The following is a 144,179-nucleotide window of genomic DNA, read 5'->3' as shown; positions in this document are numbered from 1 at the left end:
ATCACGCAACACAAAGTTTCTAAATTAAATACATTGTACACGAATGCATTGAGCAAACAATATTTGAAAATAATACAAAAACCACATCGATGTCACCATGTTATTCTTTACTGGCACTATTATCCTAACCCAAGTAGCACTCACAACTTGTTGACTGTTGAATAATAGTTATACAACTGCTTTTGATCAACATACGAGAAAAAATTTCAACGTTAGTTAAATAACAGTTTGTTTCACTACTTGTATGTAACTCTTGAGATTTGTGCCACAAAAGTGCTAAAACATAGTCAACTTCACTTTTTTCCAACTTTAACACACAACATAGAGAATATTTTCACATGTTTGGGAGGGTTTTTTGAACATCAAAGTGCCGATATGCCAAGATGCTGCTCCCTCATCTGCAATGTTTTACTCGAAAACAATTTGTTGAATAAAACAATATTGCACTGACTGTTTCACTGCTTATCTAACATTGTCAGGTGACGGCATCTTCTGAAAAATGGGTGTGGCCAACCATTCTATAAATAACCTTAGAGTTTCTCTCTATGTTACACAAACGTTATAGGAGAATAGTTTGTATAACTCATGATCAACAAACGTATTCAACTTGACATTGCGTGTTATTAGTTGGTGTGAATTCGTACGTCTTTCTGTAAGTTTTTTGAAAACTTTTTCTTACTCTTGTCTATTCCATAGTTATAAGTAATAACTCTGTTATACACTCAAACCCAGATGGTTTGACACCAACTGTTGTCGAACGAACGGGGTCACTTTTTAGTTTGACACCCCTTTTACACGGAGCTCACACACACTACCAAACGTTTGTTTTGATAGTGTGCGTGAGCACCGTGTAAAAAGTGACATTTCGTCTCTTTTTAGTTTGACTTTGACCAACCAACGGGGTACAAACTAAAAAAGTGTCAAACGAAAAAGTGACCAACCACCAGGGGTTGAGCGTATACCTAAATGAACTCATTGTAACTTGGATTATTCACAAATAAAACCGAATTGAATTCGTACGTGAGGAATTTAGAGTTACAACAATGACAGTTGATACAGTTTGTTATAACAAAGTTATAAAGCGGAGTTATAAAAACTGACTTGAAACAAACTTTTATAACTTAATTTCCAATGACAGCCTTTTTTGGAGTTAAGTTGTAAAGCTCACTGCTGTATAACAAATCTGACAGCAGCCTTCTTATTGACGCTTGGTCCAGCTAGTTTACTATGAAGCCTCGTGGAGAGATGTGGAAGCGCGCCTGGACCTGCCGTGGAGATAACAACAAATCGTCGAAGTCTTCGGATCGAAACTAGGGAAAGAAGTTCTTCAAACAAGGAAAATCAAAAAGTTTGGAAATACGTTTATCTGACAAGTGTGTTGCTTGGGAAACCCTATATTGGTTGACTAACGTCAAATTATATCTTAGAAAATCTATGAAACTTAACATTAAATACTTCGAAGCAAAATAAAACAACATGAGAAAAGGAACATACCTACTGGGAAGGTTCAATCCATGTAGTGTCTTTTTAAAAAAAACCCGATTTAATATCACCAAAGGTGAAATAGAGCCTTTCTTACAAAATGATGAAACTCCGAAAAATATATTGGTGTAATTAATTTAACAGAAACATAATGATACCATCCAGTGCGGGGTACGTGGCCGAATGGTTACGCTGTCCGCTTTGTAAGCGGATGATTCTGGGTTCGATTCCCATCTGCTGCAACCTTCCATCGGATGAGGAAGTAAAATGTCGGTCCCGGCCTTGATTGATAGGCCGTTAAGTCATTCCAGGTGTAGGAGTCGTCTCCATGCCATAAGTACAAACAACACACCAAACCAAGCCTACTCCGGTGGAATCGCTGGCGGCGGTTGGACTCGCAATCCAAAGGTCGTCAATTCATACACTGGGGTGGAAGGTTCCTTGGAGTAGAAAGAGGTTTGGGTGCTCTCCCCATTCAAGCCTTCGGACTCCTAGGTTTGAGCAGAAACTTGCAATAGAAGCCACAAAAGACCCGGGGGTCGTTAATATGGATGGTTTGATTTTTGAATGATACCACCCAGTGAGAATTTGTCCTCAAGCTTCGATTTTTTTTTAGACTAAACCTCACATGCAATTTCTTTTTAATTTCAAAAGAACATTATGGGTCGCAAGATAATTATATTTAATTCAGAAAAACTTATTGGATTGACATTATTAGAAAAAAATAAAGGGTACTCGGTCTTTAATGTTAGTCTATGATTAACTCAAAAAATATGTATCGATAGTGCACTTTGTCGATCTATTATGAGAAGAAAGAAAGAACACTTTCACGTGCAGCGTAAAACGCGCAAGCGTAAATGAGCTGGCTTTTATGCTTCGACTTGACCACCTGTCGATCTTTCGAGCGATAACGAGCCGGGACTTTGAAATTGATCTTCAGTGTATGATTCTGTATAAAACCAAAAATTTAGTGCGTAAAAATAGGGTAAAAATAACACGAAAAACACTTATATGGCTATATCTCTGGAAATACATTTTGGAAAAGCTTTAAATTTTGGGCCCAAGCAGTTTATGGCGCATATTTTCAAATGACTTTTTGTTTGAAACTGAATTCTTTTAATTTGATAGTGTTATCTGTAAATTTTTCGAAAAAATACCTCTAAAATGGCTTTGACCACATTTACTGGTCGAAAATTGTGAATCGAAAAATTAAATGTTCGTCTCTGACCCCACGGCTACAAATCTGAAATATAAAAGTTGTGGGTTTAACGAGAGGTTTTCCAATGATGGAAGAAACAAATTTTTAAGAGCGAATACAAGTATTTCAGAAAAGAGCTATCAAAAATTAGGCTTTGAGTTCCGGGTTTCGGACCAAAATTCAATCGAAAGAGCGCGGTTAAACCTTCAATTAGTAATAGGATTTTTTTCTGGGACGATTCCCCGCTGTACATGATTTTTTAAGATTTCTGAAAAAAGCGTTTTTCCAAAAGTAAACCTTAAACCTTTCTTTTGTAAGAAAGGCAAAAAAAAGACAATTACACCGTCTTTGCAGACTGAATACTAAACTTAAACGAGCCAAACATTGAACGAAAAGCTCCAAGAGGATAAGGCGGGATCGAATCCGTGCCCCATAGCAACTTAGGAATATGCAGCCGAAACCGCTAACCACCGCGCCACGAGACCCTCCAGGGGAGTAATTTTGTCGACTCCAGAGCAAAAACAAATCAGATTTGGGCTCCCTTTCATGATTTTTCTTTCGATGATCTCATTGAAATTCCGTTAATCCAAAGAACCTAGGTGGGGGAGGGGAGTGATCCTGACTTTCCGGAGATCTTCTTGAACTGGAACGACAATTTCATCAAATCCAAGGATCTCCACTACATCGGAGACTTGATTCAGGAACAAATCCAGAATGCGAGAACATCAACAATCCCTTTCCGAAAACCGAACTATGCATATCATCGAACGGGTTACAAAACGCTGAAGGGCCAGATTTTTTTTAATTACACGGAGCAAAAAGAGTTCCCAAAATCGTGAACAAGCGTTCATGAAAATGGAAACCACGAACAAAGTGTTCAAATTTCATGGTACGTTTTTCAAAATCGTACCATGGGATTTGAACACTTTGTTCGAGGTTCCCATTTTCATGAACGCTTGTTCACGATTTTGTAACTCTTTTTTCTCCGTGTATAGAGCTTAAATACAAAAAAAAAACATGATTTGTACAGTTTTAGTTATACAATCGACACATCCGAGATCATGTCGATATTTTCTGACCCAACCTGGTCAATCCGGAACAGATCACCGGTGGCCAATGGGGGAGAATTCTGGGATATACAAAGATCCCTATCCTTATAATATTTAATAGTTAATTGTAAATTTACCTCCGTATTTTACACTAATTTTGTAAGAAAAAGAAAAATAACGGCCACGACCTAGCAACGACACTCGTAAAATTGAATTAAATACCTGAGGTTTCACGCGTTTTGCCATAACCCAATGTGTACCATCGCTTTTGTAACCAAAATTACTCGAAACTATAATAAATAATAACAGTCCTAAGGGTATCATTACAACCCGCAATAAACATTCCTCTCAACGATCCGATCAATAACGCTCCATTTTCACTGCACTCATTCAGTTTTACTGCAAAAACCCTGGCACGAAAGGTCACTCCCCTGCCCGTGGGCCCAAGCCACACTCAAATTAAACATTTAAAAAAAATAATCATGCAAAACTGTTAATTACAGCCTGCCATCGTGGCCACACCACCTGTGTCGATCGATACCGATCCTTACGGCCCGACCACTCCTTAATTAACACAGCACTCCCTGCACCCATACCTCGGCCAACTTCTGCATCTCCTTGCGGTACTGGTCGTAGGTCATCGTCTTCTTGGTGGCCAGTTCGAGTGCCCCGCCGAGGATTCCGAGCGCGACCTTGTCCCGTTCCATGGACCGCTCCAGGGCGGCCACTTTGCGCGACTTGACCTCGGGCCGGGACACGTTGAACGTTTGAACGAGGTCCGCCAGCTGGTGGGTCAGCTTGCGTTCCATGTCCGCTTCGCCCTGGACGGCCCCGAACAGGATGCCCATCGTGGCGACCCGCTTGAGGTCGCTGTCCAGGGCGGAGATCGAGGTCAGGTTGAGGGAGGAGGTTCCGTTGGATGGTGTTGGAGCTGGGAGTTGGGTTATGAGGGGTTGGGGGAAGGACCTCGCGTACGCGATCACACACAGAACAAGGGGAAACTTGAGGAGCTTCTTCATCGCGGATTCACTTTCGAGAACGTCAACGAGCACTGTGGGAGGTCGGTTGACATGGCGGTAGAATTTATAAAGAACCCAGTGGGTGGTCAACGGTTTTCCGATTTGAAGAAGGGTCAGGATGTTGGGAAAGCTCTAATCGATACTTTGTGACAACTTCAAGCAGTTCAATTGCTGGGGTAGCCCCTTCGATTGAGGCAACTCCAGTAACTCCGTATACTAAAAGAGTTGCGAAGACCGGTAGTAGCCACGCGCAAGAATTGGTCAACCCTGCCGTGTTGTTGAACGTGGCACTGTTTCTGCCGGATACGCTCGATTGGAGTTTGGTTGAACTGCTTGTTGATGTCTGAGGAATGCAAAAAGCTCTGGCGCCACCGATAGGGCGTGAAGTCAAATTTTAGTGTGGTATCGCGGTTTCATTCATGCATTTTTGTTGCAACGTTGGTAGTGAAGGTTAGTGAGTGGGTGCTTTAATTGGAAGTTAATGATTTGCAAATTTGTTCGGGGAATCGAACTCTACACTCTATAGTGAAAACTTCTAGAAGTTTTATGCAGAAAGCAGAGCTGTGGAGTCGGATACACTAAATCCCCCAAGTCCGCTCTAGGGGTATAGCTTCAGGTAGCTTCACTGAACCACGATGGATTCTTTGAAGTTCGTTGGATTGTTATAGGTCATCCAGGAACTCCTGGAAGTGATGACCTGATGATCTACCGGATCAACGGGGGTCTATATGGGTATATTATTCATCGATATAGCTTCCGATAACTTCAGTGAACCACGATGGTTATTCTAAGGTACGTTGAATTGTTATGAGTCCTCCAGGAACTCCCGGAAGTTATGACCTGATCATCGGGGGGTCTATATGGGTGTATTAACCATCGGTATAGCTCCAGGTAGCTTCACTGAACCACGACGGATTCACTGGAGTTCGTTGAATTGTTACATGTCATCCAGGAAGTGATGACCTGATGATCTACCGGATCAAAGGGGGTCTATATAGGTATATTAACCATCGGTAAAGCTTCAGGTAGCTTCAGTGCACTACGATGGATACCCTTCGCCATGTTGGATTGTTATAGGGGAGGCGCAATCGGGGGGAGCGTAATTCGGGTATTTAGTGTATGTCTTTACGACTAAGAGCCAGCATTCACATCTCCCAACAGATCACCATCTATCGAGTGTCACTCACCTCGTACGCATCGCACCATCGAAAGACAATGGAACGTCACGCAAGCAAACAATTAAGAACAATGGCGCATCGCTTATCACCAGGTGAGCCGATGTTCCCAAGAGTGTTCATTAGCAGCTGCCGCCAGAACAAATTCAGGTCTTTGCCAAATGTTGCGTGCGGGTTTTCAAACGCTGGCTCAGCCTAATCTAAGTAGTTTGGATTAGTGCTGCTCACGTGCTTCAAAGTTACTCCCATGTGGGAGATGTTATCCGACTGATTGTGAGAAAATGAAAGTGATTCACCTAGAAGTGTTGCCGGAGAAGTTGTCCGATTAAATCTGTTCAATTATCTGAGAGATTTTTCCTAAAGCACACGTGCCCAACACAACCATATAGTCAAACCTCCAAGGTACAATGTTGCCAAGTCAGCTGCACAAACTACGCGCGAAACCAAGTCGTCGTGTGCAAAGTCAGTTTCACGGCAGGTCACGGTTAGCGGGTCATGTGAATGACTTCAGGGGGGAACTTGGCCAAAGGTAGCTACTTGCGGGTACTTGAGGGAAGCTTGGAGATATTTGGCTTGGTTCGTTTTACGAGTGGCACTTGAACCTCTATTGAGAGCGGCCGCTCGAACTCGGCCCCACACAAAAAGAATATCTGCGCGCGGTTCGGATTCGGAACGGACGCAGGTTGCGTGAGTGCGGTGGCGTTTGTCGTGACCGACAAATTGGTTGATTTTGTGTGCGATCCATGACGGTATGGTCTAGGTCTGGGTCAATGCCAATGAAAGAGGGAAAAAGTTTGTGCAAAATGTGCTGGTTGATGTTTCGAGCATTAATATCTCGATCAAAATACTAAAGAAATATATATACAGAGCAACTCTCTGAGATCTCGCTTATTCGACTTTTTTTTGTATTTTTTAATCCGGCTAAAACTTTTTTGGTGCCTTTGGTATACCCAAACAAGCCATTTTACATCATCAGCTCGTTCATATAATTTTTCATACAAATTTGGCAGCTGTCCATACAAAAATGATATGTGAAAATTCAAAAATCAGTATCTTTTGAATGAATTTTTTGATCGATTTGGTGTCCTCAGCAAAGTTGTAGGTATGGATATGGACTACACTAAAAAAACTAACTTAATCCACCTTTGTGGTTGATGCCTTCCTCACTTTTTACCAAAAATGGGTAATATGAGTGGTTACAGCTTTTTTTAGATCCTGAAAAAAAAGATCACAATATAATACTTATGTGGTAATAACTCGATACAGGGTTGTCAGTTCTTCAATGTTTTGGACTCATTAGAAAGTCCTTTCAATTACCTAACCAACGATCGGTCGGATGATGGATCCAGACATAGTTTACATACATTTAAGTGAGATCCTGCTTAAAAAAAAGTACATAAATATCACTTAAGTGGTCATAACTCAAGACAGGGTTGCCAGATCATCAATGTTTTAGACTCATTGGAAAGGCCTTTCATTTACCTAACCAACGGTTGGTCGGATGATGGATCCGAATATAGTTTACATGCATTTAAGTGAGATCCGGCTTTAAAAAAGTATATAAATATCATTTATGTGGTAATAACTCGATACAGGGTTGTCAGTTCTTCAATGTTTTGGACTCATTAGAAAGTCCTTTCAATTACCTAACCAACGATCGGTCGGATGATGGATCCAGACATAGTTTACATACATTTAAGTGAAATCCTGCTTAAAAAAAAGTACATAAATATCACTTAAGTGGTCATAACTCAAGACAGGGTTGCCAGATCATCAATGTTTTAGACTCATTGGAAAGGCCTTTCATTTACCTAACCAACGGTTGGTCGGATGATGGATCCGAATATAGTTTACATGCACATAATTGAGATCCGAGTATTTGTGAAAACACATTTTTATACATAACTTTTGAACTACTTATCGAAACTTCAAACAATTCAATAGCTACAGTATGTAAAAAAAATATTTACACCCCTTGGGCACTATGTACATATTGTGATGAAACATCTAAACAATTTAATGTTGACAGAAACCTAGTACTACGTTTTGTTCAGAAACTCATGCCAGACATTTTGCTACAAAAAGCTCATGAAAAGATGATTTCTATAAAAAGTTATATATAACAAATACTATTACGAAAATAAAAAAGGTGCAAAAAAAGTTTGTACACCTTTCGAAAAATTTACATAAATAATGTTATTTGTTGACAAATCACCATAAATTCAGTCTCCCAACTAGGCATCTTTGACTGATTAAAAATAATTTGGATTGAATATAAAGTTTACTAACTACTTAGTATAAAAGTTTATATAACTCTGGAAATTCTATATAAAACTTATCTTAACTTAATTTTCTAATTCAACTAAATGTCAATATATTACCATAGAATTGCTAAATAAACATTTTGGAGTGAGTATAACACCGTTTTGGGGGTATTTGTATCGATAGAATAGATTTTTCGTTGGAATTTCGTACCAACCCGGAATTACGTCGTCGGAAAATCCGCCGGCATCTGAACCGGTCCGCAATTCACAAGTCAACCTATGTGGCATAGAAAGGGCATAAAATTTCCGATCTTTTGATACCCATACATCCAGGTTTTCTATAAAACCCACGTTTTTAAATACCTAAGCAAAAACGTTGTTATGGTTTCGTTTGAGCAACCTGTCAAAAATGTATGGAATTTCGTAATTTTTGTTCTCGTGGATCAAATTTACTTTTTGCCCAGGTATTTAAAAACGTAGGTTTTAAAGAAAACCTAGATGTTTGGGTATCAAAAGATCGGAAATTTTATGCCCTTTCCGATTCCACATAGGTTGACTTGTGAATTGTGGACCGGTTCGGATGCCGGCGGATTTTCCGACGACGTAATTCCGGGTTGGTACGAAATTCCAACGAAAAATCTATTCTATCGATACAAATACCCCCAAAACGGTGTTATACTCACTCCAAAATGTTTATTTAGCAATTCTATGGTAATATATTGACATTTAGTTGAATTAGAAGATTTCAAAATTAAGTTAAGATAAGTTTTCTATAGAATTTCCAGAGTTATATAAACTTTTATACTAAGTAGTTAGTAAACTTTATATTCAATCCAAATTATTTTTTTAATCAGTTAAGGATGCCTATTTGGAGTTGGGAGACTGGATTTATGGTGATTTGTCAACAAATAACATTATTTATGTAAATTTTTCGAAAGGTGTACAAACTTTTTTTGCACCTTTTTTATTTTCGTAATAGTATTTGTTATAAAACTTTTTATAGAAATCATCTTTTCATGAGCTTTTTGAAGCAAAATGTTTGGCATGAGTTTCTGAACAAAACGTAGTACTAGGTTTCTGTCAACATTAAATTGTTTAGATGTTTCATCACAAAATGTGCATAGTGCCCAAGGGGTGTAAATACTTTTTTTACATACTGTATATATGGGACCCTTAACCAAGTCGAATGCAACAGGTTCGATCAAAATCGGTTAAGCCAGTGCTGAGAAAACTCAGTGAGAATTTTGGTCTCATACATACATACACATACACACACACATACACACAAATACACACACACAGACATTTGTTCAGTTTTCAATTCTGAGTCGATATGTACACATGAAGGTGGGTCTAGGAGCTTTTAATAAAAAGTTCATTTTCAGAGCAGGATTATAGCCTTACCTCAGTGAGGAAGGCAAATCAGTATTGTTTAAAAATATCTTATTTATTTTTTTGTATATTTTTTGCAAATCAAGTTTTAGTAACAAAAGGTTAAACTAAAAATCACCAAAAATTTTTACCGTGTATTATTTTTATCAGTGTAGTCCATATTCATACCAACAACTTTGCCGAAGACTCCAAATCGATCAAAAAATCCTTTAAAAGATACAGATTTTTGAATTTTCATACATCATTTTTGTATGCACAGCTGCCAAATTTGTATGAAAAATTATATGGACAAACTAATGATGCAAAATGGCTTCTTTGGGCATACCGAAGGCACCAAAAAAGTTTCAGTCGGATTAAAAAATACAAAATTAAAATTCTTTAAGAGAAAGACCGATTTCGTGAAGAATTGCGCTTGACATAAAACTCCATTCAAAATGCGTTTTTCGGGATTGCAAAAAATGTTGTAAGCAACTCGTTGCAAAACTTGATTTTTTTCAGCGCTCGTCGTTTTTATCCAACTCGGTAAAACTCGTTGGATAAATGTACGACTCCTGCTGAAAAAAATCTTCTTTTTGCAACTTGTTGCATAAACTACTATTTTAGTATTACGAACAGTGGCAAAAGTCTTATGGATTTGTCACAGCTTAATGTTCAAAGTTCAGTCTATTATCATATTATTAAAGAGTGAAAAGTAACATCACAAAAAAAAATCAATCAGTTCTTCACAACTTCTTGCTCCAGCAGCCACGAGTTCACTAAATTCGTATCAAATCGAGCCTGACCAACGGGTCGATCGCAGGTGTTTAGAATATAGCCCTTCATTATCGTGCGCGTATATTTGCCTAGTAACATCAACAATACTATGCATAACAGATTACACACTGACCACGTGCTATTGTTGGTGATGCCTAACGAAGCATGCAACTGCCACTACTGCCAACGGCACGCGGTTTGTTTCATATCTTGGAAACATTGAAATATTGAACACATTTGACACTTGAGAGGTTACTTTAGTTTGTTATGGTTTGAAACAAGCGAAACGAGCAATGTCGTTTCGCTTCAATAACTTTGTTGTGGTCACCGAACCTAAAAATAGAAAATTGTTTCACCAAATCAAGGTTGAATTTTAAGCTAAAAACGGATATTTTCACATCATTTGAAGGATATAAATATTATTTTTTTTTAATTGAAGACACTAACAGCCAATAAGCTGCGTTACGTTTCGTAAACTTATGACAAATTTCACCTTTAGAGACACGCAAACGCACAGACACTGACTCAACGGGTATTATGCGTCGTTAACCTACTTTTGACAGTGCAGCAGCGTCGTTGAATGCGCCGTTGGCTGTCAGATATTGTCATCACCCCGAAAAAAAGTCACAACCAATGTAATATCTCTCTCTTTTGCGCAAAACTTGAATACTTTTGTTTTCTCACCTTTTCGTTCAGTTTGGTTACATGAACACTGCGAAATGGGACAATAATTTAGTCTTTTGGCTATTTTCAACAATTTGGCTTCATGAAAGTCGATTTTAAATTAATTTCAGGACTTTCCTTTGTTAATTTTGTCGTTTTATTTCAAATTAAGCCTCTGACCAATACTGCTCAACGTAACTCCTGTTTCATAACCTGAAAAATTTGCTAGTGTAAAAACGGAAATTAGACTATTGTTTGCAAAGCCACTGTTGCGAAACTAAACACTTTTCTCCAACCCTGTCACAAAAGTGATTTAACCCTCCATTAGGCGCCGCAAAACCACTTTTTTTCAAAGGCATTTCCTGACCAACCACAATTTAATCGCGCAAAAGTTCATGGCGCCATTACTCACACCACGGCACTGATGCCGATTCAACGAGGAGGAAGAAGAAAGCCAACAGCAAAAAAATAAATAAACTTATTCAAAAGACTCTCACTTTCCTTTGACGGAACCGCGCGCGAAAGAAAGAAAGAAAACAAAAGCCAGACACGATGACGAAGTGGACGAGAAAACTGGTTTTGATCGTGGGGCGATCGTCATCGATTACAGCATCGGAATTACCGCGTGATGACGAGGAGGAGAACGGTGAGAGTGAAAGAGGCCACGCGTCATCGGAGAGAAAGGTGAATGTGCGGTGTGCGAGCGCGGTGAGAGAATGATATCCAAAGGAGAGGTGGTGAGAGATTTAACACCTTTGCGATTGCGGCATTGAAGGAAGGAAGAAGAAAGAAGGCCTTTCAATTTTATCCCTGATATCAGACACGGAAATAAAAATAAAAACTAACCTAATCCACATATGTGGTTGATGCCTTCCTCACTTTTTACCAAAAATGGGTAATATAAGTGGTTTGGACACACATTTCAGCTTTTTTTAGTTCCAGAAAAAAACACAGATATAACTTATGTGGTAATAACTCGAGACAGAGTGGCCAGATCTTCAATGTTTTGGACTCATTGGAAAGGCCTCTCAATTGCCTAACCAACGATGGGTCAGATGATGGTTCCGGACATAGTTTACATACATTTAGGTGAGATCCGGCTTCAAAAAAGTACATAAATATCACTTAAGTGGTCATAACTCGAGACACGGTTGCCAGATCTTCAATGTTTTGAACTCTTTGGAAAGGTCTCTCAATTGCCTAACCAACGATGGGTCGGATGATGGATCCGGACATAGTTTACATACATTTAAGTGAGATCCGGCTTTAAAAAAGTACATAAATATCACTTAAGTGGTCATAACTCGAGACAGGGTTTCCAGATCTTCAATGTCTTGGACTCATTGGAAAGGCCTTTCAATTATCTAACCAAAGATGGGTCGGATGATGGATCCGGACATAGTTTACATACATTTAAATGAGATCTGGCTTTAAAAAAGTACATAAATATCACTTAAGTGGTCATAACTCGAGACAGGGTTTCCAGATCTTCAATGTCTTGGACTCATTGGAAAGGCCTTTCAATTATCTAACCAAAGATGGGTCGGATGATGGATCCGGACATAGTTTACATACATTTAAATGAGATCTGGCTTTAAAAAAGTACATAAATATCACTTAAGTGGTCATAACTCGAGACAGGGTTGCCAGATCTTCAATGTTTTGGACTCATTGGAAAGGCCTTTCAATTACCTAACCAACGATGGGTCGAATGATGGATCCGGACATCGTTTACGTGCATATAATTGAGATCCGGATATTTCCGAAAACACGTTTTCATACATAACTTTCGAACTACTTATCGAAACTTCAAACAATTCAATAGCGATGTATGGGACCTTAAACCAAGTCGAATGCAACTGGTTCGATCAAAATCGGTTCAGCCAGTGCTGAGAAAACTCAGTGAAAATTTTGGTCACATACATACATACACACACACATACACACACACACATACACACACAGACATTTGTTCAGTTTTCGATTCTGAGTCGATATGTATACATGAAGGTGAGTCTAGGAGCTTTTAATAAAAAGTTCATTTTCAGAGCAGTATTATAGCCTTACCTCAGTGAGGAAGGCAAAAAAACAGAAATTCACTTAAATGTGTGAAAAAAGTATGACATCACAAAGTTCAAGGGAAATAATAAAAGTATAACAATTTATTGAAACGGTACAGAAAGTAAAAAAAAAACTCTTAACAAAACAAACAACTTAGTAAAACATATGTATCAAAATTATGGAATTGCAGTGCAATTAATTGCATCCAGAATAAATAAGCTATAGGAATTAAAGCTCAAAATCAAACCATCCACATTAACGACCCCCGGGTCTTTTGTGGTCTCTATTGCAAGTTTCTGCTCGAACCTAGGAGTCCGAAGGCTTGAATGGGGAGAGCATCCAAACCTCTTTTACTCCAAGGAACCTTCCACCCCAGTGTTTGGACCTTTGAATTGTGAGTCCAACCGCCGCCAGCGATTCCACCGGAGTAGGCTTGGTTTGGTGTGTTGTTTGTACTTATGGCATGGAGACGACTCCTACACCTGGAATGACTTAACGGCCTAACAACCAAGGACGGGACCGACATTTTACTTCCTCATCCGATGGAAGGTTGGAGCAGATGGGAATCGAACCCAGAATCATCCACTTACAAAGCGGACAGCGTAACCATTCGGCCACGCACTGCTCCAGGAATTAAAGCTATTTTGTTATTTAAACAGCTTTGAAATATTTTCATAAAATCAAAATTAATAAATAAAAAATTAAAAAGTTTTGTTTCAGAAAAAAAAAATATTTTTATTTTATTTTAAGGAAAATATCTAGTTATTAAAGCTCCTAGTTTATTTTATTTTTTATTCCAAACATTCATAAAAATCCAAACTAAAGCAACATTTCTTTTTAATTAAGTGTAACTGATTCCAATGATTCAGTGCGTCCAAAAAAAGTCGAGCTGTAGGGGGAGAGGGGGTAATATGCACCCCCGGGGCAAAATGCACCCCCTGCTTTTCTCGGTATTTGGAAGAATTTTCCGGGGAAAAAATCATAGAAATTGGAAGCTTAATACTGCTAAACTATGCTGGAAAAATTTGAGCGTCGTAGTGTAAAAACAGCTTAAGTTATTTGCAAAACTTTAAAATGTTGTGTTTTCATCTAATTTTCATTGAAGTTTCTTTATGATTTTTGGACAATATAAAAAACATTTATTGTTATTGTAAATGTTGAGGTGTATAGTTTTTGCCATAAGCTTCACTATTCTGTAGATATATGAGTCCAAAAACATCAAAAAATGCATTTTTAATTAAATTTTCTGCAAAAAGCGTGGCCGGGGCAAAATGCACCGTTGTGAAGCTCCTTTGTAAAAACAGCGGTGTCATCTAGTGGTGACTAGTGAAAACTGCTTTTACCCGGTGCATTTTGCCCCATGTTATGATGCATTTTGCCCCGTTGTTGTAGTGCATTTTGCCCCAATGTTGCGGTGCGTATTGCCCCGCATGGTTGTTTGAAATGAATCAGAAATGTTTTTAAAAATTTTATATTTTCGAACAATTTTGAGGTTTTTTAAGACTTTTTTCACATGGATGACGAAGAATAATAGTTGTTTAAGAACATCGAACAAAATTCTTCCACAGTAATGCTGTAATGGTTGAGAAATCACAGTTTTCCCTTAGGGGGTGCATATTACCCCCTCTCCCCCTATAATTTTTTTCTCCATACAAGAATCAGAGACAGGGACACGGTGGGTAAGGAGGGGATTATTATGCAACTTGCATGCACCTCGGAAATTTTTTCTGGAGGTTGTTGGGGGGACTATTCTGAGTCAGAAAAATCAACTCCCAAAATATTCTGTCGGTGAAAACTGATTTTATCTCGATTTGAAGTTAAAAAAACTACACACAAAAAAATATTTCCGAATATTACATCATTTATGATGTAACACTTTTGCACGTCATTAAACATTTAAATTTAAATGTAAATTTGCAACAAATTATACGTAAACACATGATTTTACGTGTGATTCAACCGTTTAACTCGAATCTCAAGTTTACATCATCTGTATTCCCATGTGATTTATGTTTTCCGTGTCGAGTAAATTCACATATTTTTTTCTGAGTAATATATCACCTAAAAGCTAAAAAATACGTCTAAAAACTTGGTCTATCTCTGGACAAAGATGTACATTTTCATCTAGATATCAATTTTTAGTTCACAAAATATATTTCTGCCATAGTACACCTTAAATCGATCCATTACTTGAATCCCAACGTCATCAGGAGATGTAAAATAATGTTATTTCTAAAATAAATATTTTCAATTTGCTCTGGTAAATAAACTGCCATGTCTGAATTCAAAAACTAATGTTGTAGCATTGTTGCAAACGAAATGAAGAACAATTTTGCAGAAAAAAGTAAGACATTTTATCCATTTACAGTAAGGTTATGTCTATTTTAGTGGGAAAATTTCTGCCATTTTTTAAAATTCTTCAATATTTAACTCATTCCTGTTATAAACAGCTACTATGATCATAATCAGAAGGAGGTATCAAAAAATATAATTTGGCAGTCATTCAGGAGCTGGTTAAGGTGGGCATACTGAGCTTAAATTCCTAATATGAGCTTGATTGAACTTATCAGGAGCTGACGTTTTGCATTTGAATTTTTAATGAGATTTAACCCGTAGAAAACACTTTTTCAAAAATGTAGATTTTTTAGTCACTTTGGCCACTGAAGCTTTTTTTCACCATCATTGGCGTGTAGGACAGCTCAACATAAAAATAATTAATTGAAAAACCCTCCTTAAAAGTTACAAGTTGAAACTTCAAGATTTTGACTACGGACCAAGGACATCCAAACACATCCCAACACCTCAGCAAAGTAGGCTTCCATACTCTCTGAAGCTATGCGGGTATATTCTGGGGTCAGAACTCGTCGACCTCTTGCTTGTTACGTCGGTAAATCCACCGGTCTTAACTCCAAGCAATTCTTGGATGACCCAGATCATCCCAATAAGTTGTTACAACAATACACTGAAGCCTACCACACTCACTGAATCAGTCTGGGTAGAATCCGTAGTCAAAATCTTGAAGTTTAGACTTGTATTTTTGGTAAGCCTCTTGCTAAAAATTCCTGGAAATTTCGGATAGACTTGAACATTCCAGATGTTGCAAAACTATGCTTACATGTATTAATAACATAACTAAACAAAATACCATTGATACATTTTGAAAACTCTCCGAAATATCACGAAATCCCGAAGATTCCTAATTTAAGTCATTTTCTCGATTTAAGTCATGAGCATTCTTTTTTTAAGTCATGACTTAAAAAAAGTTGCGTGAATCGAGAATCGTTCAAAAAAAGGTGACTTAAAAGAAGAATACGGTGCAGTTTCAAACTTGTCTTACTATCTTGTCACTCCCTGAAAATTGATGTAAGGGCGACAACTGGCCAAACAGATTCCAGATCAGAACGCGTTTGACACACGTACAAGTTAGACTACTGTGAACATTTGTAATTACAACTCGGGACGAATGATGCCAGATTATTTTATGGGAGATCTGTATTTTCTTAAAAATAAATCTGTGTTTTATCTATATCATGTCAAATTCGAAGCCTGTTTGGACCTTGGACTGGGCCCGACGGAACGTGAGAGATCCCGGAGGAAAGAAAAACCGCGTTTACAAACTAACCTAAAACTAATGTTTATTTCGTCCGTTCCGTTCGAGTCGTGAAATAATAATACAAGTGATTTGCCTACTGCGCGCGAACTGTCAACATGCGCAGGGTTGCCAAATCGCCAGACGGGAGAGTGGCGGAACAAAGCCATAGAAGATTTTAACAGATTTAAGCTTTTTAATCATTTTAAAGATTAATTCAATTACTAAATTGTTGAAATTTTCAAATAACATCATTTATAAGAATCTGTTTATACAGATTTTTAGGATCGGAAAATCTGCATTATACAAATTTATCTGTATATCTGGCATGGCTGCGTCGGGACTCCAGCAACCAACTTCAACCAAACTTCGGGACAATGCACATAATGGTCAGCCAAACAAAACGTGTTTGTTATTGTTTACATTGCGTGCTTTCGTTTTTGTTTATTCAAGGTCAAACATTAAAACGCGTTTTTCTCAGAACATCGAAATGGCGGGTGCGATAAGATAGCACGACGACGTCGATGTGACCATTTCATGTAGGGCAATTGAAAACCTTTAAAAATGAGTCGCTTCGGAGACTTTAGGAATCCAGAAACTTTGAAAATCATTTCCAACGGCTATTTATACATTTATCACAAAATCATCCATCAAAACTCTCCGTGTATCTCCTTCGCTGTGCCAGAGGTCACGTACAATGCGTTTCGGATCCACCTCTGCGACCACTTTCTTCCATCCCACTCTCTCCAGCGTGTGTGTGTGTGTGCTATCATCAGCCCCCTCAACCAACCAATTGATCCAACTGACCAACCGCCTGCAAGTCCGATAACACACTTGCAAGCGATCTTGGAGGTCTTTCCTCGGCGTGTCCGGACCAGCAATTGTTGAGTCAGTTTGCGTTTGCTCATCGTCACTCCGGGTGCGGCTCACTTCGATCGTCCTTCTGCACTTGCTCTTCTCTTCTGCTTGTCTCTGTGCATTGCGCGTGCTTATTTAGTGCTTACAAGCATTAGGTCGCGTCCTCCATATTGGATTTTTTCTTCGCGCACGTCTGCCTCGTCGCGTGTAATCGACTTATCTAATTCTTCGCGATTCACCGACTTTTGACTGTTTGTTTTGGTCATTAGTTGAAAGAGTGAATTTTAAGCGGGCATTTTCGACTTTGATTTTTTTTTGTGCGTTTTTGCCAGTGTGTTGGTGTTGCAACCGAAAGAAAAGTGCGTGCGTGTGCGTATGTTTGGAATTTGCCTATTTGTTTTCAAGTGCTCATCACGCTCGCGCATTCAAGAGAGTGAAAGAGAAAGCACATAACTTTCGCTCTCTCGCTCTTTCTTTCATTTTCATTTTTCGTTTCGCGCGCGAGTCGCTTGCGTAATTATTAAGTAAGAAGTGATTTTTTCGCGATATTTTTCGCTCTCACAACTACTCATCTGTGAGCAATCGAATCGATTCGATTCGACAAGTGTTGATGGTTTTTGCCCCATTGCATTGTTGTCGGTGCTGCAGTGCAAGAAGAACAAGAAAAGGAAGCGGCCCCCAGGCTTTCGAGCACCTTGGGCGATTTTTTGGACGAGCAAAACAAGGGGGTAAGTTTGGGTAAGGGGTGGAATGTTAGGTGAGAAAGAGAGCTCTAGGCTAAGTTAATTCGGCTATGCGACTAGACTGCTGAATGAGCAGTTTGGTTGGCTGGTACAAGTGGTCGTGGATCGTTTCCTCAATAAATGCGATCACAAAGAGGTGGTTTTTGCCGGCGGGGTTCGTTTTTGGTTCGAAACGGGTGACGTTATGGGGTGGCGTTACTGATGATGATGGTTCGATGATGAAGAGTTGAATGCAATTGGCTGGTAAATGGGTTATGACGCGGTCGAGGATTTGATTGCCACTTTATTGGGAAAAAGGTTTCATATTTTTATTAGAATAATGATTTTTGGGCAAAAAAAAATCAGTGAAAATTTAAATTTTTATTGAAAACCCTTCTACAATTGATTTGAAACTATTCAAAATACAAAACATATCATATTTCTTACTTTTAATATCAAATTCGAGTTCTGTGACGCAATTTTAGTCAAATTGGAATATTTGATTGCATTTTAAATTAAAAATCAGTTTTTCAATATGCTATTATCGCCATTTTGATCGCCATCTTGGATTTAAAACTTTTAAATCATTTATAATAGTTAATAGTTAGGCCATACTTAAAAACTCAACCGTTAAAAATAAGACAACAAAAAATCGTGATTCGATTATCCCAAGATTTGATAATCCGAAGTGAAATTTTGCTGAGACCCAATAAACACGTAAAACATTGTATATACATATATTTTTTTGAATTCATTGAAAATTTGTGAATTATCGGTAGTAACAAAACTGATTGCATCAAAATGTTTGACTCCATCATTCATAGTGCTGAAAATGGATGAAAACGACGAGTTTTGTTTTAGCGATGTCTGTTTTCGCTCTTAAAAATGTGTGCCCTCCAATGTTTGAAAACTGGTCGTCAAATCCACAATTTTTATATTTTTTTTTTGTGTCGAAGGTTGGAGACTCACAATTTTGGACCGATAAAGGTGGTCAACACAATTTTTTAGGTGGTAATTTTATGACTATTTTACAGAAAACACATTTAAGTTCAAATAACTAATTTTTTTATCAAAATCATTCGAAAGTTTGCGCCATAAACTGATTGTGCCCAAAATTTGATTCTTTTTCCTAATTTATTTCCAGATATAAAGCCATTTAAGTGATTAACATATCATTTTACCCCTATTTTTCTCATTCATATTTTGGTTTTATGCAGAATCATATACTGAAAATCTAAGTCCCAGTCAGTTCTTGCTCGCAAGAGAGACAAATCGTCAATTTGAGGCTTAGCCGCGTTTTACGCTTCGCGTGGAAGTGTATCTTATGGCTTCTGTTAAATAACGGCAAGGTGCACTATCGATGCATTGTTTTTTAAGGCGAATCATAGACTAACATTGAAGACTGTGTAACCTTTATATTTTTTAAATAATATCAATCCAATTTTTATATTGATTATTTTTAGTCCCCCATTAATAATCCCTGGAAATATTTTTTTTTTTCAAATCATCCATTTGAAGTAACAAATTTTACTCATTTATGTGAGTTACTTCTTCATTTTTTAAAAAAATGCTGAATTTTAACTATTAGGTGGACTAGATAAGGTTTTTTATTTAACCTCTTAGCAAAAATAATCAGATGCATGGAAAATACCGTTATCAAGATACAGATATTTAGAATAGAAAAGAATATTTTGATACCAATTTGTAAGGACAACTGTCAAAGGGAAGGCAATTGAGCAGTTCTCTATACGGAATTGGTCTTTTTCTTTAATTTTAATTTTTGTATTTTTTAATCCGGCTGAATCTTTTTTGGTGCCTTCGGTATGCCCAAAGAAGCCATTTTGCATCATAAGTTTGTCCATATAATTTTCCATACAAATTTGGCAGCTGTTCATACAAAAATGATATGTGAAAATTCAAAAATCTGTATCTTTTGAAGAAATTTTTTGATCGATTTGGTGTCTTCGGCAAAGTTGTAAGTCTGGATATGGACAACACTGAAAAAATGATACACGGTAAACAAAATTGGTGATTTTTAATTTAACTGATTTGCAAAAAAACATCATTTTAATTTTTTTTTTTTATATGTTTTCATATGTATCATTTTTTTCAGTGTAGTCCATATCCATACCTACAACTTTGCCGAAGACACCAAATCGATCAAAAAAATCCTTCAAAAGATACAGATTTTTTGAATTTTCATGCATCATTTTGGTATGGCCAGCTGCCAAATTTGTATGGAAAATTATATGGACAAACTTATGATGCAAAATGGCTTCTTTGGGCATACCGAAGGCACCAAATAAGTTTCAGTCGGATTAGAAAAAAAAATAAGAAAAAAGACCGATTTCGTAGAGAATTGTTCATATGTTTTAGGGGACAAAACTCGCAACTTTCGAGCCATTCAGAAGTATTGACCAAAATTCTGCTGCCGAGTTAGGATTTTTTAAATAGTATTTTTTTGTAAAATGGTTAAATCTTGTACTTAAACTATTTTTGCCTCAATTTTTGTGTCAAATTGGTTTTGCAATCGAAAGGTACTCCACAACACCGTTTTCAAAATATAGCAATTCAAAGTTAGACAAATTAAAGTTTATTTTTATTCAATTTGTTGATGATTGTTGTTTTTTTCGAAGAGTTTAAAAATGTTCCTACAATTTCGTTTAAGACCCATTGAAAACAGGACCACTGGTTGCTGAGATAGAGTGGCTTGAAGAAAAAGAAACAGGAAAGTTTAAGTTTTCTCAGACTTACCGAAACAACCCTTCATTTTCGAATGTTGATATCTCAGCAACTGGTGGTTCGATTTTCAATGTTTAAAATGAATCATTCGTGAAATTTTCCGATTTTTTCGAAAAAAATATTTTCAATTCTTTAAAATTAACACTAACGTTTCAAAAGAATGTAATATTGAAAGTTTTGCCGTTTTGTCTTTATTCAAATAAATGGAAAATATTTTCTACATTTGGCTAACTCTCTACCAAATCACATGAAATCGGGAAAAGTTGCCCGAAAATTGTTGTAATTGTCTGCTTTACAACTTTGTAGAATACACTGCAACACTAACACTGCAAAGTTAGAAAAAACACGAAATTTTAAAATGAAAAATTTTGTTCTACATGAAAAAAATGACCCTTCTGGCTAGAGGGCGACGAGCGGGAATTCCCGGGAAAAAATTTCCCGGGAAATTTTCCATTTCTGGACCTCTCGATTGCCGGGAAATTCAGTCGAGACTCCCGGGAAATTTAAACTTATAAATATCGAAGCAAAATTATTTAAACTAATCAGAAAAAATCATTTTAAAAAAATCAAAATTGTTTAGAACATTGAATGTCCAATGTTTGATGTTCAAGTTCGAATAAACCAATGTTTCTCTAATCTTCTTATTCAGAAAGTGTAAATTTCAACTTGTCGAAAATTCCAATAACTATAATTTAGAGAAGCCAAAAAAAGGTGGACCCAAAAATTTACCTTAAAAATTATTTAGCATTTACACCCCAAGTATGAAATCAAAAGTTTTATTTTCAAATATTATCATTTCGAATTATTTGTAAAAGGGAAAAGCTTTTTCATGTTAAGTTCAATTTCCATATCTTCTCTTGAGCATAGCAATCCAATCTAGTTTTTGTGAACATATGGGTTTTCCTGATAACTGTAAATATTTTTTTTAATGGATATTTAATGCTGAACTAAAAAATTAAAAGAAAAAAACAATTTAAATTGTTGTTTTGAGTCGTTGTTTATCATATTGCAAACTTCCCGATAGTGGGAAATTATATATAAGCTATATTAGTTATTTTTTTTACAAAAATCTAATAAAAAGTTTCACAATCACTCAGTGCGTATTAAGATTCGTAAATATTTTTAACTACATTTTGAGTCTTAAAAAACTCAAGAAACGATTTTTTTTGCAAATTCACAAAAAAAATAATCAAAATTTTATATAGTTCCTCAAAACAATGAGGCTGTTTAAATTAACGTTTCATATAATAAGCATGAATTAACAGTAACTGAGTTCATTTAAAAGAAACAAATTTATTACTTATCATTTTAAATTTTTGACACTGTTGGCGTAGTAAAAAAACTCCCGGGTCTCGGGAATTCCCGGGAAATTGCCAAGTTCAACTCTCGATTCCCGGGAAATTGAAAATCTCGAGAATCGTCACCCTCTACTTCTGGCCCTATATAGATTCGAAAAGTACATTAAATTTCCCTTAAAATGACATGTTCCAAAAAAATTTACAGTCGAGTAACGGAAAATGGCAGCGTTTTTTAAAACTTTTTAGTGTTTTTTTTTTTTCGATGAAAAATACGTTTTTTCGGAATTCTGAGTAATTTACATAAAAATAAAAATAATTTACATAAAAATCCCTTTGACACCAAATTTCTATCTCATCACCGTTTCCGGCTGCAAATTATTGAAAAACACCTCTTTTTCGCATGCTCAAGAATGGAAGGGGTCGTACCGCCCCTCCGTCATGAGATATCAAAAAACGGACCTCGGATTCGTGATCAGGGACAGAAGTTACCCCTAAGGACAAAGTTTCACGCAAATCGAAGAGGGGTCGGGGCAACTGCTGTGTGAGTTGTCGGAGAATTACCCATTTATTTTTTTTTAAATTCATAACTCGGTGGCAGAATTTTTGTCCATAGTCCTTAATGGCTCAAAAGTTGCGGGTTTTTTGTCCCCTAAAACATAAAGTCTTTTTAGAAATTGAGTTTTTGCGAAAAAAAATGAATAATTGTACCGTGTACCTATTTTGTCTGAATATTCCCCAACAATTCCTACAACTTTGCCGAAGACACCAAATTGATCAGAAAATTTATTCAAAAGTTACAGATTTTCGAATATTTACGCACCATTTTTGTATTAACAGCTGCCAAAATGGTATGGAGACTTGTATGGGTAAATAAATAGCTTTTATGGTCATAGAGATGGCCCCCACAAAGTTTGAGTCAAATAAAAAATACAAAAAACAAAAATGGACGAAATAAACCGATTTCGTAGAGAATTGCTCATTTTCCTTTTTCAAAATATGTCTTTTATGACAACAAATCCAAAGCAAATCCTAAATTTTCAGACAAATGCCGATTAGAACTGATTTTACTTAAGTACTTATAAGTAAAAGTTAATTTTAAGTCTAACTATAATGTATTCATTTGACACAACAATGACGATGAAACGGATTTTAAATTAGTAAAAATTTCAACCCTTTCTACATTTTTGATCGACACTTACAACTATGTTTTTCATTTCTAGTTACACAATCTAAGGATTCACCGTTCAATCATTTGAACATCGAACATTTTTTGCTTAAAATTTTATGCTGTAGCTGAAAATAAAAATAAACTAGCTTTTTTCTATAATATTCAATATATTTCAAAAAAATACAAACAAGTTGTCAGCAGTTTTTTCAACTGACGGTTTGACTGAAATTGTTTGAACAATGGTTATTAGAACTATTGTACAAAAAGTTTCCAAACAAATCAATCTAAAACAACCCTCTAAAGATTCTCAAATTTCATTCAATCGATCGACTTGATCCGAAAGCTCATAACTTATGTATCTAGACTATAACTCGAAGTTTTGAGTTAAAGTTGAACAGAAGGAGGGAGAGACAAAAAATCCCCTCAACACACACACACACACACAGGCAAGGTTATCTACTTTTATCATCGAAGCCGAAGCCAAAGTCACAGCCAGACAACCTTCCCAGACGCGATTTCAGATATTGTGTGTGTTGTTTTTTTGGTCTTTTGCCTTCCTCACTGAGGTAAGGCTATGATCCTGCTATAAAAATGAACTTCGTATGAAAACGTCGTAGACCCACCTTCATGTATACATATCGACTCAGAATCGAAAACTGAATAAATATCTGTGTGTATGTGTGTGTGTGTATGTGTGTGTGTATGTGTGTGTGTATGTGTGTGTGTATGTATGTATGTGACCAACAAACTAGCTCATGTTTCTCGGCACTGGCTGAACCGATTTGACCCGAACTTGTTGCATTCGACTTGGCTTAGGGTCCCATAGATCGAGTTTTATACAGATTGAAGTTTCGATAAGTAGTTCAAAAGTTATGTATAAAAATGTGTTTTCACATATATTTGGATCTCACTTAACTGTATGTAAACTATGTCCGGGTCCATCATCCGACCCATCGTTGGTTAGGTTATCAAAAGACCTTTCCAACGAGTCCAAAACATTGAAGATCTGGCAACCCTGTCTCGAGATATGGCCACTTAAGTGATATTGATGTACTTTTTGAAGCCGGATCTCACTTAAATGTATGTAAACTATGTCCGGGTCCATCATCCGACCCATCGTTGGTTAGATTATCAAAAGACCTTTCCAACGAGTCCAAAACATTGAAGATCTGGCAACCCTGTCTCGAGATATGGCCACTTAAGTGATATTGATGTACTTTTTTGAAGCCGGATCTCACTTAAATGTATGTAAACTATGTCCAGGTCCATCATCCGACCCATCGTTGGTTAGGTTATCAAAAGACCTTTCTAACGAGTCCAAAACATTGAAGATCTGGCAACCCTGTCTCGAGATATGGCCACTTAAGTGATATTGATGTACTTTTTTGAAGCCGGATCTCACTTAAATGTATGTAAACTATGTCCGGGTCCATCATCCGACCCATCGTTGGATAGGTTATCAAAAGACCTTTCCAACGAGTCCAAAACATTGAAGATCTGGCAACCCTGTCTCGAGATATGGCCACTTAAGTGATATTGATGTACTTTTTTGAAGCCGGATCTCACTTAAATGTATGTAAACTATGTCCGGGTCCATCATCCGACCCATCGTTGGTTAGATTATCAAAAGACCTTTCCAACGAGTTTAAAACATTGAAGATCTGGCAACCCTGTCTCGAGATATGGCCACTTAAGTGATATTGATGTACTTTTTTGAAGCCGGATCTCACTTAAATGCATGTAAACTATGTCCGGGTCCATCATCCGACCCATCGTTGGTTAGGTTATCAAAAGACCTTTCCAACGAGTCCAAAACATTGAAGATCTGGCAACCCTGTCTCGAGATATGGCCACTTAAGTGATATTGATGTACTTTTTTGAAGCTGGATCTCACTTAAATGCATGTAAACTATGTCCAGGTCCATCATCCGACCCATCTTTGGTTATGTTATCAAAAGACCTTTCTAACGAGTCCAAAACATTGAAGATCTGGCAACCCTGTCTCGAGATATAGCCACTTAAGTGATATTGATGTACTTTTTTGAAGCCGGATCTCACTTAAATGTATGTAAACTATGTCCGGGTCCATCATCCGACCCATCGTTGGATAGATTATCAAAAGACCTTTCCAACGAGTCCAAAACATTGAAGACCTGGCAACCCTGTCTCGAGATATGGCCACTTAAGTGATATTGATGTACTTTTTTGAAGCCGGATCTCACTTAAATGTATGTAAACTATGTCCGGTCCATCATCCGACCCATCTTTGGTTATGTTATCAAAAGACCTTTCTAACGAGTCCAAAACATTGAAGATCTGGCAACCCTGTCTCGAGATATAGCCACTTAAGTGATATTGATGTACTTTTTTGAAGCCGGATCTCACTTAAATGTATGTAAACTATGTCCGGGTCCATCATCCGACCCATCGTTGGTTAGATTATCAAAAGACCTTTCCAACGAGTCCAAAACATTGAAGATCTGGCAACCCTGTCTCGAGATATGGCCACTTAAGTGATATAGATGTACTTTTTTGAAGCCGGATCTCACTTAAATGTATGTAAATTATGTCCGGGTCCATCATCCGACCCATCTTTGGTTATGTTATCAAAAGACCTTTCTAACGAATCCAAAACATTGAAGATCTGGCAACCCTGTCTCGAGATATAGCCACTTAAGTGATATTGATGTACTTTTTTGAAGCCGGATCTCACTTAAATGTATGTAAACTATGTCCGGGTCCATCATCCGACCCATCGTTGGTTAGATTATCAAAAGACCTTTCCAACGAGTCCAAAACATTGAAGACCTGGCAACCCTGTCTCGAGATATGGCCACTTAAGTGATATTGATGTACTTTTTTGAAGCCGGATCTCACTTAAATGTATGTAAATTATGTCCGGGTCCATCATCCGACCCATCTTTGGTTATGTTATCAAAAGACCTTTCTAACGAGTCCAAAACATTGAAGATCTGGCAACCCTGTCTCGAGATATAGCCACTTAAGTGATATTGATGTACTTTTTTGAAGCCGGATCTCACTTAAATGTATGTAAACTATGTCCGGGTCCATCATCCGACCCATCGTTGGTTAGATTATCAAAAGACCTTTCCAACGAGTCCAAAACAATGAAGATCTGGCAACCCTGTCTCGAGATATGGCCACTTAAGTGATATTGATGTACTTTTTTGAAGCCGGATCTCACTTAAATGTATGTAAACTATGTCCGGGTCCATCATCCGACCCATCGTTGGATAGATTATCAAAAGACCTTTCCAACGAGTTTAAAACATTGAAGATCTGGCAACCCTGTCTCAAGATATGGCCACATAAGTGATATTGATGTTCTTTTTTGAAGCCGGATCTCACTTAAATATATGTAAACTATGTCCGGATCCACCATCCACCCATTGTTGGTTAGGTTATCAAAAGACCTTTCCAACGAGTGCAAAACATCGAAGATCTGGCAACCCTGTCTCGAGACATGGCCACTTAAGTGATATCGATGTACTTTTTGGAAGCCGGATATAAAAAATAGATGAAACTTGTGTACAGCCATTGCACAGTGGGCGAAATGGAACCCAAAATCGGACTTAATTGAACGCGGCTGGTTCCCTGGTATAACACATAGTGTTTTCTATGTAAAAATCTGGGAATCGATTGTGATGGATTCATCCACCGAAAGGGTCCATTTTGCCCAATTACTCATTTTTAACATTTTTTGAAAATCGGTCTGTTTAGAGCGGAGGCAGTGCTCAAAATGCACTTAACTTATTTGAAAATGTCCCAGGAATCCAGTACCACTTGTACTGCAAAATCATCTAGGTCCACCAATTCCGCAAGAAGCATTTTGGCCGTTAAATGTTAGGTCATATCTGAAAATATTTTTATCGTAAAGATCAGACAATTTTACATAAGAATGACGATTTGCACTTGAAAGTTTGACACATTTATGTTGATATAGAAATTAAACTAAATAAAAAGATTGAAGAATCACTTTGGGCCAATTTTCCCAAACGCAGAATAAACTGCCTTTCACATACATTTATTTTCATCAACATAAATGTGTCAAACTATCAAGTGCAAATCGTTATTCTTATGTAAAATTGTCTGATCTTTACGATAAAAATATTTTCAGATTTTTAAATCTGACCTAACATTTGAAAACGGCCAAAAATGCTTTTATAGCGGAATTGGGGTTAAATGGACCCTGATGATTTTTGCGGTGCAAGTGGTTATTTTTACTGGATTCCTGGGACGTTTTCACATAAGTTAAGTGCATTTTGGAAGGCCGCATAAAGCCTCCGCTCTACATACAGACCGATTTTCAAGAAAAAATGTTAAAAAAATGGGGAATTGGGGCAAAATGACCCTTTGCCGTTTCTTGCGGTGGATGAAACCATCACCAATCGATACCCCGGATTTTTTTACATAAGAAACACTATTATTCATACCAGGGAACCAGCCGCGTTCAATTAAGTCCGATTTTGGGTTCCATTTCGCCCACTGTGCATTGTTGTGAGGAAGGCTCCAACCACATAGGTGGATTAAGTTAGTTTTTTTGTGTGGTTTGTGTTTGTCGTTTTTCAGAAGTAGTGTTTTTTCAGCTGTTTTGTTGTCATCCAATTTTTTGTTTGAGTCTTTGTTGATGTTAACTTCTTTGTGCTTTGGTTAGGACAACGGGATTGTTTCTTGCTTGATTTTTTTTTGTTGAGGGTCAAGGAAATAAACATTTTTGGTTTGTTATGCTCAATCAGGAAGAATTGACAACTTTGAAACGAGTTTGAACTAGTTGGGACTAAAATTGGAGATAAAACCGTAAGAGTGTTTTTTATTCCTTCCAACGGATTTCTTCGAAATGCCAAACTGGGTTTACGTAACATTTTAGCTGATGACACTTTGTCGAGCCGCGAGCGAGCGGCTTATGAAAGGTGTCAACTCTTGGGTAATTGAAGTTTGACCGCGAAACCACAGCTGGAGGACGACATTTTGTTTTATTATGGTTCATCACTCAGTTCGTTGCTGTTGTGCTCAAAATGTTCGTAAATCATCTGGGTGCCTTAGACGTAAAGGAAGATCTTGAACTTCTTTTTTTTCTGTGCGCTTCTCAATCGCCCAAGGGCTGTTCCTCTCGATGACATTTATCAAAACGACTATCAGTGTCAAACGAAAAGTGTCTCTAAACAAATGTACTTCATCATAGACACACATACGTATGTTTCCCATGACATTGATGGGTGCGTGTTCTTATTCATGTTGACATCGTTGAAGTGCTTGTGAGTAATTTACAATCTTGATCTTTAGAACGCGCGTTGAGCCTGTCAACCCGAGACTTTTGTGGAGCCGACAATGACATAATTTGAGTATAGGCTGTTAACGCATGTCTGAAGTAATACGATTATCGTAAAATTATAACAAAATTAACTCTGAGGCGATCAAAAAGAATTGAAATAGGATCTTCGCACCAGGAAGTGCTTGGAAAACAGCTCAAAAGTTTATCACATTTGACCTCACTTCCGCACCAACTATCAACGTAAAGGGCACCAAAGTTGATGGACCCCTTGCTGCTGCTGATTGCCCCATTTCAACTCCTGTTAGTCTATTTTCACCTGACATTTACCACCGATGCTGATCCGATTGCACAAAAGTGAAAGTCATCGCAGTGTCCTTCGGTTCCGCGTCCGCCCTTGACACCGATCAAGCCTGATGTCAGCACCGGCAAGGATCGGAACAATGCCCCTAGTGCCCAGTGTCTCCTTATAAAGTGTCCCCCCGAGAGTCGAGTTCAACCGCCCAAAAGTGAAAGGGAGCACTGCTGCTTGGGTAACCCCCGAGGTTCGCTTTTGTTGCACTTTTTCTCCCGCGTTGCAGATTCTGCAAAGTTTCGCTTTGTTCCTTTTTTTAAATTTTAAGGTTCGTTGTTTTGCGTTCATCGAAGTCGTCGCTAAATTTGAAGGTTCGCTGCTGCTTGACCGTTCAAGTCTCCCGGCAAAATTCCTTGAAAAGCTCTCGAAAGCTCACCGCTCAAAGCTCGCGTTTCGCAAAACTGACAACCCTGAGCGTCAGAGAGTCTCGTGAAATCCTTTATTTTTTCAAGTTTCAAAAGCGTGAATTGTTGTTTCAAAAACCCGGAGAACTAATCTCGTGGCGCAGCGTTTGCCTAATTGTTTGGTGCAAATAGCCAAAACCAAAGCGTGGAAAAAAGATTGGCAAAATCGATTTAGACGTGAAACGCGCCACCGAAAGAAAAAACTAATTTATTCCAGTATGCGTTTACTCGCGCGGTGCAAATTGCATCAATATTTATCCCAACAAGAGCGACCGCATACCGTGGCCAAATTGTTTTGCCGTGTTGACCAAGCCATCTGACAGGTGGCCGCACTGTTGACCGGCTTTGCAACCGGCAGAAATTTGGAAACATTTGGTGAGATTGTTTTTTTTTCGTTTTATTCATAACTCAAAATTTGATAAACTGTACTTTTTAATACAAAAACAATTTTTACTCAAAGCACTTCTTCAAAACATGCATTTAATGCATCAATGCAGGATCATCTCCACTTTGGACGAGTCGTCAGTGGCAATCGAGACGCGTGCCAAACCGCAACAAGGCCCTGAACGAAAATTTGGATTTGATTTCATGTTTACTCACTTGAAAAGTTAAACAAGCGAATAAAAAATAAACAACCTGTCAGCGCGGAGAGTGCCGGATCAGCCTCGCCACTGCTAGTTGCAAAATGGATGGTTTTTATTTTTCAAACGGATCCTGAAACTACCCTTTTGCGATCTGACTGCACGCATACCGTGTTAACCATACAGATTTTGGTTAATTGAGAAAAGAGGGACGGAGAATCGATTGGAGACGCTGTTTATCTGTTTTCATTTTAAATTGTTTTGAAACATTTTAGCTGACTCACAACTGAATAATATTTTAAATATTGTCCAGGAACGATCCTTGAAAAATTACATGCTTTCAACAAATTGCTGCTAAATGTTAATGAGATAAGAAGTTGATTACAAACGGACTATCGTGATAAAAATTTATCCGATTTTAATTTAGAAACATCTAACTTACAACATAAACAAATCAAAAATAATTAAAAATAAATGTTTTAATAGTTTTGAAAACGCTGCCGTTTTCCGTTGCTCAGCTGTAAAATTCGTATGACATGTTTTTTTTTATTTTATGGGTAATTCTATGCACTTTTTGAATCTGACTATGCGAGGTAGTTTGTTCATTTAGAAAAGTGGTTATCAACCTTTGTCAATGTATTCCCCCATGGCTTATTTTCACGAACTCAACGTGTTGTTATTACCTTCATGAAAACCCATTTTATTAAGCTACTCTTGTTTAATTTTCAATTCGGAATTCAGCGAACAACATAGAAATCAATCATAACATTATTTAAAAAGAAACAGGAAAAAAATATATCAAATAACTGCTTACTGTTTAAAAGAAAGAAAAATTTAAAAAAAATACGGGTAATTCTCTACCAACTCACACGAAATCGGGAAAAGTTGCCCCGACCCCTCTTCGATTTGCGTGAAACTTTGTCCTAAGGGGTAACTTTTGTCCCTGATCACGAATCCGAGGTCCGTTTTTTGATATCTCGTGACGGAGGGGCGGTACGACCCTCCATTTTGAACATGCGAAAAAGAGGTGTTTTTCATTTGCAGCCTGAAACGGTGATGAGATAGAAATTTGGGTCAAAGGGATTTTTAAAATTAGACGCCCGATTTGATGGCGTATCACCGAAAACGTATTTTCATCGAAAGCACTAAAAGTTTTAAAAATTCTCCCATTTTTCTACTTGACTGTAAATTTTGGAACATGTCATTTTATGGGAATGCTTAATGTACAGAGCATTCATTTAAAACATTTGTAAATTTTTTTTCTCTTTGCAGGGTTATTTTTAGAGGTAACAATGTTCTACAAAGTTGTAGAACAGACAATTACAAAAATTTTGATATATAAAGGGTTTGCTTATAAACAAGTTATCGCGATTTTACGAAAAAGTTTTGAAAAAGTTACTTTTTGCGTTTCTCTTTGTTTCGTCGTCCGTGTCTGTCGCGGGTGACCATGAACGGCCATGATCGATGACGACCAACTTTTTAAAACTTTTTTCGTAAAATCGTGATAACTTGTGATGTTTATAAGCAAACCCCTTATGTCTATATATCAAAATTTTTGTAATTGTCTGCTCTACAACTTTGTAGAACATGTTACACTCTAAAAAATAACCCTGCAAAGTTAGAAAAACACGAAATTTTAAAATGAAAAATTTTGTTCTAAATGAAAAATGACCCTTCTGGGACAATGTAGATTCGAAAAGTACATTAAATTTCCCATAAAATGACATGTTCCAAAATTTTTACAGTCGAGTAACGGAAAATGGGAGAATTTTAACACTTTTTAGTGTTTTTTCGATGAAAATACGTTTTTCGGAATTCTGAGTACGCCATCAAATCGGGCGTCTAATTTACATAAAAGTCCCTTTGACACCAAATTTCTATCTCATCACCGTTTCAGGCTGCAAATTATTGAAAACACCTCTTTTTCGCATGTGCAAAATGGAAGGGGTCGTACCGCCCCTCCGTCACGAGATATCAAAAATGGACCTCGGATTCGTGATCAGGGACAAAAGTTACCCCTTAGGACAAAGTTTCACGCAAATCGAAGAGGGGTCGGGGCAACTGCTGTGTGAGTTGGCGGAGAATTACCCATACTTGACATTTTTTTTTCAATGTTCTATTGACGCTTGAAAAAACATGTTTGAGCTCGTTTAAAAAATATGATGACTTTTTATAAAAAACCGATGCACAGCAAAAAAAAAACCGTAATAAAAAAATCCATCAGTACTTAATTTTTTAAAACTAATGATTACATAACATCTGGACAGATGTATAATACATTTCAGAACACTTTTTTCAAAAATATGTTGAAACTATGGCTTGTACCTTATTTCAATTTTTATACTTTTTATTTTATTTTTTGCCCTCTCCTCCTTGACTTTGTTCACAGTCGTGGGACATAAACTTCAAAAAATATTTGCAACGACCTCAGTAAAAAAAACAATTTCTTGCAAAAAAAAAAGAACGGCGCATGATCAGACAATCTGAAAAAATCTCAAGGATGTTCTTGAAAAATCAGCATGTATTCTCAAAATGTTCATATTTAAGAATCTGAAAAAAAATCACATGATTTCTCTTTTTAAAATGATGTACAGTCATGCCTCAGTTTAGCACCGCATATGGACAAAACCGAAGCGTGCATAACTGAGGCACAGAGCTTATGGGAGTTTGGCTATATGGGAGTCATTGACTATAATGCTATATAAAATCATACAAACTTTATAAAATTATAGTGTATTGGAATCGGGATGATGCCAGCTATCCATTGCAATTCTAATAACGAGGTTTTATTTTACATAACTTTTACAAAAATATGGGTATCGAATGATCGGGATTTTAAAATACATTTCGAAAGTAATCACACAAGGTTTTGCAAATACTCAAAATTTTCACAAAACTACGTTTTTTTGAGAAAATACTCAAATTACTTTTTTTTTGATGTTTCATAAATTTCGAAGGTAATTACACAAGTTTTCGAATTTACACAAAATTTCACTACACTACGTACATTCGCAAAAATACTCAAAATTTAAGTTTTTTACAATACAATTATAAGATTTTTTTTTCAAACATTTCGAAAGTAAAAACACAAGTTTCTGAAAATACTCCACATAATCAGTTAAGTGGCATATCTCGAGACAGGATTGCCAGATCTTCAATGTTCTGGACTCATTGGAAAGGTCTTTTGATAACCTAACCAACGATGGGTCGGATGGTGGATCCGGACATAGTTTTCATACATTTAAGTGAGATCCGGCTTCCAAATAGTACATAAATAATTCTTAAGTGGCCATATCTCGAGACAGGGTTGCCAGATCTTCAATGTTTTGGACTTATCTTTGGACTTATCTTATCTTATGGACTTTGAACTTATCACTTCGAAAGATTGACTGCGTTAGGGTCTGATTAGATTAGATTAGATAAGATTTTTCGAAAATACGTGGTTTTGTGAAAATTTTGTGTAATTAAAAAAAATGTTATAATTTTCGAAATGTATGAAAAAATTCTAATCATTTGAAACCGGAAATGATGAATCCGGAGATAATCGAGTGACATTTTTTTGTCCACCCACCTACACACATCCACACAGACATTTGCTCAGAACTTGATTCTGAGTCGATATGTACCTATACGTGAAGGTGGGTCTGGGAGGTCTAATTGAGAAGATCATTTTTCGAGTGATTTTATAGCCTTTCCTCAGTAAGGTGAGGAATGCAAAATATAGTTTGACGATTTTCAAACTTCGTTAGGGTGGTCCCATCCACTTTCCTTAAAATTTAGACATTTTCTATTAAAGATATCTCGAGTTTAAAGAAAAACACTCCTTAGATTTTTTCAGCGTTTGTAGTGCTAGATCGCCCATGTCGAATGAAACCTGGCGCTTAAAATTTGGCCTGTGCCTTGTCGATTTATTCTAGTTCTAAATTTGAACCTGAAGTCCAAATTGACATGTAAAAAAAAATGTTCGAGCTCTCTAAAAGTTAACCTTGAATTGCTACCTTAAAAAATATTAAGGTTTGCTCAGACGCTCTCTCTCTGGCCGTAGATTGCGTGATAAAATGTTGGTGTCTTCGACAAAGTTGCTTGGATTAGCAACCTCAACAACTTTCTAGAAGACTACAAAAATGACAAATAATATTCCTGTAAAGTTAGATTTTCAAAATCACCCTGATCGTGAACCACCCTAATTTTCAACCAAACCAAAAGTTGTCCCTTTCCATTTGAATCAACTCATCTTAAGACACCAAAGATCCAGAACCTAACAATTTTCCGGGAAATCCATTTTCCACTAAATTTTGCGATCTGGACCACTGTGCAGTAGGTCAAAACACGATACCTCTCGCAATTTCTAAATAACAGAAGAAATCATATCGAAAAAGTTTCAACGGATTTTTATTAGATAGATTATCAACATTTTACCAAAATAATGTGGAATTTTGACGAAATCCACACGGATCTATGTTGTCGAATTCGAGAACATGGGAAAGGAGAATGGGCAAATTGGTATGGGAGCTGGTCCAAGGATGTACACGAACGGGACCAACTTGTTTCGAAAGATCTCGCCGAGAATTGAAAAAAAGTTTTCTGGACCAACTCTCTAAACCCCGGGGTTCAAAAGTTACAAGTTGTTGAAGTTTAAGCAATTTGGGTTAAAATGTACAAAAAATCGTATTTTTGCTATTTCTAAAATCATTCATAAAATCTCTGTTTCATTATGGATTTCAATTTTCTTGACTTCATTCGACGCGTATCAGCAAAAACTATTAGTTCTAATTTGTCTTAGCATGATTGAAACATGATTTCTCTTGTTTTTATCCGTTTGAACCGTTTGTGCAAGAGGCATCCCATAGAAACAAATCGAAACTTCAAGGTTTTGCAACCGGATCCAACCCAGACTGCTTCAGTGAGTATACAACAACTTATTGGGATGGTCTGAGTCATCCGAGAACTCCTTGGAGTTAAGACCGGTGAGTCTACCGCCGTAACAAGCAAGATGTCTGCGGTTTTTGACCACGGATCATACCCGCTTGGCTTCAGTGAGTATGGTAGACTACTATGCTGATGTGTTGGAGTGTCCTGGGTTCTCCTAGGACTCCCTGGAGTTAAGATCTGTGGGTCTACTACCGTAACAAGCAAAATGTCGACCGGTTTTGACAACGGAACATACCCGCATAGCTTCAGTGAGTGTGGTAGACTGCTTTGCTAATGTGTTAGGATGTCCTGGGTCATCCAAGGACTCCCTGGAGTTTAGATATTTGGGTCACTGTAACAAGAAAAAGGTCGATGATTTTTAACCGCGCCTCATAACCGCAAAGATTCAGTGAGTATGGCAGACTGTATTGCGATTTTTGACCCCGGAACATACACGCATAGCTTCAGACAGTATGGTAGACTGCTTTGTTAATGTGTTGGGATGTCTTTGGTCATCCTAGGACTCCCTGGAGTTTAGATATGTGGGTCACTGTAACAAGAAAAAGGTCGATGATTTTTAACCGCGCCTCATAACCGCAAATATTCAGTGAGTATGGCAGACTGTATTGCTGGACCATTCCAGGGAGTCCTTGTAACAGCCGTAGACCTACAGATCATAACTCCAGGGAGTCCTTGGATGACCCAGGACATCCTAACACATTAGCAAAGCAGTCTACCACACTCACTGAAGCTATGCGGGTATGTTCCGTTGTCAAAACCGGTCGACATTTTGCTTGTTACGGTAGTAGACCCACAGATCTTAACTTTGGTGAGTCCTTGGATGACCCAGGACATCCCAACACATCAGAATAGTAGTCTACCATACTCACTGAAGCCATGCGGGTATGATCTGTGGTCAAAAACCGCAGACATCTTGCTTGTTACGGCGGTAGACTCACCGGTCTTAACTCCAAGGAGTTCTCGGATGACTCAGATCATCCCAATAAGTTGTTACAACATTGCACTGAAGCCTTCCATACTCACTGAAGCAGTCTGGGTTGGATCCGGTTGCAAAACCTTGAAGTTTCGACTTGTTTCTACACGGAGAAAAAAGAGTTCTCAAAATCGTGAACAAGTGTTCATGAAAATGAGAACCTCGAACAAAGTGTTCAAATCCCATGGTACGATTTTGAAAAACGTACCATGAAATTTGAACACTTTGTTCGTGGTTCCCATTTTCATGAACGCTTGTTCACGATTTTGGGAACTCTTTTTTCTCCGTGTATGGGATGCCTCTTGCACAAACGGTTCAAACGGATAAAAACAAGAGAAATCATGTTTCAATCATGCTAAGACAAATTAGAACTAATAGTTTTTGCTGATACGCGTCGAATGAAGTCAAGAAAATTGAAATCCATAATGAAACAGTGATTTTAGAAATAGCAAAAATACGATTTTTTGTATATTTTTACTCAAAATGGTCAAACTTCAACAGCATGTAACTTTTGAACCCCGGGGTTTAGAGAGTTGGTCCAGAAGATTTTTTTTCATGTCTCGGCGAGATCTTTCGAAAAAAGTTGGTCCCGTTCGTGTACATCCTTGGACCAAATTTGCCCATTCTCCTTTCCATTTAATGTTTCCTGAATCGTTCATTTTTTTTTCGATTTCGCTGCAAATGTTTTCAAAATTGATAACATTGTTGTTTCATTGAGTTACCGGATTTGCTTACAGGATTTCTATCCGTATACCTTAAATGCCAATGGTTTGAAAATTGACCCAATTATTGGGGTTGACGTTGGATCAAATAAAAGTAAAATGATGTAAGTCATCCAACAGTGTTACTTGTTAGAGGGAATCGCGTTGACATGCTACAATGTTGGAAGCGGAGAGTTTTAAACATTTAGTACACAAAAAGCAAATAAAAAAATGCAACAGAAACAATAAAGTGTCACCATCAAAGAAACTATCTTCAGGTCAACAATCTCGCAAGTCGACAACGTCCTCAGAGGCTCCCCATTTGATATCCTCCGAAATCTCACAAAACCCCATAAATAACGTCACACAAACTGAAACCACACCAATTTGTCCACTTCGCCGGACGACATTGAGCAAGAAAAATGCGCCATCATAATAAATTTGATATTAAGGAAGTTACGGCTGACGCTGGTTAAGGTTGAACCAGTTTCCAAAAAAAAAAAAACGACAACAACACCCCGTCATCGTGAATCTTGCCAAGCTGTCTTGGCGAGTGTCCTTCTACAGCTGATCGGGCAAATCTCGGCCCTCGGCCAAAAGCTTCGCGCGGTTTCGTTCTAACGCGCTCGTGGGTCTCCAACCGGACCATGACCAACGGAGCCGCTCAAGCTCAAGCCGGCCGTCGTCGTCGTCGTCGTCGTCGTCGCAGCCATTGCAAATTAGCTTTTTCCAAAGCTCCGGAGGAACGCGAAGTCTCCAACAAATCCGGCCGCCGCAGCTTCTGACCCAGTTGCCAAACCCCACACACTACAACCACTAGAAATACCCAGTGCAACGTTATTAAACTATTCATTTTACTAGTAAGCATCGACGAACCAGCTACCAGCAAACGCGTGCGCTTAGGCTTAGCTTAGTGTGTCCCTCTAACTCTAACTTGATCTTTTTTTTTTCATCTCTCGCGTGGTGTTGTGACCAACTTTGGAGGAGTCATCTGGAGGTGAGGTGAGGTGAGCTTTTTATCTGTCTTGAAAAACTTGTTTTCCTTCCAGAAGCCAAACCGGCTACAGAGAGAGACTGTCGGCTAAATCGTAAACAATGGATAGGGATTTTGAAAATCATTGAAATGTTCTCAATGATTTAAAAATATTTCTATCAATCTCTTTCAAAACTTTAATAATTGTAAAGTGTTTTCATTAAAATGTATTTATTCATTATATATTTCAGAACAAAAATCTTTTTGTGAGATCTGGTTTCCAGTGGATAAAAATGTAAATTAATTGATTTTTAAATTTAAATTTAAAAAATCTGTTGAAACTTAAGATTGCCTATTTTGAAAAAGCTGTTATTAGGAATATTATCAGTATTGTCGATTTTCAAAAGGCCTATTTATCGAAGATCAATTACGATAATGATATTTTTTCGTAATTAAATGAATGATAATGTTTTGTGAATTTCACAAAGGTTATCGACGTCTTATGAAAACTTTTTTCTTAAACACAAAACCCCCTTCAAAACGTAAATAACTACCCTCAATAATATTGTATTTTTTAAAGAATATTGATCGTAAACTATCTGGATTTCAAATCTAAATTTGAAGCAAACAATAACCATCCCCATTTTTTTCCATGTGTCTCTATTTTTCTTGTTATACTGTATCAATTACCACACGGATAGAAATCCTGCAAGCAAATCCGGCAACACTGTGTTGTTGACTTTGACAACATGGAAATGTTTCCAAAATCGTCAACATTTTTCTAGATTTTGAACAACAATGTTATCAATTTTGAAAACTTTTGCAACGAAAACGAGAAAAATGTTGACGATTTGGGAAACATTTCTGGAGTTTTTTTTTTTTTTTTTGAAAAGGTCCAATAAACCAAATTTCCAGTTTTTGCTTTTTGGGTGTTTTTGAAATTACATTGAGTCAGGGGTATTAAAAAACACCCAAAAAGAAAAAAAAACTGAAAATTTTGTTTGTTGAACATTTAAAAAAAAACTCCAGATTTCCATGTTGTCAAATTCAACAATACAGTGTTACCGGATTTACTTACAGGATTTCTATCCGTGCACAATTTAGTATTTAAAAAAATTCCAAAGCTTTGACAAAGAAATCAATATGGTTTAAAAAATCAAATGACCGAAATCTCAAAGAATTGCACAACAGTGATGACTTTTGGACAAATTGCTCGATTTATCACAAGATATTCTTTTATCAATGCTCTAATACTCTGATGAAAATTAGAATGTTTTTAATGAATACAGTACCTTTTAAAAATAGTTTTATTTTGCAAGAAACTATAAATGTTTTTTCTCAAGACTATGACTTCATATTAAAAATTATGAAAATTGGTGTTCTATATAAGAATGTGTTGTTGTGTTATATGTAATACTTAATGATTTGAAATTTTTCTCAAGGTATTTTTTTTTCTTTAATGATGAAACTGTACCCATGCATTACCTTAGGTCATAAAAAGGGCATTTGAAAACCTAAGATTGATAAGGATTTTCTGATCGATCTTATGGAAAAAAAAACAATTAGACCAGGCCCGTAGCCAGGGGGGGGGGCTTCCGGGCTGCAGCCCCCCCCGAAATTTTTTCCATTTTTTTTTAAATTGAACTACCTTAAAAAAATCTTAAATCAATGATTGTGTGTTCTCTTCCCAGAAATAATTTGTAAGATAGAGAATCAAGAATTGATTGATCAAACTAAGTAATTTGCCTGTCCATTGCCGGGCTCAGTTTTTGTAGATTATGGATCCAAAATTTGGATATTTAAAAATTGAGCTGCAGATTTGAACATTGTTCCATTCAGTAACATCTCATTTATCTTGTAGTTTTAGCATTACATTGGTTAGGATGGTCCAAATCTGGGCTTACTTGGGCTATCCCCTGAAATCAAAGATTTACGCATCACTAGCCTAAGTTCCAAAATTTGAGCTTTTTCTGACCACTGACCACCAAGCTTGGGCAAAATCGTCAAATTGTATGGAGAAAAGCAAATGTTTCAGTTTTTGAGCAATGGAAGGCGCAATAACTATCCAGTTCTTATCAATTTTCAGAACTAATATCTTCTTTAAATTTGGAAAAACTTTCCCGAAGACACCTTATTTTTTTGGGTTTTTTGCTAAAAAGTTATTAACCTTCGAAAATAGCAATTTCCGAGCGAACTGCTCTAAGGGGCTACATAGAAATAATTACCGTCATCTGGGGCGAATCGGGACTACAGTCTGAATAGGGACAGCAAAAATCCTTAGATCTTGTTGTCTTATTTTTGATTGTAAAACTTAAGTATGACCCCTGAAGAACCATAAAATAATTTAGAATTTTTGGATTCAATGTGGCGGTCAAAATGGAGGTCGAGAAATATTTCTGGTGTTTTTTTTTAAAGGTCTAATAAACCAAATTTCCAGTTTTTGCTTTTTGGGTGCTTTTGAAACCGTCAGGGGTATTAAAAAACACCCAAAAAGCAAAAACTTGGTGTATTGGACCATTAAAAAAACAGATGCCGAATTTGATGTTAAAAACAAGCAAATAAAACATGCCGATTTCATTTGTTCCTGATTCGGTTATCCGAAGCTTCGGCTAGTCGAATTTGGATTGTAAAATTAATAGCCCTCCTTTATTTGCATTAAAACCTTTAAACTGTTAATACATGTTTTTTCTCTACATTTTTCAAAATTTATCATAATTTCTCAAAAATATTTAGATTTTGTTTTCAAAAATGAAAGCATTTAATATGAAAAACATTTGAGTGAATTTTGACTATTATCAGAAATACAATTCTAATTTTATCGTTTTGGTTTTAAGAATATGGTTAGTTACATATCTAAGACCTTAGAGAAAAATGCTTGAGAAATATATGTGTGTAATTTTGTATTACTTTTTCGTAAACCTTTTTTCCGAAACCACTCGTCCAAAATGCTTTCTTTTGGTCACATTTTTTAGTTTCCACCGTGGCCAATCTCCAATTTTTATTTAATATATCAAAAATCGGAAGATCAACTAAGTGAATACTTATTATCAACTAATTTTCACTTTGTGCATGAGCTTGCGATTTTTAAAGGAAGAAATAAAATGATAAAAATATTCAAAACGTTAAAAAAATTTAAGCTTGGATTCAAAAACTCTGAAATTAAATTAATCAAACATCACTTTCAAATTATATAATTTCTGATCAATAATTCATTTTTAAACTATTTAATTTTTTGGAGGACAACCATGGGTGGTCTCTCATGCTCATGCTCATGCTCATGCTTTTAAACTATTTAATTTTTTGGATTTTACAGATTAGAATTTGCATTTTAAAAATTTTAAAATTTCTTTATTATTTTTTTATAATTTCTTATTTCTGAATATCAATTGTATATATTTTCCAAAGTTTATGTTGCCACCTTTTCAAAGTGGACCAAATAAACAGAAAGCAAATACAATATTTAAAAAAATAGCTTCACAATTTTAATGGAAATAACTTATTTCGATTAAGTCTTTTTAGGACCAGCGACCAGGTCGGTCCGGAAAACAAATTTGAAATGTTTTTCCTGCTTTGATAATCATATACGACATGTTTGGGCTCGTTTAAAAATATTTAGAATTTTTGTAACATGTCGCGGAACCGCGGAAAGTTTTTTCTCACGAAAAAAGGATTTCGCCATCAGCTAGATATTTTGAAAACTAATGATGCAAAACAACTGTATTGATTTAAAGTGTGTTTTGAACACTTTTAAAATAATAAAACCATAGCTTGTAGTTTTGATTTGTAACCCTCTCAACTTTGGTCAGAGTTTAGTGACATAAACTTCAGAATAATATTCGCAACGGCTAATTGAAGATTTAAAATTTTACACTTTCAAATTTCTAAATTTTCATTATTTTTGATTTAAATTTTTTGGTATAAGACAAAGAAATGCCAGAAATCAAAAATAAAAATAATAAAAACATAAAAAATTTAAGATAACAATTCAACAGAATAATATCAAAAAATCTGAAATTCCAAAAATTAAAAAATCTAAAACTGAAAAATTAATAAAATAATTGATACTTAAGAAATCCTAGACTAAAAAAAATATCATTTTAAAATTAAGCTATTCTAAATCCAATAAATTATGTTTTTTCAATCTTAATTTTTGGATGCTTTAAATATTTTTATGTTTGAATTCTAGTATTCCTAAATTAATTTATATTTACCAGAAAATTAAGTGATTTTTGTAATGGCTTTTCCCTTATTTCAGCATTTTAAGATTCAGCGTTTTGATAGTTAGCTTCATGAGGCAATTCTTCAATATTATTTAAGCGAATACATTATTTTCAAACGTTATTTTCAGTCGCATCCAAATAAACAAATCAAAATCTCATCAACACGTATTGCTCCCGAAGAAATATCAAACGACGCTTTTTGTTTCTGTTCCTTTTCAGCTGCGTACCGCTTAAGAGAAGTCTTTTCGTAAACCTTTTCTTGACCGTTCCTTGAGATTTTTTTGTATGGAGTTTTAAGAGTCTCCGTACTACAGGACATTTTTTAAAATTTTCGATTTAAAGTAAAATATAGTTCTTGTAGCAAAATTCAGACTAAGATTTGATTTACAGGAAAAATGTAATTGATTTAAGAATTCTTACATAAAGTATTCATTACTTTTAAAACAAAAATTTAAGATAATAATTACACATGATAATTTCAAAAATCAGAAATTCCAAAAATGAAAAAATCAAATACATAAAAATATAAAATAATAACAACTAAAAATCCTTAAATTATAAAAAAACATTTTTATCATTTTTAAATAAAGATATTCAAAAATAATTTTCAATCATTTCAATAAATTATGTTTTAATAATCTTATTTTTTTGATGCTTTGAATATTGGTATGTTTGAATTCAAGTGCAGACTAAGATTAGATTTACAGGATAAAACTAATCAATTTATGAATTCTTACATAAAGTTTTCTTTATTTTTAATTTAGCAAGGTTTCGTAAATATAAAATTTCTAAACCATAAAATGTGCAGGATTTTGTTCCTAGAGTCAAGATATTGCTTGAACAAACATCGATTTTAATAAATGGTCACAATCCTAAATTATTAAACATGTATATAGATTAAAATTTTATTAAAAAATTATCTTTAGAATTGAGATCTGATTAAATTTTTTTGTCATGTTTTAAAATTTTATTTTTGCTCAAATTCTGGATCAATTTTCAGAATACAATGAGTAATGACATTGAAAATGGCGTTTAGTTGGAATATTAAAGTTCAACATGATCCGTTTTAATGTTTGATGCAATCGAGGAAAATTTTAACGGTTACATATGCATTTAAAAATGGTTACATATGCATTATTAACAACTCTTCCAGTGAATATTTTGGCGTTAAAAATTAATTTAATACATTTTATCTAAATTTTTTAACACATTAAAATTAAACACAGGCACTGATTTTTTTTCTTCAAATATATATTTATTACAGGCCTACATAGAAAAAAATGTGAATTTACTCGACACGAAAAAAATGAATCACATGTAAACTCAGTTGATGTAAACTTGAGATTCGACGTAATTTTTTTTTGTTGCCATGGAGACACTTCAGAAGCTGAAATTTCAACGATTATATTTTTTTGTATTTCATTAAAATTATTTATTTTTTAGATCACCAGGAGCTTCGCAAAATATGAAATGGCTTCAATAGCTTAGAACAATTAAAATAAAACATTGTTTAAGTTTGTTTATAAAATTTTAAGAAAAACAAATATTCCAGTTATGAGTTTTATGTTGTGCTAGAAAAATGAAAAATGTTAGATAAACCATCACAATTATCACACAGCTGAAAATGTAAATCCAGACGGTTTAAAATTTCTCTCAGTATAAAATACAGAAAACATAATACTTATGGTTAGATAAATCGATATTTTTTAAAAAAATTTATGTTTTCAAAAATTTGATTCAAGTTAAGTATATTTTAAATTTAGCGACGTTTATCACGAAATTGGATTACAATTAAACAATTCAAGAAAATGTTAAAAACACTTTTCTACTCCTTTAATACAAACTAGCTGTTAAAATATAGAAAAAAAATGACGAACGAGTTTCTTCAACAAATACATTGATAACTTAATATGAAAATCTTCGAAAACTTTTTTGCATACATTACATTAAAATTTTACAATTCATCTCAATAATTATACCACAAACCAAGTGATGGTATAAATGATTTGCTGATTTTTATACTCCTTGAATTTTTGCACCCAAGCCCCCCCCGAACAAAAATCCTGGCTACGGCCCTGAATTAGACGAATTCCCAAAACATGTTCTAAATTTAATGATGAGTGACATCTTTTGTGCTTAAGTTGGTGAAATTGCTGTAACTTATAGAAAATTAAAAGTTTGGATGCATAAGAAACATTTTGCTTAAGATTTCTTCAAAATGTTGAAAGGGGGATCAAATTATCCCCAACATTTAAAAAATGCCGGTTTAAAATATGTTTTTGCAATTCCGTCGTGAAACTACTCACTTTTCATGTCATTCTTGAACGACGAAATAGCCTACTTTTCTGTACCAAAAATAACAGAATCGAATAGCAACACTTTTCAAAATAAATGCTGAAAAGTTCTATTTTTCAGCACTCAAATGGGTGCTGAAAAGTTGAACTTTTCAGCACTTGTTTCGAAAAGTAACACTTTTCAAAAAAAATGATTAAATCGATTTTTTGACAAAATACATGAAAATTTGACTTAAAATTTCACTCAGTGTGTCTTTTTTGGAATTGCAAAAAATGTTGTATGGAACTCGTTGCAAAACTTGATTTTTTCAGCACTCTTCGTATTTATCCAACTCGGTGAACCTCATTGGATAAATGTACGACTCGTGCTGAAAAAATCCTCTTTTTGCAACTTGTTGCATAAACTACTATTTTAAAACGCTTGGCATGATTTGAAGAGTTTTTCTGATGAAATACCCTTATCAGCCAAACATAGTTGAATGTTTAAGCTTTCAATTCATGGAAAAAGTTCTTAGTTTTGTGAGAAATTGACAGAATTATGTGGGGATCAAGTCTCCTCACTCTCCCCACTCTCCCCACTCTTAAAAATGTTGCATGAAGAAAAAGCTTTTTTGCATAAAATATTTTTCGAAAGTGTCTCATGTAATCAGAAAAACTTATCCCAAAAACTGATGAAATTTTGATTACAAAATTTTAAAACAAATTTGAATTTTTTTTAAATTTTGTGAGCTCCATGTCTTAAAAAAATCATCATTTTTTCAAAAAATAAGCTCCGATAAAACATTTTTCACCATCCTAAACTTCGTTGCAGCTGCCAAGTCACACGAAAGCACACAAGTGACATTTTTGTGGTAAAAGGTGAAATGAAATTATCGGGAAACCTTTATTCCAAGTAACTATTTTTGCTTTTGGTTAACTAAATGGGAAAGGGGCTTTAATCGACCGACAATTTTCAAAATTTTATTCTGTTTATTCTGTTTAAGAAGCAGTTTTTTTTGTTAATATTGCTCAGTTTGTTCTAGAGGTCGTATCGAGGTGCTCCGATTTGGATGAAACAAATTTGAAAAACTAACGTGAAATTTTCCAAGGATTCCATTTATGTCAAAATTGAAACCAAAAAGTGCCACTTTGGAAGCCCACTTTGGAAGCCTACAGGGCAAAAACAAACGTTGTAAAATGTTTGTTATAGAAAGATTAAAAAAAACTATGAGAAAAACTGCGATTGGCCAAAAAATTAATACCGTAGGCTTCCATGAAATTCATTAACTTTTGAATTATAGAAGCATGAATGTTGGAGGCTGTTGCGAAATGATATTTAGGTTTTAAAAAATCAATTTTTGCAATCCCGTCGTGAAACTACTTACTTTTCCTGTCATTCTTGAACGACGAAATAGCCTACTTTTCTCTACCAAAAATAACAGAATCGAATAGCAACACTTTTCAAAATAAATGCTGAAAAGTTCTACTTTTCAGCACTAAAATGGGTGCTGAAAAGTTAATTTTTTCAGCACTTGTTTCGAAAAGAAACACTTTTTAACATTTTTTGATTTAAACGATTTATTGACAAAATACATGAAAATTTGACTTTAAATTTCACTCAATGGGTGTTTTTCGGAATTGCAAAAAATGTTGTATGGAACTCGTTGCAAAACTTGATTATTTCAGCACTCTTCGTATTTATCCAACTCGGTGAACCACGTTGGATAAATGTACGACTCGTGCTAAAAAATCCTCTTTTTGCAACTTGTTGCATAAACTACTTTTTTATCAGTAATTTGCAAAAGCTATGAGAAAAAGTCAACCGATCCTGGATGTCTTAGGCACATTTTGAAGTGCTCCGAAAGACCTTTCCAATATGTATCTAAGAGAGCTGACATTGATGAAGTGAGCGAGCTATTTTAAGATTTTTTATGTTTTTTGGAACTTAAACTTCAAAGCCCATTTTACCCCAATTTCCTTTGTCCTAGAGGGCTCATATTTGACATGAGTTCATCTCATTCATAGACAAAAAAACGCTGAAAGTTTCATCCAAATCGGAGCACCTCGATACGACCTGTTACACATTGGTGAAAAACTCGCTCTTAAGCTTTTTGTTAACGAAATGGGAAAAGGGCTTTAACCGACCTACAATTTTAAAAATTAAAGGTATGTTTTGTTAAAATGTAGGTTTTTTTCTTTCAATTTTTTTGTGTCAGTTCTGAGAGATTTGTATTTTTTTCCTTTCTTCAAACTATATTTTTTTCTAAACAGTGAACTTTCTCTCCTTTTTATGTTAACTTGCTGATGGAGTGTAGTCCAAAATAATGCTTTACAAATTCAAAGCAAAAAAAAATGTTCCAAATAAAAAAATATACCATTCTTTTACATTTTGTTTTGTAACGCTTCAATTTGAATAAGGGTTTCTAGACAGAAAGCTGCGGGGGGTTGACTTGCATCAGACCTGCTTTCTCTTTCTAGCATTTTTCATGAGGTTCCTTTTTTTGTTTTTTTTTTGTTTTTGACTGAACGCACGATATGTCAGTCGTCTTATTTTGCAGGGATTGTGACAGCTCGAGCTCGATCATTGTTTGCATCAGAACACTGTGGTGAAAAGTTCGCAATTTTTGAGTTAAATAATATTTTTTCGCTTATTTAAATGAATACTGAAATTTGATGCCATAAGAAAAAGTAGTGTTGCATTGTTTTCCCATATGTTTTCACTTAAAAAAATTGTGAATTCCGATAATGTATCTTTCCATGAGATTTTTATAAGATCTAATGTTTGTTTACATTTGTCCATAACAAATCATCTGTGTAATTTGGAAAATTGATTTGGCCATCCTACAAAAAAAATAGCTAATAAAGTTTTCCTTATAGTTATCTCAGCAAAACATAAATTATGAGCTAACTTCTCACTTAAGCAGTTACATACATGTAAATCGGCAAAAATGACAGAGGTTGGTATGAGCAGACAGTTAAACCTTTTTAAATCTGTTTTTAAGGTATTAAAATATGCATTTTCATTTATTAATAAAACAAATTCAAGAACATTCGGTTGTATCATTGCCGAGGTAGGGGAAATATACCCATTTTAATCACTCTAAGCCGTTCGACCAATTCTCATCACTTTTGCCGTTTTCCGCTATTAAATCAGCTTTTTCAAGTGTATCATTTGAGCTATTTATTACTTTGGACCAGTCAAAAACACTTTATTAAAGCTCTAATTCATGATCAAAGTGCTGATAGGCCGATAATAGAAATAGGCTGAAAAAGGGTATAGTTCCCCTATAGCTAGTTGAAGATAGCAGTTTAAAAACAGGTGCCACGATATCTCAACACTGTTTTGACCAAAACGGCTCAAAATTTTGGTGAAGATTCGTTAAACCGGTCCCGTGTGCATGAGCCGAGTTTCAAAAATTTTATTTAAAAAAAGATAGATATATTTTAATGTCAGATTTTGATTTTTTTAAAAAGCAAAACTCGAAAATCGCGCAAATGTGCATGACGCACACGGAATATGACTTGAGAGTCTTCATCTCAAATTTCTGCCAATTTGATCCATCCAATCTCGAGATATCGTGGCACCCGTAAATCAACTCGGTGTTTTTAGAAAAACGCTCATAAAGATTGGCAGTCTGCTTTGCGTATGGCAGAATTTTGGGCTTAAATCGTCTCTGACTCAGTATAATCATGAAATATCTTCATGAAACTTCCAGGAGTGATTGAAAATCATCTTTTTAGTGAATTCAATAAATTTTCTGTAGTATGAAATTTTGTGATTTCTTACATTTATGTTACCCCGTATAATAGAAAATCTCAATCAAATTAAAGTGACATCGACTTGTCAAATTAATTTAGAGAAATTTTAACTTAAATCAATCATTTGTGATTAAAGAACATTGTTTAGCACTGTCAAAATACAAAATGATCCAGATAAACTTATATTTCTCAGATTTCTTCACTCGAAAGTTTTCTTTTGACTTATTTCATACTTGAACTTTCCACTGTTTCATGACAAATTTGAGATAAAATTTCATTAAAAATTCTTCTCTCGCTAGAGAATTCATCCAAAACTGAGTGAAAATTAATTATCCTAACTACACTCTTCTAACAGTCTGAGTGGAATTTACTCGGAGATAAGTCATTTTGGATAATAGTGCTGAGATCAGCTTTGTCAATACTTATATCATCACGGCATTTTCAAAAACACTCCAAATAGATTTATACTGATTGAATTTGTCGGAGTGTGTAGATGATTTTCAATCATCAAACAAAAACATTAATCTGAGCAGCTGCACTTTGTGCTTGAAATCAACAAAAAAAAATGTGATCAGCACGCGCCAAGAACCTTTCAATCATTTGGTGAAAATCAATCTCTTTTTTATTCTCACCACAAGAGAGCCCGCTCATCGCTCTCACCGCTTACGCGAAGGGAGAGAAAGCTCTCGCCAAAAGCTCCAATCGATTTAGCGAGAGCGCGCGAGCGCAAGCTTTCCGCACCCATTCTTTCTCGCTCGCGAGAGAGTGAGTTTGCCGATCGTCAAGTGGGTGGAGGGAGTTTTCCCGATCCGGACGCAATCGTGCCGATCACTCTCACTTTCGTTCGGAAAAGCTAGCGGGGGCTCGTGAGCTTTCGCAAAAGCTTACCTGCCGCGCTCGATCGACGACGATTCTCTTCTGGGGCTCTTGGGCTTGGGCTGCGGCAACGGTGGCAAAAGGCAACCCCAGGTTGGACCCAGTGATCATTAAGCCGTTTGGATTGGTTTGAGGAACACCTCGGCGTTGAAGCTCGGAGTGACAGGTTGACGAAAAGCTGCACACCCAAATTGTTCGTTTCTTGCGCGCGCGCTCTTCATGCTCTGAAAACGATCACGACCACGATTGGCACTAACTTCCGTTTCCTTTTTGTTTTTTCTCGTTTTCCCCGCAGGAATTCAGCTGTCAAACTTCAGAGGAGAAGCTTCAGGAGAACTTCCGCCAGGGACCAGCCAGCGTTCCAATCCGAATCGACCATGAAGCAGTTCAGTAGGAGATCTTCCGCCGTGGCCGTGGTGGCGCTAGTGTTCTGCGTCGGGGCCGCACTGGCCGCGCCCGGAAGTACCCGGGTCAAGCGGGAGGAGGACGTTGCGGAGCTGGTGAACCCGGTCGCATCCGAGGTTAGTCCAAAAAGCGAACGAAAAAAGAGCAAGTGTCAAAAATGAGTGGCGTGACCTAGTGAGAGATTGTGTGAGACGTGAGTGAAAGGTCGCACCAGCCTGAGGGATTCAAGGTCGAGTGCGTGCGTGAGTGTGTGAGTGGGTGATAACCGTTGAGGTTACGTATGAAAGTGTGTACGAGTAATGGCCATGTGCGTAAACGGTGTAGGAGTGTGTGAGTGTGTGCGATCGTGAGAAGCTGAACTCTATTGTTTTATGAAGTGAAGCACGTGATCGGGTTGGAGAATGTGATAATTACACAGCTCTCGCGTTGCCCGCAAATGAGCGGCGATCTGATTTCAAGTTCAGTTGGGAGGTAATTTGCATTGATGAACAATCAACCAGCAACATCAGTGCTTGTGTGGTGCGGTATGATAAGAATTCATTGATCAAGATCACTCGAGCAAACTTGAATGAGACGGGGAGTACTCGTTGAAGTTTCACAGCATTGTTCGAAATATTGAGAAGATAAAAAAGTTATTTTATCAATCGGAAACTATCCACTTGAAGAATCTTTATGATTGTTCATTAATCGATTGAAGATTTCATGTTAAGCTGATGAAGTCTTCAAATAAATTGTAAACCTTGGATGAAACAAATCGTAAATTTTATCAATTAAAAAAAGCAAATATGTTAAGTAAACTTTGCTAACCTAAGGTTATTTAACTTGAACTACAAAAAATTAAACAAAGTTTATTTTGCACGGATGCAATCTTGTAAGAACATCTGGAAACTCCGTGTTGTTGATTTTGTAGTTACTGAAATGTTTACTAAAATGGCAACATTTCTTCGATTTCGCTTTAAATGTTTTCAAAATCGACAAAATCATTTCCAAAATCGGAAATATGTTGACGATTTTGGAATCATTTCAATGTTTTTTCTTTGGTTCTCTGAAAGTCTCTGTTTTGCCTTAAGGTGGTAGAAGGAGTTTTTCACTTTTGGGGCATTTACTATCAATAATGGTCCAGAAATAGTAAATTGAAATGAAAAAAAAACCTCTATATGTAAAACGCTTCCAAAAACAACAAAAAGAAACCCAATTTTTGATTCAAACATTCTGAATCAAGATTTAAATGTTTTTCTAAAACAAAGATTGTTGCCAAATGGTCGATCGGGGTTGATGCCTTTTAAAGCCATAAATTCTTTTAAGTAAAGTGTCAACATGAAAACAAATAATTGCTTAATAAATCCTTCAAAACGTTTAATAAACAATTTTTCGGCAATCGAAAACTAATCATTTAAACTATTAATAATATCGCCATCAAAAGCTGTAAACAATTCTTAAACACGTCATTAGTTTGAAATAAACATTCCACTGAGAAGTTGTTCAATAAAAGATTGACGATTTGTCATGAAAAATAAGTTGAAAACTTTGCAATTTCCATAAGTTATATAATCTGTTGAACACAGTAAAAAAAAATTAAAAGGTTGACATGCTTGATATGATTGGGTCTGGGATATCCAAATTTAGGATTCGGTCATGCAATTTTATGCATTTTTATATGACTCAATCTCACCACCAATCTCAGACCCATTGTCACTCCTGATGACGGTATTTTACATAAAAAAGTGTAAAAATTGACTGATGTGAATTTCATTTGTAGCTGAGGCAAAATTTCATATTTTTTTACAACAAATCTTTCAAATGTGTAATTTTACATCAGGGATTGCAAAAAATTGTTTACACATTCTTTTAGGCTAAATTTCAAAATAAGTTTTATCCCAAGCGTGAGCTGGCAGCTGTCGAATATCCACAACAGAGCTGTCAGATCAACGAGATAAAAACAATCGTGTGTTTGACAAATCAGACAAAGACAATTTCAAACCTTATTTAATTTTTTTCAGTTGAATAACTGGTTTAGAGATGCCAGGTTGTGTTTACGAGAAATAAAAATAAATAATAAATAAATCGGCATTATGGTAAGAAAATATTTAACTAAAGCAGTTAAGAGCCTGATTTGCCCTTTTCAATTATTTATCGTTTTAGCAGTATTCACCTTAATGATCTTGAATTTAGCTATGCGGATTTTGGTCTTTTCTTGTTTCATCGTTTTTCATTCATCATTTTTGAGGTACTGATTGTACTGATAATATAAATCACAGTACGATAAGAAATTTTATATGATACTGCATTATCTGTAAAAAAAAAGTGTTTATTTATTTCAATATATTAGTTTTCTCATGAATTTAAACAGAAAACTTTGTTCTTCACAAAATATGGAGCCTACCATTTCAAAAGGGCATATATTTTTTTGTAAAAAAGAGTGTATTCCTTTCACTCCAATGACAGTTTACAAAAGATGAAATGGAAGACACGTACAAACATTTTTTCAAAAGATTTTGGGGAATAAATATGCCCTGATTGTCTTCTGCTATTGGGAACTCTGCAAAGGTTACAGTTAGGAGCTTCTTTATTAAAGATATCAAACAATTCAGCAACAAATATCTTAGTTACATTTTAGAACATTGAGTCCAAGCTTTATTTGTTTATATTTTTTCTTAAAGAAGAAGAAATTATTTCTTTGTTAGCATCATAACCCGAGCATGGGTAAATAACAAGGGAAATGCGTAATAATACCATTCTCTGGTATCAATACCAAATTTTGGTATTCCTGGACCCTTTTAAATTTGTCTTAAGGATTATGCAAGAGCAAAATGGGCTATCATACCAATTTAAGGTATTGTTTTGATATTGCAAAATTGCAGAATTTGTCAATAGTCGAACACCACACTTTGGTATTCTTTTGGTATTACAGTATTTTATCAAATTCCTCTGAAACCATGGGAAAATTTTGACCAATTTTGACAAAATAATTAATTTTGCGCTAAAATGATGTCTCAAAGCGAATGCTTTCATTGAAAACCGTAAATTTCAAACTTGATTTTAAACATTTTTGATAAACCCCCTAAGGACTTGAAATTGTGGAAAATTTTCTAAGTCAGGATGGCACATTTTTCTATTATTTTGGTATTAAAGTGTTTTATCAAATTACTCTGAAACTATTTGAAAATTTTGACCAATTTTGACAAAATAATTAATTTTGCGCTAAAATGATGTCTCAAAGTGAATGCTTTCATTGAAAACCGGAAATTTCAAACTTGATTTCAAACATTTTTGATTTACCCCCTACAGAAATGACTTGAAATTGTGGAAAAATTTCTAAGTCAGGATGCCACATTTTGGTATTATTTTGGTATTGAAAGGTTTCATCAAATTCCTCTGAAACTATGGGATTTTTTTTTATAAAATATGATGAGATAATTAATTTTGCGCTAAAATGACTTGAAACTCAAAAATGTTAAAGCAGATTTTCATTTTTTTTATATACCCACTAAGATTTTTTTTTAAAACGTTGAAATTACTCGAAGTTGGGATAACCAAATACTTTGAAAAATGAGTTAATCGACAAATTATTGAATTTTGGTGAATTTCAATCCAGTTTCATTTTAATATCACTTATTTTTCAATCTTGTTATTTTTTAGAATCTTGAAGAACTTCAAGCACAGGCCATTCAGCAACGACAAATGCATTCGATGTGGTGAAGAATATCACTAAGAACAACATGGAATGCTAAGGTGAGTAGATTTGGCTGTTGCATATGGATAATTTCCGTTTTTTTCACTAACTGCAACTGTTGCACTAAAAATTGTATGAAAATACCAAATTTTGGTATTTCTTGTTCAAATACCAGCGACCATAATGTGCTCTTGGTTGCCCAGTAATAGATGGTAAAATACCATGAAATCATACCAAAATCATGTACACTCAACCCCCGGTGGTTGGTCACTTTTTCGTTTGACACTTTTTTAGTTTGTACCCCGTTGGTTGGTCAAAGTCAAACTAAAAAGTGACGAACTGTCACTTTTTACAAGGCGCTCACGAACACTATGAAAACAAACGTTTGGTAGTGTTTGTGAACTCCGTGTAAAAGGGGTGTCAAACTAAAAAGTGACCCCGTTCGTTTGACAACAGTTGGTGTCAAACCATCGGGGTTTGAGTGTATGTGAAAGACCACAGAAATACCAAAATATGATTTTCCAAGGGCGCGGGAATACCTAAAATTAAAACCACTACTACGGTATGATTTCATGGTATTTTATCATCTATTACTGGGCAACCAAGAGCATATTTTGGTCGCTGTTATTTGCCCAAGTAATACAAAAATTTGGTATTCCCGTGTTATTTACCCCTGCTCGAGAAACACGTCCAACGTTGTCATCAATAAGCTGAAAAATAGCTTGAATATGCTTGAGTTATTCAAACATTATGAACCTACTGGAAAATGCGACTCAAAATAATGATGGTTTTTTAAAATAATTATCCATATTATTTGCACTCGTTTAAAAAGGTTTCAAAGGCCGAATGAATTGCTGTTATGATACACAGGTATTTTTAAACAAATTTAATTTAACTTGTATCAAATCAATTTGAACCTAAAAACCATCCAATCTGATAAGATTGAGCAATTCTCAGCTTCTCTCATCCAATCTTCATCAAAAACACATATACAAGCACAAAATCACATCAAAACTATGCAACAACGCACGCGATTTGTCATCAGCGTGTGTGTTTGTGTGCGATGATCGTGCGGTGTGATGGTCACCGACCTTGCACTCTTGGCGCTCGTTCGTTAGAAGACAGAAATGTGTGTCATCTGGTCGACGTCAACGGTTGTGCATCGTCGCACCGCCGCCAGCTTTGATATCTGCTCCTAGCTCTCTAATGTTGTTGTGGTGTTATGTCAGTCGAAAAAAGTCTCACATTGAAATTCAGCGCTGAATATGACTACACTTTTGGTTTCATTTGAGATTTTGTTTGTGCTTTTGATACACTTCATTAATATTAATTTGGAGTGACCGAAATTTGAAGTTAGTTTGGGATTTATTTGGGGAGGCGAGCTGATAAAATTGTTTGTTATTGTTATTATATTAACAACAAAAAGGTTAATTCGTTATTTGGAGTGTTGTCAATTTGAACATAATGGGCTGAAATCTAGATTTATTGAAAACTAAATATAATTGTTCATTTTTCTGCTTCTTATTCAAAAATTCTTAACAAGATCGAGATCAAACAAAAAACAGCCAATGATATTAGATTGTCCGCAAAAGCAAGGATCTCCAAAAAATAATTTATTATTTTTCCAAGAAAAAATAATTTCTTCATATTTTTGAGAATTAATCGCTGTAGTAAATTCCAGTCACATTTTACAATACAATGCCATCAATTAAGTATGTTGGCTCACGAATAATTTATAACTCAACGTCCAGCTTTACTGCTTTATATGTATTGATGCAAATGTTTATACTTCAAAAATCAAAACAAAAGTTTTAACTTCAATTCTTCGTTTGATAAAAAAAATGTTTTGTAGAGTAATTTATTTTCTTAAAAATATTGCATCTCTCGCAAAATAAATAAAATTATAAAATGAATCTTTAAACGTTAATTTTCATGCATTATTTCTTATTTAACAAAATAAAACAAAAAGGCTTAAATTTGTTTGCTTCTAATGATATTATGGTCTTACTTAGTACTTATCCCCTTTTAAACAGTTCTGAAAAAGAAGGAAAACATACAATGAAATCTTTATATTTACATTGAAAAAGTACCTGGAATGTTAGTATTTTCTAATTTAATCATCGAATTTAAAATTGTTATTTCATAGTGCACCTTATGAAGCCTTTTGCCGTTTAGCTTTCAAAAGCCGTTTTCAACTGAAATCTAGCAATAAATAGCTCAGTTCTAAATGGGCATTCAAATTCTCTATAAAATATTTTGCAAAATATTTTTTCAAATAGTAAGAAAATAAAAAACTGGACAGAAATGGAAAATAACTCTTAACCGACCAAATAGATGAGAATTTCCCCCAGGTTTTTTTTAAATCTTTTTTTGATGAAGTCTGTCTCAAAGCAGCCAACTTAAAAAAAATCAAAAAGTAGGGCAAAAGCATGTAATTCCAACATTGGCATATCAGCACTTTTACGATCGTTTAGTTTCTCAAAGGCTTTTTTTCCTGCAAACAAGTAGAAGGGAAATGTGCAAGCAATTTCCCATCAAAATAATCGCCAAATAATTTGTGGTTTGGTAGGAACAACTCGTCTCTTCGTATTCACAAAATAATTTATTTAAATAGTGAAAAACAAAAATAGGATGGAATTTCTTCAAATAACTTTTGAAGTTCTAATGAAAATAAAATCAAATTTTTCCTCCTGTCAAGACGGGGCAGTTTAGCCTTGCTTTTTTTCACTTTGTTTTTTTTTTTTGCATATGCGACATTATTGCGAAAATGAACTGAAAATTGAACATATCTCGAGCAAAATGTATCACTTTTACTGAAAAATTAAATTAAAATCGTTCGTTAAATGAAAACCCAGCATTCTAAATTGATGTCTTGATAATCCTCATTTTGGTTTTTATAAAAAATGTTTTTTAAATTGTACCAGAATTAAAAAAAAAACTAATAAAGTTATACAGTTGAACAACGCCTTTCAGTTTCGTAATACAAATGCAAAGATATGTCTAAAAATCAATTTAGCTACTATTAAACTGCTTAAAAAATCTGAAAATTCCCAACATTGGGATTTAGCCGTTTATCGTTTAAGTTAAGTTTATTTTCATAGAAAGTTTCAACGCTTCTTTACGGTATAACATTTAGTTTTATTGTGTCAGAAAATTAAAATCAAAGTGATGTTTAAAGTCATTGCCACCAAAAGTGATCTAAAAATACGTTTTCTAGTTATGTGAGGTTAGGTTTATTCACTAAAGAACTAATCAAAAGTGTGAGGTTAGATCAACTCTCTTGAAAGTGAATCTGTCATCGGCACGTGTTCCAAATGTGTTTGTGTGTGTGCCTTATTCACGTTTACCCTTGTCACTAATGGTCTGCGAAACCAATCCTGCAGCAAGTCCAACCAACCAACCTAACCAACAAGTACGTACCGGTTGAGATATTTGCGTTCAAATCACCTTTTCACACACACACACTCAGACAGAGCGCCATAGGTCTGTCTATCTGTCTAATCCTTTCGGTATACTTCCAGATCACTCTCAAGTACGACCACAACGGCCAATCGACCTTTTCCGAAAGGCTTAAAACTCAATCATGTTGGCTAATCTCGAACAAAAAATAGACCACAAATAGGCACATTAAGCACGAAAATGCACTCTTAAGTTTAAAAATAACCAATTTCAACCACCAAAACCACCAAACACCGATTTCTACCCCTGTTCAAGGAACACACCTTTTACAAACGGAAAAATCCGCTTTGATTTAATGTTGGCAATTTTTTAGCATGTTTCACCGCGCACACTAAGGAAGGAAAAAAAGCAACTCAAAATAACACATGTCTAATGCCCACACACACACACACCCTCCCACCACCACGTGGCACACGGCAAACATGTACATATTATTACCACTTTTGCCTTCGAAACAAGCACCTGCATCGAACACCATCCACCCTCTCCCACCCCCTTTAGGCACCAACTAACTAGCCAGGTCGCTGCACTAGGGTGGTATCAATCTTCTCTATTAATTTTTCAGATTTTAACATTCTTTATTTTTAGTAAACACGTCTAATTCGACTTTTTTTCAAAATCCTGGAAATTTTTAAAATTTGAAAATTAAAAAATATAAACTAGAAAGCTTATAAAATTATCGAACCACCCTATCAATCAAAGCTTGTTGCAACTTGGCCACTTCTTTGCGGACAAACGTATATTGTTGCCTGCTACCGCATCGTTGATGTCTTTCCATTAGCTTCAAACTGTCGGTACAGTGCTATTGGTAACACCCTTCGATTAAAGGCAGGTAGCCACCCAATGACATTAGGGTGGTTAAGGAGCTATTAAGTTGCGACTGTGTTGTTTCTTTTTATGGTGACAAGTGTATTTTTTTTCTAAATTGCGTCAAAGTTGAATTAGTATTTCACAACTTTTCCTAACATTCTACAAGGGTCGTAAAAGTTAAAAGAAAAAACTTTGGCAAAAAGTGATTATCCTTGAAAGTTTGGCGACCAAAACTAACGGCTTTCCAGTGTCAATCTCAGAAACGTGGAGATCGCGAAACTTGATGAAGTTTGGAGATTTATAAGTTTGGCAGAATGAAAAGTGACCAACGGATGTGACCGTGATCGATTTAGGAGATTGGTGATTTCTATTTAATTGGCAATCAACAGGTCCATAAAATCGATCAACATTCTGCCAGATAGAAATCCATCATCGTTGCAAGGCTAACGGTTGATTTTTGCCAACTTTGGTTTGACAATGAAAAAGTGCTCAAATATGATAAGAAAAAAAAAACATGTTTGGACCCCCTTAATTCGAGAAGTACTTGAAAATGAATATAAAAACTAGACCACAATTTCTGGAGAAATTCAGAAAATTAGTTTCATTTAACAAAATCGGGATTTTTTCTCATGGTTTGTTGAAAAACATCAACAATTTTTAAACTTGCAGTTATTAATTTTTATCACGCTTAGTTTCTCCTGTCCAAAAAAAAAGCAAATATTGTCATTTCAAATATCATCCATAAATGTTTATATATTAGCTACAGTATAGATAATTACATATCTATTTCATTCCATCAAATGAAATTTATAATAATCTTAATCAAAAAAGTCTTTAAATCTTGGATTAATGTGTCAATGAGTTGGTTTTTGTGGATGGAGTTGAAAACAATCTCAAAAAATGCTTAAAAAATTGACTTTGGAATTATAGATTTATCGCTTTCAAAACCCCTTATTCAAATATTAGAGCAATTCCAGCCCAAAACAGGAATTTTTAGGTACTTCTTTCTCGACTCTCTCCAATTTCAATGAAACTTTGTAGACATGATATGCTATGCTTATATAAGCCTTTTTTGTGTACATGGAGCCAGCTACACTCGATAATGACATTTGAGAAGCGCGAAAGTGTTTTAAATATTTTTGTATTTCGTAATTTAAATATTGCTGTATCTCGAAGCCGTTGCATCGTATCAAAAGTGGTCAAAGACTAACTTGTAGGAAATTTGACGGGCTTTCCGAAAAAAATACACTGAAAGAAAAAATCACTCCACCTTCATGAGATTTTTTGGTTTTTAAGTTTAAAAGTCAAATTTGAAGGTGATCGCACGATGTTTTTTCGTTCAAAAGCCTAAGATGTTACAAAAACACTCACGAAAAATGCAGGATGGAGCAACTCTCCTAAAAAAATACAAGCATCATTTACTGAAACTGTTTTTTTTTTTTTTCAAAAGTGCTCCAAACATCAAAATTTTCAAAAACCGAATACGAGAGTCGATTTTTCAGACAATTTTACATAAAAGTCTCAATATTGACCATTGTCTTTAGTCCAATCGTCGTAAAGTTACAGCGATTTTAAAAATAAAAATATTGAAAAATTGATTCTTTCATAGTTTTTGACAATTTCTTTATGACAGACTTGATTTTTAATTCTCGAAAATATTTTTACCGGAAAGCTTGTTCAATTTCCAATTAGTTTGTCTTAAACCACATTTCAATTGGATATATGGGCTTACACATATAAGCTAATTACATTGCTTATAACTGAATACATAATATTTGTTCAGTGTTGTATAGTGACCTGGATAGTAAATTAGGTCAAATCATCAAAAAACGAGTTATTTTGAAAAGTGGTCAAAGACAAACTTATGAGAAATTGGACGAGCTTTCCGGTAAAAATATTTTCAAGACTTAAAAATCAAGTCTGTCATAAAGAAATTGTCAAAGACCACCAAAAAACCCATTTTTTACATTTTTAGTTTAAAAGCCGCTGTAAATTCACAACGATTGGACTTAGGACAATGGTCAATATTGAGACATTTATGAAAAATTGTCTGGAGAATCGACTGTCGTGTTTGGTTTTTGAAAATTCTAATGCTTAGAGCACTTTTGAAAAAAAAAAAATGATTTTTGTTTTTTTAGGTGTGTTGCTCCATCCTGCATTTTTCATGAGTCTTTTTGTAACATCTTAGGCTATTTTCACAAAAATTTTGAACAAAAAAAAATGGCGGGCTCACCTTCAAATTTGACTTTTAAACTTAAAAATCAAAAAATCTCATAAAAGTGGAGTGTTTTTTTTTTCGGAAAGCCCGTCAAATTTTCTACAAGTTTGTCTTTGACCACTTTTTGATACGATGCTACGGCTTCGAGATACAGCAATATTTAAATTACGAAATACAAAAATATTTAAAACACTTACACCCTTCTCAAATGTCATTATCGTGTGTAACTGGCTCCATGAACACAAAAATGGCTTATATAAGCATAGAATAACAGTCTACAAAGTTTCATTGAAATCGGAGAGGGTCGGGTACAATCGATTCCCTATTTGACATGGAATTGCTCATTTAACAAACTTTTTTTTCAGCCCAGCCTAAACAGTAGAAATAAGGGCAACTATGCTAATTGTACCATTTTTTAATTTTTTTTATAATTTTTAGCTACAATTCATTCACACATGCATTGATATGAAAATAAATGGTTTTTTTTTATAAATTTCTCGTGACAGAATTAAATAACTATGTAAATAATTTGATCTTTATTCGATAGAAAACAATTTGTAATAATTTGATTTCAGTACCAAGAGAATTCAAATACAAATTGAGATACAAACTTCAGCTATACAGATTTACTAACACTCAAACGCTCGGGTAGTCACTTGACCCAATTTTTTTCTTGATAATCTCATAACTTTTGGTAGAACTGATGAATTTGGATGCTTCCGGTTTTGCAGGATGATGTATTAAGGTGGTGCCTTGAAATTTTGCATCATTTCCTGCATTGTTCTGCGAAAAAGTTTTTGATATAATATTTGAAAATGTTGGTCGTCGTTGATCATGGCCGTTCATGGTCACCCGCGACAGACACGGACAAAAAAACAAAGAGAAACGCCAAAAGTAACTTTTTCAAAACTTTTTTTTCGTAAAATCGCGATAACTCGTGATGTTGATAAGAAAACCCCTCATGTTTATATATCAAAATTATTGTAATTGTCTGCTCTACAACTTTGTAGAACATTGTTACACTCTAAAAAATAACCCTGCAATGTAAGAAAAAACCCAAATCGGAGGGTCGAGGTACCCCAACGGAATCCAGAATTTTCGGTAAACGTGGACAATATTTTCCCCCCATCTGACAGTTCAAAATATAGACAAATCTGGATCTTTTGCAACCAGAAGCATCCAAATTGCTCAATGTTACCAAAAGTTATGAGATTTTTAAGAAAAAAATTGGGGTCAAATGGCTATACAGAAAAAAATGATGGTTATGCTCATCAGGAAATGGTGACAGATTTTGTGTCAATAAAAAATGATCAATTTTACCCCAGAAAATGATGAATTTTTCGTCAGTTTTTGATGAATATTCATCAAGTTCACATTTTACACATTTTTACGCAAAAAAGAGGTAATATTCAACCTACCAAATTTTCAACATTCCAAATTTTTTTTCTCTTTGTGTACCCGAGCGTTTGAGTGTTGAAAACACAGAAAAAAAGTTGAATTTTGGTAGATTGAAAATTTGGTTGGTTGAATATTACCTCTTTTTTGTGTAATATTACTTAAAAAATGTGTAATAATGTGAACCTGATGAATATTCATCAAAAACCGATGGAAATTCATCACTTTCAGAGGTAAAATTAATCATTTTTTTACACAAAATCTGTCACCATTTCCTGAAGAATATTACCATCATTTTTTTCTGTGTAGTTTTATATCACAATTGAAACACAACTTTATGGAAATCGGAAAATGCAAAGTTTGGTAAACTTATGGTTATTTTTTATGTATTTCCATCGGAAAAAAGTTTTCTCCGGATTTTTTAATGAACTAGCAGCAGAACTATTTTTCACATGTTTAAAATTTTTGAAAACAAACGCACTTTCTTTGAGTTAAAAATGTGCAATTTTACTTGGGAAATTTCTAGTTCACTGACCCCCATTGTAAGTTGTTTTTAGATCAAACTTGTTCATCACCAGAATACTTTACATATAATACATATAATTACATAAAAACCATATAATTACATAAAATCATGTTGTGATGATGTGGCACAAAAAAATATCTACATAAAAAAATCCAAGGAATTCAATTTACAAGATTTTATTATAGGATTTAAAATTTGAACCAAAATGGATCGCAGTGAAGATCCGTGAATAATTATCATCTGTAATATAGTTTTTAGAAAACAAGTGCACAGCACACTCGGTTTTTGATATGGGAACAACTTAGTCCAATAAAGAGGTGGCTTCAAAGAGTACATACATAGCTAAAAAAGTAGTAATCCAGCTGCGTGTAAAAGGCCTGGGTTTAAAATAATTATTGCATTATTTTATGCAATTTTATGTGATTTTACGCCCTGAAATATGTAGCCCATCAGTATGGGAAACCTACTTGACCGAAACGTCAAGCTCATAATTTATATTGTATGCGTTTATCCTTACAGTTATTCATCGATCTGATGGCCGAGTGGGCTAAGGCACCAGTCCTTACTGTTGGTGCTGGGTTTGAATGCCGTCGGTTGCAACTTTTTTTTGTGTTTGCAAAAATTGTACATGCAGTGTGTAGTATTAAGTGTTTATTTTGACGAAGGTGATGTGCATGCTTTTGCATGCGATTTTACCATCGGATTTTTAGCTGTGTAATTATCACTTGAGTGGTCCTAACTTGAGACAGGTTCGCAAGTTTTCGAACTTCTGGACTTGTTTGGAAGATATTTTGATAACCTATCCAACGATATGTTAGATGATAAATCGATAAATCTGAAATAGTTGGTTTAATAACTTAAGTGGTCATAACTTGAAACAGGGTTGCCAGATCTACAAACGTTCTGTTTACAAACGGTAAATTGCCTATCCTACGATGTAAAACATGATGGTTGTTGAGACGACTTTTGGTCACTTATTGAACATCCGGATAAATGCTACTACTTATCGAAACTTCATAAAAATCAATATATTCGTATGGGCCCTAAAAACGAATCAAATTTCCAAATTTGTAAAAAAAATCATTTAAAAGCAGGGTAATAGCTTAGCTAAGACATGAAAAATCAAAACAAAAAAAATACGACCTGCTACATTCTAAAAACTAACTTGATATCCAACTCAAACTGTACCGGGACATCATCAGCTTACTCCAAGGTCGTCAAATTTTCTGCTGTTTAATCCTCATCCACCCAGCGCTGACTCTGCCATTTCAGTAGCAAATTACTCAATGTCGTGCTTCTTCAAGCCGAAACTATTTTGTTTGGGTATCGCTTTCATAACATGGACGACGAAAAGCTCCAACAAAGCTGCAATCTTGCTCGCCAGTTTTGATGTCTGCTCTTCAGACTTGTGCAGAGTTTGTTGTGGGGAAAGATCTGCCAATGATGGTAATAGATGAGCAAACAGCAGTAGCTTCATCTGTGTGGATTTTCTGTTGAAACGCCAATTTCTGAGTTGGCCGACCAGAAATTATTTAATTATTTGAATTCCAATCGATTTGTTCAACTTGATTGAATGTGAGAAAAGCGCAAATTGGATCAATTTGGCCGCGATCCCCGCCTCGTCAGCCAATAAAAATCGTGCAAATTTTTAACTTTAATAATTTCTTTGAGCATTTTCCATACAGTCTTCGAGCGGTGGCCCACAACAAACAAAAAACTTCACCCCAGTTGGAGGCACCCCAGTTTATGAGCCTTTTAACCAAATTATGCAACACTCGGCGACGGTGATGACTTTAAGCAGCAAGCCGGGCCAAGTCGCGTAAGATTGAACCCTCGACTGCTCGACTGCTGGCCAGTCCGGGGTGTATTCCTCGTTAAACTTTACGTTTGAGTTGACTCCGTAAGCATTTTGGTCGGTGTATTTTTTTTTTTTTTTTTTTGCAAATTCATAATCGGTTACTGTGAAGACTGTTTTTTTTACTTTTAAACAAGTAAGCTTAATTTCTAATTTTGTTACTGTCTTGCCCTACTTTTTCAAAGAAAACTGATTAAAATTTAGCTTAGAAAACAAAGATAGTGGAATCCCTCACATACATTTAAATTACTTAACCAGTTGAAATTATGCGGTGTCATGAACGCTTTTTTTTTCTCTAAATTAAAATGCTTAAATTTTAGAAAATTAGGAAAACAAAGAATGTCAAGATTCTTGGTTACCAATAGTGTCATCTTTTTCTTCAAAGCTGGAGTTTTTTTTTGAAAAGGTCCAATAAACCAAATTTCCAGTTTTTGCTTTTTGGGTGTTTTTAAATCCGCCTTGAGTCAGGGGTATTTAAAAACACCCAGAAAGCAAAAACTGAAAACTTGGTTTATTGGACCTTTTCAAAAAAAAAACTCCAGAAAGGATTTCTCGAACCTTTTAAAAAAGGATGCAAATCCTAACGGAATTCGCTTCACTTGGAGGCGGTGTTTTTAGCGAAATGCAGACTAGGTCAATATCGAATCAAGTTAAAATTCGTGTTTGCACGGCGTGTTTTCTAGAACAACCTTATCAGGAAAAACTAACTTAATCCGCCTATGTGGTTGTTGCCTTCCTCACTTTTTACCAACATTTGGTGATATGATGGGTTTGGACACAAATTCTATCTATCTTCTATATATATACAAAATTTAGACGGTTTTGTTCGAACGCGAATTAATTCAACACGGAACGTCCGATCGAGGTGCTCTTTGTTGCGTTGGGTTCGTATGGTAAGTTCGTGAGTCCAAGGAAGGTTCTTACGCCAAAAAGTTACAACTTTGGCCACTCTGGAACCGATTCCGGAAAATTTGCAGATTGTATGGGAATGGTTAAAATCAAGTTTTGATCACAGGAGGCTGAATAAGCAAAAACGTCAACAAACGAAAACAGGCAGAACGAAGTTTGTCAAGTAAGGCTTGTTTCTCAATAAAGAAATACACAAATGTCACTTAAGCGGTCATAACTTGAGACTGAGCGTTGTCAGATCTTCAATGTTTTGGACTCATTAGAAAGGTCTTTTGATTACCTAACCAATGATGGGTCGGATGATGGATCCGGATATTGTTTACATGCATTTATGTGAGATCCGGCATCAAAAAAGTACATAAATATCACTTGAGTGGTCATAACTTGAGACAGGGTTGCCAGATCTTCTATGTATTGGACTCATTGGAAAGGTCTTTTGATGACCTATCCAACGATGGGTTGGATAATGGATCCGGACATAGTTTACATACATTTAAGTAAGATCCGGCATCAAAAAAGTACATAAATATCACTTAAGTGGTCATAACTTGAGACAGGGTTGCCAGAACTTCAATGTTTTGGACTCGTTGGAAAGGTCTTTTTTAACCTAACCTACGATGGGTCGGGTGATGGGTCTGGACATAGTTTACATGCATTTATGTGAGATCCGGTTCGCAACTCTGACACTTTTTTGTACGTGACTTTTGAACTACTTATCGGATCTTCAAACAATTCAATAGTGCAGTATGGGGCACCAAACCGGATCGAATGCAACTAGATTGGCTCAAATCGGATCAGCCAGTGCCGAGAAAACTTGGCAAGAATTTTGAGCACCAAGGGGAATACGCACACACATACACACAAACACACACACACACAGACATTTGTTCAGTTTTCGATTCTGAGTCGATAGGTGTATATGAATATAGGTCTACGAGCTGTTTTTCAACAGTTCATTTTTCGAGCAGGATTATAGCCTTACCTCAGTGAGGAAGGCAAAAATAGTCATCGCCACTTTCAAATGTGTCTAAAAGGAAATTTTCTCAGCTTTCCAATGCTTCTAAAAGCGAAATTTTTCATCGGGAAATATCTGAGATATCTCTATTTTAAGTTTTTTGGTTTTAAATTCCTTTATTATTTATTGGAAACATTATACTAACAGTTCAGAAATCTTTTCAAATGATGTGTTTCATGTGTCATTTACTCAACAAAATGTTTGCATGTTTGCACATTTTGATGAGTAAGACAAGAAACAACTTTGTAGAAGGTTGCAAACCGCTAAACATTTTGAAAATTATGTTTTGTCTAAGTTTTTGAATATATGAGATTTATTCAGAAATTAATATCAAAACACAACGTAAAAATTATTTTTTTACAAGAATTATTTGATAATTACATATTTTTTGTGCACAAATATCACGTGTCTACTCTGACTTAGCTTGTTCAACCGAAACTTTGGCAGGTTTTAATTGTTAATGGTATTATTGAATTTCAATGAATAAATTTGATATTTTCTTAAGCAAACATTAACCAGGAACATAAATACAAATTAGATTTGAAATCGAAAAGGTACTACATATTACTGTAGCAAGCTTCAAAAGTCATATTTTCATGAGTATAAAATAAAGATAAAATTTTATAAAATGTTTTCTGTAGAAAATGCACTTAAAAGTAGCAATAAAACTCGAGTCTTTCAATTCAGAATTCTGAAAACACCGTAACAAACATTTATTCTTGTTTGAACAAAAATTAAATAGTATTTTGACAAAAAAAATCTAACAGAAACTTTCTTTCTAAACTATTTGAACAAAAATCAAGATATATATATTTTTGCCTTTCTTACAAAAGAAAGGTTTAAGGTTTGCTTTTGGAAAAACGCTTTTTTCAGAAATCTAAAAAAAATCGTGCACGGCGAGGATTCGTCCCAGGAAAAAATCCTATTACTAAATTGAAGGTTTAGATGCGCTCTTTCGATTGAATTTTGGCCCGAAACCCGGAACTCAAAGTCTGAATTTTGAGAGCTCTTTTTCTGAAATACATGGCCGATGTATGTATCCGCTCTTAAAAATTTGTGTCTTCCATCACTGGAAAACCGCTCGTGAAACCCACAGTTTTTAAAAGCCAGATCTGTAGCCGTGGGGTCGGAGACGAACATTTTATTTTTCGATTCACAATTTTCGACCAGTAAATGTGGTCAAAGCCATTTTTAGAGGTATTTTTTGGACTATTTTACAGATAACACTATCAAATTTAAAGAATTCAGTTTCAAACAAAAAGCCATTCGAAAACATGCGCCATAAACTGTTTGGGCCCAAAATTTGAAGCTTTTCCAAAATGTATTTCCAGAGATATAGCGATTTTAGTGTTTTTCGTCTTATTTTTACCCTATTTTTTCCTATTAAATTCCTATTAAAGTCGTCAAGTCGAAGCTTCAACGCCAGCGCTTTTACGCTTGCGCGTTTTACGCTGCGCGTGAAAGTGTTCTTTCTGGCTTCTCATAATTGATCGACAAAGTGCAATTGCGATACATATTTTTTTAAGTTAATCATAGACTAACATTATAGACTGAGTACCCTTTATTTTTTTTCTAATAATGCCAATCCAATATGTTTTTCTTAATTAAATTTAAATGTCTTGCGACAAATAATGTACTTCTGAAATTAAAAAAAAATGGCATTTGAGGTTAACCCTTAAAAGATTCGAAGCTTTAGGTAAAATTCTCACTGCAATTGCACCAAAATATATCTCGGAGTTTCATCATTTTGTAAGAAAGGCTCTATTTCACTTCTGGTGATATTAAATCGGGTTTTTTGAGATGAGATCGAAGATGAGAGTCTTATAAACTTCTAAAATATTGCTAATTCCTTGATCATTTAATACAAAAAAAAACTGAAGCAATCATTTCATACTCATGAAAAGTATTTCTCCTAAAGCTAGCAACAGTAATTTGCAGTATAATTTCGAGTATAAAACATGTTTTGTATCCATGCAACTAGTTAGTGTTTGATTAAGGAAATATGATATTTATTCATAAAAATATTGTAACACCCTATCAATCTCAAACCTGTAGAAATTTCGGTTGTATCAGCTAATTCCAAGCTGAATCAGAGCAGACCGGTGTTATTTGTACACAACAATTATGTAAAAATCTATTTGTTCTTGTTAAAAATAATATCTATACGGTTTTATTATTTTATTATTTGTATAAATCTCACATATACAAAAATTCGGTTAAAACTTAATTTTCAAAATGTTTAGCGGTTTGCAACCTTCTACAAAGTTGTTTCTTGTCTTATTTTGCACATTTTCGTCAGCAAAATACACATGAAACACATCATTTGACAAGTTTCCTGGACTGTTATTTAAAAGTTTCCAATAAATGGTCAAGGATTGAAAAAAACTTAAAATAGAGATATCTCAGAAATTTCCCGATGAAACATTTCGCTCTTAGAAGCATTGGAAAGCTGAGAAAATTTCCTATAAGACACTTTTGAAAGTAGTGATGACTATTTTTTCTCCTTAAGGTTGCCCAGAAAACACGCCGTGTTTGATTTATGCTACGAATAATAAAACTTTGGAGAATTGTGACTACGGATTGGAGTCTGGACTGCAATTGTCCTGGACTGTTTGTAATTTTGCTTCAAACATACCAAATAAGCAGCAAAAAAATGAACTGGAAAATGCAACAAAGTAACATCAACTGGGGTGAATCGGGACTACAGTTTATTTAGGATCAGCAGTTTGTAGAGCTTAAAATTAAAACCGACATACTTGTTTTATTGTTTATATCAAAATATTGTGCCAAAAATGGCGAAAAGCCCTTTTCCAATTCGCCCCATGTGTCCCGATTTGCTCCAGTTAGTAGAAGTCTTCGATTTCGAAACTCTATACAAAAAATCAAGATTTTTCAAAAATAAAAGGCCATTGCAAATTTTATTCCAACTTTTTCAAAATTTTCCAAAATATCTAATTGAAATTTTCATGTTTTATGAATTGACTGATAATTTTTTTTGTTGAAATATCAATTAAATTCAGGAGTTCCACAATTGTAGGAGGCACAATAACATTACCATAAATATGAAACAGGCTGCTCTTAATAAAATAGTCTCGAAATTATTATTATTTTTTCTGTTTTAAGTAATAACTACATTTACTAGTGAAATTGCAAAAGAATGTCCAAAGAAAGGTCCTAAAATACTAGGATCGACAGAAAAGATTTTTTTTTCTGTTTGAGTATTAAGACACGGAATCCTGATTACAAGGACTATTGTATCGTGTTACCCATTTTTACTGTTATTAAGCATTTTCAGATCTATAACACAGTTCCTATTGAGAGGAAAAGTGCTGTTCCATCCAGATGCTGTAAACTCCATTCCTTGTGCCTTGTGCGCTATGTATCGCTAGAACCGCGGTGACAATTTTTTCGTGTCATTTTTCAAGCTCTTCCCAGCAGCTATTATTTGCCGCGCGGTGTTCCCTTTGCTCTGATCTGGACAATGCGACTGGACTGCAGTGCAATACCGATCGGCTGGGCATTATTTACATGCGAAGACACGAGGAAAGTATTTTGGGAAGAGGCGCAAAGGAATATCCCAAGATCGATCACATGCTTGAAGAGCACGGTGAAGCAACCGTTTTATACTCATACGGTTGCTGCTACCTCTGAACTTAAACCTAAGGCTGCCACCCTGAGAAGAACCCATTGACTTCCCATGCACTTGGCATGCTATCGGGGCGATGGCAACCCTATTCCGACCAAAGCCAACTGACAGCAGCCGACATTTGCACGATTGTCAAATAAAAACCCACAAATGGTAGACCATAACAAACCAATTTTTGGGTGTTTTATTTTCTAATTTTCGCAATTTAAACAATAAATTCCTGGGGAAAAAATACGTGAATTGTGTTGCTGATTTTAAATTCTGTCATATTGTTGGAGACTCCATTCCAATATTGGCTTCCTATCGAGAAAAGAGATTTTTCTGTTTACTTTTTTTTTGCTTTTTTCTTTTGGTCGATCAAACACCCGGACGATGAGAATCGGCATTACACAGTTTTCAGTTTGCTTTTACACATTGGGACTTTTGAGTTCAACCAGGATAACACACTTCGTGCACCTTCTGATATCGACTGGAATCTGAATCTGGAAAATTGTTTTTTTGCTTAAATTGTATTTGCCTGAATATGTCAATTGTGATCAAACAAAATCAATCAAATTTCAGATGATCGCATAAACTTTTTTTTTGTACTACAACCAAATTCTTTCTTCCCATCTCTCGTGTAGGACATCGCCTTCAGTAACGACCTTGACCGTGACAAGCGAAAAATTCCCGACCCAAAGTACGAGGCGAAAAATGCCATCCTTGGATTCGTGTTTGGAGTGAGTATTTAAGCCAAAAAAGAAGCAAAACACAACAACCCATCAACGAGGTTCAAACCCAAGGTCGATCGATTCGTTGACAAGTGGACTAACCCCTCCTAGCCTCCGCCAAAAAGTGGCGCTTCGTTGTGATAATGCTTTTTTTTAAATGCCACGCACGTGACTACCACGTGGGTTTGCCGCGAAGACTAACAATCGCATTTAATGATATGATAATTTATTTGGAGAGCTTGCCGCGCCACCACCACTGCCGCCTGACTGGTGATTAGATTACTGGTGTTGGGACTTCGAACAACCACCTAAAATGACTGGTTTTGTAAGGTTTGACCGTGACCGACCGAACTTGACTGAGTTGTCGTATTGAACCGAAGTGGATTTGGGGATTTTTCGGTGGGAATTGGGTTAATTGATTCATGTTTGAAGTTATATGATTAGCTTCTTTAAATTTTAGTAAATACAGTCAAAATTCTAATTACCCTGCCATACAAAAGTTCAACTTGAAAAACTTTTATTTCAAAATCTTGATGCCCGATCATGCGAGTCCTAACGCGCTCCCAAATGCAAATTGTCCAACTCAATTATCACCTTTCGACGCGACCAACGAATCGGTCGTCCCTGACAGACGCCGACAACGGTCCGAGTGCTTCAAACGCTCTGCCACTATCACAGAGAGACTGTAGAGAGAACTCGGAGTTCAGCTCACCCTTATTCGGTTAAGGTCGTTTGGTTTTTCGAGAAAACTGAGACTGTGTGATCTGTATTACCAACGCTGCTCGACAAACGAGTTTCAGTTCGACTTTCAAGACAAACGCTCAGGAGAATGGCTCCTGCAACCCTCTTCCGTCTAACTTCTCACACTTGTGTGCGTGTATGTGGTACTAAATTTCTGAGTGACTAACGACAGCACTGTGGAAGGAAACAGGTTTTTCACTCTGCACCAACTTTAAAGTGTTTTCCGACTACTACCACCCCTTACTGCGACTTCGCTGCCAGAGCGAGAACGTTCACCAACGCCGCAGATCTACTAGGATCAGGTTGATCTTAAGACTTGAACGCACTGCACACTGCTTGGACAGCCCCCGCCTCTGCACCAACAGAAACGAACGAACGAACGAACACAAAAAGCTTTGGAGTGGTTTGGTGAGGGTTTTGACTTGGAAGAGGTTGATCATTAGAAATGTTTGAAATATTAAAATATCGTCAAAATTTAGTAAAAAATATCACAGTTTCGTTTTTTGCCATCAGATATTCAGCAAATATTTACAGCTTAAAATTCATGATACTCATGAAGAATTGTGAAACAACTTTGTCAAACATAGTAGATCAAGGGGTCATTCAAAAAATACGCGTACCAAAAATTTACATTTTAAACTAACTTTCTCCAACATAGTAAAATTCCAGTACATGTTCAAACTTCGTGATTCTCTAAAAATTTCATTTTTTTTTAGAAGTTTTGAATTTACATTTTTTTTAATCAAATTAACATTTCCCATGCATTTTCTGTAGTCATGAAGTCATTTTTAATCGTTAGTTTTTTTCAAACAAGAATCCATACAATTTTAGTGAGACTATAAACTTATCAAACTATTTTGAATTAATAAATTTGTTTTTTTTACATGCGATCGTATCTTTTTCGTTTACTGAATTTTATTTTATTTATTTTTTATTTTTTTTTTTAGCTGGAATTGCTTTTATATATCTACCTTTTTTTAGATGGCCTTAATTCCTTTTTTTTTAATTTATTTAATTTATAAAAAAATGATTTTTATTTAATTGAATGATTTGATCTGGAAATGTTTATAAAAAATAAAACAAAATATGAAAAAAAGCAATTCTTCATGAAATGGATTTGTTTTTTTTATTTCGCTGAAACATTACGAAGTTTTCCAAATTTCAAGGCCAATGAAAATTGCAAAACATTTTCCGGCTGAAAGTTACCATTTAAATAGAAAAAAAATTCTTTGCATACTATTTATCCGAATTCCAAAGTCAAGAAATAAAAATTAATGATAAATTACCCAACCATCTGAAAAAATAACTGTTACAGAAATGATCACATGACACTATTTGAACAAATCAAAACAAAAAATTGATAATTTTAAGAAATCGGTCATTTCCGATAAGAATAGATTAGGAGAGTAATTTTCTGAGATTTTGGTCATCATTTTTTTGTTGTTTTTTAATCTGCCTAAAACTTTTTGTTTAATCTGCCTAAAACTTTTTGTCCATTTTATTTTCCTTCCAAGTTTGTCATCTGCAAAAAAAATCTTTTGAAAGAATGTTTTGTCAGATTTGGTGTCTTTGACAAAGTTGTAAATATGGATTAGGACTTCAACGAATGAACGAATGATACACGATTTTTTTCAGATTTGCTTATTTTTATCATATTGAATTAATTTAAAAAAAGGTTTTTTAAATACTTTTTAGAGAACAGACAATTCTAGAAAAGGCAACTAATCAAAAAAGGTCAAAATATTTTTTGGATGTAAAATTCAATTTGCGATAAAAAAGTACTCTAGCGCCTTAGGATTAAAAAAGGAAAAAGAGATTTTCGCAGTTTTTCCCAATTAGCCCTCGTTTGTTGATCACCGATTTGTCGGGAACTAATGGTCCGATTTTCATTGCTACAAAAATTGATGTGTGTGAAATTTTATACTTTTTTCAATAAAAAATATTTAAGAATTGTATTATCAAGAGTATCTTTTTGATAGGGTTTAAAACACTGATTTTGGAAAATTCATCATAAAATTGATAAGGGCAGAAAATTTCACAAATTTTCCATTGAATAACATTGAAAATAGGATTTTTAGGAGTTTTAGTGTTTCAACATTTGAATAAAAAAGTGTCTTAAATAGTATTTAACACGCATCAAGCTGTTTTCCAATCATAACTTTTCAAAATATTGATGTGTTTTTTCGCTAAAAAAAAGCTTTATGGGGCTATATTTCATAAAAATAATAACTGTTTCTAAATGCTAAATATGATTATAAACGCAGGGAAATGCATTTCAACTGGTTTTCAGTTGATTAAACTTCAATTTTCCATAAGGCCGATGCAAATATTCAAAAAAGTTTTTGTCCCTCGGCCCTAGCCGAGGTCAAGGGGGGAGGGCAAAAAAATAAAAAAAATATAAAAATTTAAATAACAAGCCATAGTCATCACATTTAAATGAAAAAAGTGTTTTAAAATGCATTTTACACTAGTCCAGTTGTTTTGCAATCATTAGTTTTCAAAAAATCTAAGATCTGACAAAAACAAAAATTTTATCGAAAAAAAAAAGATTTTGCATCGAAAATTTTCAAAAAATCTTAAGATTTTTTAATAAACCCAAACATGCTAAAAATGATTTCAAACGCAGGAGAATGTATTTTAATTTGATTTCAGCTGGTTGCACTTGAATTTTCATTGAAATTTTGAAGTTTATTGTAAAATTTTTTTTTGCCCCCTGATTTTTCGGGCCAATTTTGAAGCGGGGGAGGGGGAGGGGGTGACAAAAACTTTTAAAAATATTTGTACCAGCCTAACTGGTTTAAAAAAAATATTATTTTTCGGGTCAACTTTCAAAATTATTTGCAATGGTCTTATAAGAAACAAAAAAAATTATTAAAAAAATGCATGGTCGGTTTATTTTTTCTTTTAATAATTTTGTGCATTTTCTGTTCCCTTAAACATAAAAATAGTTTTTTGGAAACCAATTTTTAGTGACAAAAAGTAATTTTAAAAATAAAAAACGGCATTTTGCTAAAATAATATGATTGCGGATTACTTTGATGAACCCATAGGAATTTTAATTTAAACTTTAAAAATCACAATAATCCTTAATAATTAAATAATAAATATTGTCTTATAATATTTTAAACATTTTCTTTTTCAAAGCTTGGAAAATTATTACTCAAAGTCAGGATTCAGAAAAAGTGACGGAGAAGTTAGAATTGTTCTACTTTAGTTTATATTTTTCTCAGATTATAACTACAAAATATTTTTTACTTCTCTAAAAATATATTTTCCGAAGATCGCAGGACAAATGGAAATCGTTAGTCATAGTTCAAGTGTCAGGAACTCTTCAATTAAGGTTAAAGTTCGCATTCTCGGCATATGCTGAACAGACTTTTCTACTGTTTATAACTATGCATGATTAAATCGCTTCGAGTTGCTTTCTTAAACAAAATTATTCCAGAGTAGAGCTCCAAATTCTCGGGATTACAACATTCCCGGGAAACTGAAAACTTTCAACAAATTTCCCAGGAAAATTGAAATTTATCGAAAACGGGTCTGATCTTGATTAATATTTGACAGCAAAAAATATATAGAACAGCTAATATAATTGTCAAAATAAGTGTGAGCATCAATAAATGGCTTGATTGCTTGTAAAAAATAATATAACTTTAAGAAAATCCATAAATTATCTAATTTAAATGCTGTCTTTCAAAACGTATCAAATAAAAAATTATCATTCCTATTATTTTTAAAATTAAAGTATATGGACAGTGATGAAAATAAATGCTTCACAACCATAAAATTGCTTTAAAATTGTCTAAGTGACCAATTCGAAAGAATATGTTTTTCTTAGAATAAAGTTGATAGATATATTTGAAAAGTCATGCAAAAATTATGTTTTTTATGGAAAACAACTTTTTCCAGAACAATTCTTATGTTTTCAGCTAATGGATGAATATATAACCATTGCATTTACCTAACGATCTGACTTCTCGTGCTTTTTAACTACAAACACTTATGCATGAAGTTTCTAACTCAAAGTTTTCCAATATTTGGATTTTGGATTTTGTTAAATGGTTATAAATTACCAAGCCCAAGTAATTTTCATGGTTCAAAAAGTGGTTTAAATTGAATGTTTAAAAAGTTCACCAAAAATTAAAAAGTGTATGTCCATTCCATAATAAAGAAATTTTTCTTGCTCAACAAATAAGCTAGATATATTCCCAATTGTGAGTGCTTCAGAAATAACTATTATCTGAAAGAAAGCTTGAAATGAATTAACGGACGAGCTGATTAGTTCAATATGAAAAGTAGATTGATACGAATTAAATCAAGATAGGTTCTGTCATTAATTTATTTTGTAAATTTTCAAAACAATTCGTGCCAAAAAGTTAAGAAAATGTATGTTTTAGTTTGAATTTTGGAAAATTTACAAATTTTCCAGGAAACGGAATTTTTTTTTTCGGGAAATCCCGGGATTTTTTCCCCGTGACGGGAAATTGGACGCTCTATTCCAGGGGTTTTTTATGAGCACACGTGAGGAGGAATTTCCACACCGTGCTTCAAGGCCATAAATTCTTAAGAAAATCAAGGGGTACAGTAATATAGCTGAAAATCAAATTTTCAGTTTAAAATAACTGTAGAACTGATCATTAACTATTCAATAGACTTTTTTAACGTTTATTTTTTGATTTTTTTCATCAAATTTGTCTCTTTAAGACTAGCTTGTGTTGAATTTCCGAACCACAGTTCGAAAAAAGAAATTAAACTTAAGGATTTTTTTCCATAATTTATTGATATTTTGTTAATTTTGTGTGGTGGCATCAGCTTGAAATTTCAAATTAAGTTGATGAAGCCGTTTCGAGTAGCAATCTTTTACATAATTGTTCCATAAGTCTCCTTAGAGAAATAGTTTAACGTGTGACGATGATTTGACGGAAGCAACGACATCTGATGGCAAAAAAAGAAACTTTAAGTTATTAGTATCATAATTCTAGTGAACAACATTCCTTTTCAAACCCTGGTGATGGTTGTAGTCTAGGTTCTAGTATTGTAATAGCACCCCTTAGTATCCCTCAATACTAACAGCACAGAAAAAAAACCAGAAAATCACTGCACTCGGAAACAAAACACAAACGGGTTGCCCAAGAAGATCCCAGCAAAACTGACGCGAAATGCCACACACACACAGAAAATCAACTCCCTGATCGACGCCAAGACGCGCCTCGTCGACAAGCTGGACCAGGCCAACATCGAGAAGAACCGCCAGCACCACATCGAATCGCCCAAGCCCATCACCAGCTTCCAGTCGCTGGTGTCGTCGGTGATCACGCCCAAGGTGCAGTTCATCACGTCCAAGATCGGCTCGCTGAGCGGCGGTCTGCTGGGTGGATCGTCGGGCGGAAGTGGCGGAAACGGCGATGATCACGGCAACGGAAGTCCGGCGGCGCCCGGCCTCGGCGGAGTTGTGTCCTCGCTGTTGAAGCTGTCCGGGCCGATTCTGTCCGGATCGTCCGGCGGCGGCAACGGCGGCGGCTCCAACTCGGTGTCGCTGGGCGATAACGACGATGATGATGAGTAGAGAGTGGGGGCGAGCTAGAATGAGGGCTAGAGTACCGTTTTGAAAGGTTCGTGATGGGACGTTTTGAAAAAGTACTCTGGAAAGCGTTCGATCTTCTTTTAAAAGTGCCGTACGAAACATCGCATCGCAACGCTTGTTGTTTTTTTTTCTACTTTTTCTTGAACTGTTAGATCAATTTTGTTGCCTATTTTGCTACTTTTTATAAACAAGCTATCATCTTTCATTTTATTTGTTGGTTATTACTACTTAACTTCTTTAAAGCGAAGAGGATCGGCTGGGCAGTGATGCATCAAAAGGGGAGCGTAATTGGATTGGTGACTATTGTACAGTTTAATAATTTAATACTTTCCATATTGTGAAGGGAATTTTAAAATATCTGATTAATTCTGAATGGTCTTCGACGCATATACTCTTTGGTTTTTTACATTAAATCTAGATCACTTTTTCAAAACCACCAATGCGCCATGGATTTCATATGTACATATGACCTTTTGAAAAAGTAAGCGAGAAATGATCATACATGTTTTCCTTCTAAAGTTTCACTGAACTTGAAAATTATCTTTTTTTTTTCTTTAAATAAAGTGACGTTGACTTAACAAACCACATTTTTCCAAATCAGTTAGTTTTCTTTCAATCTGGTAAGCATTCTTTCTTTTTCAAGTCGTTTAAAGCTGTTGTAATTTTTACTGATGATATTTAATTTTATTTCCTAAAAAAACAATTTTAATTTTCTTCAGTACTCTTTTATACAATAAATATTCTCGCATAAATCCTATGATGAAATGCATGTTGAAATAATTTGTGTAATACATTCTACGGCTGTAAAATAATTATTTTTGATATTTTAAATTCTCAACAGTCTATGATATTATTTTTCATATATAGTTGGGTAACTCAAGCCTGTACAGAATTTGTAAAGGAAACATACTTTTTGCATAAAAACCTTTTTTTCATTGAATTTTATTAAAACAAAAAGACAGAAAAATCTTATATTTCCTTCAATTTTTCAAAGAGTACCGAAATGCATCTGACAAAAATAAAAATTAAATGAAACTGGTATAAAACTCGATTTAAGCTTATTATACCAGTTATGAATACGTTGTACCTTAAATCAGATGTTCTTTTGTTGCATCTTTAGTGCTGAAATACATCTGACAAAAATAAAGTTAGTTGTAAACTGGTATAAAACTTGATTTTGATCTATTATACCAGTTATGAACACGCTGTATCTTTAGTAAGATATTTTCTTCCCTCACCCTAGGTGACAAAAAATGACAGAAAACATGCTAGTTTGAAACCGGTATAAAACTTGATTTTGGCATATTATACCAGTTATGTACACGCTTTATCTTTACTAAGATTCATTTTACCACACTCTAGCTACTGAAATGCTTCTGTCATAAAATAAATGTAATTCAAATCTGATAGAAAACTTCATTTTGACGTATTATACCAGTGTTGACTATGCCTTTTTCAGTCAGAGGCACACAGCGTTTTTTAATGTTTTGAAATACATAACGAAACAATACAAGAAATTTTTTTAAGGGATATTTCAAACCATTTGGGATATCTATTCTTTCCCGTTTGTTATGAAAAAATGATAACGTCAAACCACCTTAATTTATGAAAAAAAATCAAAATATTTTGAAATTTGATTCAAATTGGATTGGTTTCAAAACATGCAACTTTCAAGACACGCTGAATCTTTAGTCAGATCTTTGCCCCCCACTCAGGTGACTTCAATATAAAAAGAAAAATGGCAAATTGAAACTGGTATAGAGCTTGACTTTGGCATATTATACCAGTTATGTACACGCTGTACTTTGGTCAGATGCATTTTGCTACACTTTAGCTGCTGAAATGCTTCTGACAAAAATAAATAGAATTCTAATCTGGTATAAAACATGGGTTTGATGTATTATACCAGAGTTGAAAGCACATTTTTGCAGTTCGAAGGATACATTTTTTAGAAAGTTTTAAAATACATTCAGTGCTAAATTTCTTCAGCGTGTAAAAAAGGGAAGAACATTTTAAACCAAATCACCTAAATTCATTTTTTTTCTAACTATTTTCAAATTTGAATGGATTGTTCTCAAAGTATGAATTTTAAAATTTGTAGCTTAAAGATTGTTTGAAATGTTGTTTTTTTTCAATTTTTAAATAATAATTACAAATTAATATTTTTGTATTGTTATTTCTACTCAAAATTTCATATATTTTTTAAAAGTAAATTGTACAGTTGTTGAATTGATTATTTTCTGTAACTCTTCAACAAAATGCCAAACCATTTAAGCAAACTCTAAGTTTTGCAGTCTTAATAGATTTAGTTTTATGTGCTATTTTTATTGTTAAAATGTATTTTATCAATTGTTAAAAATTAACCAGGAATTTGTTTTCTTTCTGTTTTTTTTTCTTCAAATGAATTAAAAGCTCTTATTCTGGTACGGCTTCATCCATAAAGTACGTCACGCAAAAATCGGCCAAAATTTACCCCCCCTCCCCCCCTTTGTCACGCTTTTCCTATACTTATAACATGCAATGTCACACTTGCTCAGACCCCCCCTCCCCCCCTACAGCGTGACATACTTTATGGATGACACCTACTCTATTTTTCATTTGAAAACTGTTACTACCTAGAACTTTACCATTAACCATATATTAATTGCATTGACATGTTTTGTTAGCCACAACTTTATGTATTTTGTTTTTAAAATCCACGTGAAATGATTTTTTTACCATTCTGAAACAATAAAATCAAACAAACGTTACTTCGTCGCCATCGTGCTAAGTTGTCGTACGTGCATTTTGGGCCAAATTGAGTTAAGAACGCCATTTTGTGCAGCTCACAATGCCTCACCTTTTGACCTTCACAGATCCCCAAAATTCGATTTCAATCCTGAGATATTCAACAAAAACCGAAAAAACTCCGTGCATTTTTGTCACTTTACATATGAAAGTAGTTTCAATCTTGTCGTGCTATCTTGTCACTCCATGAAAATTGATGTAAGTGCGACAAAAGGCCAAAGGGATTCCAGGCCAGGAAAGTCAGGATGCGTTTGTCGCACGTACAAGCTAGACTACCGTAAACATTTGTAATTATAACTCGGGACTCCAGCAACCAACTTCAACCAAACTTTGGGACAATGCACAGAATAGTGAGCCAAACAAAACGTGTTTGTTATTGTTTACATTGCGTGCTCTCGTTTTTGAATATTCAAGGTCAAACATTAAAACGCGTTTTTCTCGGAACGTCAAAATGGCGGGTGCGACAAGATAGCACGACGACGTCGACTTGTCAACATGGGAATCCTGTTCATTTTGCACCATCCAATGCTTCCCCCTATTTACTGTAATCACTTCCAACGCTTCAAACGTTCTCGCTAAAGCTTTCCTAAATCCAGCCTGGGGTCCAAGTGTATATTATTCAAATCTAGTTCCAAGCGCTAAAGTATCACTTATAAGTGGGCGCACTCGCGAATCATTCATCAGACAATAAAAAAAATCAGCGTCAGAATATCAACTACCATCTACACCCCATTCAGCGCTCATTTATACGTATAGTGAAAGAAAAACTGTAAATCCTCAACGAAATCAAAAAACGAAAAATCATAAAACAAAAAAATAATATTCTAGTTAGGGAACAAAGCAAGAGTCACATAGCTAGGGGGTTTTTGAGAATAAAAAAAGAATTATAAAAGCGATTTTTTGTGTAAGGAAATTTTGTTAATAAAATAAGAGAAAAGCGAAAAAAAACTTGTACATAAATAACGAAACAAAAAAAAAGTTATCAACACACAAATGGTCGAAAGAGATAAAATAAAAACTTGTAACAAATGGAATTAACCCACACTGTGTTTTGAATGTTTATTTTCCTTCCATCTCTTACCAATACTAATATCCCTGTTCGTTCGTTGTGTTGCTGTTTTGCGGCGGTCGGAGGTTCCCGAAGCGTGGCTATTTGTGTGCGTGCGTGGAAACTCGGTTGTACATACTTCCCGTTCGTGGTGGGAAAATGCTTGCCAACTCATTTTCACTCCTGGTCTGTGCGGGTTCGTTGTTCGTTTTTTGTTGTTGTTGGAATCGATTAACCAAGTCTTTTGTTTTGCGGTTGTTCTGGTTGCGCATGGAAATTTGTCTGTCTGGTTTCTGGTAAGTTACTTTTAATATTATGAGAGCATAACAAGTCAAACGTTATAACGCGTCTTTTATAGAAAATTAGGCTTAGTGATTTTTCACGTTTGAAAAAATGCAATTTATACGGAAACCATAACTCCAACAAACACAATTTCACGGATATTTCGCGGAGCGTGAAGAGCTAAAATAAACGTTTATTTATTCTTAGATTTACTTATAAACATTTAATTAAAAAATAAATAAAGGGAACTCAATATTTAATTTCCAGAAAAAAATCATAATATTGAACCATAACATTTCTAAAAAATGCTCAAGACATTGTCACAATAATATAAGGCCGCTGCAAATATTTTTCAATGTTTATGTCGCCCGCCCCTTCAAAATTGGGCATTTTTATTTTATCAAAATACTTCAAAATTTCCATGATTATAGAAGTCATATCAACTGAAAACAATCTAAAATGCTTTTTTCTGCATTGAAAATCATATTTAGCATAGTTGGGCTCGTTTAACAATGTTTTGGATTTTTATGAAATTCCGATGTACAGCACCGCAAAAACTTAATCTTACGCAAAAAAATATCTTCAATTCTTAGCTATTGATATTGACAGGTCTAAATGCATTAAAAAATGCATTGAAATGTTGAAAGCATGGCTCGTAATTTACATTTTTAAACCTTTTAATTGTTTTGCCAAACAGCCACCCCTCCACCTCGCCTCCAACCCTTTTGGTCAGAGTCGAGGGACATAGACTTCCAAAAAAATAGTAACGGCCTAATTGTAAAAAAAAAAAAACATTAAACAACAGTAACTCCAGTACTACAGTCTGAAAAGAGTTCTTAGAGCACTTTAAAGCTTTATATTGAACACATCAGGAATTTTTCTAATACTTTCGTACCCGACCCTCTCCGGTTTGAATGAAAGACAAATTTTTGGGCACTCGAAGCATTCCGTTAAAAATATTTACTAGACTGAAAAATGAAGTCTGTCTTACAGAAATGGCCAGAAACCACAAAAAATAGTAAAAACTCCTGTTTTTTTCAATATATATTTTTTTAAGGCTATATATATAATCCTGCTCTAAAAATGAACTTTCTATTAAAAGCTCCTAGACCCTTCTTCATGTCTACGTATCTACTCAGAATCGAAAACTGAACAAATGTCTGTGTGTGTGTATGTGTGCGTGTATGTGTGTGTGTATGTGTGTGTGTGTATGTATGTATGTGACCAAAATTCTCACTAAGTTTTCTCAGCACTGGCTGAACTGATTTTGATCGAACCAGTTGCATTCGACTTGGTTTAGGGTCCCATACATCGCTATTGAATTGTTTGAAGTTTCGATAAGTAGTTCAAAAGTTATGCATAAAAATGTGTTTTCACAAATACCCGGATCTCAATTATATGCATGTAAACGATGTCCGGATCCATCATCCGACCCATCGTTGATTAGGTAATTGAAAGGCCTTTCCAATGAGTCCAAAACATTGAAGATCTGGCAACCCTGTCTCGAGTTATGACCACTTAAGTGATATTTATGTACTTTTTTGAAGCCGGATCTCACTTAAATGTATGTAAACTATGTCCGGATCCATCATCCAACCCATCGTTGGTTAGATAATTGAAAGGCTTTTCCAATGAGTCCAAGACATTGATGATCTGGCAACCCTGTCTCGAGTTATGACCACTTAAGAGATATTTATGTACTTTTTTGAAGCTGGATCTCACTAAAATGTATGTAAACTATGTCCGGATCCATCATCCGACCCATCGTTGGTTTGATAATTAAAAGGCCTTTCCAATGAATCCAAGACATTGAAGATCTGGCAACCCTGTCTCGAGTTATGACCACTTAAGTGATATTTATGTACTTTTTTGAAGCCGGATCTCACTTAAGTGTATGTCAACGATGTCCGGATCCATCATCCAACTCATCTTTGGTTAGGTAATTGAAAGAGCTTTCCAATGAGTCCAAAGCATTGAAGAACTGACAACCCTGTATCGAGTTATTACCACATAAGTTATACATTGTGTTCTTTTTTTCTGGATCTAAAAATATGATGAAACCACTCATATACCCATTTTTGGTGAGTGAGGAAGGCATCAACCACATAGGTGGATTAAGTTAGTTTTTATTTTTAAAACTGCTGTATCTTTATAAGGATTGGACTTAAGAAACAACGAACGGATAATGGTAAATTTGGAGACTTCCATGTAGAATTGTGTTGAGTACCGAATCTCAATATGACCTTTTCTTCGGCTCCTTTTCAAAAAATTCCCAAGTTTTTTTCAGCGTTTTGGCTGTAGTGGCACGATTAAAGAAGAAACTCCCCAATGTTATTACATATTTGAAAAGATAATTGATTTTCCAACATAGAAATGACATGCATAATGAACAATATTATACCTGTGCTTCTCCTGAAATGAAAATGTAGCGTGACGGGACAACATCGTAAAACTGGAATTTTAAAAGGCACACCAAAAAATCGACACAGTTTTGCCAGATTGATTTTTTAAAACTTTTGCTCTTCTACACATTATCACAAATTGAAAAACGAATCTTTTGCTCTTTGAACTGAAAGATTTGGATGAGATTTGAGTTTTTGCCAGCCATTTCTTTTCGTGACGGGACAACGAAAGGAACAGATTTATGAAAAAAACTTCTCTCCCATTCAATGACTTGCAGACCTTATTTGGTCAATATTTTTGGCATTTCAGATAGGAAAACGCATTTAAAGCACATTACAATTATTAGATCATAATTAAAATGAAATTTTTCGTATAAAAAATCACATTGAAAATTGAAAAAAGTGACATTTTGGTGTAGCTTAGCTAAGAATCGGTCATATTGGTTTCCAAAAACTTAAACGTTAAGATCACTTAAAAACAGTTTTAGTAAATGCTTATTGTATTTTTTTTAGGAGAGACATATCATCCTGCATTTTTTGAGAGTTTTTTTTTTTTGCAACACTAAACTTAACTAAAAAAAACATAACATCGCCCAAAATGTAACTTTTAAACATAAAAATCAAAAAATCTCATACAAGCGGCGTGTACTTTTTTTCAGAAAGCTGGTCAAATTTCCTACATGTTTGTCTTTGACCACTTTTTCAAACGATGCAACGGCTTCGAGATACAGTAATTTTTAAATTATAAAATTGTACAAAAATATTTAAATAACTTACGCCCTTCTCAAATGTTATAACCGAGTGCAATTGGTTCCATATACACAAAAATGTGTTATATAAGACTAGGACAACATGTCTACAAAGGTTTATTGAAATCGTAGAGGGTCGGGTACAAAAGTACAAAAAAAAATCCTGATTTGATCTGGAATTGCTCAATTTGGAAATCGATTCACCTTTTGTATTGTTTTGTGAAAAGTATTTAAAAAAATTCTACAGCCCCTTGGGCACTATACACATTATGCGGTGAAATGTACGGAATATTGATAATCGGACAAAAACCTAAAACTACGTATTTTTTAGAAAATCATTCCAAACATTGTGCTACACAAAAACCGTTCAAAAAAAGTTTGTACATCTTTTGAAACCAGAAAAAGTAATCTTTATTGATTGAGGAAAGAATTTGGTTTGAATATAATGATGACTAACAACTAATTTAAGAGTTTATATAACATTTGAAATTGTATATAAAACAAATGAAAACTCAACTATGCAAACATTTAATTCAACTGAATTTTATTATAGTTATTACCACAGAATTGTTAAGTAAACAATTTGGAGTATTATTTAAACAGTTAGGGGGACCTTTAATAGAGAGAGGGAATATAATAATATAACAAATAGAACAAATACTAAAAAAAAGTCTGCAAAAGCAAACTTTATTTAATCATAATATAGTTTTTATCTTCTGATTTATTTTGATATGATAACTTAAAATTTTTATCGGTTTCAAAATCTGTGAGTAGTTAATTAAATAGGATTTAATGTAGCAAGTTTTGATAGAATTCGGCCTGAAAGTGTGCAAATTGAAATGATTAATTTAAATTAGTAAGGTTACTTTGAGTAAATCTTATAAAGTCTCAACTAAATGTTTGTTTAACTGAGTTTATAAACTCTTAATATATAAAAGTTTGGTTAAGTAACTAAAAGAATTCCAATTTTGATCATAATATATTAGTTTTTGTTTTTTTTTATAAAAAACTACAACAAAACTTTTTTTTAACTTTCCAAAAAAAAAACCAGTAGCAAACTACTTCTTGAGATACTTGAGCACTTCTCTGCTAAGGCCAGTGTGTTTCAATACTATTCCGTAGGTATTTAATTTGTATTCTTCAAACATTGGTTTGAAAAAAATGTAAATTTCCTGGAATATCATTAAAGTTTTAAAATTTTACGAGTTCGTGAAAATTCACTTAACCAAATTATAACTGTAATTCAATCAATTGTTGACAAACTTTTTTTTTTATTTATTGGATTATAAAGAAAGATCTGCAACTTTTCTGCACGTGTTTCGTAAATATATGTTCGATTCTGATATTTTTTCAGTAAAGCCTATTTAATTGTTGAATCTTGCCATACTCCATACAAACATGATAAAGCATGTGTACGCTAGTGCGTTCAATCCACTGCTTATTAATATGCTTTAAAATTGATTTGAAAATCGTAAAAATCATTGTTTCTACAAATGCCAGTTCATAAGAATTTGTAGAAATTTAAACTTTGAAAATTTTCAAAAGTAATGGTTTTGGGTGGGCACAATATAATTTCACATATTTAAAAAAAAATCATGTAAGATTTATTTCCTGTGATTAACTCATCCCCCTCTCTCTCTCATCTACCTCCCCCCACCCCACCAGGCCAGCAAGCAATCGAGCCAAGCCCTGAAGGACGCCATCAACCCAACCAAGGCCCCGATCCCCTCGACGACGGACGACACGCCGGACTTTAACCGCCAGAAGGTGTCCCTCCAGGTGCCGGACGAGCTGTTCGGCAGCTCGTTCACTCTCGTGACCAACATCTCGACCCGCGTGGGCAACCTCATCATGGTGAGAGAGAGAGCGAGCTTTTCGTGAAAGAGCGAGCTTTCGCGCTGAGCGCGCCATCTGTGAGCAAACAGTGCTGTACTAATTGGTTGTACTAAATTTTAGAGTTCTGCCCGCCGTGCCGGAGAGTTTCTGTGGATCTTCCAACCGCTGGTGGGGAACAATCTGAAGATTGATCTACCCACGACAACGACCACCACGCCGAGAACCACGACGAGGACGACGAGGGCTACGACTACGGCCAGCAGTGCGGTTGCGACGAACGAAATCAAGTGATGGGCTTTTGAGGGAGCTTTTCGAAACGATACCACAAATCCTAATAGATTCCTTATGCTTAAACGATGATATTTATTCAGACAGGCTCACAAATTCCGATGGTGTACTGAAGGTGTAGGAAATTGCACGCAATTATTTTGCTTTTTTATATATTTTTATTTATTTGAACTAAATAGTTACAACATGGAAGTTACCACCACTACAAGTTAGGTTCATAGTTAAATAACGGTATTTACAATGGTAAAAGAGAAGAAAAAAATTTGAGGACTCACAGTGGATTGTTTTATTAAATACTGACAGCCCTAATAGATAATTCTGCAAGAATGACTTTAGCAGGAAAAAAACCTGTAATGATTTGTCACGACAATGTAAAGTAAACCAGCCAGTTGTTGTCATACGCTTATAGCTTCGTTCAAGCAATTCGAAATTGCATGATTGGTGCGATGTTCCGAATCAATTCTTTGTGAACTTCAAGTACACATTTATACACCCAGAACTGGGCATCGGCACGGTTCGGTAGTAAAATGGTACTGTGATCGGACGGAGAGGATAAATCACGAAATTGCCGCAGGTACTTTACTCATGGGTTTATTTTCCAAAAAAGTTCATCCTTCAAAAAAAAAAGTGCCTGTACCGAGACTCAAACTCAAGATATTCGGCATATTGATCTGTGTCTTTGCCATATCGGCCACCATGGTTCGGTGACCAAGTGGCAGTCATTTGTCCATATAAGCCACTCAATGGATGAACTGTTTCAATGAACGAATGAACACGCGAGAGGTCTATACTCTCGCAAAATAGTACTTACCTCATGTTCTTTTTTTCGGGAGGACTATCCGCTCGTTCTTTAACTTTGAGTGTAATAAAAAGAGCGCTTCTCAAACACGGACGTGAACTTCAAGTCCCTAGAATCCAATCTATGTCAGCAATTCTAGCGATTCTTGCTGTCAACTCCCGGGCCTTCCGTTTCCACTGTCCTTCTGCATCTAGTCCTGCCCATCGGCCTTTTTGCTAAGTTAGTTACGAGCGTGCCCAGTGCTGTTTAGCCTTCAGCTTTAAACTCTGCCTACCCATCCTCGCTGAGGGAATCATCCTCATCAACATTGCCGGATGCCACTGAATGGAAATCCCATGGCGTTATACTGCGACCATTCAGTTGCTTATTTCTACCATTTTGTTGTTTCCCTTCAAGTACTTATTGATTGATTGATTGATTCGCACCAAGAAATCTGTCAGCACTTACTTGCCAACGACGTTTGACAGGTTGCTATGATCTACTCTACTGCGTTGGTGCTGTCGGGGGCCATCCTTATCGGGAGGTTCTTCGAATTAGTGGTCCTGTTACTTACTATCGGCCGTCAGACATCGAACCGAATGCCACAGTTGATCGTTGCTACGTCCGTGGTAGAAATGCAGTGATCGGCCAGGAAGATTACTACGCAGGAAATGTTAGTAAAAAAAACAGCCAAAGTTGACCCCTAAAAAATTACATTTTTAAAAACATTGGCAAAGTCACATGAAACAAGTTAAACTTCCAACCCTGAAATTTTCCTATGCTTTTTTAAGAGCAAAAATCGGTTGGAAAATTGATTTTGGCGATTTTTTAGACCGAAGCCCGTCTAAAGGCGGGGTTAGGTTGTAGAGGGTTAACTCAATTTGGCCCAAAATGCACGTGCGACAAGTTATCACGACAGCGACAACGTATTGCAAACTAACGAGAGATTTACCATGAAACAAAACAAAGATAAACTAGTTAGAAAATTTTACAAAAAATGTATTGAGATGATCCTGATGTGTAGTTTTTGAACAGTTATTTAATTCATCTAAATGAGTTTCAATTAAGGCGGGAGAAAAAAAATGATTCTACCAAGAACTGTCCTTTCGCATTAATGCACCTCCACTTCTTTCAACATTGCTGAGAGAGGATACGCGCGGGCGCAATTATACCTGTAGAGTACCGGTTTCCATCAAAGGCTGCCAGAATTTGAATGGACCGGGCACGTGCGTGTGTGTGGCAACAAACGGAGGTCTGGCAAATTGCTGCTGCTGCTGTGCGGACAGGTTGTTGCACTTACCCATAGCTTCATCTCGATGGGATTGCAATGTTATGCTGGCTATTTTTTTCTTTGCTGGCAATGAAAGGCAATCATATTTGAATGGCTCTAACCTATAATCATAGAAAATTTTGAGGTTTGCCCATTCAACACTACTGACAAGATGGATTATTCGTTTACTGTGTCAAGATAATTCAAACAAGTTGGCGAGTTGCTATTTTGTGCGTGAGATTCAAGTGAAGTTTATTAGCCAAATTGGACATAACGAATAAAACGTCATTCGAATTTGTTAAGGAACTTTGATGTTAGTCAACCGATATAAACTAATAGATTAGTTCCGATTTCAATTAAAATTAGGAGCTTGGATTCAATATCAAGATCACGTCGTGTCAAGTTTTTTGAACCATGAAGTTATTACGACTACTAAAATGAAATCCAAGGTCACTTGCGCAAGCTACCTTTGCCAAATGATCCAGTTTATCATAATTGAAACTATCGAAATCACACTCCATCAGTCAACTCTTATGATCCGAAGTCTCAACAACCAACACGTGCGTGCGTACCTCAACCAGAATAAATGCTCAATTATGATAAGCACTCTCAAAGAGCAGCGAGTGCCATTGTGTGTTGTACCGCACATGTAAGGAAAATCGTGCACAGTGGAGTGTTTGTTTTGAAAATTGATAATTAATTTTGATCAAAACAAAAACAAAAACAAAAACAAAAACAAAAACAAAAACAAAAACAAAAACAAAAACAAAAACAAAAACAAAAACAAAAACAAAAACAAAAACAAAAACAAAAACAAAAACAAAAACAAAAACAAAAACAAAAACAAAAACAAAAACAAAAACAAAAACAAAAACAAAAACAAAAACAAAAACAAAACAAAAACAAAAACAAAAACAAAAACAAAAACAAAAACAAAAACAAAAACAAAAACAAAAACAAAAACAAAAACAAAACAAAAACAAAAACAAAAACAAAAACAAACAAAAACAAAAACAAAAACAAAAACAAAAACAAAAACAAAAACAAAAACAAAAACAAAAACAAAAACAAAAACAAAAACAAAAACAAAAACAAAAACAAAAACAAAAACAAAAACAAAAACAAAAACAAAAACAAAAACAAAAACAAAAACAAAAACAAAAACAAAAACAAAAACAAAAACAAAAACAAAAACAAAAACAAAAACAAAAACAAAAACAAAAACAAAAACAAAAACAAAAACAAAAACAAAAACAAAACAAAAACAAAAACAAAAACAAAAACAAAAACAAAAACAAAAACAAAACAAAAACAAAAACAAAAACAAAAACAAAAACAAAAACAAAAACAAAAACAAAAACAAAAACAAAAACAAAAACAAAAACAAAAACAAAAACAAAACAAAAACAAAAACAAAAACAAAAACAAAAACAAAAACAAAAACAAAAACAAAAACAAAAACAAAAACAAAAACAAAAACAAAAACAAAAACAAAAACAAAAACAAAAACAAAAACAAAAACAAAAACAAAAACAAAAACAAAAACAAAAACAAAAACAAAAACAAAAACAAAAACAAAAACAAAAACAAAAACAAAAACAAAAACAAAAACAAAAACAAAAACAAAAACAAAAACAAAAACAAAAACAAAAACAAAAACAAAAACAAAAACAAAAACAAAAATAGTTAGTTTTTAGTTTTTAGTTTTTAGTTTTTAGTTTTTAGTTTTTAGTTTTTAGTTTTTAGTTTTTAGTTTTTAGTTTTTAGTTTTTAGTTTTTAGTTTTTAGTTTTTAGTTTTTAGTTTTACTCAAAATCTTGGATAATTGGATTTCCAATGCGTTGTACAGCTTTAATTAAATTTTGCCCGCCTCTTCCCTCACTGAATCTTACTGTGCTCCACCCATCCAAAAAACAAAACCAAAAAATATCAAGTTCCTTGAAGAACAAAACACGAAAGAACAAATCGCGTTCATGACGACCTCCACCACAACCACACACCAATCTCCTCTCTCTCCAATCCAATCGAACTCCTCCTTGCACAAAGTCGTTCACTGAGCGGCTCCAACTCCATCTCCAACCAACGCTTCACCTAGGTCACGCGCAGGGGGCCTCTACTCAATGCCGTTACCGCGATGGCCGGTCAGTCGGTCGACCGTCGTCGATCTTCGCGAAACCAGCTTTTCTCGGCTCCTGCCGCGCAATTGAAGCGCACAGTTCAAGAAATGCGCTCCACTGCACTACTTCACCTGCCGTTGTTGTCACTGTTATGCTGAAGTTTTGCTGACTGCACCCAAGTTCTGCAGTTGTTCTAATCCCTGAGTCATGCTGCAGAGCTGAACGAAGGATAACCGGATCTGCCCGCGTAACGTTACGTAACTTTTGAATCGCGAGCGCGATGACCTGCGGAATCGGTCCCGTTAAGGCGGGAATCCTCCTCTCTGTGACGTTGATCCTGGCGTTCGCCTGTTCCAACAACATTGTTGATGCGAGGCCGGCTGGTGAGCTTGAACCGGAGTCGCTAAGTTCGTCAACAACACAAGCAGCCACAACATCGACGACTTCGACGGAGTTTGCGGTTGGCGCCACGGTCGAGCAAGTCAGCAGCAATGGCTCGCCGGAAGTTACGACCCCGGAAGAAGAACCGGAAGCAGAAGAAGAAGAACCCATGGATAGGGGCAAAGTGTCGCTGGATATTCCGGACGCGCTGTTTGCGGCTTCGGCGAACTTGACGCTCCGGCTGCGCGATGTGTTTGGAGAGTTTATTATGGTTAGTAGTTCTGCGTGGAACGGGGAAGAGAATGGTTCTGAGATGGTGACCTTGGTCGTGAAACGTGTTTCTGGGGTCGATTTTTAGTGTTTTGAGAAAGAGAATTGATTTATTTGTGATAAGTGTGGTGAGATAGTTTGAATTTTGGGAAAAAGGCGAAGTTATGGTGGATTTAGAAGTTGCCTATTTAAAGGCGTTAAGATTGAAAAGATGCTACGATTTAATCTTTGCTACAGGACCTGGCACAAACAAAAAAGCCAAAAAAAGACCCTGAACTTGACTTGTGTTGTTGCATTCCAATACAAACATTGAACAGTATTAAAAATTAGATTGTTTGGTATTACGAAGCAAACGAAAATGTAGTAACTCTTAGCAAAAACGGTTAAAATGCCTGTTTAAAATGCACTCAGTTCACTCTGTTATGGGTCCAAGCTTAATCATTGCGTACCAAGATATTGTCCTGAGGAATTATCAAATGTTTTCAGAAAGAGTGACGAAATCGAGTTTTGATCCAGTGAAGGATCAGTTTGTTTGGCTCGTGTGAATGAGAAACACGAAATAACGACATTGTTGAAATTGATGTCCGTAATAGTGATGTCTTACACCCAAACGGTGGTCACATGATTGTGATGCATGGCGGCATGAAAGTATATCAGAATCTGCGTGAAATCTGTCCTCATGCTTTTTTTTGGTATAGGGCTATGCCGTTTTTGCCCGTTGCCTACAATTATTGACATTACCGACGGCTGATTGCAGAATTGCAGAAAAAAACTTAATAGAACGCACCCCCTAAGGGAAAACTGTGATTTCTCAACTATTACAGCATTACTGTGGAAGAATTTTGTTCAATGTTCTAAACCAACTATTATCCTTCGTCATCCATGTGAAAAAAGTCTTAAAAATTCTCAAAATTGTTCGAAAATATCAAATTTCTAAAAACATTTCTGATTGATTTCAAACAACCATGCGGGGCAATATGCACCGGGTAAAAGCAGTTGTCACTAGTCACCACTAGATGACATCGCTGTTTTTACATAGGAACTTCACAGCGGTGTATTTCGCCCCGACTACGCTTTTTGTAGAAAAATTAATTAAAAATGCATTTTTTGATGTTTTTGGACTCATCTATCAACAGAATAATGAAGATTATTGCAAAAATTATCTATCTCAAAACTTACAATATCAATAAATGATTTTTATATTGTTCAAAAATCATAATGAAAGTTCAATGAATTAGATGAAAACACCCCAAGTAACATTTTTTCCAGGAGTTCTACAAGAGCTCTTCAAGATAGCTACAGCATAGCAGTTTGGACCGTGGTAGGGGGTCGTGCATAAACCACGTGGCCTTCTTTTCGAGAATTTTTGACCCCCCCTCCCCCCTCATGGTTTTTCGTGGTATAACGCCAACTCACCCCCATATGGCCACGTGGCTTTTTTCTCCAAGGTAAAAAAATCTTTTCAAAAACAAAATTAGTAAAGATTTCAAAAATGATAAACCGTCAAGGGGGGTGACGATATTACTGTTGAATATATATATTATATAATATATGTTTTAACATAGTAAAAACATTTCAAATTATATCGAAATAAACAATTTTGGGGAATGTTCTTGAATGATTTACCAACATTTTTTCAGAAAATGGCTAGGTATAATCACACCGTTCATAAATGCCAATCGTTTTAAAATTTACCCAATCATTGCTGAACTATTCTTTCAAAATCCCAACAAGTCACCTTTTTTTTACAAACCGGTTAACTATAATCGGTTGAAACTGCGTCAAGTAACGGTTTTACAATAAAGTGTTTTTTGCAAAAATTGTCAAAATTTTAATTTTGAACCACTCTGACATTGCATGAACCACCCTAATGGCCAAACAGAGTTATGTGAACTGTAATTTGGGGTCGAGGATTCCAGACCACATTAGAGACCGATCCGGGCATTAGTGTTTTGGTCCATACCGTTTGCGTGGGAATTGTTGTATTGGAACACCGTAAATATAACATTTATATTCAATAATGCACTTACGCCGCTTAGACGAATTTTGAAAGATGTACAATATTTTGTCAACTTGTTTATTTTCTACAATTTGTCAAATACAATTTGTGTGATTTGTCCAACAAGAAATGATGGAAGTAGCTGTTGAAGACAAAAAAAGGAAAAAATAGCACAGAATTTTGAAAATTTGCACCTTTTTGTACACTACAATTGGATTAAATTTTCAGAGATTCGATGTAATACTAATCTCTCTTCGGCAAATTTATTCCAGATTTTATTTGCCACTAATCTATACATTCAGTTTTGTTAAACACGAGGGGAATTGATATTTCCAGATTTAATTAGATTTTTTTTTAGGAAAATCCCTATTTTGCAGCTTGTATCGAACCTGACGACCAAGTTAAACATTTTTCCAAGGTGTACCATGTTAAAGACATATTCAGAGAACTCAAAACTAATGTTTTGATGAAACAAGACCTAAAAACATCCTTATTTTAGTGAGATATTTGACACTTTTTCGAGTTTTTGGCTAATATTTATGATATAAAAATTTCAAAATGAGATAAAATCAATTTTCACAGATAGATGATTTTGAAAACAGCTCCAAGGTGAATGAGCGAGGTTCATTCAAGTTCGATAAAAATAACCATTAGGCAAGCTGAATATGCTTTCGAAACGTAGTTTTGATAAATTTAAAAAAAGATTTAGTTTAAATTTGGAGTTGGTTTATAATTATTTTTTTCGTTTGTTTAAATAGGCTATCTGAAAGATCAGGAAATAATCTACGATTCAAGATTTTTGATGCAACTTTTGGTTGTTGAGATTTTGCCTTAAAATATTGAAAAAAATAAGTTATGTTTTCAAACAACGAAATCTTTGAAATTTCTAACACTGGGACGCCAAACGCATGTCTAACTTACACGGATGCCCAAGCCTCGCTAAAAAGTTGGAACTCTCAGATTTTCGGGCTTGTCTCTGCAGAATTTTGGGCGATTTTTTACAAAAGTACAAATTTGATCAAATTTTTAGGATCATCTAGACATCCTTATAACTCACTCAATAAAAAAAGTTCAAGATGGTATGTCAGAGACATAACCGAAAGACATAGGACCAAACAATTTGAATGTGTTTTTGGATTGCTAGTGAAATCTGAAATAAGATTATTTTATTTTGTTTCATAGATTTGTCGGCAAAATTGTCATAAATGTTCTCCCAAGGTGAACCTTCTATGAGGGCACCGGCAACTCCAGGTTGTGGCCACTACGGTCGAAATGTCAATTTTCATGTTCAGTATCAAAAACCATGAATTTTGATATCCATATTGCCACAACTCGTATGGTTCTGTTAAAGACCCTCCGGGCCCCGGGAAACCTGCTTTGAGATCACCGGTCACTCAAGGTTGTGGCCACTACTGTCGGAATGTCAATTTTCATGTACAGTATCAAAAACCATGAATTTTGATACCAATATGCCACAACTCGTATGGTTCTGTAAAAGTCCTCCGGGCCCCGGGAACCTGCTTTAAGGGCACCGGCCACTCCAGGTTGTGGCCATTACTGTCGAAATGGCCATTATGTTCAGTATCAAAAACCATGAATTTTGATACCCATATTGCCACAACTCGTATGTTTCTGTAAATGTCCCCCCAGGCCCCGGAGGAACCTTCTTTGAGGGCACCGGCCACTCCAGGTTGTGGCCACTACTGTCGAAATGGCCATTATTATGTTCAGTATCAAAAACCATGAATTTTGATACCCATATTGCCACAACTCGTATGTTTCTGTAAATGTCCCCCCAGGCACCGGGGGAACCTTCTTTGAGGGCAGCGGCCACTCCAGGTTGTGGCCACTACTGTCAAAATGGCCATTATTATGTTCAGTATCAAAAACCATGAATTTTGATACCCATATTGCCACAACTCGTATGTTTCTGTAAATGTCCCCCCAGGCCCCGGGGGAACCTTCTTTGAGGGCACCGGCCACTCCAGGTTGTGGCCACTACTGTCGAAATGGCCATTATTATGTTCAGTATAAAAACCATGAATTTTGATACCCATATTGCCACAACTCGTATGTTTCTGTAAATGTCCCCCAGGCCCCGGGAACCTTCTTTGAGGGCACCGGCCACTCCAGGTTGTGGCCACTACTGTCGAAATGGCCATTATTATGTTCAGTATAAAAAACCATGAATTTTGATACCCATATTGCCACAACTTGTATGTTTCTGTAAATGTCCCCCCAGGCCCCGGGGGAACCTTCTTTGAGGGCACCGGCCACTCCAGGTTGTGGCCACTACTGTCAAAATGGTCATTGTTATGTTCAGTATCAAAAACCATGAATTTTGATACCCATATTGCCACAACTCGTATGTTTCTGTAAATGTCCCCCACGCCCCGGGGAACCTTCTTTGAGGGCACCGGCCACTCCAGGTTGTGGCCACTACTGTCGAAATGGCCATTATTATGTTCAGTATCAAAACCATGAATTTTGATACCCATATTGCCACAACTCGTATGTTTCTGTAAATGTCCCCCACGCCCCGGGAACCTTCTTTGAGGGCACCGGCCACTCCAGGTTGTGGCCACTACTGTCAAAATGGCCATTATTATGTTCAGTATCAAAAACCATGAATTTTGATACCCATATTGCCACAACTCGTATGTTTCTGTAAATGTCCCCCCAGGCCCCGGGGGAACCTTCTTTGAGGGCACCGGCCACTCCAGGTTGTGGCCACTACTGTCAAAATGGTCATTGTTATGTTCAGTATCAAAAACCATGAATTTTGATACCCATATTGCCACAACTCGTATGTTTCTGTAAATGTCCCCCCACGCCCCGGGGGAACCTTCTTTGAGGGCACCGGCCACTCCAGGTTGTGGCCACTACTGTCAAAATGGCCATTATTATGTTCAGTATCAAAAACCATGAATTTTGATACCCATATTGCCACAACTCGTATGTTTCTGTAAATGTCCCCCCAGGCCCCGGGGGAACCTTCTTTGAGGGCACCGGCCACTCCAGGTTGTGGCCACTACTGTCAAAATGGTCATTGTTATGTTCAGTATCAAAAACCATGAATTTTGATACCCATATTGCCACAACTCGTATGTTTCTGTAAATGTCCCCCCACGCCCCGGGGGAACCTTCTTTGAGGGCACCGGCCACTCCAGGTTGTGGCCACTACTGTCAAAATGGCCATTATTATGTTCAGTATCAAAAACCATGAATTTTGATACCCATATTGCCACAACTCGTATGTTTCTGTAAATGTCCCCCCAGGCCCCGGGGGAACCTTCTTTGAGGGCACCGGCCACTCCAGGTTGTGGCCACTACTGTCAAAATGGCCATTATTATGTTCAGTATCAAAAACCATGAATTTTGATACCCATATTGCCACAACTCGTATGTTTCTGTAAATGTCCCCCAGGCCCCGGGGAACCTTCTTTGAGGGCACCGGCCACTCCAGGTTGTGGCCACTACTGTCAAAATGGTCATTGTTATGTTCAGTATCAAAACCATGAATTTTGATACCCATATTGCCACAACTCGTATGTTTCTGTAAATGTCCCCCACGCCCCGGGAACCTTCTTTGAGGGCACCGGCCACTCCAGGTTGTGGCCACTACTGTCAAAATGGCCATTATTATGTTCAGTATCAAAACCATGAATTTTGATACCCATATTGCCACAACTCGTATGTTTCTGTAAATGTCCCCCACGCCCCGGGGAACCTTCTTTGAGGGCACCGGCCACTCCAGGTTGTGGCCACTACTGTCAAAATGGCCATTATTATGTTCAGTATCAAAAACCATGAATTTTGATACCCATATTGCCACAACTCGTATGTTTCTGTAAATGTCCCCCCAGGCCCCGGGGGAACCTTCTTTGAGGGCACCGGCCACTCCAGGTTGTGGCCACTACTGTCAAAATGGTCATTGTTATGTTCAGTATCAAAAACCATGAATTTTGATACCCATATTGCCACAACTCGTATGTTTCTGTAAATGTCCCCCCACGCCCCGGGGGAACCTTCTTTGAGGGCACCGGCCACTCCAGGTTGTGGCCACTACTGTCGAAATGGCCATTATTATGTTCAGTATCAAAAACCATGAATTTTGATACCCATATTGCCACAACTCGTATGTTTCTGTAAATGTCCCCCCAGGCCCCGGGGGAACCTTCTTTGAGGGCACCGGCCACTCCAGGTTGTGGCCACTACTGTCAAAATGGTCATTGTTATGTTCAGTATCAAAAACCATGAATTTTGATACCCATATTGCCACAACTCGTATGTTTCTGTAAATGTCCCCCCACGCCCCGGGGGAACCTTCTTTGAGGGCACCGGCCACTCCAGGTTGTGGCCACTACTGTCAAAATGGTCATTGTTATGTTCAGTATCAAAAACCATGAATTTTGATACCCATATTGCCACAACTCGTATGTTTCTGTAAATGTCCCCCCACGCCCCGGGGGAACCTTCTTTGAGGGCACCGGCCACTCCAGGTTGTGGCCACTACTGTCAAAATGGCCATTATTATGTTCAGTATCAAAAACCATGAATTTTGATACCCATATTGCCACAACTCGTATGTTTCTGTACATGTCCCCCCAGGCCCCGGGGGAACCTTCTTTGAGGGCACCGGCCACTCCAGGTTGTGGCCACTACTGTCAAAATGGTCATTGTTATGTTCAGTATCAAAACCATGAATTTTGATACCCATATTGCCACAACTCGTATGTTTCTGTAAATGTCCCCCACGCCCCGGGGAACCTTCTTTGAGGGCACCGGCCACTCCAGGTTGTGGCCACTACTGTCGAAATGGCCATTATTATGTTCAGTATCAAAACCATGAATTTTGATACCCATATTGCCACAACTCGTATGTTTCTGTAAATGTCCCCCACGCCCCGGGAACCTTCTTTGAGGGCACCGGCCACTCCAGGTTGTGGCCACTACTGTCGAAATGGCCATTATTATGTTCAGTATCAAAACCATGAATTTTGATACCCATATTGCCACAACTCGTATGTTTCTGTAAATGTCCCCCAGGCCCCGGGGAACCTTCTTTGAGGGCACCGGCCACTCCAGGTTGTGGCCACTACTGTCAAAATGGTCATTGTTATGTTCAGTATCAAAAACCATGAATTTTGATACCCATATTGCCACAACTCGTATGTTTCTGTAAATCGGAAGAGCACACGTCCCCCACGCCCCGGGGGAACCTTCTTTGAGGGCACCGGCCACTCCAGGTTGTGGCCACTACTGTCAAAATGGCCATTATTATGTTCAGTATCAAAAACCATGAATTTTGATACCCATATTGCCACAACTCGTATGTTTCTGTAAATGTCCCCCACGACGCTCTTCCGGGAACCTTCTTTGAGGGCACCGGCCACTCCAGGTTGTGGCCACTACTGTCAAAATGGCCATTATTATGTTCAGTATCAAAAACCATGAATTTTGATACCCATATTGCCACAACTCGTATGTTTCTGTAAATGTCCCCCAGGCCCCGGGGGAACCTTCTTTGAGGGCACCGGCCACTCCAGGTTGTGGCCACTACTGTCAAAATGGTCATTGTTATGTTCAGTATCAAAAACCATGAATTTTGATACCCATATTGCCACAACTCGTATGTTTCTGTAAATGTCCCCCCACGCCCCGGGGGAACCTTCTTTGAGGGCACCGGCCACTCCAGGTTGTGGCCACTACTGTCGAAATGGCCATTATTATGTTCAGTATCAAAACCATGAATTTTGATACCCATATTGCCACAACTCGTATGTTTCTGTAAATGTCCCCCCAGGCCCCGGGGGAACCTTCTTTGAGGGCACCGGCCACTCCAGGTTGTGGCCACTACTGTCAAAATGGTCATTGTTATGTTCAGTATCAAAAACCATGAATTTTGATACCCATATTGCCACAACTCGTATGTTTCTGTAAATGTCCCCCCACGCCCCGGGGGAACCTTCTTTGAGGGCACCGGCCACTCCAGGTTGTGGCCACTACTGTCAAAATGGCCATTATTATGTTCAGTATAAAAAACCATGAATTTTGATACCCATATTGCCACAACTCGTATGTTTCTGTACATGTCCCCCAGGCCCCGGGGGAACCTTCTTTGAGGGCACCGGCTACTTCATGTTATGGCCACTACTGTTGAAATGGCCATTGTTATGTTCAGTATCAAAAACCATGAATTTTGATACCCATATTGCCACAACTCGTATGTTTCTGTAAATGTCCCCCCACGCCCCGGGGGAACCTTCTTTGAGGGCACCGGCCACTCCAGGTTGTGGCCACTACTGTCAAAATGGCCATTATTATGTTCAGTATCAAAAACCATGAATTTTGATACCCATATTGCCACAACTCGTATGTTTCTGTACATGTCCCCCCAGGCCCCGAGGGAACCTTCTTTGAGGGCACCGGCCACTCCAGGTTGTGGCCACTACTGTCGAAATGGCCATTATTATGTTCAGTATCAAAAACCATGAATTTTGATACCCATATTGCCACAACTCGTATGTTTCTGTACATGTCCCCCCAGGCCTCGAGGGAACCTTCTTTCACTCCTGGTTTGGGCACCACTGTCGAATTGGCCATTTTTCATGAGAACCGCCGCATCATAGCGACTTCCACGCCGTCCGCTTCGCTCGAATTTCCTCCTTCTGCTGCCGGTGGTTCTTCCTTCTGGTTGCTGGTCCTCTTCTTCTATTGGCCGCTGCTGCTGCTGCTCCGTGCCGGCCCGACGTGCACAGTTCGAGTGCTCGTTCCAAAGTGACTTGCTTTTGCGAAATTTTCTGCTTAAATAGCGGCAGAGCCGGAGAACGGCACAAAGGGGCGCGGTCTCGAATGCATACGCTCGCTCTGATTGGTCATCTGTCCGATTTGTACTGAAAAATTACTCATTTTGATTGCATGTTTTAAGTGCTTTAACTATGTTTAGTCAAACTATCTATGTAGTTAAACAATAGCTGAAGTCTTCCTCTTTCGATTGGTGGTCCAACCATTTGGATTGATTCACAGGGAAAAAAGATATAAGCGTTCAAAATGTCCCCTTTTTTAACGCTTAAAAGTGACGCTTCGGATCGAATTTCTGAACTGGCCCCCCAATATAGTAAGTAAAGACATAGTCCTATGTCAAAATGTCACGATTGGTTAAGTTATACCCGAGAACCAGCGAGTTGAAATTATCGTTCCATCTTTTTTTAGGAGTTGGGAGATGAAATGTTAATTTATGGCATGGTATTGAATTTTTTTTTTTCACAAATTGATATCGGCATTTGTAAATTGAGTAATTCTTTAAAACTTAAATGATTTTCATGGCATTTTTTTTTTGTATAGTTCTACATGTATTTTATGATTTTTTTTGATAGTACTACGTGTATTTTATGAAATATTATGTAATATAACCATCCGAATTCTGTAACGCATGGAGTAAGGAATACCTTTTAGACCAAAATATTCATCCAATTTTTCGGTGAATCTCAAAGTAAGTATCGTTCGTTTTTTCGTGACGGGTTATTTTCTAATGTAGACGTTTCACTTGCAACCTAAAATTCCGCGCGATATTCCTGAAATTGGGTTTTTGAGTTTCTTTTTACTAAAAAATCTTGCATGAAAGAGGAGAGGCAAGATATCTTGAGTTTGTTTTTAGTGTCAAAAAGAAATCTTTCGATGAAAATTCTTCGATTACTTATAGGACCAATAATCACCGTAGCTAAGATCTATGATTTTGAAAATATTTTTTTTTCAGAGATAAATTTTTAGACACTACATATTTAGTCTTTTGTCTCGTTACGAAAATCTTATATAAATTGTCAGCAATATATTTTTTAAATGGTTCGAAAATAGAATTATTGAAGACAACATCTACTTTTAATGCAAATTTTCAAGCACATTTTTAGCTGCAAGATACCATCAGCATAAAAAGGAAATTTTGTATGCATTTTTTAGGGTATATTAACATTGGATAATGTCACTTTTTTTAAACAGCTTTTAAACTTTTGTAGGAAGGAGTTACATAAGTATTCAAAAGTGATCATTCAAAAACAGGTATTGATATGAATCTGCCGAAAGATATAATTAAATATTGAATTGGAAAATGTTGTGATATTGAAATATAACTGATTCTAAACACAATAATTGTATGGTTCAAAAGTGTAACAAAAGATGAGCATATTTTTTTATGTTTTTTTTTAATAGAAAATATTTTTTTTTGTTAAAGGCCACGTGGTCAGCCGTCGACCCACCCCTCCCCCCCATGGCTTTTCATGTTTCTTTTGGTCGGATTTCGGACCCCCTCCCTCCCCCCCCCCCTAAGGAGGCCACGTGGTTTATGCACGATCCCTAGGATAAAACTCTCTTCAAGTACTCTTCCAAACTCCTGAAGAAGTTTTGAAGAGAATTTTATCCTACCGCGGTCCAAACTGCAAATGCTGTAGCTATCTTGAAGAGCTCTTGTAGAACTCCTGGAAAAAAATGTTACTTGGGACAACATTGTATTTTTTTGCAAATAACTTACGCTGATTTTATACTACGAAGCTCAAATTTTTTCAGCATGGTTTAGCAATAATAAGCTTCCAATTGCTATGATTTTTTCCCCGGACAATTCTTCTAAATACCGAGAAAAGCTGGTGGTGCATTTTGCCCCCTCTCCCCCTATATGTGTTGGTGAGAACTGCAGGTCACTGACATGATAAACATGGGCAAAAATGAGCTACAGTCATCCCTCATATTTGGAACAGTTTACAGATCGGCCAATGTTCAAGAAATCATATAAAATCGATAATTGCACATAATGATTTGCTTTAACCTTCATGTGAAAGCTTTTCTTGCGATCTTTCGATTGATGTATAGACCGGCTGTACATTTTTACGTTTAATATCAAGTTTTCAAAGAAAAACATTGACCCTTGAAATCCACAAATTCGGAACACTTTTTTCTTACGATGTAAACAAACCTTTTTTTCTCTCCAGGAGTACAATTTTTTTTACAAATTAATGACTTTGCACTCTGAAACCAATAAAACTCATGCTTTGTAACGTTTTATCAATGGGCTAATAACTTTTCTGTGAAAATATCAGTTAAATTCAGGTGTTCCACAATTGTGGGAGACACAATAACATCCCACAATCATGGAACAGGCAATTTGGAGGCAGCGTTTTAGTGTTCTGGATAAAATAGTCTGTAAATGCAGTTCTTGTTTAAAAAGTATTACTTTTACTGGTGAAATAGCAAGAGAGTGTCCAAATAAAGGCCCTAAAAATAGCAGGGTCGGCAAAAAAGTTGCATTTTGCATTCTATTGACAAATTAAGATAAAAGTGTTCCGAATTTGTGGGTGTTCCGAATATGTGGGATGACTGTATGATCTTGCTGCAAAAACTGTTATAAAATGTAATATTTTCTGCAGCAAATCCACTGTTGAAGATTTTGATATATATTTCTCCTTTCGGAGTACTAATCTTGTGCGTTAACTGTACTTATTCGCTGTCGCTCACACCTAGAAATAGACCATTGCTCACAATCTCCTAACCCTACTTTAAGATCTTCGAATTCGTAAGCACATCGGCAATTTCAGCGGCAACACTCGCGTAGTAGGGGAAATTCTCGTATCTTTGGCAGGTTAAGCTCTCACTCCTAACTCCATCCAATTTGCTGATTTTCACTATTTAAACAACTAATTTTGCAAAACTTTTGGTAGAAACTTGCTTGCTCACTTCTTATTGAGCTATTTATCACTCGATTTCAGTTGAAAACGCTTTTAATTAGCTTTAATTGCATGTCAAAGTTCTGACCTGCCAACATTAGAGGCACGCTGGAATTAGATGCTGTTCCCCTACGAGTTAATTAGATGTCTTTGTAACTAATATTTAATTAAGTTTAAAGCTCATAAATTAATTATGGGTTATTCTCTACCAACTCACACGAAATCGGGAAAATTTGCCCCGACCCCGCTTCGATTTGCGTGAAACTTTGTCCAAAGGGGTTACTTTTGTCCCTAATCCTTTTTTCGTTTCTCTTTGTTTTGTCATCCATGTCTGTCGCGGGTGACCATGAACGGCCATGATCAACGACGAACAACATTTTCAATATTTTTTTTCGTAAAATCGCAATAACTCGTGATGTACGCCATCAAATCGGGCGTCTAATTTTACATAAAAGCCCCTTTGACACCAAATTTCTATCTCATCACCGTTTCAGGCTGCAAATTATTGAAAAACACCTCTTTTTTCGCATGCTCAATAATAAAAGGGGTCGTACCGCCCCTCCGTCACGAGATATCAAAAAACGGACCTCGGATTCGTAATCAGAAACAAAAGTCTCACGCAAATCGAAGAGGGGTCGGGGCAACTGCTGTGTGAGTTGGTAAATATATAAAAGGGTAATATAAATGATGTTCATGCAATTTATGCATGTTATTTGACCAGGGCTGTGGAGTCGGAGTCGGAGTCAGTGGAGTCGGGTCTTTTTGGGGACCTGAAGTCGGAGTCGGAGTCGGAGTCGTCAAAACTCTAATAGATGGAGTCGGAGTCGGAGTCGGATAAATTGTATGAGCTGGAGTCAGAGTCGGAGCCGGAGTCGTAAATTTTTGATAGACCCGAAGTCGGAGCTGGAGTCGGAGTTGTCAAAAAATTTAATATAATTTACGAGCTTATTTATTTTCAATATTTGTTATAATTCAGGTTAATTCCCCTTTTTTATATTTTAAATTTATTTATTGAATTGCGTGCACTGCGTTGACATTTTTTTGTTTAATTTATTATTTGGTTCAAGATATTTATCAGATACCATGATGTTTTCGATGCATTTTTATTGTGATTGGAAAGCTCACTTTCAGTATTTAACAAAAATAATTATGTTTTTAAAACATTATCAACTATTAAATCAATCTTCTACTTGGAACGCAACATGTACATGTATGTAAATAAAAATAAATCAAAGTATCGTGCTGAAAACATTTCAAGCTGACAAATAATATTGAAAATACGTTGCAACTAAATTTGAAATACAGTTAAACCGGCGTTCTTATGCCTCGCGTATGCAACTTTGCATATACGAGTCAACTTTTTTGGAGCCTTGGGCGTGTTAAAAAAATGAATGTAAATTTAAAGTAGTTAAATAAAATGTTCTAATTTTTCAAACAACAAAATTCAAATTTACTTAGAAAATTGTGTGCTGAAAATGCGTTTTTTAAATATTTAAAATACAGATCAGGTGTCGGAGTCAGAGTCGGAGCCGGAGTCAACAAATTTTGGAAAGCTGGAGTTTGTGGTGACCGTACTTTTTGGGGCTGAACTGTACGTCAAACTCAAAACAGACCGCCACGTGCTTTGGAATTTCAAAACACCTTTTTAAAGGTGGAATTGAAAGTCAAAGTGCTGATATGCCGACATTAGGTGCCCATAGTTGTCAAATGCCATTTTTGTCCTGTCTACAGGGGCGGCGCAGTCAATTTTAGACCACTTTTTCCACTTTTTCGCCTAAGAAACCGACTACCTAATCTTCTTCCTTTAGATGGGCAAGATAGGACGCCGTCAAATTTAAGACGATGACTCAGCATTTTTCCACATTTGCTCGTAAAAAAACATAGATCACAGCACTTTGTAACGGCACTCCCCAATCACAGATAATATAGATATCCACGGTTCCTGACACGTACACTATGATGCTGAGTTTATACTACACGGAGAAAAAAGAGTTCCCAAAATCGTGAACATGCGTTCATGAAAATGAGAACCACGAACAAAGTGTTCAATTCCCATGGTACGTTTTTCAAAAATGTACCATGCAATTTGAACACTTTGTTCGTGGTTCCCATTTTCATGATCGCATGTTCACGATTTTGGGAACTCTTTTTTATCCGTGTATTTTTACGCAGACAAATAGAGATACTCGCCTGGAAAACCAGCTGTTTACCACGTGCTCGTGGCACAACAAAGTTCACAGCTGATTTTGACAGACGAGTTTCTCTACTCGATTTGCCTATGGCTGCGTGTACATGTTGTTACAAACTAACACACTTTCACGCGTGGATATCACTATGAATAGGATGTAATTAAACAAGTCAATTTTGCGGGCAGTTCAGGGCATGAAACCTAGGTGTACTGATCCCAGGCTTGCCACAAGTACAGATATTTTTGGCACAGACCAAACACTCAAACTAATTATTTTTAACAATTAAAATACACTTGAGTAGTTTTTGTAAACTGCACTAAAAAGATAAACATTTTTTGCATCTTTTTACTTGTTTAGTTTTTGATAAAAATGTGTTTCTTTAAATTTATAATTGATTGAGTGTTTGGTCTGTGCCAAAAATATCTGTACGTGTGGCAAGCCTGACTGATCCTGAATCGCATTCTTGGTTGGTTGGAAAATTCGTTTATTGTCGACATTTTTAGAACGATCAATTGACGTAACGTAAGAGCGGTTGAGAGGGCCTCGTGGCGCGGTGGATAGCGGCTTCGGCTGCCGATCCCTAAGATGCTGTGGGGCGCGGGTTTGATTCCCGCCTTATCTTCCTGGCCTTCTATCGGATGGGGAAGTAAAACGTCGGTCCATTTGCGTAAAAGAGGGTTTGGGTGACTCACCACACATAACCTTCGGATGCCTAGAAATGAGCAGAAACTTGTAACAGAGCCCACAAAAGACCCGGGGGTCGTTAAAGTGGATTGCTTTGTTAAAAGCAGTTGAGAAATTGATGTCCGTTATATTAATTTCTAGGTTAATGGTTATAGCTTAATAAGTCTGAATCTATTCTGATTGACAACGTGTGAAAGATACTAATGTCGTTTTTTTCTTATTTCATTTAGGACACAAAACAACCCCCTCGTCAGCTTTATCATTTCTTTCTCTTTTAAGATTTATTGATATAAGAGAAACAGCATTAAAAGTATAAATCAAAGAATAGAAGCTAAATTAATTGTTACAATAATAGAACCAATATTTTGTAAGATTCTCGAAGAAGAAAAGATTGAATAAAGACAAAAAAATAATAAAATATTCAATATGGAATGGTTCTCTGATCTTCGAAAATCTTTTTAAATATTTCTAATAATCATGCAGAGTATTACTTATTTGGACCTTAGGAAAATTCTTAAAATGTATTTTGATTTCTTTTGAACAGCGATCCGCTGCCCGGCTTGCCAAGACGATGCGCTTTTTTCAACCCCTCTTCGGATCCAGCCTAGAGATTCAGATTCCGAAAGATTTGGAGAATATTTGAAAAATGAAAACCCCTTGGAAGCAGCCAACCCATGGACAACGAATAAGAAGCAGCAGATACAGGTGTACTGAGTTGAAATTTTAGTTTTATTCGAGAGCATAACTTTGGATAAAACTAAAATTCCGAACTGGAGAAGTCACTTTATTACCTCGAACATATAGTATTAACTTAGAAGATACAGGACATCTTTTGTAAGAGTTGGAAACTCAACGCCATTTTGTCACATTTGAAGAATGCTTAAGGCGCTTGCCTTCGATGGTTTGTGGCTTGGCGATGTCGAATAAATGAATTTGTTGATGTTCCTGTCGCGAACTCAGTTCTACACAATGTAATTTCATTTAGTAGAGAAACAATCCAATTGGTTCATTTTATATTGTAAAGACATAAACCATCCTAGAAAAGTGCATGTTCTTTAAAGTATGTTAACCTTTAATCTTTGTCAGTTTCCAACTTTTGTGTCAAGATAACTTATTGAAAACACGTTCCTCCACAAAGGAATTGTACAGAACTATTCAAAAGAATGTAAATATATATAATTTAATAAAATATTATAACCGATGTTTTTCACTACTGGCAGCACTGTCGACAATCCCGTTCTCGTTTAAATATCGTTCGATTCAGTCGTGGTCGTCGGGATCTGGATGAACAGCGTTCGACCAAACACGGGCTGGAACAGCTGCAGGAACCGAGCTGACCGGATGGCGGAGTTCTGCAAAGAAAAAAAAAACAAATCAATGGTCGACCATTCCGTCCCGATAGCTCAACAGGAACCCACCGTGATAAAATCTCCAACAAGCTTGGCCGCAGCCAAGAACAAATTCGTGGCGTTCCCGAACAACTTGCCCGGAATCTGCAGCGTCACCTTGCCATTCTCACCGACAAGACGATCCTCGCCGTCTCCACCGTCGACTGCGTTCTCGTCCGGATCCGGGTCGTCGTCGTCGTTCGCCTGTCGAGCCTGTTTGCCCCTTTTCTTCTGGATCTTCTTCTGCTGCAGCGTTGACTTCTTTTTGGTGGATGGAGGAGGAGGTGGTTCCGTTGAGGGTGCTAGCGGTGGATCCGGAACTCCTATCCGGCGTTGGCCTAGGTACAGGGAATCTAGCACCTGGTTGGCGGCCGCCAGCTCCTCCGGTTTGAATCTTCGCTTGGGGCGGTGCACGAAATCGCTGAGGGAGTCCTAAAGGGGAATTAATAAAGGAAAAGGCATTTGTATTCTTATTAAAACCCAATAATGGCATGTTATCACATGTCCTGAAACACTTGTTTAAGGAATTGAAGAGTAATTGTGAAATTGCAATTCTTTACAACAAACAACAAACAACAAACAACAAACAACAAACAACAAACAACAAACAACAAACAACAAACAACAAACAGATGGAAAAAAATTATGTACGAACTTGCTGGAAAATCTGTTATTAAATGTGACATTGTTTGCAGTAAATCCACTATGACAGATTTTGATTTTTTGTTTCCTTTTTGTTTCCTATCATTATCATTATCGTTATTTCGATAATTCTATCGGCGATAATCTTATCGCCAATAATGGACTATAACTCATTTTAAAATTCTTTCTAAAAATGACTTAATTCAACTATATCTTGTTGAATTTTCAATGCTTTCTAATTTATTTTGAAAATTTAGTGAGTTTCAAAGTAAAATATGTACTTAAAATTGTTCACAAAATACCCTATTTTTTGGAAAATACTCAAATTTTGATAATTTGGAATATGTTTATTAAACGAAGATGCTTTTTCATAAATTTTTTGTGTTAGGCACTTAAAATTTTCACGAATTAACGATTTTTTTTGTTCTAAAATACTAAAATTTTCATGGGTATCAAATGAAGCAAAAATTTGTTTGCTTTATCTCATGAACAGAGTTTCTTTTTGGAAAATACTAAAATTTTAACAAAATATTGTTTTTTTCGAAAGTGCTCAATTTCTTTAAATTTCAATATGAGTATCAAACGACGCAAAATTTTAAATGAAGCCTGCACAATTTGAATGTATGTATGAAGCATGCAAAACTTTACTTCAGTTGATACCCATGTAAAAGTTTTGAAAATTTGAGTATTTTCTTGAAATACAGTGATTTGTGAGAAAAAAAAAACCAAACAAAGAAACTCTAATGGATTGAAAATCAAACGAAATATCAACCGAAATGATACCTATATTGCATATTTTGATAATTTAAGTACTTTTGAAAAATACGGCATTTTGTAAAATTTAAAAAAAAAACTCTTATAAAGAGCAATTCCATGCCAAATAGGGAATCGGTTGTACCCGACCCTCTCCGATTTCAATGAAACTTTGTAGACATGTTATCCTTCGCTTATATAAGCCATTTTTGTGTATATGGAGCCAGTTCCACTCGATAATGACATTTGAGAAGGGCGTAAGTGTTTTAAATATTTTTGTAATTCGGAATTTAAATATTTCTGTATTTCGAAGCCGTTGCATCGTATCAAAAAGTGGTCAAAGACAAACTTGTAGGAAATTGGACATGTTTTCTGATAAAAATACACTGAAACAAAAATACACGCCACTTTTATGTCATCTTTCAATTTTTAAGTTTAAAAATTAAATTTGAAGGTGATGTCACGATTTTTCTTCGCTCAAAATTTTTGAGGAAATACCCTAAGATGTTACCAAAAGACTGACGAAAAATGCAGGATGGTATGTCCCTCCTAAAAAAATACAAAAATCATTTACTAAAACTGTTTTTTTTTAAATGGTCAAAACGTCAAAATATTCGAAAACCGGTAATGGGAATCGATTCTCCAGACAATTTTACATAAAAGTCTCCCTATTGACCATTGTCCTATGTCCAATCCTTGTGAAGATACAGCGGTTTTAAAAATAAAAATGTTGAAAAAACGGGTTTTTTGTGGTTTTTGGCAATTTATATATGACAGACTTTGTTTTTCAGTCTCTTAAATATTTTTACCGGAAAGCTCGTCTAATTTCCCATAAGTTTGTCTTTGACAACATTTAAATTGGATGTATGAGCTTGCAGATATAAGCTAATTACATTGCTCATAATTGAAAACATCATATTTTTTCTGTGTAGTATAGTAACCTGGATAGTAAATTAGCTTATATCTGTAAGCCTATACATCCAATTGAAATGTGGTCAAAGGCAAACTTATGGGAAATTGGACGAGCTTTCCGGTAAAAATATTTACGAGACTGAAAAATCCAGTCTGTCATATAGAAATTGCCAAAAACCATCAAAAAACCTATTTTTTCTACATTTTTATTTTTAAAACCGCTGTAACTTCACAAGGATTGGACTTCGGACAATGGTCAATATGGAGACTTTTATGTAAAATTGTCTGGAGAATCGATTTCCGTATTCGGTTTTGAAAATTTTGACGTTTAGAGCACTTTTCAAAAACAGTTTCAGTAAATGATTTTTGTATTTTTAGGTGAGTTGCTCCATCCTGCATTTTTCGTGAGTCTTTTTGTAACATCTTAGGCTATCTTCACAAAAATTTTGAACGAAAAAAAATCGTGGGCTCCGCCTCAAATTTGACTTTTAAACTTAAAAATCAAAAAATCTCATAAAAGTTGGGTGTTTTTTTCTTTCAGTGTATTTTTATCGAAAAGCCTGTCAAATTTCCTACAAGTTTGTCTTTGACCACTTTTTGATACGATGCAACGGCTTCGAGATACAGAAATATTTAAATTCCGAATTACAAAAATATTTAAAACAATTACGCCCTTCTCAAATGTCATTATCGTGTGGAACTGGCTCCATATACACAAAAATGGCTTATATAAGCGTAGGATAACATGTCTACAAAGTTTCATTGAAATCGGAGAGGGTCGGGGTTTTGAGCGAAGAAAAATCGTGACATCACCTTCAAATTTAATTTTTAAACTTAAAAATTGAAAGATGACATAAAAGTGGCGTGTATTTTTGTTTCAGTGTATTTTTATCAGAAAACCCGTCCAATTTCCTACAAGTTTGTCTTTGACCACTTTTTGATACGATGCAACGGCTTCGAGATACAGTAATTTTTAAATAGCAAAATACAAAAATATTTAAATACCTTACGCCCTTCTCAAATGTTATTCTCGAGTACTATTGGCTCCATATACACAAAAATGACTTATATAGGCCTATGATAACATGTCTACAAAGTTTCATTGAAATCGGAGAGGGTCAGGTACAAAAGTACCAGAAAAAAATCCTGATTTGAGCTGGAATTGCTCTATATTGACCTCTTGGAATGTATAATTTAAATTTTTCCTCTAAAATTATGGTAATATTAGATAATAGAATAAGTAATACTTAAACTTTTTTTTTTTTTTTTTAACTGAGTGAAAAAATTCAAATAAACAGCACTCAATTTTCAATCGCTGATTGCTAAAAAACTAATGGTCCGAAATTTTGTCTTAGTTCTGAAAAAAAAAAACAGAAATAAGCATTCGTGCACAGGCAAACGTGGATTGTTGGGAGGTTGAAAATTTGGTTAGTTGAGTTTTACTTCTTTTTTGAGTAATTTTACTTAAAAAAATGTTTACAAAGGTATACCTGATGAAAATTCATTAGAAACTGATGCTAATTCATCAGAAACTGATTTAAATATATAAGTTCTTGATGTAATATTGCTCTTTTTGACATAAAAACTGTCACCAATGTCTGATTAATATCAGACATAATTATATTGAGATCTACATGTGCAAACAAATGATGAAAGATGGCTTCTTTGGTCATGAGGAAGCCACCCTAAAAGTTTAAGCCTAAAATCAGAACAAATGAATTTCATTTCTGGTTTTGATAAAGATTTGTTCTAATATCGAATGAGTAAATGCCTCAAGTTGAGACAACTATGTGCAGCTGGATTTTATAAATATTTAGATGATTTAGAACCAAACTGCATTAATATCTCAAAATTAGTCAATTGACCACTTCTATTTTATTCAACCTTGTTTTTAAAAGATTTTGTTTTGAAATTATTGAGCATATAATTATGGTGCCCCTTAACTTTTTAAAGCTGCTGCTGCTGATGTTGCTAATTCACCAAACAATCTTGCAGCATGCAAATTACAGGTCTTGCAAAGCCCAACCCTCGTTCAAATCACTTTCATCCGACGCACATCTTTATTCGCGCGCGCACCCAATCATGCGTGTAATATGCGTTTAACCGGTGCGTGTACGTTCGTCGATTACTGTCCACTTGACAAGTTATCACCTTAAATTTCATAGCGATTTACGCCAGCTGCTTTGTGCGGGTTTGGTGCGTGTCTAACTAGGTTTTTTTTACGTAACCCAACGTCAATTTTCGGTCGATAGTTGCCTTTAAAGCCTTCTCCTATCCAAATTTAGACGAAAGAAAGACAAAAAAAAGTTTCCAAGGTGATCTGAAACTTGAAGGTATCAATTAGTTAAGCTCAGCATGATTTTTTTGGGGTTGAAAGTTCATCACCTTAAAATCGCAATCTTTCGAAAGCTTAGAAGAACGTGTTTGTTTCAGGCTAATCAATACCTTGCAGCTGTCGGCAAAGATTAATCTACTTCCAAAATTAATCCACCATATGAACCTGTTGGTCAAGATCTCTCGTTAACCTCGTGCTTTTCTAATGCTCAACTTTTAACATTCTCAAGTCAAGGTTTTGAAGTATAACTCTCCTAATGAGATTCCCAGCAGCACCCCTTTCTACCTTGCTGACAATCTACAATCATTGGGCAGTACAGCACCAGGGTGAAGCCGGTAATAAACTGGAAGTGTGTCACTTTTTAACGTTTGTTGACCGTCCATAAAGTTGCAAATTGAGCAGTTTAAGAGGCCTCATTATGCGGTAGCAAGAGCCACTTCCGAGTGATGAGGTGCATCGTAAAGGTGATTTTAATTTCGTTCGTTGACGTCTTAATTTAATACTAGTTTGAATTTTGTTGTTGTTCTGAAGCGATATTATGTCAAAAAGAAAAAGAAAACACTAAACTCGATTGATCAATGCAAATGGAAAGAATTATTAGTAGAGTTCTAGTAATGATTGTATGGAATTCCAAGAACATAAATTATTCAAAACTGTATCAACGTATTCCTAACCCGATCCAACATTCCTATAATTTCACTGCCGGCTTTTAAATGTTTTAAATGTTTGAAAGTCAACGATAAAGAAGAGAGGAAACAAGATATCAATTAAAGAAAAGTATCGAACACGTGCTGTGACCCCAAACAGTGCACCCTAAACACCTCATCGTCACAGCCGGAGGGCATCACGTCCACCAAACCCAGTTAATCACTTCGCTTTACCGCCTACCAGCCATCACCATCATCAACATCCAGCAGCATCCTCAAACCCAAAGTGACAGCCTCTAATCAAATTAGGCAATATTCCAGTGACACACTTTTTTTCTGTACATAGAAGCTCTTTGATGGATTTAGTTTTTGGTATTTTGTCAAAAAAAGCTCGTTTGTCCAATTTGTCTTGTTACCTAAAAGATTTGGGTATATTTAAGTCGGCCTGCAATTAATCAAACCCCAAACGGACATAACGTGACAAGCTTTGCATTTTGTTTGACATTGAAATACCGTGTGTTATAATGTGATAAGAATTGTTATTCAATATTCAAAACACGTCAAAAATTTCACAGTTTACTTAAAATTATTCAAAATAATAATTGTGATTTTGATGGACTTTACAAACGGGTTGCCTACTAAGATGCCATTGTATTACCCGTACCCATTTCGCCACTTTGTCAGACTTGACGTTAAGTGGAGACAAACCCCGAAAGGAGTGAAGGAATCCCAAGAGGGCGTCAATGAGATAGGGTCTTTCATAATCGACCTGACTTTTTTGCCGGACGTATGAATCACGGGGTGGTATCCCTTTAAATCTCATTTACTCTGTAGAGAAAGTTGAAAGCATGTTTGCAACTGTTAGAGGCAAAAAAAAATCTAAAGAAGATTTATTGAAAGCAATTATTGAAAACTGTTTTTACTCTCGGAACAACCCTATGCAAAAAACCGCAAAAAATTGGAAGCGTGACGGATCGTGGTTTGTGCGTGACAAAGAAGGTTTGCCCACCCCGTTTGAATGAAGTCAGTTGCAAACTAACCTCTTTGAACCTGTGTCACATCTCAACCGTATCGAGAAATATGAGGGTTTATGTGGAGTTTAAATATATGCTGCTTTATTATTTATGGTAATTTGACAACAGTTACTTAGATACTGAATGATTTTCTATGGTTACACGGTATTTTGTTCACAAACCTTTGCAATTTAAAATTAACACATAAAACAAGAAATTTGTACAGCTAAAAATCAAGCAGAGCAATTCAATTATTTTTCACAATATTTTTTAGAGATTTTAATAAGAACTTTTTTTTATTTACCTTTTTATATCGATTCCAAATGTCAAGATAAGCCAGTTTGTATAATTGATTTCTCCATGCATGGCTCTCCATTAGGGTGCCCAGCATATGGGACTTTTTCCCAAAACCTCGCTACATAAGTTGAATACTGTTCTTTTAGCTATTTTAGGACTCTGGGCCAAATATAAGCAAAATTGGTCAATGTTTACCCATTGATACTCGAAGGTAATTGATCTGCACGGGGTGCTTCTTCCATCAAAATATTCTCAAACGTGAAATTGTAAAACATACCAAAACAGTAAAACTCGATCCTGAAAAGTTATTAGCGATTTAAAAAAGTCATTTTTGTATGAAAAACTTTTTTTCTCCAACTTTAGGCTCGGGTATCAATGGGTTAATCTTAACAAATTTCGCTCCAAATTTACACAGATGCTTAAGGCCGATGCAAATATTTTTCAAAGTTTTTGTCCCTCGGCTTTGACCGGGATCGAGTGAGGGGGGGAGGGTGTTAATGTTTTTGAAAAATATTATTTTACCCCCTTAATTTTCGGGCCAAGTTTTGAAAGGGACGGGGGGGGGGGGGCGTGACAAAAACTTTAAATAAAATTTGTACCAGCCTAAAATAACTCAAAAAACCGCGTTTTTCGCTTGTAGGGCAGAGGGTCATTTTTTCTGGGCACCCTACTCCCCATATAAACTTGGGAGCTGTGCATATAAAATTGCTAAGAATACGATAACCCATAACTGATTTGGTACGTTCAACTGAAATTTTGGTAATAATTAGAGATAGTGATTTTCCACGGCAATTAAAAATATATATTTAATCTAAATTTGTATTAATTACAGCCGATTGATGCTAGTTGTCCTTCAGGATGTGACTGATTTTGCTGTATTACTAAAGCCACCTGACAAAAGACAAACCATTTTTTGTAAGATTTTTTTGTTCGCTTTGTGTAATTCATGTATGTTTTAATTTAATCATGTATTATGTCTTGTTTGTAGAACCCTTGAAAATGATATTATATATATATCGAAACGTCGGGCATAAAAAACAAAATTTTCGTTTTACTTGCTACTGGGACTGATAAGCCGAAAACTAAATTTGAGAATTGATCCACCAGTCGATAGCACTCTTCTATTCAAAATATATTTCACGGCTTGCCAATTAAAAAACATTGTAAATTTACGGCAATGTCACGTACCTTCAAATTTGTTTGAAATAAGCGCATGTTATTCAAAAAGAATGCAGCAATTCAAAAATATAATCCTTTGACACAAAAAAAACAAAATCGACGATTTAGCTATCTTTATTATAATTTTTTTTCTCCAAAATGGATCGCATTCAAAACAACAGATTCGGCAATTTACAATTAGTAGAACAAGTCGTCGCCGTCGTGCTAACTTGTCGTACGTGCATTTTGGGCCAAATTGAGTTGAAAACGCCATCTTGTGCAACTCACAATGCCTCATCTTTTGCACTTCACAGATCCCCGAAATTCAATTTGAATCCTGCGATATTCAATGAAATCCAAAAAAGCTCCGAAAATTGTTGTCACTTTTCATACGAAAGTGGTTTCAATCTTGTCGTGCTATCTTGTCACTCCCTGAAAATTGATGTTGGCAACTGGCCAAAGGAATTTCAGGTCAGAACGCGTTTGACGCACGTATAAGCTAGACTACCGTAAACATTTGTAATTATAACTCGGGACCCCAGCAACCAACATCAACCAACCTTCGGAACAATGTACATAATGGTTAGCCAAACAATGATATGATCATTTTACTATTGTAATTTTGAAATGATTTCTAACTACTGAGCAATTCTCTAAGAAATCGGTATTTTTTCTTCAATTTTAAATTTAAATTTTAATAAACTTTTTTGGTGCATTCGGCATGCCCAAAGAAGCCATTTTGCATCATTAGTTTGTCCATATAATTTTCCATACAAATTTGGCAGATGGCCATACAAAAATGATGTATGAAAATTCAAAATACTGTATCTTTTGAAGGAATTTTTTGATCGATTTGGTGTCTTCGGCAAAGTTGTAGGTATGGATACGGACTACACTAAAAAAATGAAACACGGTAAAAAAAATTTTTTGCTGATTTTTTATTTAACTTTTTGTCACTAAAACTTGATTTACAAAAAAACTCTATTTTATTTTTTTTTAGTTTTTGATATATTTTAGAGGACATTAAATGCCAATTTTTCAGAAATTTCCAGATTGTGCAAAAAATCTTTGAGCGAGCTATGATTTTTTAATCAAAACTGATTTAAAAAAAAATGAAATATTGGTCGCAGAAATTTTTCAACTTCAAATTTCGATGTAAAATCAAATTTGCAATCAAAAAGTGCTTCAGTGAAATTTTGATAAATTTCACCGTTTTCAAGTTATAGCCATTTTTAGGTAACTTTTTTGAAAATAGTCGAAGTTTTTCATTTTTTTAAATTAGTGCACATGTTTGCCCACTTTAGAAAACAATATAAGCTGAGAAAATTTCCTATATTTTGCTTTTTTGAACTTTGTTGATACGACCTTTAGTTGCTGAGATATTGCCATGCAAAGGTTTAAAAACAGGAAAGTTGATTTTTTTGAGTCTCACCCAAAAAATCCATCATTTTTTAATGTCGATATCTCAGCAACTAATGATTCGATTTTTAATATTGAAATATGAAATATTTGTGAAATTTTCCGATCTTTTCGAAAACAATATTTTCAAAATTTAAGAGTCAAGACTAACATTTCAAAAGGACCAAACATTCAATATAACGCCGTTTTAAAATGTTAGGCTTGGTTTTAAATTTTGTAAATATTTTTTTTCGAAAAGATCAGAAAATTTCACGAATGTTTCATGTTTTAATATTGAAAATCGGACCATTAGTTCCTGAGATATCGACATTAAAAAATGGTGGGTTGTTTGGGTGAGACTTAGAAAACATCAATTTTCTTGTTTTTAAACCTTGCATTGCAATATCTCAGCAAGTGACACGACATTAACAAAGTTCAAAAAAGCAAAATATAGAGAATTTTCTCAGCTCTTCAAAAATATTTTTTTCAAGAGTGGGCAAACATGTGCACTAATTAAAAAAAATTAAAAACTGCGGCTATTTTCAAAAAAGTTACCCAAAAATGGCTATATCTTGAAAACGGTGCAATTTATCAAAATTTCACTAAAGTACTTTTTGATTGTAAATTCAATTTTACATCGACAAATGAATTTGAAAAATTTTGCGACCAATATTTCGATTTTTTGAAAAAAATTAATTGATTCAAAAAATAATAACTCGGTCAAAGATTTGTTGCCCATCCTGAAATTTTTTGAAAAGTTGGCATTCGATGTCCTCTAAAACATATAAAAAAATAATAAAAATAATGTTTTTTTGCAAATCAAGTTTTAGTGACAAAAAGTGAAATAAAAAATCCCCAATGAAAAAATCGAATGACCGAAATCTGAGAGCTCTACCGGCAAAAAAATAAATCACAAACCAGATATAAAAAGTGTACTTTAATTACATATTAAGGCGACATTTTTCGAAAGAATGAACTGTTTTTTTTTACAATTTAAAAATACATCAAAAAGCTTAGAATAGAATTTCAAAAGGTTAGAAAATTTCCCACAAATTTTGTTTTTTACTATCTTGATAGGACAGCTGGTTGGACACTTTTTTTTAAATCTCAAACCCCCCTCCTTCCTCTGAAGTACATCATCTATTGGAGATGAAATTTTAAGAAATTATAGAAAAGTATGTATTTTTGAATTAAACTTTAAGTAATGATTTGTCTGAACAGTTCAAATCATAACCTATAACTTTGCCAAGAACATCAAATTGAACAGAAAATCCCTACTCAAGATAAAGAGTTTGGAACATTTACAAGCCCATTTTGTACGATATTCCCGCAAAATTTTATGAAGCCATGAATATTGAACTAATTGAACAATACAAAAAATCTCGAATAAAAATGCAAACTACAGAGAACTTCTGTCATAACTTTAGACAAAGTTGCCAATTGTACAATTACAACGCCTCATTGGCTTAAAAAATCTCTGTTGGCTCTCCTCTCTTGCGTACGAAAGATCGATAAAAGGAATCTAAAAAAAATCATCATCAAGAATATTCGGCGGAACATCTATTTCACAGCTACACTTGCAGGTGTAGCGTACCACGTCGAAAAATGAATTGTTACACCCAACTGGCAGTCGCATGATTGTGATTCATGGCGGCATGAAAGTATATCAGAATCTGCATGAAATTTGTCCTCATGCATTTTTTGCGATATAGGAGTATGACATTTTTGCCCGTTACCGACAATTATCGACATTACCGACGGCTTTTTGGTTGTATTTCACAAAAAAACACTTAGCAGAACGAGGATTGAACCACCAACTTCTTGGTTATTGATCCGACACGCTACCACCGCGCCATGGATGCTTGATGAAAAGTGAGTGAAAGAGCACCAACATATGCTTCTCTTTGGAGTGTTGCTCGGGGACGGGCCAGCTTTATATGTGTTGGTGAGAACTGCAGATCACTGAAATTTTTACACGCGGGCAAAAATGATCTACGGGCTTGCTGCAAAAAATGTTATAAAATATGACATTTTCTGCAGCAAATCCAATGTTGCAGATTTTGAGATATATTTTTCCTTTGGGTGTACTTTTTTTTAGATATGCAATGTGTGTAAACAAAACGAAATAAATAATTTTAAGTGGCACTAACAAGAAAATTCACATAAAATCATCAACTGACTTTCTTTCGCCTTCTCTCTCTTTCGCGGGCGAAGAAAGTTCGCAAGCGAAAAGGATTTATGCGATTATTCCATCCCTGCTGTTGAGCAATTTTAATATAACGAGTTTTTTTGCTAGCTCTGGTAGTATTTTTTTCAAAAACTTCATGGTTTATATGGTTTGAAATTTTAAAGAAATAAATAAATCATGACAACATCGACATTTTAAAAACACTTAAATATGAAGACCTTAGATCAGACATTTTAATGAGTTTTTACCACGAGCCCTTTTCAGGCTTCGTTTCGATACGGTTCAAATTTGGGGGCGTCCGGTATCCCACAAACTAACCTACCTCAACACACAGTAGTTACTCAACCCGTTAATGACAGCATACCCAAATCTAAGGTCACGGTAAATGACCACGTTGATTACACGTTAGTTTCCATCTTCTACGTCGTAGGTAGCTGCGCGGGGTAGTGGCGGTAACATAATGACAGATCAACCTGCCAAAATAAGAAATCGCCTAAAACAGTCACTTTTCCCGTGTGCCATCTAACCCTCCAAGAAACCGATCTTCATCAGCAGATATGACGCTTTTGCTGCCGACTGGCGAAAAACCCATAAAAGAAGGTTAATTGCCGGTTGTCAGTCATCTGCCATTTTTTCGCACCAAACAGTCAAGCAGAAACGGTCTGTAATGTCTTTCTTGCATCGCTAATGCACAATGTCTTTCTTCGCGTTTCACTAATTGTTATGCACTTCACACCGGCTCTTTGTCGTTTCCTAGGACTGGGTGCAATTCTAAATTAAGGTGTTGTTGTCACTGGCAGCAACATGGTTTGGAGGGTTTCTTGAAGGTGTGTCCTCAACAATGACCATTGTCACACGTGGTTGGTGTTGGTAATCAGTACGTGGCGAGCATTTTTGAAGCATGGACTGATGGTCAAAAGAAACTGTGACTCCTACACCTTGACTGACCTAACGATCTTACTTCTTGTTGAAATTTGTTTTTTGAAGACATCATAAAGTGATCCAAACTTTCATATTATAAAAGGTTTTCAAATCACTGATCTGCCGGTCACATTAAATCGGTGTCATTTTTTGCTGTATTTAAATTTCAGCCGTTTTGTTTTGATCCCAACCACAAACACAAAAAAAAAACCATTTCTTCACGAACGCCATCGGCACCAAATGATCCACATTACACGCTCACAACCGATCGATGATAGAGGTAATTATTTCACTTATTAAATTTCAACCACAATCACAATTATCGTCCATTGTTTCATTCTTCTCCGCACACCGCGTTCACATCCCAATTATCCGTTGCTCACTAACCTCCGACTTGAGCGGGTCGATGCGGTCCTGGTCCGTGATCGACCTGGCCACGACCGGTGGCACCGTGAGGACATCGGTTCCCACGACGAACAGGGTCACCAGGGCAGCCCTCAGCAGCCGCATCTCAACCCTGCTGCTACCAATCCAGACGGTCCAGGTTCGATTCCCCGAAGAAAGAAGGAACCAAAAAAAAACACTTTCGATTTCAGAACCTCGCGGGCGCGCGCACTCCGAGTCGCGAGAGAGAGAGATGCGAACGGTTCAGCAATTTCGCCACAAATGAACCCGCGCACGCGGCCCGCAACTCCTTCCAGCTCTCAGGTCTGAAGCACGCTGCATCAACGCTGTTCAAGACACTTGACTTGGTGCGCGGGGTTTTTTGCTGTTTTTTGTTTTGGTTATCACTCGCGGTGCATGAATGAAGCTATGATATGATGGGTGGGACAGGGTTGGGAAGAGTTTTTGGTTCACAATGTTGTAAAATATGTATGCAGGAAACCTGATATTGTATGTCTACTTCTCAACTTTTCGACTTCAACCAGGGCCGCGGGACAATAACAAGAAAGAAATTTGTAAAATGAAACATACAAAATATTTCAGAAATTTTTTAACGAGATCGGCCGATTTCAATTATTTGACACATTCTTCCGTGACGTTACAACGGGCTGACATTTATTTTTTCAGTTTTTTTCACTGTAACTGGAAAATTTCAAAGAAAAGATCTCAATGTTTTTACAGATTCTGAAAGTACGTTAAATTTGCCATAAGAATCAACATTGGACTTAGGATTTAATTTTGGTTGCTGTGCTACGATAGATTATGTAGCATGACGTTACAACGGTGGAGAATTTTGATCCTTCGATATATTTTAGAAAAGGCTGTGGTTCTACTCTGATAATCAACATAAATTTTACTTTTTATGTTTTTGCCTTTCTTACTAAAGAAAGGTATAAGTTTTACTTTATGGCTGGACATCATTTTCATCTTCGTAAATATAACAATTCAGCATGAGTTTTCATCGGAAAAATCGTTAAAAAATCCCATTGCATTGATTTTCGACGCTCTATCGATTCACCTTGACAGATCTCGTACATCTCCAACCTTCGAATTTTGAGAAAATAAATTTCGTGGAGTTCGAGTAATGTCCGTGTGTGGTACAATTTTGGTAAAATTTTGTGTCGCGAAGTCCTCGGCTCCCCTATTTTCGATTTTGATTGTTCCAAGTGCATTTGAAAGCTGGTGTGCTGAACCCGGGTCATTTTGAGGCCTGTTTTAGAAATATCCTTCTGTTTTCGGATATGGCCAGACTTTTCAATGGGCCAAAAAAATAAGAAATATCATTAAATGAGTGTGCCAAAAATCTTAAATATTACACCGACACTATTCTTAGGCGTCCTAAGCAACGGGAAAGCAAAGCATAAATTAATGGTTCTGAATTCTTTAAATCCTAGCAAATTGTTATACAAAATATATGTTGTATTGTTGTCAACAGCTTGTTTGATACTTAAAGAAATCCGTTAACTGGAATTTTAGTTCAAATTTATGAGATTATAAGCTGAAGCGAGTTCTGGATTTTAGTTTCAGTTATCAGTATACAGGAATCGAAGCAAAACAAGATAATTTAATTTGGAAAATGTTGTAAAAATTGTATGGAAAGACATTTTTGCGTCTTAAAATTTTATGTTTCAAGTAAATTTAGATGTAATAAAAATGACGATACGTAATCTGTATCTTTTGGCAAAAATTTCTGATCGACAAACTAGAGAACTATTTAAAAAATTGGAACAAACACACATTTATTTTTCAATATTCAAATCAGTGTTTTGTTTTCCTTCAAACCAATGAAAATTTGTATGCATGGCCATTCACAGTAGTTTTTTTTTTTGAAAAGTTCAGAAAACTTTTTATAAATTTGTCCAGGAAACATTGCAAATTGGAAAATCAATCAATTTTTGATCCTGGTTCTAAAAACATGAAAAAACTTAAAAGGCAAAATGTCTTGATTCCAAAAATTTACGAAATAATTTTTCTCAAAGATATTAGAAAATTTCATAATTGTTCTATATTTTAACACCATGGCTGACAGGGTTGTGGTGTCTCATAAAATCATAAATAATTGTGGTTGTGTAATCAAAAATGTTTAAAATACTTAATTGATTATTTATTGTAAACTTTTGTTTATACTGATAGCAAATGTCTTGGTGCAAATGTCTTAAGGGGTTACATACATGTAGAAATTCAAAAATTTCCGAAAATTTAATAAATCCACTAAACAGATGATTTTCAATCACTCCTGAAAGTTTCATAAAGCTATTTCATGATTAAACTGAGTAAGAGACGATTTACGTTAACGATTTTGCCATGTGCAAAGCGAACTGTCGAACTTTGTGAGCGTTTTTCTCTGAACTCCCAGTTGATTTACGGGTGCCACGATATCTCAAGATGGGATGGACCAAATTGGCTGAAATTTGGGATGAAGACTCTTAAGACATATTCCGTGTGCATGACGAAGCCGAATTTTGAAGTTTTGCTTTTTGAAAAAATACAAAAATCTTAAACTGGCGATTTTTTATGTAAAAAACATAAACATATTTTTATCTTTTTTCAAATATTTTTTTTTGAAAATCGGGCTTCGTCATGCAGACAGGACCGGTTTAACGAGGCTTTACCAAAATTTTGAGCCGATTTGGTCAAAGCAGTGTTGAGATATAATGGCACCCATTTTTTGAAACTGCTAACTTAAGGGGTTATATACATGTATTTAGGCAAAAAAGTCAGAGGTTAGTATGAGCACACACATCAACTTATTTTTAATTCTTTTTCATGTATGTATGTATGTATGTATGATCCCCATACCCGCAGGCAACTTGGTCCTGAAACACATGTGAGCGCTAGGTGAACAATTCGATCATCTTTTACTCCGTAATCTGTACACCCACGTGCATAAGTTTTTTTGCACGAATTTTTTGCTACAAATACCGGCGCATAGATCAAAATGGTTTCCCGCTTCCCTTCCCAAGCGCCGGAAATTTGTAGCGGGTGTAGGGACACTTCGCATAGACGCCCTTGCTCCCATCACGTCACTGAGGGTATGGAGCGACGAGAAATTAATAAGCATGCCCCCCTAGTCGAACCTTCATTAGAGAAGCAGGCAATCCACAACTCACAGCGAACGACCAAGGGAACACCCTACCGCGTATATAATAAGGTTGGCTTGGTTGTCTTTAATGAATTGTCAATATGTGTGTGTAAATGAAAGTGTTCTTTTGTAATAAAAAGGAAAGCTCTCACCAAATTACGAATTCTTCGCATCCAGATGGGCATTTTATTCTTGCAGTCCAAGTTTTTTCAAGTCCATCTTTGAATATCCACGAAAGCTTCATTCTTGAGTTGCTCTTCTGTTCCTGGCACTGTTCCCGCCGTTTCTCGTGTTGTTTTTCAGGCAGCACCAATCAGTTTTGGCATGTTGGACAGCTTCCGGTGGGTCTTCTTAGAGATTCGATCGATCAGTCTTCACCCGGCATTCACCCGATTGATGATCTTGTCTCGAACACGACGACAAAATGGCCGGAGGTTTGGGATTTCCACTCACGGCGCGGATGAAGCAACTTTCTTCAATTTCACCTGACGCACAACGAGTTCCGGATCATTCACAAACCCTCAGAATGACTTTTAAACCAGCAGAAACGACCATCTTGTCGCAAAACAGGGCTCGGCGATGCTCCCGGAAAAGATGCCAAAACCTCCGTTTTGACTCTAAAAACCACCGACTCACACGTTTAGGACACCACTCTCACAAAATAACCCTTTCTTTGTAACACTCGGTTTGAAACTAAAAATAACCGTGAAATTCCACCGAAATCTTAAAATTGAAGAAAAACGCAAAAACTTGACGCAGCAAAAACTTATCGCGCCCGCGCGCACCGATTGCTACGATCGAATCAACTTATTTTTAATTCTTTTTCATGGCATTAAAATATACATTTTTACCTACTTTCAAAACAAATTTGAAGATATTTGGTTGCATCGTTGCCGAGATATAGCAATTTCAAGTGAGCAGTTACAAAAAACGGGTGCCACGATATCTCAACATTGTCTTGACCAAATCGACTCAAAATTTTGGTGAAGCCTCGTTAAACCGGTCCTGTGTGCATGACGAAGCCCGATTTTCAAAAAGTTTATTTTAAAAAAAGATAAAAATATTTTTGTGTTTTTTATGAAAAAAACCAAAAGTTTTGAATTTTTGTATTTTTCTAAAAAGCAAATTTTAAAAATTGGGCTTCGTCATACACACGGGATACATCTTAAGAGTCTTCACCTCAAATTTCAGCCAATTTGGTCCATCCCATCTCGAGATATCGTGGCACCCGTAAATCAACTCGGGGTTTAGAGAAAAACGCCAACAAAGTTTGACAGCCCGCTTTGCGCATGGCAAAATTTTGAACTTAAATCGTCTCTTACTCAGTTCAATCATGAAATATCTTCATAAAACTTTCAGGAATGATTAATAATCATCTTCAGAGTGGATTTATCAAATATTCTGTAATATAAAATTTTGTGATTTACTACATGTATGTAACCCCTTAAAATGGCTATATCTCGGCAATGATACAACCAAATATCTTCAAATTTATGTTGATATTAGTTGAAAATGTTTTTTTAATGCCCTTTAAACATAATTAAAAAAAGTTTAATTGTGTGCCCAAACCAACCACTTACATTTTTGTCGATTTACATGTATGTAACCCCTTAATAGATAAACAATAAAATAGTAACCACTGTTTTCTGTGGAAATCGAGAAAATAAAGGTTCATCACCAGAACTTAACCATAATGATAACGTTTTTAAAACATTAAACTGACAAAAAATGTTCAAAATAAATTGCAACTTATTTTGAAATAATCATTGATTATATTAAATATATCGACTACCATGATGTTTACTAATGCTCTACAATTATCTGAAATGGTTGATCCTGATGCAAGTTTTCCAATTTTGAGATTTCCAAAAAATATTCAGATGGTTTATGGATAGTCCATTAAATATTTAAAAATTCCAATCATTCAAAATAAAAAAATAAAAACATATTTAAAAATTGTTCTACTGAAAATGTTTTTCATTCTGTAGATAATTTTTAGTTTTTCTTCAATAACGCTAAAAACTGTTCAAATAATCTGATAATGTAGTCAGTTTTGAGAATTTAACTTATTTAATTGAGAAAAATATGACACTTTGAGGGTGTTTAAAAATTATCAATGTATTCATATTTCTAGGTAGCTAACTTTTGAAGCATTTCAAAATTTGTTGAAAACTAAGCTTGGTATGCCATAACATTCTGTTTGTATTTAATTCGTATTTATCATGTGTGTGTGTGTGTGCAACCAACCAAACGGGACCACGCGGTCGCTTCTTACAAATTGAGTTGTTTCCATGTATTTTTAGCTCTCATTCTATACATGCAAATAACTCGCATAGGCATTTGGAAGGTGTTAGCTCTGCCGAGCTTCGGTGACCCATTTCTACGCTGGCTAGCCGAGCGCGAGGTACTTCAGCTTTGTCGACAAGCCCGCCCTGAAGAACGTTTGGACCAATCGGATTCAAACGTTATTTAGAACTTCCGAACCCTTGTCAAATGGACAAGGACCCAGCGCGTATATAGTTGATGGTGGTAACAGTATTCCTAATTCCAGTCATAGCTCACCAAGTCGCGATGGCCTAGTGATTAGCATTTTTGCTTATCAATCCAAAGGACGGGGGATCGAACCCCGACTCGAGCGACTTTGATTTTTCGTATATGTTCAGAGTTTCAAGATTTATATTTCCTATACTTTCTCGTTGGGAGCAGATGGGAATCGAACCCAGGACCATTCGCTTACAAAGCGAACACCGTAACCAGTCAGCCACGGCCGCTCCCGCTTTATTTAATTCGTATTTATCATTTCACAAAAATAAAATCAAACTATCAATATTACCCCGGTTTATGGTATTCGCGCATGTGTGAACTGAACATGTAGGTGTGTGATGTTGTGAATACAAATGTAACATCAATGTTTAATGTTTAATTTATAGATATTCTTCATACTAAGTAGGTGTACAGATTACGAAGTAAAAGATGATCGAATTGTTAACCTAGCGCTCACATGTGTTTCGGGACCAAGTTGCCTGCGGGTATGGGGATCATACATACATACATACATACATACATTCTTCATACTAAGTAGGTGTCGGAGTTGGAGTTCTGAGTCAACCATTTGTTGAACGCTGGAGTCGGAGTCGGAGTCGGCTAGAGTTGATAGGCCGGAGTCGGAGTCGGCAAAACTCAGCAAGCCGGAGTCGAAGTCGTTTGAAATATTCCCTACTCCGCAGCCCTGCTGGCTGAATAAATATGTACCGTATTTTTTGTTTGGCTCTTTGGTTCCCAAGTAACATTTTTAAACCAACTAGCCACCATCAAGTTTTATTGAGGTTTTATTGTAGCATCTTGTTTAATAATTTTTTTTGGGCATTCATCGCAACCAACAAGCAAGAGCTATTTAATAGGTTCTAACAGGGTTTTATGCCTCGGACATAAAACCGGGTGGAAATAAAAGCCAATTGGCTTTCAGTAAGGTTTTATGAAAGTTTTAACAGAGGCTTGAAAACCAGATGGCAATGCCATGCCAAAAGGTTTTATCGCATGTTTTGTTAAAACCTAGAGTGTTGTAGCTGTCAAGTGCCATTAGGCATGTAAAAAGCTCACTTAAAACCATAAGCTCCTAAAAGAGCATTTATCGCAGCCAAATAGCAGTGCATAAATATGGCGCTAGACGCGTGCTCTGATTGAATATGATTGACCGCCATCTTGATTGAAAAAATAAAAAACTGAAAAATTTGATTTAAATTTGATGAAAACACACATTTATGCTGGATTTCTGGTATGATTAATATAGCGATAGATGTTTCAATATATGTTGAACATTTTTTTCAAAGAATTGCAATAAAATATTTTTTAACATTAAACACTATGATTACAAAATATTGATTTTTGATAAAGCGAGTTGAATTTTTTGGATCTATCTCCCCTACATTTATCAATAAAATTTCAACCGCAGCTGAATTTGTGCCATCAATTGCGAGAAATAAGCTTTCAAATTATTTGAATTACCTCTAATATCTATCATTTATCATCGCCATTTTTGACAACCATCTCCATAATTTCATTTGGCAAGACGAAGACTTATTTTTGCCCAAATAAAACCTATTTGGCATAAGAGGTTTGAAGACGCATGAAATGTCATTTTTCCATAACTCCTGACTAGGTTTAAACAAAGGTTTCATCAAGGCTTTGAGGATGTTGTTAGTACCGTAAACTGGGGTGACTTTGATAGGTTTTTCAAATGCCCGTCAAATTAATATCTAAACATTTTTGAGAATTTTGAGTATGAAAGCATTAAGGGGTAGCTTATTATCGAACATATATGCAAAAATGTGACTGTTACATTGGATGTATCAAAATAAGTGGCAAAATCAAATTTCTATCAATGTCACCCCGGGCTATCAAAGTCACCCCAGTTTACGGTATTCAGTTGTAAAGCCTTGAACTTCTATCTAGGTTTTATAAATAGGCCGTAACAACCTTTTGCGGAGGTCCTTTTGGGTTTTGAGTGGGGTTTATCACGGTTATGGGGAGTTTGTTATGACTAAGGGATTTTAATGTTGGTTTTGGCTGATAGGTTTTAAAGCGGTTGTGACAGCTTTGATAAAGCCTAAAATGTTACTTGGGGTTGTAAAAAATGTGATTTTTGGTCATTACTCCGCACCATTTCAACAATTTTCAGCTCAAGAAATTTTCAGATTTTCAAGAAAAAACAGTCTGTAGCTTATGCCTGAAAGTACTTCTAATCGGATTTTCCAAGGAGAGCTTTAGCAGATATCCAAGATATGATTTTTTTGAAAATGGAATCTGAGTACTTTTCAAGAACAAAAAAATCTAAGCGCTTTTGGTAATTGTCGTGTAGTTTACTTGGGAGAATACTGTCAATTAAGAAGATCAGTTATTCCACGTCAAATCCTTATCAAAAGTTCTCCGATTTTGCTCAAAATTGGCATGAGACTTCATTGGCCAAAATAATTAGACCCGTATTTTTGTGATAAGGGCGCCCTATGCGAAATAGGGTGAACCAAAAAATTGCGTTTTAACGATTTTCGCAAAAAATAACATTTGTTTTTACAAAGTAAATGTTATGAGAAGAAATATATTTTGATACTTGAGAGTTTTGTTGAGAATTTGTGAATTTGTGAGAATTTTTGAGAAATTGTAGAGATTTGTTGAATTTTTCGTGTAATTTTTTGAGAAATTTAGGGGGATGTGTTGAAAATTGGTGAGAATTTATGGAAACTTGTGAGGATACGTAAACGTGAATAGTAAAATTTGTAAAAAATCTAACATTTGAAAAGTCATGTTCAATGTGCCAGCCAATTTTTTCCAACCCTGCTTCCAGCTATCTCATCAAGCTTCAGAGTCAGAGATTCCCACCTCAGCCGGCCACCTAGACAAGATATCTCAAGAAGTGCACACCACGCACCGTTTGGCAAAAATTATCACGGAGAAGAAGATGTTTCTCTCACTATTTTCTCTGCAGCAAACAGCAGTTGAGGCTTAAGTAATGATGCGTAAGAAGTTTATTTTTTTGCATCGGAAAAGAAGTTTGAAGAGGCTTGTGTACAACTTTTATGAGGGGAGCTTTAAAAACAGCTGGAATGATTCAAAATAGAGCATTACAACTCCTTAATTTTGGATAAGTACGCGTTTTCAAAGCAAGATGTTGACTTACAAATTTCTTAAGAACATATTTTTTTACAAAATTAACATAATCTTTAAATTAACCAATGTTAAATAAGTAACGTTTTGACAAGCTTTTGAACAATTTGTAACGAAGATTGTCGTCCCACATCCCGTGACTTCATAACCAATTGTTCGACCTCTACAAACCACAGAGGTTGTCACACGGCTCAGTACTTCGCGGGGTCACAAACAGGTTGCCCGGTTATCCACGCCGATATCCCTTGCCTTGGCGTCACATTTTTCTTGTATGTTGAAAAAACAAAGAGTTTTTTTGTTTCGAGCTCATGTTAAGGTGAAGGCGTTCTTATTTTTTTCAAAATTTGTTAAATTACTCAAAATTATTCAAATTAATTTAACATTTCGAACACAAAAACAGACATTTTTATTTTTGTATATTGAAAACCGACCTCACCTTAACAAAACCATGTTCCGATGTGGTCAATTCGGAGTTGTTTGCCTTCGAAACACTTTGTCTGCGTCGACGCCTTTGGGAAGCCAACTTCAAGTCCTGGCTGGCTGGCAGCTCAATGTCCGGTTGGGTCATCTGACAACAGTGTGTCCCTCGGCCATTAGTGCAAAATTTCCATTTTTCTGTCTGAAACTCCACAGTGGCTCCGTGACCAGAGACTGCATGATGAAATTTCGAAACAGTTCATCATCTTCGACTGGCTGGGGAGAGTACCTCGCACGTGTGCAGATAAGTGGTTAACCCTTGAGTGCAAAATTTGTTTTTTGTCAGTTCAACTCTAGCATGATGCCAACATTAAGTCACATTGTTATTTATTTAGGGCATTTTATGTTATGTTTAGTACAAATTAAAAATGGTTGATTTTATTGAGATTTGAACATTAACATATTTGACAATAAAGGGTTAACTTTAAAGGGGTCACTGAGGCTGGCTCTGTGACAACGACGGGGTGGTTCCTTCAGGTCCAAGTTTGGATGACTAGTTAAATTCTTCAACTACGTTGGTACTAACCTCCATCAACCAGTTGGTACCTTCGAGAGGTTCCCTTCAGTGAAATCATAACAAATGATGTTTTCCGAGCCATGACTTCTCGGAGAAATCAATTATCTGCTGCTCTGGCAAAAGGTGTGTGTTCATTTATTTACACGATCTAATTTTGTTTTTGTTGTTTGTTTGGCCTCTTAAACGCTCTTTGGGTGCGTGGGAAGACAAAATTACAACCATCCGCCAAGAGCTCCAACAAAACGCCTTCCCCTAGTCGTCTCAAACCCCGCGTGAAGTTTCTTCGCGCAAAGAAGCAATCGAAAGTGAAAAGAAATTACACAACGCGCGATAAGCTCGAGTTGGGGTGGTTTTGCTGATCGTTGGTAGAGTTGTTAGCTGCTACGAGCTTCTAACTTTGATAAATCTTGTACTGCGAAACCACCTACTGAGCATTTCTCTGGAGAATCAGCATTTCGAAGCAAAAATGCTTGCACATGCTGATAAAATGGGTTGTAATTGTTTAAACTATTATTTTTACAAACTACTTAAACAAAATAAATCTCAAAATTTCAAAATCCAACGCAAACAATTTTGTTGATTTTTTAGAGTATTGTTCTGCTGCATCACTATTATGAGAGCCAACAATGATTGATGGGCCACCATTTGGAATGAATGGTTGCTGAAGCGGGTGTGTACCAAAGTGAATATTATACCACCATTAATCAAATTAATTCGATGCATCTGATTATTATTCTTTTTATGATAGTTTCGATTGCGATAAATTGTCATCGCTTTTTTTGCACTTTGATAAAGAATGGTAAAATGCTAAAAACTTACCATTTCTCCGTGAATTTCACCCGTGACTTTTATCCAACAGCTCCACTGGATGTCGTGACCTCAAAACAGCTCCACTTTGGACCAACAGGTCAAACAGGTGTGTGGTGTGTGCATTGCGCCATAGTCTCGCGGTCGTTCTCCGTGTCTGTCCATCCGGCCGGACGACCGACCTTTTAACGAGAAAATTGAGCGAAATGGACACCGGGCCTTCGCCTCGAGTGCATTTCTTCGCGTACGCACTGCCATGGCTGGGTCGTACAGTTCGTGAAAACGTCTCAACTCAACTGTTTATGCCGGTCGGAGGTCTCTGCGTGAGCAGCTTCTCGATGTTTTCTTCGCGAGGACAGCTGTGATTCTTCTTCAATGAATCGTTTTTTTTGCGTGCGGACATGACTTTTTAACGTCCATGAAAATAATGATTGAAAGGAAATTCACTAAAATTCAATTCTGCCAATTGGAGTATGTTCAGGGGGCCCAAATTTCTCATACCTAAGGCTACCAACTGTACGGATTTTTTCCTTACCATACGGATTTTCGAACCTCCTCGCGGATTTTGAACAGGCCGGAATTTTCGTAGGGTATTTTAGGCATAATACGGATTTGTACGGAATTTTAACAACTTTTTAATCATTGAATTGCTTTTTGGATTTGGTTGAAGCTTTAGTTAATTAGAAATTTGTATTTTTCTGTGAGTTTGATTAAAAAGGAAGAGTTTTCCGGGGTTTCCTCAATTCAAACTTGATTATCAATAATTCTAGAGTTTTTGAACTATTGTCTTTCATATGTTGATAGGACCTTGAGCATGAGCAAGAGCATGGCTGGCTGCCAATGAGCTGCTACTCCGTTATTGACAGATCAGCTGAAGTTAAACAATGAATCAAAAAAGATCAGTGGGAGCCAACCATCCGTTCACTGTATAACCTCTGAAGATCCCTACTTTATTACACCCAGAACTGGGCATCGGCATACGAGAGAATAAAGGGCACGATTCGGTAGTAAAATGGTACTGTGTGCGGACGGAGAGGATAAATCCTGAAATTACCGAGAGTACTTTACTCATGGGTTCATCTCCAAAAAAAGTTCATCTAGCAAAAAAAAGTACCGGTACCGAGACTCGAACCCAAGACCTTCGGCATATTGAACCGTGCCTTTGCCGTATGGGCCACCATGGTTCGGTGACAAAGCGGCGGTAATGTGTCCACTACAGGTGGGCAAAACCGCTCTTTTTTAGGAGCCGCTCATTTTCGTTCGCTCTTTAAAAAGAGCCGCTCTTTTGAACGGTTCTTTCGCTCTTTTTCAAAATTTGGATTAAATTGGGGTTTTCAAGAATCGTGTGATTTTATAAGTTATTTCACATTGAACTTTTATAAATTAGGCCGTACCAAACATTTTTTGAAGTTTATTATGTCCCTCAATTCTGGCCAAAGTAGCAAAAAAAAAAAAATAACAAGCCATGGTATAAACATTTTAATGAAAAAAGAAAAATGTTTGTAACGGCCATATTTGATGAATAAAATAAATAAATCTGAAAACGAAAAGATGCCCTTGAAAACCATCGGCCTTGGTGGTCTCTATGTCAAGATTTCTACTCAAAACTAAAAATTCGAGCAATTTAATGGCATCCCAACTGAAATGTAGGATGCTGGAAATATTGCTATTGATTTTAAAATTGCGTTCATTTCTGAAAGACTAATGCTGATATTTTATTTGGAGAAAATATTATGTGAACTCTTCTCTACATTCTGATTTAATAGATAAGTTCTTAAAACGCTTAATCGGACAAAATGATTATTTTTTCCGAAATTTCTCAAATATTCAATAGATTTTTGGTAATATTTGAAAAATTATTCTATTTGAAATGCTCAAATTTGTATTCCGGTACTACTTTAATGTACAATCAGTTGTACAATGAAAAGTTTACTTCATTTACTTTTGGGATTAATTTTTATAAGGATTAATTTGAAATTGCATTTTCGATTCTCAAAAACAAATTTAATACTATTTTTTTTTTTAAATTCAATAACTTATATTTATAACAAAAATCATTCCATCTTGAGCCGGTTCCTTCAAAAGACCGGATTTTGAAAAAGAACCGCGGTTCTTTTTTTGTGAGCCATGGTTCGTTCGCTCTTTTCAGTGAACCGGCTCTTTGAACGGTTCGCTCTTTTTTTGCCCACCTCTAGTGTCCACATAAGCCACTCAATAGGATGAACTGTTCCAATGAACGAATGAACACGCGAGAGGACTTTACTCTCGCAAAATAGCACTTTCCTCACGTTTCTTTTCGTGAGGACTAACCCCTCGTTCTTTAACTTTGGGTGTAGTCAATACCGGCGCCCTCCCAAGAAGCCTGCAGTTCAACGATAGGGAGGAATGTTAGTCCGATAGTTGAAGTTGCAGACTCATCAAGCACACAGTTTTTCGCTATATACTTGTTGATACCGCTTGAGACCGTTGAATCCACAGCATCTCCTTCAAGCATCACGTGATTAATTTTTGTTTGGGTTAGTAGGATAAGGTATTGGCTTTTCGATGCCTCCCGAGCTATGACGCTATGGGGATGACTTTCATAACTGACCTGTCGGCGAGCCTTCCGAGCAACGATGCTATGGGAAGGTATTTCTGGTTAACACACAAACTCACTCACACACAGTTATTTTGCTCCACTATTAACTCAACGATCCAAATTGTCAGTGCGTCTTTCGTTCATTATATATAAATGGCCTTTTCACCGCAAAACAATAAAAAACGGAATCGACGTAACACCTTATAATGTGGCCCTCTTAAACCTTGCGGTTTCGTCAACGGATCCACAGGCGTGTATCGTTCTTTTTGCGACAAGACTCCGCCTCCCGGGTCTCCTAAGTGTGAAGGTATGGGCACGGGGAGAGGGCACCGAATACCTATATTTACACTTAGAATTTTTTTGCGTCCGCCCCGGGATTCGAACCGGCGACCTCTGGATTGTGAGTCCAGTGCGCGGTCCGATTGATCCACACAGGCAGACAATAAAACCTTTTTCGAAAAAATTAAACACAATCCACCCGACGCCGTGCCTTCCGATCAACGATGATATAGGAAGGGCTTTGAAAATCACAAAAAATCACTTTTCACTTCGAATATTTGTTTAACGACCACGCGCTCCCGTTGCCAATTAGGCACTGATGACGCTGCATTTTCAGAGGGTAATCTTCTCCTCGCAGCACAGAATACACGACAAAAATACGAAACTCTTTTCACTCAAAAAAAAAAAAATCACTTTTCACTCCGAATTTTTTTTTGCGACCACGCGCTCCCTTTGCCAATTATGCACTCTCTTTCATATGTTGATAGGACCTTTTAAAAAACTCTAGAATTGTTCTTTTAGAAATTTCTTACTAAAGATATTTATCCATTTCCAAAGGCTTTCTAAAACTTGTGAAAACATTTGAACATTTGAATTAACAAATCTAGAGTTTTTTTAAAGTTCCTGTAAACTGTTGTGTTTCACATGTTTTAGGACCTTTTCAATAAAAAAAACTCTGTAAAAGTGTTCTTTAAAACACTAAGAACAATATTATTCGTAAAAGCAAACTTGACATTTCGTAAACTTTTAAACGTTCAACAAAAAAATTGAAGAACATAATGATTTGATTCAAATCACTTTTTATTTTATGAATACTTTCAAACGTGCAAATCATAAGCACTCTGATAGCATGTTGTGAAATTTGTTAGCTGTAAAAACGATACAGTTTTATATTTTTAATTCTCAAATTTATTGAGTTTAATTTATCTAAATAATTCATTTACAGTTTTTGATATACCATGGTGTCATATCGGCAAAGTGTACGGATTTTTGCTCAGCAAGAGCTGGTAGCCTTACTCATACCTTGATGAAACTGAAGCAATTATTAACATCAAATTCAGAAATGGCGATTTGTTGTTTCCTTTATGGGACATATTAACCTGTAAAATACGGAATGAACTTTAAATAATACTGGATAACTTGAAACTTGAATAATGTTTAACACTTATTTGGCCATATGTTCGATATTTTCCAAAAATCTTCAATTTTCAAAAAAAAATCATGGCTGAAGTACATAATTTTACAACATCTTAAACCTTAGTTCAATGAATGCCTTTCTTATCAGTCTTTAAATTAACAACATTGACGAAGACATCAAATCGATCACAATAAAGTTTCTTATATCGTACAATTTCCTAAAATTTTCTTATCTAAAATAGCAGAATATACCGTTTTTCATCAGCAAAAATTAAAACCGCTTTTGTAGTTTCAAAGACCAGAAAAATACATAAAATAGAATAGTAAAAATGTCGCATTCCAAAAGGTAAGTATAAAAACATAAAGTCAAGGGGACAAAAGGTAGAAAGTGACAAAATCAAAAAAAGGCTCGCCCGAGCAGACGGTAATAACTTTGGAATAACATTTTTTGAAAATACTTGGCCAATAACATTTTATGTTATTTATAACAAGTTTTCTCATTTGCCGTTGTAATTTTTGTTTTGTTATTGGACTGATAAAATAATAACAGACTAATAACATTTTTAAGTTATTCTTCAACAAATTTTTATTATTATTTTTTGTTATTTTAACAACTAATCCGATCACCCTAATAACATTTGAAGTTATTCTTCTACATCAGAATATGTTATTCCCAGGTTGTGCTTGCTTTCAATCAATATAAGACCAATAACAAATTTTGTTATGATAATACAAACTGTTATTCAATTCTTTTGCAAAATTGGATTTTTCAAGAAGAATCCATATCACTTTTTGTTATTTTAACAGAATTTGTTATTGAAATGGCATGAATTTTGTTATTGCCGTATGCCCGGGCCAAACCAATCAGATTCTTACATTATGATTCATGAATTTTAAAGTGCATAGTTTTGGTCAGTTCCAAAATGAGCCGATAATAATTAAAACTAGAAAAAAAATCTCATTTTTGTTGTTCAATTCTTTCAAATTTATTTTATCTTTTTCCAGATACGTAGCTCCATAAAAAATCAGAGGGCAAATGGATTGAAATTTCGATTCTATTCCGTTTAATCTTGCATGTTTTATCAAATATACTTTTTGCCACTTTGTCTTAAAACCTTCTACAGCCCAACCCCGCTTTTAGATTGACCTCGATCTAAAAAATCGCAAAAAATCAATCTTTCAAACAATTATAGATATAAATATAAAAAAGGATTGGGAAGAAGGACAGTTAAAATATAAAAAAAAAATAGTGGGACTTGTTTTATGTGACTTTGCCAATGTTTTAAAAATGTAATTTTTCTGGGGTCAACTTCGGCTGTGTTTTTCATTAACATTTTCTATACTTTACGTAAAAACAAGTATGTAGACGTTTTGTATTGTCTCAGATTATGCCTCTACGGATTTTTAAATAATTTAAATTGATATGGTCTCATGCTATCGTAAAAAATATTGGAATACAAGCAAAGAAATAAAAAGGGGCTGTAAAACATAAAAAAAACTAAGGTAATGATAGGAGATGGTAGAATAAAAAATAAACATAAACATAACAAGATAAGGCCGTTGCAAATATTTTTCAAAGTTTATGTCGCCCATCCTCCCTTCAGAATAGGCCTGAATAATCAGAGGAACAAACAAATATTTTTTCGAAAAACTGCGCATTTTCGTGCGTTGATAATCTTAAGCATATCTGAACTCCGTTGACAACATTTTGAATTTTCATGAAATACCAATGTGAAATGTTTTTTTTTTCGCAAAAAAAAACAATTTGCATGATTAGTTTGTCCATACAATCCATAAAATGATGAATGAAAATTCAAAAATCTGTATCTTTTGAAGGAATTTTTCGATCGATTTGGTGTCTTCGGCAAAGTTGTAGGTATGGATAAGGACTACACTTAAAAAAATGCTACACGGTAAAAAAAATGGTGATTTTTGATTTATCTTTTTCTCACTAAAACTTGTGACTTGTAAAATTTTCAAACCAAGACTAACATTTCAAAAGGGCTAAACATTCAATTTTACGTCCTTTTAAAAAGTAAGTTTTGGTTTAAAATTTTGAAAATATTTTTTTCGAAAAAATCGAATAATTTCACCAATGTTTCATGTTTTAACATTGTAAATCGGACCATTAGTTGCTGAGAAATCGACATTAGAAAATGGTGAGTTGTTTGGGTGAGACTTAGAAAACACAAATTTTCATGTTTTTAAACCTTTGCATGGCAATATATCAGCAACTAAGGATCGTATCAACAAAGTTCAAAAAAGCAAAGTATAAAAAAATTTTGCAGCTTTCAAAAATATTTTTTTCAAAAATTGGAAAACATGTGCTCTAATTAAAAAAAAACTGCGATTATTTTCAAAAAAGTCACCTGGAAATGTATTTGACTTGAAAACGGTGCACCTAATCAAAATTTCACTAAAGAGCAATTCCAAAGTCAAATTTGAAGGTAAGCCCACGATTTTTTTCGTTCAACATATTTGTGAAGATATATAAATATATATATATATAGATATATATATATATATATATATATATATATATATATATATATATATATATATATATATATATATATATATATATATATATATATATATATATATATATATATATATATATATATATATATATATATATATATTTAGCGTAAGATGTTACAAAAATACAAAAATCAAAATTCTAAAAAAATTACCGATTTCGTAGAGAATTGTTCTATTAACTCCGTTAAACACTTTAGGGATCATCCAAAGAGTACTAGAATCTCGATGTTCGAGTCATTCAACGAAACAACATGGTATTAGCCAGTTTGCGATATCGGTTCATATTCAAGTTATATTATGAATCCTAAATCCACCGTTGGAATGTTGCAGATCATTCAAAATATTCGTAAACTTGTTACTATACGGCTGAACACTCAAAGACCTGTTTTTCAGGACATCAAAATAATAAAAATTCTTAAAATAGTGCCCTTTTCAATTAAGTGCTCCATCTTCCAGCAAATCTTTCAATCCAATCAAATAACAAAAAGCTCTCGCATGTTCAAGCTCAGTTCGAAACGTTTGAAGCTTTTCACCAAATTCACCTCATCGTATCGTTAACAGCATTCATACAGCCAAGCAAGCCACCCCTTCGCTTTACACCCCATGCAGTCCAAGTCTCGTTCCAAGTCGACGGCGCTCGGGCCATACTTGATCATGAAATTTGCCGTCGGAAAGCGATTAACATTCATGTTGCAATGGCCGTACTTTGGGTCGTGCCGGGGCCTGACCGACAACACGACCCACTCCAACTGACTCCGGTCCATTTTGGTCGCTTACATTTGTTCAACACACGGCAAGTAGTGCACTATCACACACACATATCTATATACGATTGTAGTGAATGAAGCCTGCTTTGCACCCTCAAACCACCCCCACAAACACTTGCACGGCTTAATCTACCCAACTAACCTTACCGGGGACAGGGTGGCGACCTAAATTTGTAAGTTGAGTAAGTAGACTTTGTAGAACATTTTGAAGGAGCCGAAGCCGGTGTGTTTGTCAATTGTTATTTGAGTCATTGAATAAATTGTTCAAAAGACATGACACATGAAATCCGACAAATGAGTCGCCACCCTGCCCCTGGACTGCACTCTCGGCAGGTACTCTTAGGTTTAGGACCTGGCCACGCTACTCGGTCCGCAGCGACTTCAACGGCTGATTGAGGCACATTTCTCGACCGCCAGCATAGCACCGCGTGTTGGACCGTGGTTTTAGTTTAGCAAAAGTTGGGGTGTTCTATTTGTGGTTTCGCGTTCAGTTCAGTTGTTGCAGGCTCGCACGCGTTCAAGTGCTCACGAACTCCTTGGACTCTTCAGACTAGACCTCGCTCAAAGTAGTAAACCGAGGTATCGATAGTGGGCAAGTCGCGTTTTTTCGAGCTTCCACGTGGGGATCGTCGTGCAGCACGTGTGACAAGTTTGTAGTGTTGTTGTTGATTTTGGGCTTGTGTTGATGTGTGAAGTTCAGTGCGGTGATTGTGGCTGAAGGTAAACAAATTACACCTTGTGGAGTTGGGAGAGTGATAATGGTGCAAGCAGAGTTGAACAGAGAAGAAGCAACTTCATACGACGAACGTATTGCTGGTGCGAAGCATTGAATAATTGTACAGCTGAAGAGTGAGCTGGCTGACTTGTTACTTGGTCACAGAGATTAATTGGCTGGAAGCGCGGTGTGCTGCGGCGAAGGATGACCTAAAGGGTACGTGACTTCGGTGGCAGTAAGTGTCAGCAAGGGGCGGGTGTCAAAAGGGTCAAGGGACAGTTGTGTTAATTATCACAGTTTGAGCCCGATTGGAAAAATAAATCAGTAGCATTTCTTGAATGCAATATTGTAGTCAATCCTGGTCATTGGGTCATTTTCTATTGACTCACATGAAATCGGAAAAAGTTACCTCAAACACTTTTCGATTTGCGCGAAGCTTGTCTTAAGGCTATCGGGCAGCAAATCCAATTTTTTGGGAAAATATTTATTTCTCGAATTCCAAGATGCTTTTTTAAAAAGCCGTCTTTAACATATGTGGACAACATCCCAAAGTGTCTCTGGGTAAAATTTGAACATGATTCATTGAGTTTTACGTAAAATATTGGCTATTTAGTGGCATATTTTGGTATTATGTCGAATTCGCATGAATATTTTGAACTTAGGGGGAGAGGGGGTAATATGCACCCCCGGGGCAAAATGCACCCCCTACTTTTCTCGGTATTTGGAAGAATTTTCCGGGGGAAAAATCATAGAAATTGGAAGCTTAATACTGCTAAACCATGCTGGAAAAATGTGAGCATCGTGGTACAAAAACAGCTTAAGTTATTTGCAAAACTTTAAAATGTTGTGTTTTAATCTAATATTAATTGAACTGAACTGAACATAATCTTCATTATTGTGTAGATAGATGAGTCCAAAAACATCAAAAAATGCATTTTAAATTAAATTTTCTGCAAAAAGCGTGGTCGGGGCAAAATGCACCGCTGTGAAGCTCCTTCGTAAAAACAGCGGTGTCATCTAGTGGTGACTAGTTAAAACTGCTTTTAGCCGGTGCATTTTGCCCCATGTTGTGGTGCATTTTGCCCCGTTGTTGTAGTGCATTTTGCCCCAATGTTGCGGTGCATATTGCCCCGCATTGTTGTTTGAAATGAATCAAAAATATTTTTAGACCACATCTGCATCAGCCGCAAGTGGAGAAGAAGCCTGCTTGATGTGCGGAATATGCGCAGCGCCGACATTGCATCCGACCACCACCTCGTTGTCGGCGAAATACGACTACGGGTAGCGCGTGTCGTACGGCAAGAGGAGAAAGTCGGTTGTAGGTTCAACGTGCAACGTCTGTCGAATCCCGAAGTAGCCAGGGCTTTGTCGGCGAGCTCCAAGCCCGAGCCTGGAGATTCCGGACAGCACTGTTGAAGAGGAATGGCAGTTCATCAAGGACGCCTTCGCTGTTACCGGCGAGAATACTCTGGGAATGCTGCGAACTCAGAGGAAGGAGTGGATTTCGGATGCCACCTGGGATAAGATAGAGGAGAGGAAGCAGGCTAAGGCTGCCATTGTTAGCGCAAGGACGAGAGCGACGAAGGCACGTACCCGCCAAACGTACGCCGAACTGGAAAAGGCTGTTAAGCGCTCTTGCAGGCGGGACAAGAGAGCCTGACGGATTCCTCGCCGACGAGGGAGAGAAAGCTGCTAACAATGGCGACATGCGCCTCCTCTACGACATTTCGCGACGTTTGTGTGGTGCCAGGACGAATACGCGCATTCCGGTGAAAGACAGGAGCGGTCAGCTGATTACCGATCCAGCTGATCAGCTTAAACGATGGTTCGAGCATTTTGAGCAGCTGCTACAAATCTCGCATCCACGTCCAAGCCCTCAGTACCATCCGCAAAATGTTAGGCGGATCAACCGGGTGAACTCAAGTCCACCTACGCTGAGGGAGATTGAGGAAGCCGTGAAAGGTATGAAGTCTGGAAAAGCGCCAGGGATAGATCGGATCTCCGCAGAAATGCTCAAAGCTGACGCTCATTTGTCAGCTCGGATGCTGCATCGGCTTTTCAGCAAAATCTGGGACACCGCGACTTTTCCGGTCGACTGGATGCAGGGCATTTTGGTAAAGGTTCCCAAAAAGGGTGACCTCACCAACTGCGACAACTGGCGTGGCATCACGCTGCTGTGCATAGCTCTGAAGGTCCTATGCAAAGTGATCTTGTGCAGGATCAAATCGAAGATCGACGAGTCTCTTCGACGGCAGCAAGCAGGGTTCCGCAGTGGCCGATCATGCGTGGATCACATTGTGACACTCCGTGTCATCTCGAACAGGTCAACGAATTCCAGGATTCTCTCCATCTGGTCTTCGTTGATTATGAAAGCGTTTGACCGTCTCGACCACGAAAACCTGTGGGAAGCCCTTGGGCGCAAGGGAGTCCCAGAGAGGATCATCAACCTCATCAAGGCACAGTACGAGGCTTTCGTTTGCCGTGTTGTGCATAACGGAGTCTTGTCGGACCCAATCCGGGTGGTAGCTGGGGTGAGGCAAGGATGCATCCTGTCGTTGTTACTGTTCCTCATCGTCATCGATGAGGTGTTAGCTGGAGCGTTGGACCGTGTGCAAAACCGTGGGCTGCTTTGGCAGCCGATCAGGATGGAGCATCTCAACGACCTCGACTTTGCGGATGACATTGTGCTGTTCTCGCAGAGAGGAAACGACATGCAGAACAAGCTGGACGACCTAGCTGCATGCTCCTCGGCGGCGGGTCTGAAAGTCAATGTCTCCAAAACCAAGTCGATGGCAGTGAACACGGAACGCGCTCAAGGCTTCACGGTAGCTGGTGAAAACGTTGAGAAGGTCGACACTTTCCAGTACCTTGGTAGCCAGATTGCGCCTGATGGTGGTACCAAGCTCGACATATCCACGCGGATCAAGAAGGCCAGAGGTGCTTTCGCGGGTCTGCGCACCTTGTGGCGATCAAACCAAATCAGCTTGCGCACGAAACTACGGATCTTCAGCTCGAACGTCAAGTCGGTGTTGCTCTACGGGAGTGAGACCTGGTGCGTATCGAGCCAGAACACGTCGAAGCTACAAGTCTTTGTGAACCGCTGCCTACGCAATATCCTTCGCGCCTGGTGGCCCCGAAACTGGGTATCGAATGCGGAGTTGCATCGGCGGTGTCAGCAGAGGCCCATTCACGTTGAGATCCGAGAGCGCAAGTGGAGATGGATCGGCCACACGCTACGGAAGGATGCGCACGAGATCTGCCGAGAAGCGCTGGACTGGAACCCTCAAGGACAACGCGGTCGGGGCAGACCAAGAGGCTCATGGCGGAGAAGCCTCCACCAAGAAATCAGTGCTGTTGACGGGACGTTAAGCTGGCGCCAAGTGAAGGCGAAAGCAGAGAATCGTCAACAGTGGAAATCCTTCAACGCGGCCCTATGCTCCACTGGGGAGCAGGAAGCATAAGTAAGTAAGTAAGTGACGTTGAATAAAAGGTATTTATGAACATCTAACGTAATTCTTTCACAGAAATGCTGTTATGGTTGAGAAATCACAGTTTTCCCTTAGGGGGTGCATATTACCCCCTGTCCCCCTATAAAACACAAACTTAGGCATGATATTTTATTAGATTGTAGTCGAGACAATTCCCTACCATTTGGTGTATAGAACTATGACTTTCATAACAAATATTTGCATATTTGGCTATTTCCGAAAAAAAAAAAAATTGAAAGCAAATATTTCCACGTGTTTTTTTTTGCACTCTCACGCTCTCTCCCTCTTTTCTGCAGTTGGGTCCGGTTACAGTGATGCCAGAATAATTTCTTGTATTTCTTCGTAAAAGTTTATGGTACAATATTTTTGATTTTGAACATAATATTTGGTGAAATTATTTTTTTGGGGGAAGTCGACAAAATAGCATGTCGGTGGTCAGTTATGTCGATTTCTTGTTATGTCGACTAAGGGTTTTGTGATCATGGTATGTTACTTGTCGAAAAATATTTTATCATCAAACCTTCGGACATCTACTAGTATGAGATATTTTCGACATAGAGGTCATGCTTGCGTAGCTTCAGAGTGCCTCGGGGAATTTGGTATGTAGTGATGTTTTAGGTCATCCAAAGATACACTATTGTTCCTGTAGAGATGTTTGAAGTTCTCCATGAACTTCCGGAAGTTACGGCCCAAGGGTCTACCGTCGTAACAAGGTAGACGTGGTTGGTTCCTGACCTCACGTCATATCCTCAGGGAGGTTCAGAAACTTGTCAACCGATAAGTGGTGATGTTCTGGGTCTTCTGTAGAGTCCCGGGAGTTACGGCCCATGGATCTACCGTCAAAACAAAGTAGAGGTCGGTAGTTTTTGACCTCAGATCATATCCGGATAGCCTCAGGGAGGTTCAGGGACTTGTCAACCGATAAGTGGTGATGTTCTGGGTCTTCTGTAGAGTCCCGGGAGTTACGGCCCATGGATCTACCGTCGTAACAAGGCAGAGGTTGGTAGTTTTTGACCTCAGATCATATCCGGATATCTTCAGGGAGGTTCAGGGACTTGGCTGATTTTGGTCCCTGATAACGAATCCGATGTCCGCTTTTCGATATCTCGTGATGGAGGGGCGGTACCACCTTTTTTATTTATAAACATTAAAAAAACTAGTTTGCAATTATTTGCATCCAAAATTGTGATGATTTGGCAATTTGATGTCAAAGGGTATATTTTATGTACACAGCAAAAAAAAAGTTGAAATTTGGAATGTTCAAAATTTGGTAGGTTGAATATTACATCTTTTTTGAGTAATATTTCCTAAAACATGTGTAAAAATGTGAATCTGATGAATATTCACCAGAATATGATGAAAATTCATCACTTTCTGATGTAATATTACACATTTTCTTTGACACAAAATCCGTCACCATTTCCTGATGAATATTACCATCATTTATTTTTTTTTCTGAGTGAAATTGGTCCCCCAAGTTGATGGAGTACTGAAAATTTCGTAAAGACGTATTTTTGGTCTAATAAAATACGAAAATAGTTTTTAAATCTCAGCCATTTTTTGTTAGGCTGATGCAAATCTTTTTTGAGCTTTATGTCCCCTGACCCTGACCAAAGTCGAGGGGGTAAAAAAAAATAAAAAAGTTAAAAAAATAAATTTACAATTCGAAAAATACATTGAATTTCCCTTAAAATGACATGTTCCAACATTTTTTACAGTAGAGTAACGGAAAATGGGAGAGTTTTTTAAAAATTTTCAGTGTTTTTTTCGATGAAAAATACGTTTTTTTTTTGGAATTCTGAGTACGCCATCAAATCGGGCGTCTGATTTTACATAAAAGTCCCTTTGACACCAAATTTTTATCTCATCACCGTTTCAGGCTGCAAATTATTGAAAAACACCTCTTTTTTCGCATGTTCAAAAATGAAAGGGGTCGTACCGCCCCTCCGCCACGAGATATCAAAAAACGGACCTCGGATTCATGATCAGGGACAAAAGTTTCCCCTTAGGATAAAGTTTCACGCAAATCGAAGAGGGGTCGGGGCAACTTTTCCCGATTTCATGTGAGTTGGTGGAGAATTACCCACATGGAAATTCCATAAAAGTTCAAAATATATTTTTAAACGAGCCCCAACATGCTAAATATAATTATCAATGCAGAATATGACATTTTAGATTGTTTTCAGTTAATTTATGCTTTAAATTTCTGAAGAACATTGGCACTCTAAAAAATAAGCCTTAAAAGTTACAATAAGCACGAAATCTAAAAGTTATTTTTTTTGTTTTTTTTTTTTTGTTATTAAAGATTAGAAAAGCACAATTCATTTCCCATAAAATGACATGTCCCAAAAAATACATCTGATAAAGGCAGTTGCCTTTTCCCAATTGGTCCAAAAAATTAAGAGGCAGAAAAATATTTGTTTCAAGAAACTTGAAAATTTTCAAAAATTCATTTGAAAAGAGCCTAAACCGAAAAAAAGTTCTCTGATCAGGCTCAACATTTTTTTGGGGGCTCCTTGGTCAAATTAATTAGACTCGTATTTTTTTGTTTGGCCATTAGGGTGACCTACATCGTGCTAGGGTGGTTCGAAAAATGGCAATTATCGTCATTTTTCGCAAAAACCAACTTTTTTCACTAAAACTGCGATAACTTAAAAATTTCCGCGATGACCTATACATGTTAGGGTACCAAATGTTGCGTATTTAAATTACGATTTAAATTACGGTACCCTAAGATGTATAGGTCATCGCGGAAATTTTAAAGTTATCGCAGATTTAGTGGAAAAAGTTATTTTTTTGCCTATTTCGTCATTTTTCTGTTTTTGCGCGTGATGCGTCGAAAGACTCAGTTATTATTTTCAAAAAACCATATCTCGGAAACGTACGGTTCGACATCGCCAATTTTTTGATATGATATGTGAAATCCTCCGAGGAATCCGATAAAAATATTTTCAGACATAGGCTCTTTGGTCCAGACACGGTCAAAACGCCATTTTAAGTTTTGATACGACTTTTTCAAATGTTTAGCTAGATTTTTGAAACTTCTTACTATTTTTCTCAAATACTTAAACTAATCATCCTTCTTTTGCGTCTAAGACAACTAAAATCGAATGAAATGACGCGGAGATATGTGTTTTTTCTTAAAAGTGGTTTTTGTGAAAAATGACGATAATTGCCATTTTTCGAACCACCCTAGCACGATGTAGGTCACCCTAATGGCCAAACAAAAAAAAACGGGTCTAATTAACTTGGACAAGGTTTAGGCTCTTTTCAAATGGAATTGCTGTTTCATATATATTTTGTTATGGATATGAACAGCTGCCAAATTTGTATGGAATATTAAATGGACCAACTAATGATGCAAAATGGCTTCTTTGGGCATACTGAAGGCACCAAAAAAGGTGCAGTCAGATTTAATTATACAAAAATTAAAATTACAAAAAAGACCGATTTCGTAGAGAATTGCTCAATATTAAGGATGGTAGATTAAGTAAATTGATAAAAACTTACCAAAAATTAAAAAAAA

The 144,179-nt window shown here is 36.0% G+C and overlaps 5 protein-coding genes across 5 annotated transcripts in view; 3 read left to right on the top strand and 2 right to left on the bottom strand.

Annotated features, from left to right (window-relative positions):
- LOC6054682 overlaps positions 1-4,748 on the bottom strand; it is a 10,804-nt gene extending 6,056 nt beyond the window's left edge. The window contains exon 1 of the mRNA XM_038265925.1: positions 4,326-4,748. Coding sequence (XP_038121853.1) covers positions 4,326-4,748 — 423 coding nt within the window. The remainder of the gene's footprint in view (positions 1-4,325) is intronic.
- Positions 4,749-48,788: 44,040 nt separating this feature from the next.
- Positions 48,789-85,384, top strand: LOC6044205. Its single transcript, XM_038265917.1, has 8 exons — positions 48,789-48,963; positions 49,066-49,291; positions 69,305-69,400; positions 75,309-75,694; positions 79,100-79,113; positions 79,648-79,847; positions 84,650-84,838; positions 84,941-85,384. Exons 2-8 carry the CDS (start codon positions 49,148-49,150, stop codon positions 85,109-85,111), a joined length of 1,200 nt encoding a protein of 399 aa, XP_038121845.1. The 5' UTR covers positions 48,789-48,963; positions 49,066-49,147; the 3' UTR covers positions 85,112-85,384.
- A 3,935-nt stretch (positions 85,385-89,319) lies between these two features.
- On the top strand, positions 89,320-105,352 carry LOC119765037. The gene is made up of 2 exons (XM_038248100.1): positions 89,320-89,924; positions 105,053-105,352. Exons 1-2 carry the CDS (start codon positions 89,553-89,555, stop codon positions 105,149-105,151), a joined length of 471 nt encoding a protein of 156 aa, XP_038104028.1. The 5' UTR covers positions 89,320-89,552; the 3' UTR covers positions 105,152-105,352.
- A 234-nt stretch (positions 105,353-105,586) lies between these two features.
- On the bottom strand, positions 105,587-118,868 carry LOC119765036. Its single transcript, XM_038248099.1, has 3 exons — positions 118,548-118,868; positions 105,927-106,328; positions 105,587-105,860 (listed from the first exon to the last, which is right to left on the bottom strand). Exons 1-3 carry the CDS (start codon positions 118,668-118,670, stop codon positions 105,753-105,755), a joined length of 633 nt encoding a protein of 210 aa, XP_038104027.1. The 5' UTR covers positions 118,671-118,868; the 3' UTR covers positions 105,587-105,752.
- Positions 118,869-136,892: 18,024 nt separating this feature from the next.
- The window catches only part of LOC6054604, a 54,653-nt gene continuing 47,366 nt past the window's right edge, over positions 136,893-144,179 (top strand). Inside the window, exon 1 of the mRNA XM_038248533.1 lies at positions 136,893-137,381. The gene's annotated coding sequence lies outside the window, so the exon portion shown is untranslated. The remainder of the gene's footprint in view (positions 137,382-144,179) is intronic.

Source organism: Culex quinquefasciatus, chromosome 1, assembly GCF_015732765.1.
Source record: "Culex quinquefasciatus strain JHB chromosome 1, VPISU_Cqui_1.0_pri_paternal, whole genome shotgun sequence".
Classification (NCBI taxonomy): Eukaryota; Metazoa; Arthropoda; class Insecta; order Diptera; family Culicidae; genus Culex; species Culex quinquefasciatus.
The sequence above is the reverse complement of the archived record's forward strand: the minus strand, read 5'-3'. Positions and strand labels throughout refer to the sequence as shown.

Coding starts and splice junctions, on each gene's coding strand:
- LOC6044205 (XM_038265917.1), top strand. CDS start 49,148: ATGAAGCAGTTCAGTAGGAGATCTTCCGCCGTGGCCGTGGTGGCGCTA. Junction 49,292..69,304: donor TGAACCCGGTCGCATCCGAG/GTTAGTCCAAAA, acceptor TCTCTCGTGTAG/GACATCGCCTTCAGTAACGA. Junction 84,839..84,940: donor GCGTGGGCAACCTCATCATG/GTGAGAGAGAGA, acceptor ACTAAATTTTAG/AGTTCTGCCCGCCGTGCCGG.
- LOC119765037 (XM_038248100.1), top strand. CDS start 89,553: ATGACCTGCGGAATCGGTCCCGTTAAGGCGGGAATCCTCCTCTCTGTG. Junction 89,925..105,052: donor TGTTTGGAGAGTTTATTATG/GTTAGTAGTTCT, acceptor TCTTTTGAACAG/CGATCCGCTGCCCGGCTTGC.
- LOC119765036 (XM_038248099.1), bottom strand. CDS start 118,670: ATGCGGCTGCTGAGGGCTGCCCTGGTGACCCTGTTCGTCGTGGGAACC. Junction 106,329..118,547: donor TCGACCCGCTCAAGTCGGAG/GTTAGTGAGCAA, acceptor ATTCCCCTTTAG/GACTCCCTCAGCGATTTCGT. Junction 105,861..105,926: donor TTGTTGGAGATTTTATCACG/GTGGGTTCCTGT, acceptor TTTTCTTTGCAG/AACTCCGCCATCCGGTCAGC.